General features: G+C 42.7%; 4 protein-coding genes across 8 annotated transcripts in view; 1 reads left to right on the forward strand and 3 right to left on the reverse strand.

Annotated features, from left to right (window-relative positions):
* Positions 1-8104, reverse strand: part of meaf6 (MYST/Esa1-associated factor 6) — a 16103-nt gene extending 7999 nt beyond the window's left edge. Inside the window, exons 1-2 of one of the 5 annotated variants that reach the window (XR_009508680.1) lie at positions 7869-8102; positions 2092-2207 (exon numbers count right to left, since the gene is read on the reverse strand). Coding sequence is in view for 3 of the 5 variants with exons in the window: in XM_059954368.1 (XP_059810351.1) it covers positions 2092-2207; positions 7869-7967 (215 nt within the window). In the remaining 2 variants the exon portion in view is untranslated. Of the gene's footprint in view, positions 1-2091; positions 2208-7868 lie in introns of all 5 variants that reach the window. The other 4 variants (XR_009508681.1, XM_059954368.1, XM_059954369.1 and 1 more) reach the window with 4 other exon arrangements.
* Positions 8105-22835: 14731 nt separating this feature from the next.
* Positions 22836-29819, reverse strand: snip1 (Smad nuclear interacting protein). The gene is made up of 3 exons (XM_059954371.1): positions 29505-29819; positions 27846-28453; positions 22836-24217 (listed from the first exon to the last, which is right to left on the reverse strand). The coding sequence occupies exons 1-3, from the start codon at positions 29727-29729 to the stop codon at positions 23959-23961; spliced, it is 1092 nt and encodes a 363-aa protein (XP_059810354.1). The 5' UTR covers positions 29730-29819; the 3' UTR covers positions 22836-23958.
* A 9624-nt stretch (positions 29820-39443) lies between these two features.
* dnali1 (dynein, axonemal, light intermediate chain 1) lies at positions 39444-53617 on the forward strand. The gene is made up of 6 exons (XM_059954373.1): positions 39444-40364; positions 42574-42707; positions 49202-49371; positions 50334-50512; positions 51645-51809; positions 52599-53617. Exons 1-6 carry the CDS (start codon positions 40284-40286, stop codon positions 52632-52634), a joined length of 765 nt encoding a protein of 254 aa, XP_059810356.1. The 5' UTR covers positions 39444-40283; the 3' UTR covers positions 52635-53617.
* Positions 53618-61425: 7808 nt separating this feature from the next.
* On the reverse strand, positions 61426-104966 carry gnl2 (G protein nucleolar 2). The gene is made up of 16 exons (XM_059954374.1): positions 104813-104966; positions 97916-97997; positions 95740-95834; positions 94289-94428; positions 90217-90401; positions 89638-89704; positions 86609-86767; positions 81538-81651; positions 79739-79867; positions 77180-77284; positions 74392-74550; positions 70235-70342; positions 68493-68926; positions 67881-67963; positions 66922-66998; positions 61426-65666 (listed from the first exon to the last, which is right to left on the reverse strand). Exons 1-16 carry the CDS (start codon positions 104874-104876, stop codon positions 65532-65534), a joined length of 2136 nt encoding a protein of 711 aa, XP_059810357.1. The 5' UTR covers positions 104877-104966; the 3' UTR covers positions 61426-65531.
* Between the last annotated feature and the right edge of the window lie 39213 nt (positions 104967-144179).

Consider the following 144179-nt stretch of genomic DNA (forward strand, 5'->3'; position numbering starts at 1 on the left):
ACTTAAAGTACATTGTACCATTTATGCAGGTGCCCTGATTATAAGATTTAAGAAAGAGTGCATACAGGGAAAGGGAAAAGTAAAACGAAAACAAGTTAGAAATCCTTCACCTAAATAGCTGGTTTACACAACTATTGGTTATGCTCCCAAAATAAGTGATCCACTTTACATGCTGCACAGGATGAAGTCATTCAGACATGAAGTAAAGGAGAAAAAGATGTCTTTGGTTTTGGTACACTTTTTTACTTTTGATCTTTGTAATTTTGAACTATGAGATGTATCTTGACACTTATTTGAATAATTGGGATTGTTGATCCACAAATGAATGCTGTAGGTATGGTTAAAACTGGCTTTCCCACAAGGCACTGTCATTAGTCAATAACTTGCTACATAACTGCAATACAATTTCATACTAGATTAGGTTATAGTTCTGAGAACTTCAAGCCTCAAAGGAAATCATCTTATATCAATCTGCACTCCTCAGCTGAACGCACTGAATTTTGTCCAGGTATGATTCCTCAGGCCCTCGAATCCACCTATACCTTTCAATGGTCATTCTTCCCAAACCGTGTTCCGTTCTTGTTGCCTCATTAATAGGAAGGATGTGTAAGCTTTAGAGGGGGTGCAGAGGTTTACCAGGATGCCGCCTGAGCTAGAGGACATGTCTTATGAGGATAGGTTGAGTGAGCTGGAGTGAAGGAGGATGAGAGGTGATCTGATAGAGGTCTACAAGATGATAAGGGGCACAGAAAAAGTAGAGCCAAGGATTTTCTCTCAGGGTAGAAATGGCTTATACAAGGGGCATAATTTTAAGGTGATTGGAGGAACACATAGGAGGGATGTCAGAGGTAAATTGTTTATACAGAGAGTGGTGAGTAGACAGGGGTGGTTGTAGAGGCGGGTACATAAAGATCATTTAAGAAACACTGAGATTGGCACATGGATGATTGAAAAATGGAGGGTTTATGTAGGAGCAGATGGTTAGATTTCTCTCAGAGCATGTTAAAAGGTTGGCACAACACCGAAGGGCCTGTACTGTGCCGTAATGTTCCATGATCTATCAACTCAAGCATTCAAATATTAGTACACTTTTTATTATGAGAATAGCAGTAGAGCCTAGTTCTATTCAACAGTAGGGTGATTGAGAACACAAGTCCAGCTGTACAATTCCCTAAACTGTGGTCCAATAGTCCTGAGGTCAAGTTTACTTATCCAAGTACTACCCTGTATGGGTGCAACTCAAGATACCTCTATGTTACTATGCAAAGTCTTATTCAAGAGATTCAATAGTCTGCAGTCAGAATAAGCAAATCTTAGTAATGAAACATACACTCACTTTATAAGGCACACCAGCTCATTAATGTAAATATCTAATCAGCCAATTATGTGGCAGCAACTTAATGCATAAAAGCATGCAGACATGGTCAAAAGGTTCAGTTGTTGTTTTTCAGAACAAACATCTGAATAGGGAAGAAATGTAATCCAAGTGACTATGACCATTGGTACAAGACAGGGTATTTTCAATATCTCAGAAACTGCTGACCTCCTGGGATTGATTTTTTTTTTACACACACACAAGTCTCTAGAATTTACAGAAACAGTGCAAAAACAAAAAAAAAACATCCAGGTTTATGTGCAAAAGTGCCATATTAATGAGAGAGGTCAAAGGAGAATGGTTAGATTGGTTGAAGCTGACAGGAAAGCGATAGTAACTGGAATAACCAGGCATTATAACAGTGGTATGTAGTAGAATATCTCTGATCACACAAGATGTTGAATCTTGAAGTACATGGGGTACAGCAGCAGAAGACCACAAACATACCTTCAGGGGCCACTTTATTAGATACAGGAGATACCTAATAAAGTGGACACTGAGTCTTTCTGGTCTATGGACGTGATACAAGATTGTTTTGGGGGCCAAACAATATAAACTTTACCTCTTTTTATTTGGAAAATTCACAGTAGCTATAATACATAATACATCTGGAACAGATTGAATTTTAAAAAAAGCCAAGAAAATCCATCACTGCAGAAGATATGAAAATCTCAGAATAATAAAAATCTGCCAAAAGCTCTTCCTGGTAAACATACTTCTGATTGGTTAAATAACGATCCCATCCTCGAATGATATTCCCATACATTTGAGTATCTTCCAAATAGCTTCCCTCAAAGGCATAGATCTGCCGCTCAAGGTTTGCCAAAGTCTCCTATAGAAAGAATAAATTAACTGTTAAAACTGTGGGAGAACAAAAATTCTCTTGTATTGCAATGTAATGCAGTGAGCATCGGTAAATTTCAGAAGTGGGATAGAAAATTAAATGCTTCATATTCTCTACATCTTCTGATTAAACCTTATTCACAAAAATAACTAATGCACAACTTTACAATAAAGGATACAGAAAAGGAGTATAAAGATCAATTATTGAAAATTCTGACAGGAAAATTAGTCCCATGGTAAGTATACATCTTAGCTATAAAACTTCTCAGTAAGATCTAGGTTCTAATTATCAATGGTCAGCATTTGGATATGGAGAATATTATTTAACACTTTAGGAATTTTCACAATTCAGGAATTTTATACTAGTCATGCAGCTGATTAACACAGGTTTACCAAAACATCACTGCTTTACCAGAAAAAATAAGGACAGATTGGATATTCCCAAATAAACTGGACTAACCTGTTCCAATTGCTTAAAAACATGGGATTTAATTGGACATAGAGAAAAAGTATTTTAACTGGTGCAATCTTGAAAATGCTTCAAACTGGAGATTAACCATTTAAGGGCGAAATCAGGAATTCCAATTGTATACACGAGCTTCCCAAAATGCAAAACTGTCTTTGCCAAAAGGCAATGGATACAACAACAAAGAAATTTCAAGAGATGCAAACCTATGAATTAGGATCAGGACACTCTTTAGGTTTCCTATGCCCTAAGATCATGGCTGATCATTCTGCAAGCTCTACTCCGCATTCCCATTTGTCCAGCAGAACCTATTACGTCCTTGGGAAGAATCTATCCTCTGCCTGGAACAAGCTAGAGTATCAAGACCCACTCAAGGAAAAGATTCACTTCATCTCTACCTTCATTTTTTTTTAGTATCACCTCTGGTCTTAGCTTCTCACTTGAGAAGAAACATCCTCCTCACCCTTTCAAAACATCTCAGGAGTTCACTTTAATCAGTTATCTCTGACTCTTCTTTACAAAACCACTTCATTCAACATTTTCTCACAAATCAACCCACCCGATTCACTCTCAACCTGGTAAAACTCTAAACTACTTACAATGTATTTCTATCCTTCCCTAGATCAGAAATCTATGCTATACATAGTATTCTAAATATAGTCTCACTAACACTCTGACTGAAACATAACTTTCTGACTTTTGTATTTTTGTATTCAATTCCCTTACAGGTAAACAATAACATTAATTACCTTTTCCCCTTATCTGAAATAGCTGCATACTTGCCTTCTGAGTACTAGGACACCTGGATCCCTCTGCAAATCAGAGATCTGTAAAAACTTACCAGTTAAATAACAGATTGCTTTTTATTGATTCTGCCAAAAGTAGGTATAAAAATTTTGTAAGCATGGGCATAAAAGGAAACAGAATTCCAGTTGCTCAGGAGTTCAATGTAAGGTCATTTATTTTACAGTGACTGAACAACTTATCCTTGTTCCTCTGTCTTTTATGTCAGGCGGTTATGGCAATGCTGAGGACTCTACAATAAGGAAAAACGGCTGCTGTAAGTTAAAAACAGACTTCAGTACTGACCATTTAGAAACAATAGAAAATCTGCAGATGCCTGAGATCTGAGCACCACACACCAAATGCTGGAGGAACTCAGCAGGCCAGGCAGCATTTAGGAAATGAGTACAATCAATGTTTCAACCCAAGATGTCAACTGCATTCTTTTCCTAGATGCTGCCTGGCCTGCTGAGTTCCTTCAGCAATTTGTATGTAGTTTTCAGTGCTGACCATACTGAATTACACAAAATAATCAGTAGCCACTTTTGAAGTTTCACACATCCAACTGTTGGCTTAATCAGATGTGGATGCCAAGGTGTGACTGAGATGGTGACTCTGAACAGAAACATGTACAATTACATACTGGAAATTATACTGGTCCCACAGGTCTATCAATACTTGGTTACCTAACCACAACCTATAACAAACACCTGTCCTGATGAAGGGTCTCAGCCCGAGATGTTGACCGTTTACTCTTTTCTGTAGATGCTGTCTGGCCTACTGAATTCCTCCAGCATTTTGTGTGTGTTGCTTTAGGAGCCTACAATTAGCTGGCTTTCTTCATTAATTATTCATAAAACATGGTCTGATCTTCATCTAAGTCACAATATTAGACAAACACAATGTGTCTAAACTATTAACACACAAACAATCGTACCTTTTCATGTCTTTATTAAACACCTTGTTTAATCATTCACAGCCTAGGCTGAAAAGTATGTGAACCCTTGTATTTAATAACTGGTAGAACCTCCTGAAGCACCAGTAACCTCAAAACATTTCCTGTAGTTACTGATCCCATTTGCACAACAGCAAGGAGAAATTTTAGACCATTCCTCCATTCAAAATTGTTTCAGTTCATCAATATTTCTGGGAGATCTTGCACGAACAGTCCTCTTCAGGTCATGCCACAGCATCTCAATGGTGTTAAGGTCTGGACTCTGTCTTGGCCATTCCAAAATATGAATTTTCTTCTTTCTTTTTCTTCTGTTGTTGATTTACTCTTGTTTTGGATCATTGCCTTGTTGCATCATCCAACTTCTATAAAACTTCAGGTGACAAACCACTACACAGACATTCTCCTGTAAAATGTCTTGATACAAATTTGAATTCATTGTTCCCTCAATGATTGCAAACTGTCCAGGCCCTGAGGCAACAAAGCAAGCCCAAACCATGATGCTCCTTTCTCCGTGCTTCACAGTTGGGATGAGGTTTTGGTGCTGGTGTGCAGCGCCCTTTTTCCTCCAGACATAAGTGTGCATTTCTGCCAACAAGTTCAATTTTCATCTCCTCTGTCTACAGAACATTGTCCCAGAAGTATCGGAGAACATCTAGGTGGCCTTTTGCAAACTTGAGACGTGCAGCAATTCTTCTTTTTAGAGAGCAGTGGTTTCCTCTATGATGTCCTTCCATGAACACCATTCTTGTTCAGTGTTTTTCTTGTAGTGGACACATGAACAGAGACTTTAGCAAGTTCTAGAGGTTTCTGCAGGTCTTTTGCTGTTACCCTTGGGTTCTTTCTCACCTCCTTCAGCATTGCGTGGTGTGACTTTGCAGGATGCTCACTCACAGGAAGAGTAGCAACAGTACTGAATTTCATCCGTTTGGAGACAATTTCTCTCACTGTGAACTGATGAACACTCAGGTCTTTAGAAATGCTCTTGTAGCCTTTTCCAGCTTCATGCATCTCTACAATTCTTCTTCTAGGGTCCTCTGTAAGTTGCTTTGATTGCAACATGGTGCACATAACCAGAACTTTCTTGAGAAGAACAGGCTCTGTCAGTAACTTGACATTGTATTTCTTTTTTATAGGGCAGGGCACTTCTATAATCCATACCCCCAATCTCATCTCATTGATTGGAACACCAAGACTCCAAATAGCTTTTGTAGAAGGCATTACCCCAGAGATTCACATACATTTGTGAACCTAGTCTGTGATTGTTTAAATGGCGTACTCAGTATTGATGAGAAGTATTATTAGTTTAGGCAAATAGTGTTGGTCCATTATTGTGCCTTAGATGAAGATCAAACCACATTTTAAGAGTAATTAATGCAGAAAACTAGGTAACTGCAAAGGGTTCACAAACCTTTGCTTACAATTGTATAGCTTTGTCTTTCAATTACTTTATGACCATAAAACAGATGAGCAGAATTAGGCCATTTGGCCCATCAAGTCTGCTCTGCCATTTGATTTAATATCCCCCTCAACCTTATTCCCCTGCCTTCCTCCTATAATCTTTGATGCCCTTACAAACCAAGAAACTATCAACCTCCAATTTAATTATACCCAATGACTTGGCATCAATGAATTCCACAGATTCACAACAATCTGGCCAAAGAAATTCCATTTCATTTCTGTTCTAATGGAATACCCTCCTATTCTGAGGCTGTGTGGATGAAGACTGCCTTATATCGAATTGCAAACTTCCCCACCTCAGATCAGGTGTTCCAGTTTTGCCCTTACACCCCAGAGCTGTTAGGTTATTAAGCTACCGTAAATGTAAACGCAGCTGGGAGAATCAGAAAGGTGTAAATACCTACGTACGAAAGAATAGGTTTCAAGGAAATAAACGGGGAATAGAATTGATCCAAGAGCTAGCAGAGATTTGATAAACCAAGCAACCTCCTGTTTTAAGGAAACATGAGAAATACTTTCATTCAGGCTGAGGCGCAAAATAAGCAGAAAGATATGCATTTAGATGATTCACAGTTACGATAATTAGGAATGAAAATTCAGAACACAGTTTCAATAATTTAAGCTGGTGGTTGTGAAGAGCTGCAAAGCATTACTGATAATTAATTTTCCATCCTGATTCACTTGAAATCCAATTCAAAGCATAGGGTCTTGTATTAATCTCATTCTGTACAAGAAAACCTACAAACACTACCAGGCTAAGTGCAATTGCATGCTGTTAGCCCACAGACCCAGTGGCCATTGGACCAATGTTACTAGACTAGAGATGCAGTGCCTGGTGGATGCGTATTACTGTTCCAAAGTCATAGCGGCCATTGGTTGAATGCTGTTAGCCTGTAGGTACAGTGCAGTTGGGTGGACGGCGTGAACATTAACACGCAGGGACTGTTCAGTGGACATTGAGGTACAGTGTCCATTGGGTGAACACTGTGGTCATCAGGGTGTAATAACTATTGGATGGACATTGTAAACATTAAATTGTCGTGACCTTTGGGTGGACGTTGTGGACATTAAAGTGCAGTGACCATTGGGCAGATGTTGTTGACATTAAGGCGAAGTGACCATTGAGTGAACATTGTGGACATGAAATGCAGAGACCATTTGGTGGATATTAAGGTATGGTGCCTGTTGGGTGAACATTGTGGATATTAAGGTGCAGTGACCATTGTGTGAACGTTGTGGACATGAAATGCAGTGACTATTTGATGGACATTAAGGAGTAGTGATGGTTGGGTGGACGTTGTGGATATTTAGGTGGAGTGACCGTTGAGTGGACACTGTGGGCATGCAATGCAGAGACTATTTACATAGAAACATAGAAAATAGGTGCAGGAGTAGGCCATTTGGCCCTTCGAGCGTGGACATTAAGGAGTAGTGATGGTTGGGTGGACATTGTGGATATTTAGGTGGAGTGACCATTGAGTGGACACTGTGGGCATGCAATGCAGAGACTATTTGGTGGGCATTAAGGTGTAGTGACCGTTGGGTGGTCATTCTGGACAATAAGGTGCAGTGACTACTACTGCTGGATGCACTCAGCCGGTCCATGTCTGCAGGGCCCGCCGCTGGGCAGCGATCAGTGGTGGGAGCAGCGCCGGCGAGAGGCGGCAAAGCAACCGGGGCAAGGGGGCGGATACTGGATGGAGGGAGGGCGGCAGTCAAGGCTGCGAACTTCCTATCTCCCGGCCCTTCAACGCAGCCCGCAGCTCCCCTCGAACCGGAGCCCCGCTTCGCCGATGACCCGCCGCGGGCTCCCGTACTGGCAGCTCTGCCTCTCGGGCCCGGCTCCCGCCGCCTGGCCTGGCCTGGCCTGTACCCGCCTTCCCTCCTCCAAACCGGCTACCGCCACGGCGCAAGGTCCCGCCTCTTTCTCGAAGCTTCGCGCCGGCTCCCTGCTTCTCAACGGAGAGGGTTTTGTTTTCGTTCCGCACCGCGCTCACCGCCAGTTCCTGCTTCCTCTTCACCAGCTCGGCCAGCTCCCGCCGGGTGTCCGGGATCTGCGGTGCCTGCGCCTTGTTGTGCATCGCCATACTGGAGATGAGGAGCGGGAGGCGCCCCAAGCTGAGCCGAGCCGAACCGAACGCTTCTCCAGGCCGCAGGAGCTCGGAGGCTCGGCGGACCTCCGGGCAGCAGGGGCCGCCAGCGCGACGCCCGGAACCCGGCGGGCGGACTGCCGCCCCGAGCGCCGCCGGCAGCACGGGAGGGCACATTGCAGCAGCCGAGCCCAGGAATGACGTCCAGGCGCACCGCCCCCTAGCGCAGTTAAATCAAAGTGCTGGAGACGCTAAACATAGTTAATATTTGAGGCCCCAACATCCCTCAGCAGACCATAGAACGGTACAGCACAGAAATCTTTATTTTCATTATTTAAATTATTAAATTAAGTATTTTAGAGTCTCGTTTTGTAAAATATCATGGCTAGTTCTATTCTAACTTAGTGGGTAGCATAGTTACTTAACTGTTAGGGCTGCACTTCATGACGCCAGTGATCGGGAGGGTTCCGTTCTTGCTGCCTTCTGTGTGGAGTTTCTATGTCCTCCCTGTGACTGCGTAGGTTTCCTCCAGGTGCTTTTGTGTCCTCCCACATCCCAAATGGCATGTGGGTTATTATGTTGTGGGCATGCTGTACTGATGCCAAAAGCATGACAACACTTACACCCAGCACATCCTCCGACCGTGTTGGCCATAGATTTCAATGTTTCTATGTACATATGGCAAATAAAGCAAACCTTTTAATCAGAGAACGGTGATGTACGTACTCTACCCATTGTTACGACCATCCAGACATTTACGACATTTGTCCAGACAAACAGTAGGCTTAATAATTCCTTAATGAATTATTCCCTGCAATTCATTCGCTCATATGCTCAGCAGCTCCCCCTATTGATTATTTTATCATTTAGCTATATTAAGACATAATTTTCAGTAGCCAGTTGATCTAACACTTTGTCATTGGGATATGGAGAGAAAGCAGAACAGCAGGAGGAAATAGAAGGAATATGCAAACACTCACAGCACTAAGAAGTCTGGCACCATGATGAGGGAGAAGTACCACCATCAGTAAGCTCATTATTGGAAACGAAAAGCAGTTTTCCAAAAATTGATATTCAAGTAAATTATTGGCATTAATCAAATAGTTGCCATTGTTTGCAAAGAGTCATTATTAAAAGAGGCTGTTGTGGGTATCCAGCTTCCAAACAATGATATCTGAATATCCACAGGAGTTTTTGTCAATTGAGGTATACTCCCATTGTTAATATGTAATAGTATTTCTCTCCTCCCAGAGATATTGAAGTAAGATATATAATTATAACACCTTAATGCATTCAATCACCTGCTGTTAGGTTGTGACAAAGAGTGTAATACCACTATGTACTTTCTTCCCCCATGTCTCTACTGAGTCTGTCGTTGTTCTGAAATGAAGACTTTTTACATTTACAGCTCTGGTCTTGCTGTGGCTCATTCAATGATATTGCACCACCTTGCTCACCGTATATTCATCCATGACAGACCTTTATTTACTGACATACGGTGCGGATGGAAAAAGCCCTCCGCACCATGCTGGCCCCAAGCAACCCCTGATTTAACCCTGCCCCAATCACGGGGTGATTCACAATGACCAATTAACCTACTAACGGGTACGCCTTTGGACTGTGGGAGCACCCGGAGGAAATCCACATGGTCACGGGGAGAATGTACAAACTCCTGACGGGCAGTGTCAGGAATTGAACCTGAGTTGCTGATGCTGTACAGCAATGTGCTAGCCACTATGCTACTATGTGACTCCAGTATGAAATAAGAATAGGCTCATTTTCGCTGATTTTTATTGCACACTCTGATCAAGTTTATTTACTGAGTTACAGTGTGGAATAGAACTTTCTGGCCACTCATCAGTCCCTGATTAAACCCCAGCCTAATCACGGGACAATTTATAATGATCAATTAACCTACCAACCAGTACCTCTTTGTTCTGCGAGAGGAAACTGGAGTGCCCAGAGTAAACCCATATGATCACAGGGAGAACATACAAACTCCTTACAGACAGCGGCAGGAATTGAACCTGGATCGCTGGTACAATAAAGCATCTGGACCCAGGTCTAGAAGAGGACCGGGGTAAGCCTGGTCTGTATCCTGATATAGCGGCAGCATTGTGTGAGAACCTGGAGACCTGGCCCTATATCACAAGAGCTACCAACCACTGTGGACGATTTATTTGCTCTAAAGACCATGCTCCAGTTGATTGAACCCTGGGGATCTGACTTCAGCACCAGCTGGCAACAAGGTCTAGGCAGAAAAGTGGCAGTTTCTAACCAAAAGTCCTTACGCTGCAGTGCAAAACAGCTCATTTTAAGCAGTTGTAGCTGACCCTGGATTCATTTGGTTTTATCAGAAATTTATTATACCATTACAATATCATCTAGAGTGGCTAATTTTCCATTCAGATGCAGTAGGCACTAGACTATGTGGGATTATGGGCAATACCAGTGGCAGCTCAAGCGTCATCATCAGGCAGAAAATGCGGCATTTTTCATGGATATTACTTCAATTCAGAATAACAGGCAAACTCAATAAACCACCTTAAATGTAAATCAACATTCAGAAACTAACACAGTTTGGCAGCAGACCTAAAAAGTAGGGCAATTTCAACAAATAAAAAGCCCTTAAAACTACAGTATTTCAAAGCCAATATCTGCCAATCACTTAGAGGTGCCATTTCATTTCATTTGTCTTAAGAACGTTACAAGGTCAGGGTTGACCATGGATGTTGTGTCCGAGCTGTCTAGATATGCAAGCCTGGGCAGTATGGAGAGCAAGCTGTTACCCTAGTAGCAAGCTGCCTTTCTCCACGCGTCTGATGAACCCACAGGAATGGCAGAGACTGATGCCACCAGCAGCATCGCAGAAGTCACCAGAACTTAACATAGGACTGCCTTAGGGACTGCAGCTCCAGAATTTTTCCCCTCGGGGTTTACTCCCAAAGCCTTCCCCACGAATGGGCATAGCCCCATGGCTGTGGAGGTTTGAGATCAGAATTTTCCTTCTCCCTGTTGAGAAGCCAGCCACGGCTGATGAGCCCAACCTGACTGAAGCAACTGGTATGGAGACACCAGTAACCTGTCTTTGCCCCTTCTCCTGTCAGTAGGAATGGTTCCATCGACATTAGTAGCTAAGCCACACATGAAGGCCAAGAGCTGGACTTGGTTGCCAGAGGCTGTTTGAGGTGGACGCCATTGGGAGCATTTAATAGGTAGTGGGAGCTTATTCCCATTACCACCCCCTGGCTATAACAAACTTAAGGAACCTGTTACAATGGCCTTTCAAAGGATAATAATATATATTATTTGCTTGTGGTAGACAATGGCAGAAATGTTCGCAAGAATAAAAGCACTTCAGAATACTGTAGGGCAGAAGGCTGTTCACAATTACACGAAAGAAAATTATTTCTTTGGTATTGGAGTTAGAATTGGTTTATTATTGTCACATGCTCTGAGGTACTTTGAAAATCTCGTTTTGCGTACTGTTCAAATAATTACACAGTGCTCTGAGGGTGTAAAGGTAAAATAACAACAGAATAGACCAGAATGCAATAACCACAGAGAAAGTGTATTGCACAAAGAATCTTTATGGTAAAAACCTGATCTTTTTTGGCATCGACTGACTGTCCTCATAGAAAACAGAAGTTGATGCATTTTAAGTACAATTTATAAATAAGTGTAACACTTACCCAAAAGGCTGGTATATGTCTAGGGCAGGGGTCAGCAACCTTTACCACTGAAAGAGCCACTTGGACCCGTTTCCCACAGAAAAGAAAACACTGGGAGCCGCAAAACCCGTTTGACATTTAAAATGAAATAACACTGCATACAACGTTTTTTTTGCCTTTATGCTATGTATAAACAAACTATAATGTGTTGCATTTATGAAATTGATGAACTCCTGCAGAGAAAACGAAATTACATTTCTGCATGCAACAAAAACATTTTGAACTCCGAAAAAAAGACGTTGGGTTGAAGGTTACTTTTAAGTAAAATACTCAACGTCTATTTGAGTCCTTCTTGTATTTATGAAAAACGCCAAACTTAAATTTGCCGCCAGCAGCAAACCAAAAATAACATCAGCCAGCTGTCAGCCTGAAAAATAAAAGGACTATTTCACTGAACAATGAAAAAATATGAATATACATAAAATAATAGGCAATTAAAATATTTATCATACTTGGTTAATGGGATTTCTGCTCCTGGACCTCAGCGCACAGCGTCTGCACAGCAGGGCTGTATGACGTCACCTTCATCTTTACACAGGATCGCAAGCTGTCATCTGTGAGGCGTGCGCGATGTTTGTTTTTAATAAAGTTCATGTTGGAGAACACCTGCTCACATACATATGTGGATCCAAAGATCGACAGGACTCCAAGCGCATACTTTTTCATGTTTACATAAATGTCGGGCATAGCATTCCATGTTTCGAACACAAGTTTGTCCGGTTTTGGAAGGTTTTCAATATCACTCCATTTGTGATTCTGAGCAAGAACGGCCTTCTGACGGGCAACATCTTCAAGGTCTGCTGTCAAGCGTCTAAACTTGGACACCCATATGTCTTTGTCGGCTATGTCGGCCAGTTCCATCTCAAGATCAGGTTGACTCACACCTGCCAATGCAGTCGTATTCAGTAGGGAAGGATCGATGCTTAAGGGAGTGACCGGGAAGGATAATGTGTTTTTTTCCTCTCTGAACTCACAGAAGCGTTTCCCAAATGATGTTTGCATTGCGATGATTGCAGAATGTAAATACTCCGAAATTATCATGTCGTGACCTTGTTTGAACTCTCTCAAATTGGGGAAGTGAGACAAAGTGCCTTTCTGTAAATCTCTGGCAAGCACTGTCAACTTGCGCTCGAATGCCAAAACATCCTCCAACATGTGCAGGGCTGTGCGTCCTTTCCCCTGAAGAGCTGTGTTCAGCGTGTTCAGGTGCGCTGTCATGTCTACCATGAAGTGTAGCTTTTCCAGCCACTCTGGCTGTTCCAGCTCAGGAAAGGTGAGCCCTTTGCTGCCCAGGAAAGTTTTCACTTCTTCCAGACACGCGACAAAGCGTTTCAGCACCTCCCCTTTGGACAGCCACCGGACTTTGTTGTGCAGCAGGAGATCAGAATATGCGCTTTCCATCTCGTCCAGTAACAAACGGAATTGACGGTGATTTAAACTTTTTGCCATTATTTTATTGACAATCTGAATGACAACATCCATTACTTCTGTGCATTCCGGAGGAAATGTTTGAGCGCACAGTGCCTCTTGGTGCAAGATGCAGTGAAAAGTCAGCAGCTTTCTGTCCAGCGACTTCTGCAGTAAAGCCACAAATCCCTTGTGCGTTCCCGTCATATTCGGAGCCCCATCAGTAGCTACTGACACCAGATGGGTGGTCTTTATTCCTTTGGCTCTTAAACAATTCAAGACAGCCTCACAGATGTCCTCCCCCCGTGTTTGGTCTTTTAGAGGTATCAACTCAATCAGTTCTTCCTGTGGCCCGGCAGAGTTTACATACCGGCAGAACAACGCTATTTGTTCAATATCACCTTTGTCTTTAGACTCGTCACAGGCAATCGAGTAGGCCACAGCTGAATTGATGTCTTTAATTTGCTGTCTTGTGATGTCTTCTGCCATTTTTATGGTTCTGTCTTTGACAGTCTTTGCAGAGAGGGGCATATCCCTGATTTTCTGCACAATTTCACTCTTGTTTTTAAAGTCCGTGAATAGATGTTCTGAAATCTTAATGAAAGATTCTTTTATATATTCACCATCTGTAAACTGCTTCCCGTGCCTGACTATTTCCTGAGCGGCAATATAACTGGTGTATGTCGTTGATTTTCCAGACTTCATCCATTTCTGGAAATGATTTTTGCTCAGATCAACCTTCCGCATCAGTTCCGAAACGGCTTTTTTTCTCTCATCTCCATCCGGATATTTTTGAGCAAAGGCTGCGTGTTTACTCTGGAAATGCCTTGCGACATTTGACTTTTTGTTGTTTGCTAGTTTCTCATTGCATATTAAGCATACCGGTAAACCAGTCTCGTCAACAGTGAAAGCAAATGAATCTGTCCACGTATCATTAAACGTTCTGTTTTCTTCAGTCACTTTTCTTTTTTTAGAATTCTCCATAGTTGGCTTACCTTGGATCGAAAAATTAAAGAAATCGCGCACTGGCGGGTGTCAGGTATTGGCAGTGGTGACGTATATTAATAGCGATAAAAACACGTCGTAGCGGTGTGCTCACGCAGTCAGTAAACTGCAGTCGAATAACTTTATTCGAACTAAACAGCCTTGCTTTTAAGCCTCCCTCAACCCAGCCCCCATGGACGCAGATGCTGCAAAAGACGCGTACTCACAAACCCCCGTAGGCTATCTCCCTTAGCCGGAATGCTGGCTAATTGTGAGCCGTTTCGGATGTGCCAGGAAATGTGTCGCCACACTTAGATTGTACAAGATCACCATAATCTTCAAATTTAGAATTACATTTCAAAAGCTAACAAACTAACATAAAATACATTTTAATTAAATACTGACCAATTATTTCCCAAAGCCACAGGGAGCCGCAGCACAGAGGTGAAAGAGCCACAAATGGCTCGGGAGCCGCAGGTTGCTGACCCCCGGTCTAGGGGAAACGGAGATCCAGCCACTCACCAACCTACCTCCTGTTCGCACAGGTGCTGTGAGAATCGAGTTTTATGCCTTGCGCCCGCCAACAGTATCAAACCCACAACAAATACAGTTATGAAATACACTTTAAAGAGTTTACTAAAATTAAAAGAGTATTAGGCAATACAATATATATATAAGGAAAACAAAAGGCACCAACTTATCAAAGTTCAGTCTGTTTAGTGCACTCGTTGGAGCTCAATCAACGAACCAACGACCCATCTGACCGCCACGCCGTCGCACCTGGGACCACCCCGGTGGTCTTACGAGCAGTCCAGCGCACGTCCACCTTCCTCAGCGTCTTCCTCCCGACTCCCCTCACACCAAAAACCCGCGAAAATCCCTCGCCCAAGCTCCCAGCCTCACAAGACACAATAACATTCCCCATTGATTAACAAATGAATACAATTACCATATCAGCCATTCTAAAGCGAAACAACGGCGAGAGAAACACTTATCCGACAAAGAAGCATTCCTACTTGTAACAAACCAAAGAAGCCATTTTGAGTAACATACACAGGACATTGTACATAAGTAAAACATATCCAAATTTGTTCTTGATAATAATGAAAGACAAAGAAGAATCCTAATAGCTGAAATCTTTCAGAGATTGTCACGTAATGACTCGAATGTTGGAACAGAAGTGAAATCCTGAAGAAACTGAAGGGGAAATACATCAGATTGGATATTCTGAAGTTTCTGCTGGAAGCTGAACACTGTTTGGGGTTTTAGAATGTGGGGTTGCAGGAACAGTTCTGCCTAATGCACAATCTAATTTAAAATAGACAACCAGACATCACAGCAGAAATTATAGTACGGGGTCCTGGGGCAATGATGACATTGCGTCCACCTCTGTGGGCAAGCTGACTATACTTGCCCTGCGTAGGGGAATTAGGAAGCTCAAATGGAGTCAAGAAATGAACGTTTGTTAATGACCCTATTGGCACTCGGTTCATAGACTTTATATGTGATGTGCTAACTCAGACTGCAATGAAGCACAAGAGGTTCTCCTGCTACATGCTGTCACAAATCTCATAAAATACAACTGGGAAGATGTGGTCAAAGAATAAATAATATATGGTAGCATATATAGGATATAGACCATTAAAGCACAGGAACTGATTCTTCGGCCCACAATGTTGTGCTGAACAGTTATGCTAATAACGTCTAATATCTTCCGCCTGCATATGACTCTCCATTCTCTGTGTATTCACGTGCATACCTAAGTACCTCTTAAATGCCTCTATCATTTCTGTGTCTACCAGATACCCATGCGCCCACCATGATGTAAAAAATCTTGTACATCCCCTTTAAACTTAAAGCCATGTTCTCTAGTTGGACAGTTTAACACTTGGGAAAAGATGACTGCTGTTTACACTATCTATGCCTCACATAATTTTACAAACATCTTTGTGATCCCCTTGCTCGTACCCCTCAGTCTGCGGCTCTCCAAATAAAACTATTCAAATTTGTCCATCCATACACATTTCTCCCTCACCCTCCATCTGGTTCCACGGAAGTTCACCCCTCCCATAATGGTTCCCATTCTCACCACGTTCACTTGTCAGAAACTGTCCCAAAGAAGGGTCTTGGCCCGAAACGGCGACCTTTCATTCATTTCCAATAGGTGCTGCCTGACCTGCTGAGTTCCTCCAGTATTTTGTGTGTGTTGCTCAGCATTTGTAAGCAGCATTCAGAAGAAAACAAAATCATAAACTAAACATTAATTATACACAAATTTTACAAGAAATAATTAGAACAAAAAAAAAATGGTCTATTTCAGGCAAAGTGGTCAAAATGATCAGAGTGTTCTTCAATTGCAATCATTACATTATTGGCAGCTAATTCAAGAACTAAATGCTTGAAGGGAGTTAGCTGTTCTTGAACCTGTGGTGGAGGACTTCAGGTTGTGGTACCTCTCAAATGACGGCAGTTGTAATTTGTAAACACGAGGAAATCTGCAGATGCTGGAAATTCAAACAACACACACAAAATGCTGGTGGAACACAGCAGACTAGGCAGCATCTATAGGGAGAAGCGCTGTCGACGTTTTGGGCCGAGACCCTTCGTCAGGACTAACCGAAAGGAAAAATAGTAAGAGATTTGAAAGTAGTGAGGGGACGGGGAAATGCGAAATGATAGGAGAAGACCGGAGGGGGTGGATGAAGCTAAGAGCTGGAAAGGTGGTTGGCAAAAGTGATACAGAGCTGGAGAAGGGAAAGGATCATGGGACAAAGAAAGAAGTGTGGGGGGGGGGGGGGGAGCACCAGAAGGAGATGGAGAACAGGCAAACAATTAAATATGTCAGGGATGGGGTAAGAAGGGGAGGAGGGGCATTAACGGAAGTTAGAGAAGTCAATGTTCGTGCCGTCAGGTTGGAGGCTACCCAGCCAGTATATAAGGTGTCGTTCCTCCAACCTGAGTTTGGATTCATCTTGACAATAGAGGAGGCCATGGATAGACATATCAGAATGGGAATGGGACGTGGAATTAAAATGTGTGGCCACTGGGAGATCCTGCTTTTTCTGGCGGACAAAATGTTCCGCAAAATGGTCTCCCGGTCTGTGTCAGGTCTCACCAATATATAAAAGGCCACACCAGGAGCACCGGACGCAGTATACCACACCAGCCAACTCACAGGTGAAGTGTCGCCTCACCTGGAAGGACTGTCTGGGGCCCTGAATGGTGGTGAGGGAGGAAGTGTAAGGGCAGGTGTAGCACTTGTTCTGTTTACAAGGATAAGTGCCAGGAGGGAGATCGGTGGGAAGGGGTGGGGGGGGATGAGAGGACAAGGGAGTCGCGTAGGGAGCAGAAAGCAGAAAGAGGGGGGGGGAGGGAAAAATGTGTTTGGTAGTGGGATCCCGTTGGAAGTGGTGGAAGTTATGGAGAATTATATGTTGGACCTGGAGGCTGGTGGGGTGGTAGGTAAGGACAAGGGGAACCCTATCCCAAGTGGGGTGGCAGGTGGATGGGGTGAGGGCAGATGTGCGGGAAATGGGAGAGATGCGTTTGAGAGCAGAGTTGATGGTGGACGAAGGGAAGCCCCTTTGTTTAAAAAAGGAAGACACCTCCTTCGTCCTGGAAAGAAAAGCCTCATCCTGAGAGCAGATGCGGTGGAGACGGAGGAATTGTGAGAAGGGGATAGCATTTTTGCAAGAGACAGGGTGGGAAGAGGAATAGTCCGGGTAGCTGTGAGAGTCTGTAGGCTTATAGTAGATATCAGTAGATAGGCCATCTCCAGAAATGGAGACAGAAAGATCAAGAAAGGGGAGGGAGGTGTCAGAAATGGACCAGGTAAATTTGAGGGCAGGGTGAAAGTTGGAGACAAAGTTAATGAAGTCGACGAGCTCAGCATGTGTGCAAGAGGCAGCGCCAATGCAGTCGTCGATGTAGCAAAGGAAAAGAGGGGGATGGATAGCCTCGGAACATGGACTCTTCCATAAAGCCAACAAAAAGGCAGGCATAACTGGGACCCATACGGGTGCCCATGGCTACACCCTTGGATTGGGGGAAGTGGGAGAAGTCAAAGGAGAAATTATTGAGAGTAAGAACTAATTCCGCTAGACAGAGGAGAGTGGTGGTAGAGGAGATTTGGCTAGGTCTGGAATCCAAAAAAAAAACCGAAGAGCTTCGAGACCATCTCAGTGGGGGATGGAGGTATATAGGGACTGGACGTCCATGGTGAAAATAAGATGGAGGGGGCCAGGGAACTTAAAATCATTGAAAAAATTCAAAGCATGAGAAGTGTCACGAACATAGGTGGGAAGCGATTGAACAAGGGGGGATAAGACAGTGTCAAGGTATGCAGAAATGAGTTCAGTGGGGCAGGAGCAAGCTGAGACAATAGGTCTACCTGGACAGGCAGGTTTGTGGATCTTGGGTAGGAGGTAGAAACAGGAAGTGCGGGGTGTGGGAACTATGAGGTTTGTGGCAGTGGATGGGAGATCCCCAGGGCTAATAAGGTTGGTGATGGTATAGGAGACAATGGCCTGGTGCTCCTTGGTGGAATCATGATCAAGGGGTAAATAAGAGGAGGTATGAGAGTTGTCGCTGTGTCTCGGCCAGGTAGAGGTCAGTACACCAGACAACAGCTCCCCCCTTATCAGCAGGTTTTATAGTGAGGTTGGGATTGGTGCGGAGGGAGCGGAGAGCAGAGCATCCGGAAGGAGTGAGGTTGGAATTGGAACAATGCAGTTGTAATTTGTTGAGGATCACTGACAGATGCCTGAGGCAGTCCCTCCCACCTGTATTACCACTGGTGGGGAGGGATGTGCCCATGAGTTATTAAGTAGAGTCCATCACACCGCTCTTTGCTGTACACTCCTGACCTTCAAATTGCCATACCAGCCAACTAGTCCAGCTATCTACGGAAGTTTGTTTGGGTCCAATGATAAGCGGAACTTCCTAACAAAATGGACACTGGCACACTTTCATTATGATTGCATCTATAAAATGAGCCCAGTACAGGTCATCCAACATACTGGCACGCAGTATTCTTCCCTCTGCTGACCACCAGTCACTGATGTATGACCAAGGTGCTGTGTTATGGACAAGAATAATGATTGGAGTCCCCCAGTACTTGACATGGTATATTCTTTAAATAAAGCCTCAAACCATTTTCATGGAACTGTCATAAATAAATTTAAATCTTACACCTCCCTCCCACAATCTTACATTCAATTCTGACATATATTGTCAACCAGCATTCAATAATTGGCTACGACAACAGTAATTCAAAAGCAAGTTGTCCATTTTGTTAATGAAGCAACCCGGTTAAGTTACTGTAGTTAAGATATAAATATCTCTGGATTCTTTAAGTCCCACCATGACAGTCTGGAACTTTGAATTTAGTTAATTAAATATAGTGTATTGGGAATTTAAAATCTAATCTTGGAAACGATGCATGGGGAAAAATTGTCCAGTAAATTTGTTTGGTTATCTAATGTGTATTTTGGGAGAGACCTGCTATTCTCATCTGGCCTGGTCTGAATTATTTTATTCCATGTGCCGGAAACATGCAGACATACAATCAGTATATTATCACCTTTATTCACTGTACTGCGCAATTGAATGTGTTAGTGTCACTAATGTCTCATCTCCAAGCATTCAGTCAGAATAACCTATGAGATTACATGGACCCACACCCTCCGCATCCAGCCAGGACCATAGACTGCTCTCTTCTTCCAGAACCATTGCAGTTGCTGCACCAAACTTCAAGTCCCTGAGAATATAACCTCACATCAGTAGCATTCAGTTGCAGGTGTCCCATAAGACTAAGCAGAATTAGGGCATTCAGCCTGTCGAGTCTGCTGTCATTCCATCACGGCTGATTTATTACCCCTCTCAAACCCGCTCTCCCAGTAACCTTTGACACCATGACAAGTGAAGAATCTATCAACTTCCCCTTTACATATAACCAATAATTTGGCCTCTACAGCCATCTCTGACAATGAATTCTACAGATTCACTGTCCTCCAGCTAACAAAATGCCTCATTTCTATTCTAAAGGGACAACCCTCTACTTGTTGGCTGTGATAGGAAACAACCTCTCCACATCCACTATATCTAGGCCTTTCAATATTTGATAGGTTTTAATGAGATCTCCCCTCATTCTTTCAAATTCCAGCTGGTGTAGGCCTAGAGCTAACACTCTCCTCATATGGTAACTTTCACAGCCAGAATCATTGTAGTGCACCTGCTCTGGACCCTCTCCAATGCCAGAGCATCTTTCCTCAGGTAAAGGGCCCAAAACAGATTATAACGCTCCAAAGCCTCAGCATTACTTCATTTTCATTTTCTAGTCCTGTCGAAAAAAATGCTAAGATTGCATTTGCCTACCTTTCCACCGACTCAACTGGCAAGTCAACTGTGCTTGATTACTCCCCAGCTCCTTCGCAGCTGACTTCTGAATTTTCTCCCTATTTAGAATATAATCTGTGCTTTTATTCCTTCTACAAAGTGTATTAACCATATCCTTCCTTACACTGTATCTTCCCATTTTCATCCAAATCCTTCTGCAGACTGCCTGCTTCCTCTACACCACCTGACCTGCCCCTTCACCTACAGGCGTATCGTCTGCAAACTTGGGCACAAAATCAACAATTCTGTCACCTGAACCAATGACACGTAATGCAAAAAGAAGCGGTCCAAACACTGACCTACTGAACACGAGTCACCGGCAGCTATTCCCACTCTTTAACACCTATCAGCTATCTATGCTTCGCACTTGTGTGAGTTCTAGTGAAGATGCATTCTGCAAAATGATTTTGTCACCAAGTCTGAGCTATATGTGACCCCAGAGAGAACCGTGTTTAATTTATCATTGTCCACTAATATGACTTTGTAAACCAATAATTTGGACTAAATAACTTCAATCTTTACACAGCAGCTCATCTTGAGTGTCATTAGGGAGTGGAAATTAATCACTGGTCTTGCATTCAATGAGAGAATGAAGATGCTCTGTATACACTTTAATGTTTTGTATGTTTTAAAAATTCACATCCTAAAATGTAGTTCTACCAACTTCTGAGTTTAAAAAAAACCTAAACGTTAAAGGCTAGAAGCGAAGCTTTAGCCTGCTAAGAGATAAGTCAGTCCACCTCTACAAATGACCCAATTTTCTGAGCTGGAGAATCATGTTGGGTTAAATGTAGCAATAAATGGGCCAGTACCGACAACCTGGTCCTGCACATGGCACTTGGACATCATAGAACTCTCCACCTGCAATGAGTCAAGTGTGTTCTATTCCTTAAAAGCAAGTATTTTTCATGAAGGATATATAAAAAGCTACTGACCTTCAATAATTACCTAAATATGTGACCACTTAGAGCCCATTGGGAGTACTCAAATAGAACAGATTGGGTTAATCTTAGCTCAGTTTAACAGCTGAAGAAGCATAACCACATTCTGTATCTGAGTACACCCTGCGACCAAAGCCACAAGAGTACAGCCGCTAATTTATTTTTTAAAGTCAAGTGAGCATTTTATTTTAAACCAAAAGCAATGTCATAATAAAGGCACTCAACACATGAAAAATATTGTTGGAAATCTACTTTACTAAAAATTAAACAGACTGCCAAAAAACATAGGAGTGATTGTAACAAAGTCAGTATTACAATCTACAGAACACCAGTATTTTTTATACAACAAAATATAAATCTGAGCAGTATTTTAAAACAGCTTTCCATTTAATAGTAAATTGTGGCAAAAGATAGGCTTGTGCCACTGCTCATTATCACCTCCTGTTGCTTAGCAACAATTTGACTTGACTATACAACTGTACTGGAGAAGGGGTAAAGTTGAGCCCTTTGGTATGAAAATCTATGAACGTTTTTGCAGACACATTTATGAGCAACAAATTTAAGTAAAGAAGACTTTTCCTTAATGGTTGATTCCTACAGACATCAGTGTAATTATACAGATATAAAAAGCATTAATTTTTCATTACCTGCCTTCCTAATATTTTGTGAAGAACACACTATTTCACTGCCACATGTAGCATCCCTGCCTCTCAACATGAAACTCTTTCTTGTCAGGGGAGTTGAAAACATCCTCAAAAGAAAGTCAATGCGATAGGTGAACTAGAAATGCAGATCAATATAGCCAACTGATTTTGACTGCATTCCCGCCCCAACCACTGTCATTTATAAATGACTATCTTCGTTCCAAGCAGTTATGGTGGAGGTGGTAGATGCAGTTACATGTCCTAGACATCCAGGCATCTTAACTGGACAGTCTAAAGTAATGTAAGTTATTTAAAAACAGAAGTTGCCAGTAAACACTCATTAAGTCAGACAGAGTCTGTGGACAAAAGCACAGGGTTAACATTCTGGGTCCATGGGCTTTAACAAGAGCTACTAAAGATTAAAATGAATGTTGATGGAATATGTCTCTTTCTGTAAGATGTCAGAAACACTCGTAGGAAATAGAATATAGCTGCGTTTTTGAACCATACAATTCATACTAACTCTTTCTCTAATTCAAGAATTTTACAGACCAAAATTAGATTAAACTGCCAGCTGAAAGACTCCAAGCTCAGGTGGTGGGTCAAATTGTGATTTTCAATTACTAACAAACTGTACATGGATTTAAATTAATTTGATCTATGCTGCAATTGAAATTGGTTGAATTTCTGTATATCCAGGAATTCTATATAAAGAAAGTTTCAGTAGAAAGTACACATTTAATGAAAGTATTAGACACGGTATAATTTGAAATTAATGTTTAATGCTCCTGTTGGTCAATGTCCTTGGCATGTCATTTTCACTGTGCACAAGTACAGCTATATTTGTGACTGTATCCAAATCAAACGTGATGAATCAATAGCAAGATGCAGAGGATTATATTTCAAAGTTTACTATGTAGGAGTTTGTTGAGGTTCCTGTTACTTACTGCTCCTCAATGTAATTCAAAACAACAATTCACTGCTGGCAGATTAAAAAAAAACCTTCAAGCAAAAATCTCTTGCCTTGCTACAGCATTTATATAACCGGACATCATATATTACTAGCAATAGAATCCCCGCTTTCCCTCTCATTAACCAAAATAGCAACAAAATCAAAATTAGAAAGATAAACCCTGTGAGGAAGTATAGCATCTTCTATTTTAACACAAGGTTAAAGACAATTCTCAGACAAAAAAAATGTTCTGCTCATTTTTACCATTAATTCAAATGCCAGAGGGTTCTGAAATATCATGTAAAGAACTTTAAATTATAAAGGACACTGTGCACAATTTTCAGTTAGAAAAATTAAAGGCTTGAGACTTACAACCAAACATCTCAAAGCTCGCGAAGCCAACAGATGTATAAAAGATCAGTCATATGACAACTTGTTGTCTGACATCCTCAGACCAGAGCCCATTGATAAACTTGCTCATGGAGTTCATTGCTCTCCATTAAATAACTTGAATCTAACAAAACAACAATAAAAACAATTGTCTCTTCCTAAATAGTTAACTACAGCCCTTTTGCAGCTGCTTGGTAAAATCTATGCAGCAATTCCATGGGCTTTGCTACTATCTCGTAAGCTTCCCGAATGCCACACTGAAGGCAATGAACCAGATTACAACACATGAAAAGTCGACTGCAAAATAGAACTTTAAACGTTTGGTCTGAAGGGATTGCATGTCCAATCCTGTTAGCCAGGCTGCATTTCAAACACAAATTGATCTGGAACCCCAGTGTGAGAGTCAATATGCACTCGCTGTTGGCTTCACTTGGACAGAAAAAAACAAAAGTAGTCAATTGTCCATTGGTCCTTCCAATTAGATCATAACCATTCAACTGCAAGGGGGAAGTGAAGATGCAGAGTGAGGTTTTCTTTTAAACATTAACTTTCAACTTCTTCATCATCATCATCCTGTTCTTGTTTTGCATCCACCTCAGCAGTATCTGAGAATTCGTGCAAAATGACATATTCCCTGCTACTGAAACCAAATTTCAGCACATCCTTTTCCCGGAGTTCATAGTATCGCTGGACTTCAATGCGTTGATTGTTAAGATAGGTGCCGTTGGCGGAGCTCAGGTCGATGATGTATGGCCTCACCCTCCTGCCAGGTGTACCATCGCTACGCGTGAACTCGACAAGTCTATGAAGAGAAAATAGACAGCATGTTATTCAGTGACTGTACTTTTAAATATTAAATTCCATTTCAGCCTTAAGGGATTTGTACTTTTCCCAAGGAGGGAAGCAAAAATGTGCATACTGGGGTAGGATGGTAAAGCTGCTGCCTCAACTCCAGCAACCAGATTTATTCATGGCTCTGGAATTTGCAAACTCAAGTAGATTTTCTCACCCACAACCCAAATACATGGGGGTTGGTAAATTAATTGGCCCCATTGTGTGAGTGAGTGGCAGAAGGGGAGATGGGAGAGGTGTAGCAGGTGTTAATGGGAATGGGATTAGTACAGATTGGTGGATGATGTTCTGAGAATGGGCTAACAAGTCTTTTAAATGCCAACAACGACTCTAACATTAATAACGAGTTACTAAATGAGTGAAAGACAGTAACACAGTCCTGTGCTTTATCTTAGGCTACATCCACACGAGAAGGGAAAATTTTGATAAGGCCGGTTTATCTTGTATTTCCATACAATGTTACATTAGGCTGTTACTCATCTATTGTTAGAGAAGTACTTGCATAATAGGTAAAACCACCTTAATACCAGCAAGGGCAAAAGCGTTTTTGAAAAGCTCCGGTTTCGGGGGACGAAAATGACGTTTTAGTGTGGATGGAGGTTAAAAATGAAGAGAAAAAGCTTCAGTTACAGATTTATCCAGCGTAGTGTGGATGTAGCCTTAGACTGGATAACTTTGAAAACGCCGGTTTCGCGTAAAAACAATAGGCGTCCACACTGTGCTTTTTAAAAAATATCTCTGTTCACATTAAAACGGATATTTCGGCGAATCCTCTCCTACTGCGCATGTGCAGGACACATCTACCGAAAACACGCAACATGTTTGGTGTTGAATCTCACTGTCAAAGTGTGCGTTTGTCCAGTTACAGACTAGAAAAACTTAAACAACGGACAGATGTTGGCTCTCGCGCAGGAGGACTTAAAAGTAAAAAAAACTAATACTGAAGCCTAAGGAGGCAATCGACAGGGAGTTCACAGACAGTATGACCTGGCTGATGACGAACATTGAAAAACTGACAAACTCTGTTGCATTAATAAAGCACCTTGTTAAATGTATAAAACACGTCTGCATCAGTATTATCTTGTATTTCCATACAATATTACATTAGGCTGTTACACACCTATTGTCATAGAAGTACCTGCATAAATAGGTAAACCACCTTCATACTAGCAAGGACAGAAAATATTAATTCAGTAAGTTATGGATCAAAGTACTTGACAAGCTCCCACAACCTATTAAATGCTCCCAATGGCGTGTGTCTCAAATAGCCTTTAACAACCAAGTCCAGCTCCTGACCTTCACATGTGGTTTACTTACTAAGCCCAGTGGAGTCATTTTTACTCATAGCTTGCTTCAGGCAGATGGGGCTTGTCAGCCATGGCTGGCAGCTCATCTAGAAAGAAAACTAACTTTAAATCTCTGCTGCCTTGCAGCTATACCCACTCATGGGAAGGCTTCGGGAATAACCCCCCCACCCCGGGAAAAATCAACAGGCAGTCCTACGTTGAGTTCAACGCTGACTGGCAACTCCTGCGACGCTGCTGCTAGCAAACTGTAGCTGTCTCTGCTGTTCGTTGAGGAACATCAGTTGTGTGGTGAGGGGGAGCTTGCTACAAAGGGAACTATATGATCTCCAGATCGTACTGCCCACGGTTGCATGTCTAGTTTGGCCTCATTCACTCGCAAGTGGAGTGATATGGATGATACACAGAGGATATCTAATACAAATTGGCATCAAGATAGGCATAACACTGCAATGTTATACTGCTTTATGTTCTATTTACTGCAGCTTGTTTTATTAACAATATATTAGCATTTACAATGAGCCAAAAAAAAAAGCAATTTTCTTAAGGGAGATGCCTAACAAAATGAAAGGATTAGAATTGATACTCAAACTTCCTCACAATACAAAACAGTTTGGAATCACAATGAAAAAGAAACACAGAAAACTTACAACACAATACAGGTCCTTCGGCCCACAAAGCTGTACCTAACATGTCCTTACCTGAGAAATTAACTAGGGTTACCCATAGCCCTCTATATAACTGTCCAGGAGTCTGGAAAGTCCCTATCATATCCGCCTCACCACTGTCGCCGGCAGCCCATTCCACGCACTCACCACTCTCTGCATAAAAAAACCTCAACCCTGACATCTCCTCTGTACTTACTTCCCAGCACTTTAAAATTGTGCCCTCTCGTGCTAGCCATCTCAGCCCTGGGAAAGAGCCCCTGACTATCTACACAATCAATGCCTCTTATCATCTTGTACACCTCTATCAGGTCACCTCTCATCCTCCGTCACTCCAAGGAAGAAAGGCCGAGTTCACTCAATCTATTCTCATAAGGCATGCTCCCCAATCCAGGCAACATGTTTGTAGATCTCCTCTGCACCCTTTCTATGGTTTCCACATCCTTCCTGTAGTGAGGTGACCAGAACTGAGCACAGTACTCCAAGTGGGGTCTGACCAGGGTCCTATATAGCTGCAACATTACCTCTCGGCTCCTAAACTCAATCCCACAGTTGATGAAGGCCAATGCACCGTATGCTTTTTTACCCACAGAGTCAACCTATGCAGCTGCTTCGAGTGTCCTATGGACTCAGACCCCAAGATCCCTCTGATCCTCCATGCTGCCGAGTCGTACCATTAATACTACATTCTCTCATCCTATTTGACCTACCAAAATGAAACACCTCACACTTATCTGGGTTGAACTCCATCTGCCACTTCTCAGCCCAGTTTTGCATCCTATCAATGTCCCGCTGTAACCTCTGATAGCCCTCCACACCATCCACAACACCTCCAACCTTTGTGTCACCAGCAAACTTACTAGCCCATCTCTCCACTTCCACGTCATTTATAAAAATCACAAAGAGTAGGTGTCACAGAGCAGATCCCTGAGGGACACCACTGGTCACCGACCTCCATCCACCCATCTAAACCACTCTTTGCCTTCTGTGAGCAAGCCAGTTCTGGATCCACAAAGCAATATCCCCTTGGATCCCATGCCTCCTTACTTTCTCAATAAGCACCTTGTCATGGGGTACCTTGTCAAATACCTTGCTGAAATCCATATACACTACATCTACTGCTCTTCCTTCATCAATCTGTTAGGCACATTCTCAAAAAATTAAATCAGGCTCATAAGGCATGACCTGCTTTTGACAAAGCCATGCTGACTATTCCTAATCATATCATGCCTCTCCAGATATTCATAAACCTGCCTCTCAGGATCTTCTCCATCAACTTAATGGCCATTGACGTAAGACTCACTGGTCTATAATTTCCGGGGCTGTCTCTACTCCTTTTTTTGAAAAATGGAACAGTATCCGCAACCCTCCAATCCTCCGGAACCTCTCCCGTCTCCATTGATGATGCAAAGATTATTGCCAGAGGCTCAGCAATCTCCTTCCCCGCCTCCCACAGTAGCCTGGGGTACCATCAAGTCTGTTATCGAGAAGTGATTTAAGGAGAGTAGGTTAATCAAATTGAGCTGCTTTAATTTCTTTGAGTACATGTAAAAGGAGACACCTAAATCTCCTTCTTCCCAATTGTATTTATTCAGAGATCAACACAAACCTGTACTGCAGCACTGCATGTTGCTTGGAGCAGGAGGGATGATCAATCGGGATGTCCACTATTCTTCGCTGACGACCCAAAAGATAGGCACTCTGGCGATGAATGTGCATAACTGGGAGGGGCTCGTCATTCTTGAACGGATAAAGACGCCATCGTTTCCTTGGGACTCTGGACTCTGGCGGTTCGTTGTATTTTATCACCACCCCACGAAAGGTGTTTGCATCTTCCACAAGAGCACCAGATAACTCAAAATTCGGCTCCTCTTTAACCTGCGCAGTATTGCCCCGACCAGCCTGGCTACTGTTTGGTTCAGCCTGGGGATTCTTGGCTGTGAGTGTTTTCAAACGGTCACGGTTCTGGCGCCGCCTTTCATTGTGCAATTCGCGCTCGGCCTGCTGCTCGTGGAGCTGTTGAACCTCCCTGTCTCGGCCACTAGCACCGTCTTCAGTGCGAGGCCCACCATTCTTTTTGCTGTGGGCCCGCCCACGGTCCGACCACTCCCTGCGTCGCTCTCTGTCATCGGCCTTCTTGTGTCGGTGCTCTTTCCCTTCGGAGTGGTCTCTGTGACATCTTTCATGGCGCTCCTGTCGCGGATGGTCATGTCGTTCCTAGATACAATCAGAAAATCCAATTTTGCTAAGTCAACACAGCTAGGATTTAAAAGAACTCCAAGTTTTTTTTTTGGGCAAACTACTTCATGAAACAAATGACCCAAACAGAAAACAACATTGCATGCACAATTTTAAATTTGACTTGCATAAGTATCTATCACCAGGACAAATTAAGAATTGCCTCCAAGCTCAAATTTGGATTTTGAGCAATAAATGTATAAGTTCAGTCCATAGTATCTATTAAAAAGATCTGCCCAACTTGCCTCACTTCCCTGCTTTTTTTTTTAAGCACACTTCACGACTGCCCTCCATTTTCAAGAAGTTACCCTTTGACATCACTGCCAATTTCATTTTCACCACTCGTATATTCCAGATTCCAGCAATGTACCACATCACTATCTTTGTTCTACCTCCAAGTTCTTTTACATTGGTGCAATTTGAGTGACTGAGTTACCAGCTACCAGAACCGGATTCTCCTTCCCTCCGGTAAAACTCTTTCATAATGCACCCATTCTTGAAACAAAACCAATTTCTTTCCCACTCTCTAACCCTCGCCAGAGAATTACATTCTTGTTACATTTCCCTGAATTGAACTGGGAGAGTGATGGCTATGAAAGCAAACACGCAACTTCCCAACAATTTGACACCCCCCCCCCCACCACTTTCAGTTCCTGCTTCCCCTTCCCACTGCCTCCCTCCCAATAACACTCCTGCCTTCCTCCACTTCCCTCCTTCCCCCTCCAGCAAAGAAGCCCTTTCCTTCCCCTCAACACCCACAACAGTTAAACTCCATCTGTTCCTCCTTACCCCCCTCGCTGGATGACCCCCTACTTCCCTCCACCTCGCCAGGTGACCAACTCTCTCCCTCTTACCAGATGACCCCTCCCTTCCTCCTCTCTCGCCGAAGGGCCCCCTCCCTCCACCCACGCCGGCTCTCACCCCACCTCCTTCCTTCTATTTCCCTTTCCCGTCACCGGCCGCTCCTTCAGCTCGATGCCGGAAGTCCCTGCTTCGGCGTCCAGGAATCGTGCTGCTAGGCCGTACTTACCCGCCTATACTTGGCCTCAGGCCGCGGGTGTCTCTGTGTGCCAGGTCCGGGCTTCGGCTCCCTCCGGGCCGGGGAGCGGCCTCTCCAGTGTCCGGGTGGAGACAGACTGCCGCCGGACGAGCCGGAACTCGAGCGGCGCCGTTTGTAGGCCGCAGCCTCGCTCTTGACGCGCACCCTGTCGCGGCCGGGACTGTGCGAGGCCCTGCGGCGGCCCCGCGCCTCCATTGGAGTGGCTCCGGCCGACACCTGATGCCCAGCGAAACGTCCGCCGGCAGAAGCGGGGGAAGGAGTGAGGACAGCGCTTCCGGGGCAAAGGTTAACACTGGAGTCAGGTCCATTCACCCACTCACCTTCCTTCCAGCCAGCCTCTCTCCCCTACCCCCACCGCTTAATTCACACCTTTACCACACCACCCCCCGCCATCACACTCCTGAAGAACGATCTCGGCCGAAACATTGGCTGTTAACTCTTTCCATAGATGCTGCCGAACTCGCTGAGTTCCTCCGGCATTTTCTGTGTGTAGCTGCACTCATACAGCTTTATTCTGGGCATTCAAGCAATAAACACAAAATGCAGGAGGAACTCAGCAGGCCAGGCAACATCCGTGGGAGAAAAAAAGAATAACCTTTGTTAAATGTTCAGCATTTGCAGATTTTCCCCTGTTTGTGGTTGTTCTGGGCACTAGAGACCCTAGTCTCCTTGTGCCCTTTGATTTCAACAGATTAAATTAAGGCAGCATTTCCTCCCTCAAAAATGCAATTCATTCTTAATATTTACAAATATATAATGTATATTTAAATGCCTCTATTGTCAGGCAGAAATATCTATCTACATGTACAGTATATGATTTACTAACGACACTACCACAGGTTTAAGAACAGTTCTATCCCACTATTTGCTCCCAGTACGATAAGATGGACTTGTGACCTGGAATCTATCATGTTATGTTCTTGCATGTTTGCCTGCTCTAAACTTTCTCTTTAACATTTTTTTCCGCGGTATGCTCATTGCTTTCCGTTGCAGAGTTGTAACAGTTGTCCACTGAAGCTCATTCGACAATAATAAAGCAATATGATTTAATATATTAAAAATTATGGACAAATGATAATTTACCAATATGATATTGTTTTTTCCTGACACATGTTCTTTAATGAGCCCTTCAGTGCCACAGCATGGGAACGGGCTTGTCAGCCCACTGTTTTAACACCTAACATCCAGGGAAACCGGACAGAATTTTATAAGATTATCAAAGGCATATTAGGGGCAGGCAGCTGGTGTCTTTTCTCCAGGGTCGAAATGTCCAATACAGAAGACATACATTTAAGTAGCGAGGGGACGTTCAAAGGAGATAGGCATGATTACACAGTCAGTGGTGGATGGTTGGAATGCAGTCCCAGGGGTGGGACTGCGGGCAACCACAATAGAGGCATTTAAGAGGCTCATAGATATATAGAGAATGTAGAGACATGGACATTGTGCTGCTAGAAGGAATTAGTTCAGTTGGGTGTTTATTTATTAATTTGGCACAATATTATGGGCTAATGGACTTTTTCCAATAGTTTAAAGTGAAGTTTAAAGAGACTACTGGACAGGTATATGGAGGAATTTGTAGGGGGGTTATATGGGAGGCAGGGTTTGAGGGTCAGCACAACATTGTGGGCTGAAGGGCCTGTAATGTGCAGTACTATTCTATGTTCTATACTGTCCTATATTCTATCAAACAACCATTGATACTAATCCTACACTTAATTACACTTTTTCTGTCAAACTTACATCAACCTACCCCTCCCCACCCAAGTTTTGTTCCACTTGCCTACATTGGAGCAATTTGCCAATTAACCTACTGATCAGCAAACTTCTGGAATCGCAACACCAAGCAATCACGGAGAGCCTCTAAACCAGTGGTTCCCAACCTTTTTTTGGCCATGCCCCACCTAATCACTTCTAAAATCCTGATGCCCCCTGTGGTGATATATAATTCTTATTATTCAAAAAGTGAACTCCTATTCACCTGGAGGAAGCATTAACTTGGTTTAAACAAGCTTCAAGTTTAAACATGGCATTCATGAAAGAGAAAAATAAAATAACCAAAGGACTATTAAAGTTCTGAGGAAGAAATTACTAAGAAATTGTAAAAAAAAACATTAAGTGATATTGAAATAATAATAATAATAATAATAAATGAACAATGCCAATTCGTTTCTACAGCATACAAAGGCAGATACACCATTTAAAAGAGATGATGCAATGTACACACCTTCACACCACCAAGAACCGAAGGCTACTGCAAAAAGCAGCATTGGTGCGACCTCGTACGAATTTCTTATGCGTTTCGACTTGTTCATTCGTTCCTTCCTACATCAGTCAATTCATTAATTTAATTATGAAAGTCATTTGATGGTTGTAATGATGGTGATACACTATATATACAGTACATATGCAATTCCACATGTACATACACACAAGTATTTTTATGTATGCATACTGTATATACACATATGTATTAACTCGCACACACACTCATACTCACACCGACTTACTAGAAAAAATTCAGTTAATAACTCATTCTCAAATTGCCCCCCTTAAAAATCAAATTACCCCCCTGTGGGGTGTACACCCCACATTGGGAACCACTGCTCTAAACTCTCCAGAAGCAGTATCTTATCAGAATCATAACCAGGTCCCTGGAACTATGAGGCAGCAACAGCAATGATTACTGTAGCGTTGTACTGCTCAAATTAAAATCAAGTTTATCATTGCTGATGTGTGTTATGAAATTTGTAGTTTTGCAACAGTACAGTAGAAAACATAAAAGTAGTATAAGTTACAATGAGAAATATATTTTAAGAGCAAAAGGAGCAAAATAGTGAGGACATGTTCATGGTTCATAGACATTTCAGAAATCCGATGGCAGGGAGGTAGAAATTGAGGTAGGGAATTGAGTACAAGAGCAAGGAAATCCTTTTGCATTTGTACGGGGCCCTGGTGAGACCACACCTGGAGTATTGTGTACAGTTTTGGTCTCCAGGGTTAAGGAAGGACATCCTGGCTGTAGAGGAAGTGCAGCGTAGATTCACAAGGTTAATTCCTGGGATGTCCGGACTGTCCTACACAGAGAGGTTAGAGAGACTGGGCTTGTACACGCTGGAATTAAGGAGATTGAGAGCGGATCTGATTGAAACATATAAGATTATTAAGGGATTGGACAAGATAGAGGCAGGAAATATGTTCCAGATGCTGGGAGAGTCCAGTACCCGAGGGCATGGTTTGAGAATAAGGGTTAGGTCATTTAGGACAGAGTTAAGGAAAAACTTCTCCCAGAGAATTGTGGGGGTGTGGAATGCACTGCCTCAGAAGGCAGTGGAGGCCAATTCTCTGGATGCTTTCAAGAAGGAGCTAGATAGGTATCTTATGGATAGGGGAATCAAGAGATATGGGGACAAGGCAGGAACCAGGTATTGATAGTAGATGATCAGCCATGGTCTCAGAATGGTGGTGCAGGCTCAAAGGGCCGAATGGTCTACTTCTGCACCTATTGTCTATAGAAGCTGCTTTCTGAGGTTCCTGTACCTTCTCCCTGATGGTAGTAATGAGAAGAGGGCATGTCCTGGAAACTGAAGGTCTATAATGTTGGCTCCTGTCTTCTTCAGACACCACTTTTTGAAGACGTCAAATTGTTTAATCTTTGTAAGCAAGACACAGAATTGAGTCAGAAGAATGCTATTCATTACAGAGGCACAAAGATCCTTAGAGAAGAGACTTTGGACAGGGAGCAAAACTTCTGATCAAGATCTAAGTTTCTGTAAGTTTATCGCAGAGCTGAAAGCCTTTTATAGGTCGATAATTCTACATCATAAAAGAAAAACAATCACAAAAGCATACAGATCTTTGCTATCTAGTTTACCAAAGAAGTTGTTAAATACCGTCCCAGTGAAAACTAAAACAATGTTGTGTTATATTACAAATTTCACTACTTCAGATTAGGCCAAAGCATTTCACAGATGATAAAGGTTCTTTAATCTAACAATTGCTATTGTCATTCTGCAAGGTAACCATGATATATTCTAGTTCAGTAATGTTCACAAAGATATATGCATTCATCAAGTTAGTGATAATTTCTTTGCAATTTTCTATAGTAGCACAGGATCTGTCTTGGCTGGTAGGGACAACTGCCTCATTTGAAAAATATCACGTCAAATAATACATATAGTACTGCCCTGCAGAGCAATTTATCTGTTACAATGCTCTTGATTCTGGAGATCAAATGGTACATGTTCCCCCATATTTTTAACAAAGGCATTTGCTCAGGGAGCATTGAAGAGAGTTGCACCAGAGCTGTATTCTGTCTGGCACGGTGAGTGTTGATCAATACTAGAAGCATTACTGGTAGGTCCTTGCTCCATGTTTTGGCAGACTGTCATGATGCTCTCATCCCCAACACACACCCAATACTCTACATCTTCCGTTATTTTCCATCCTCCGATCTTCAACACACCAAACTCATTGACATGTTGAAACCTTGTCTCAAACCGAATGCAATTCACTTCAGGAACAATTTGCAGTGGTTAATTGACCTACCGACCAGAAGATCTTTGGAATACAAGAAGAACACAGAACACAAGGAGGGAAAAAAGTGTCAACATTACACAGCATCCAAGATTAGGACTGAACAGAGATTGTTGAAGCTGCAATAAGTCCTCTTTATTTCCCATCTCTACATTTGGCAATGTGTCTGGCTCAGACTGACAGAGTTTTTAGCAATAGTTTGTGTCACTAGAAAAGGCAACGAAAAAATAGGTTTTGGTTCATCTCTGTATATTAAAGGTAGTTGTCCCTTGCCGTGACCCTCTGGGCATTGACTCAAACCCATACCGATGGGGTAAAATCTAGTCTAGGCTTAAGAGGCCAACACAGTTCAAAATTCTTTTAAAAATGTATTAAGATGAAGGCAAAATACCAAGAAAATAAGATGAATACAAACACTACAAATGATTTGTTTTAAGAAATTACCAACACTATGCAAAATCTCACTAACTATTATACCTTAAAATGGAATTTGTACCCAATACTTCACACAGATTTTACTCTTAACTTCAATTATGATCAATATTTATGCGTAATTCTCTCAAAGCATGAATGTAACTCAACCCTGTGATGACGCAGAGGATTCATTAGAATATAAGACCATAAGAAATAGGAGTGGAATTAGGCCATTTGGCCCATCTAGTCTGCTCCACCACTTTATCATAGCTGATTCAAATTTCCTCTCAGCTCTAATCTCCTGCCTTTCCCCTGTATCCCTTCATGCCCTGACCAATCAAGAATCTATCAACCTTGCCTTAAATATACATAAAGACTTGACCTCCACAACTGCCTGTGGCAAAGAATTCCACAGTTTCAGCACCCTCTGTCTAAAGAAATCCCTCCTCAACTCTGCTCTAAAAGGATGCCCTTAAAAGGTCCTGTATTCACTCTTCTTGATTTTGTGGCACCATGTTCTACATTTTAATCCCTAACCTTGTCTGAGGTCTTACCAATATCTGCCTCATCAACCTCTCCACTAACATGTTCTGGTTCCCACCCCCCTGCAACTCTAGTTTAAACTCCACTGTTCAGCATTGAGAAATCTTCACACCACAATATTAGTACCCCTCCAGTTTAGCTGCAAACCATCCCTTCTGTACAAGTCCCACTTCCCCTGAAAGAGAGACGAACGATCCAAAAATCTTATGTCCTCCATCCTATACCAACTCCTCTGCCACATATTAAACTGTATAATCTTTCTAGTTCTAGCCTCACTCATATGTGGCATGAGTAGCAATCCTGAGATCACAATCCTAGAGATCCTGCCCTTTGAGTTGGCACCTAACTCCCTGAACTCCCTATGCAGAACCTCATCACTCATCCTACCCATGTCATTGGTACCTACATGGACCATAACTTCTGGCTGTTCACTCTCCCACTTAAGAATACTGAAGATATCCCAGAACCTGGTACCCAGGATGTAACATACCACCTGGCAATCTCATTCTCACCCACATATAAAAGCAAGGATGTAGTGTTGAAGCTTTATAAGGCATTGCTCAGACTGCACTTGGAGCATTATCAACTGTTTTTGACCTCTTATCTAAAAGATGTGCTGGCATTGGAGAGGGTCCAGAGGCAGTTCACGAGAATTATTCTGGGAACGAAAGGGCTAATGAATGAAGAACATTTAATGGCTTTGGGCCTGTAATCACTGGAGCTTAGAAATTGAGGGGGGAAATCTTATTGAAACCTATAGCATATTAAAAGGCCTAAGTAGAGTGGATGTGGAAAGAATGTTTCCTATAGAGGAGGAGTCTCAGACCAGAGGACATGGTCTAGGAATAGAGAAATGTTATTAGCCTCCACTATGGCCTACACATTGTCGACGTGTTGGGAAGACTCGTCTCAAGGACTAGTGTTCTAGAACACTTAGTCAGTGACAATGAACCACGGTATGTTGTGGACAGTTTCAATCACTCCTGACAATCAGTCAAACAAGACGTTCCATCTGCACCGTTACATCGGCTGCAAATAACTTGGCAGAAGGTTTGTCCAGTCTAAAATACGAACTGAAGCGATGTCAGCAGAACACACTACACTGACTTTCAACTAAAACTGTACTACAGTGCAGCACACTCCACTTTCCCTGGGTCTTCCCTCTGGATCTCCAGAAACCCAGTCCCAGTAGGAATATGCAGGACGGACAGCTGAGCCAGCTTTAGGGCTCCTCAAACAAGATGGTTCAATGTTTCACTCCTGGAGAGGAGCCACAGAGATGATCAAAAGCGAGCACTCGGAAAGATTAAGGACAGAACTGGACCACTCTGCTACAGAGTGGAGGCTGCATCTTATGTCATCTGGAGACGACACACTCAGTTGAGGAGAACAGGATCAATTGTTAGAGAAGAAAGGTGGCTAGAGCTTCTGAACCACTTCCTGCAGTCCTAGAGTGAACTCTTACAACCACCATGGGGTAGGCCCAAATCCTGAGATTGTTTCACAGCCACAAGTCTCACCTACAAAGCAGAGTGACTTCCCTTGTAAGGAAAGACATTATCCCACAAGAGTAAGGAATCTTCCACAGCAATTAAATCTTTACACTTGAATAGGGCAATTTAAAGGTTACTATCTTGTGGATTTTTATATAATAGTTGTGTTAAATACAGTAGTATACTGTGTGTATACATGTTCTGGCATCTCATGTTTTTCTTTCTATTAGCTTCTGGAGTTATAAAACACAACAGCGAAGAGTTTGAGTTTATCAAAAATCTGTAAAATTACTATCTTTTTTATTTCTAAACATTCATTATTCATAACTTATGTTGTTGTTCCTCCTCTCCGCACGTTGTGGCATATCAGGCAGCAACCTTTCTGTTTCTTTAGCATTTGTCTGCTAATTTTTTTGAGAAGGTCGAGTTGCTAGCTCGATGCTGGCTAGCCCAGCCTGGCTGGGAGGCACGGAAGAAGCCAGCCAGATTCGAACCTGGAGCCACTCGGCTTGAAGTCCAGTGCAGGTGCAACTACACCACCGGCCAGCTCATCATAATTCATCTAGCAAACACAATTTATACTCCTCTACATTCTTCCTGCCATCAATTCCTTCTCCTACATCAATGTGACTCACATTTCTTCTTTAAATAGAGCATCCGTGAAGCATTTGAAGTCTACTCGACAAGGCAGCACACGTCAGAATTCACTGGTAATAGAAACTTAGGTTGTTGTCCTACTCCTGAACACCTTTGCAGGTGTCAAAAGGTGATATTCCTTACAATATCTCTAAGCCAGAAGACCAACATAAGTTTCAGACAGAACGAAGTGCAATTTGACGATCTTCAGGTGATCTCTCAGTCTACATACCTGGGAGGAACCCATAGTTGATGGAGTCCGCTTTTGCAGAGCTACTCAGGTGAAGCTGGACAAGGACCATTTGAGCTTTTTCTAGATTTTCTTGGCAAATGCCCAGTCTACAAGGAGATTAGAGGAATATCCTCACTCCTTTGATCTGTTCCATTCTTTCCTTCTTGTTAGCTAGGTTCTCTCATGTTTACTCTTGTTCTCATCTCAACCTCACCACAGTCCTCTCCAAGGCAGCTTGTGCTGGGATTGAGATTCTAGCTAGGCGGGAATGATCTGCCAAGAAAAGTTGATGTCTTGATTTCACCAGGTTGTTTCCCACTTTCTAAGACTGTTGTGATCAATGAATCCAGTTCCTGAGCTATTTTTCACACACCTGGATCTCTGTTCCTATGTTCCCTTTGTCACTTGAGCCCTGATTTCTGTGCTCCCTCTCAACTCACCTGGTTCCAGCTCCCATTGTCCTTGAAACTTACTGGGTTCACCAGCAAAGGTACTGTTCTACTGTGCAACATTTAAAAAAGTGAAATTACAGCGTGTGAAATCTACTACCTCGGCAAAATTCCAAGTGTGCCAGGTTAGTGGAATCGTAACATCAGAAACTGATTTGCTCTGTCACAGACTAAAATTGGGCAGGATTCCTAAAGGTCCTCCCACCTCTGATACGCAAGGTGTAAATTCAAGGCCCTGTTCAGAGATAGAGGCATAGAAGTCTAGGCTGACAATTCGATGCAGGACTGAGCAAATTCTGCTTTGCTGATGTGACCTTTAATGTGGGAAACATAAAAACAAATGATGTAACAAAACAAACAGGTAACAATTCCAGGAGAGCTGCTGGTGATCTGATATATTAATTCCTCTGAACTAAGAGCAGATTCCAATTTTAAGATTTGCATATCTCCACAATTTAAGAAATTATTTCCATTTCAACCATCAGCTAAAAAAAGATATAACAATATTCTCATCTAAGGCAAAAAACAAATTGAGTGGATGCTTAACCTTAAGATAGAGCTTTTGGATACTGAACACAGTCTCACTGGGGTTTAATAAAACTTCAATGGATTTCAAATATATATATTTCTGAATATGTCTATGGTTGATAAAAATAATTCATGTACATTTCTGATCTGTCACAGTAGAGTCCAAATTAATCATCCTGCATTCAAACATATTCATTGGCTAAGTCATTTGAAAATTGAATTTAAAAAACTGCAGATACTGAAAAAAATAAAGTAAAAACAGAAAATACTGTAAGAATTTGGTAGGTATTTCTTTCCTATTTCTGATGACGGCTTCTGGAGCTGAAATGTTAACTGTTCTTCTTTCTTAAGCCCTGATGAATATTCCCAGCAGTTTCGTGGTTTTCATTTGAAATTTCCAGATTTTTTTTAATCCTTTCCAGCACATTGTTTTTCTTTTCCGCTCATTTGCTTGCTTGGAGAAATGCAAGAAAAAAAAGCCTTTTGGCCACCTTTGTACTTTAGATGTTGCAGCAGTTCTCTCCCAGGCTGGTTTTTGTTAGGTTCATGGTGTCTACTCACAATCCAATCGAATTCACTTGGTTCTTCGGACAGACTATCCAAGTGACCATTGGCTGATTCGTCCTCTCACTATTCCTGTTTTTTTTTGCCTTGCAAGATTCCTTTTAACTTCAAAATGATATTTGATTCATAAACGTGTATACTGTACAGCAAATGCAATGCAATCATTACACGTATTGTGCCATCAAACAATTGCATTCCTTCACAATCCCGGGCTGGGATGTTTTGTATCTGCTGGATGCCCACACTCCTCCTCAGTACAGCCTCAAAGGCTGCGTTGCTTTAACTCACGGTGCAAATGAATTATCGAAGCCTGACATGAAGGGCAGCTCACCAGAGGCCCGGCCTGAGACGAATGACGCCTCACTTGACCACCCGTCTGCATGCCGGTGTCACTGGTGCCACTGAGAGAGGGAATTGCATCCGGTCTGTTCTCCCGCGGGCCGCGGTTTCCCTCCGGACCGCTGCCGTGGGAACACCGGACGTTCACCAGAGCCGTTTCCAAGTACTGTTTCCATGGAAACGACGCGTTGGCTGGGACTGGACAACGGGGAGAGGGAGATAGGAGTAGACAGAGGGGAGACAGGAATAGATAGAGGGAGAGGGAAAGGGGAAGCGTGAGGGAGAGATATAGGGTGTAGACAGAGATAGACAACGAAAGAGAAATAAAGGGAGAGAGAGAGGAAAAGGAGGGGGAGAAGGGGTGTAGGTAGGGATAGAAAAAGGGAGAAAACGCTTATAGAAAAGGGATATATTGATAGGGGGAGTAGATTAGAGGGTTAGGGGAGAAGTAGAAATACGCAGAAAGGGATAGATAGGTAGATCAAGAGCTGGTTAGAAAAAACAAGGATATATTGAAGGAGAAAATAATTGAAAAGAAAGAGATAGATAAGGGGAATAGAAATCGTGGGTAGAGAGACGGAGAGCAATAAATATATACAGAGAGTGGATAGAGAGAGAAAGGGGGAAAGAAGGAGCGAAAGAGCAGGACAGAGCTGGAGATAGAGACTAAGACTGAAGAAGAAAGCAAGAGTAGGGCTGCTGGGACAGGGAGCAAAAGAGACTGGTATTAACTGATAGAAACAGATGAGAAAGAGGACAGGTTAGAGCAGGAAAGAGGGAACCAGGAAGGAGGAGATAAGAGCAGGGCTGAGTGTGCATGTGTGTGTGAGAGAGATTTAGACAGGCTAGGAGAAGACAAATAAATCTGGCCAGTGAGTGGGAGAGATAAATAGAGACAGACAGGGATATAGGAGACGCCAAAATAAAGTGGGATAGAACGTACAATTGGGAAAACGAGAGACGGACCAAAGAAGTAGATAAACAAGAAGAAACTCGGCAGATCTGAGCAGCAGAAATGATTCCCCCAATAGACTCTCTGCTGAAATATGATCATCCACTGCTCGTCAGTAGGAACATGGAGAAAAAGTCAGCTAAGGTGAGCAGTTGGCAGTTTTAACTTGTAATCCTCCATCAATGCACTGGTTTATGGCTTCTCTTTGCTGGTCCCTGGGAATAACCCACGTGACCTTGCTCAATAACCTCAACAAATCCAACATCTTCAATTATCCGTTCCACTCCTGGGCTAAGGAGAGTTACATTTGCCACCATCCAATTACTCTTACTAGAAATGTTTTGGAGATTTTGGCAAACATTTTAGGAACAGCTTCTGTTTTCTGTCAGACAATTCATTGACTAAAAGGATATCTGTTACGAAACCTTAAACCTGGTGTCCACAAAATTTTTATTACTGATTTTCCTCATGTACTCTTCCTGTACACTAGTGGACAATATTCTCAAACTACTGCGGAGAAATTACTTTAGTCAGAGGGTGGTAAATCAGTGGAATTTGTTGCCAGGAGCAGCTGTGGAGGCCAAATCATTGGGTGCATTTAAGGCAGAGATAGATAGATTGCCAGAACATCAAAGGGTATGGGGAGAAAGCAGGAGACTGGGGTTGGCTGGTAGAATTGGATCAGCCCATGGTTGATTGGCGGAGAAGACTTGATGGGCTGAATGGCATATTTCTGCTCCTGTATCTTATGGTCTTACCGTTTTTTCCCTGTACAGTATTTTCTTCCATCATTAGTTCCCTTCTCTATAAGCATAAAATCAGCTCATGTATTTTTGACAATACCGTTATTATGTTTGTATGATTTGATTCCATAAATATGATCGTGCCATGCAGCTGCTGGTCTGATATCAAGTCATGGTTTAGTTAAAACTTTTTATTGCTCAGCAATGGCGTTGTGTTCAGGACAGTGTATTTGTTTAATTATGTGACTGACAATTCTGACAATTATCTGTTGCAGCCTGGAATGAGACTGTGGCATAGAACTGGAAGCCACTACTATGGATAGTAGTTTTGTGTTTCAGAGGACCCATTCCCTCTTGATCATTTATTCACAAATCATCTTCTTTGACCTGCCTAGACCTTTGAAGTTATGTCTGCTGCTGCTATGGAATCCTCAGAGGTTATCTTAGCTATCTTCCGGTTTATGCCTTTTCCCTGGCATCTTATGTCAAAAGCTGCAGTTGTAAGCATGAACTATTAGTTAACTGGTCCAATATTTGAACAATTGGCAAATGGTTTCGAAATTTCTAGTAGTCAGAAAAAGCTTTCTAGCAAGTTGCTGTAGGAGAGATGAGGATGCCCTGTAAATAGTAAAGTTTGAACATGATACGTTTTTAACTTCAGAACATAAAAAAAAAACAATTGCAATAAAAAACAGGAACCCAGGAGAATGGGTCTTAGTTTGTTCGAGATATGCATGTATCACATTGTAGAGTCATGATTCACAATTCACTTATTTTTACATATAACCCATAATAAATTATTTTAAGGAACAAGAATTCAAACAATATATATACAATATTACCCAAGTATTACTGAAATATTAAATACACATCAGAATTAAGTTCCCACAGCTTGGAATAATGTGTTTTATTGGAAAACAGATAAGCAACTGGACAAAAAGCTCCAAGCATTTAATTTAATTTCTTAGCATGCACATTCAAATACAGTACCCAGATTTGATTTGACAATCCCTTGGTCGGCCTTTACCGATATACAGATCTTTTGCTGAAGATTCCTTTTAAAAATCGAAACATAAAAGGATATCAATTCTAATGGCCTTAGAATACATTTATATATTGTGCTCAAATTCTTTGGTGTCCCTTGTATCCACATCCTTCTCACTCAGAAGCAAGAGTCCCAGTGCCAAAATTACTGTAGCAGACAAATTTTAATTGTCTTGATTTATCTGGTGCCCCAAGTATTTTTTTTGATAAAGGATGATGAGAAAGGTTGTACCCTCTCAATTAGCCACAACTATTGCCTTTTGTATGGTCATTTGTAACATAAAATATAGCAGTCAAGTAAAGTGTATAGAATATTGAAGCATGCCATTATATTAGACTATATAATTCCTACTGAAACCAATGAATGGAATCATTTTTCACTGAGTTTTTGATTAGCTGTTAAAACAATTCAGCTCAGAATTGTTCCCAGTTCAGAAAGGGTTTCTTGGTTTTTCGAAGTATCTTCCCTCCAACACAGCTGCCAGGGATTAGTAGTTGCTGGGATTACAATACACTAAATATCTGCTTTACATTGCATCATGTAAATTATTTTTACATCATTTCAGGCTCGTGCTTTGAAGGCGAGTCCTCAGCAACCCATTTCCACATCACCAATTCCAAGTCCTCCAAAGTCCAAACCACTTTCAATTGATGCCACCAAGCAGACTGAAGAAATTTTAAATGCAATTTTGCCTCCCAGGTAAGACAATAGGATTTCTCAGACAAATTAATAGGACTTTGGCAGGTAAGTATGAAGATTCTAATCTGCAGAAGATAGTATTACCTTGTACAATCCATTTCGGTGTTTGTTTGATGGGATATTTCAAATTAATTTCAATTCATCCTGGCATTTGGATCTTGTGTAGAGGATATTTTATTGAACTGCTTTGAAATCATGCCTGAATTGTTTCCTCCTGATAATCTCTTGTAGGTCCAGGGTTCAGAGCAATGTCTGTTTCAGGAATCTAGAATCAGATATGTGAACAACATTGCTGGCCAACTAGAAGTAGCTGGTTAGAATTAGGCCTGCAATGCTTGAGGATATTGGCCTGAGAGAAGCCACTGTGGATGACTTTTTTTGGGAACAACATTAGTTATACCTGTCTGGACCTACTTGCTTTAGAAATATACAGAGGTGAAAAGATCACTGATGAATAAGCGAACATGAACTTTTGACCAGATTTCTGCTACTAAGTTAACAAATTTCACTTCAGATGCCGGTGATAATAAACCTGGTTCTGATTGCGATCTTGATCTTCATATATTTTTCACCTCAATTAGCCAAATATTCTACTAATACATTGTAGGCTCTGGTGAGTTTCATTATTGAAAGCGATCTTCTTTGACATTATGGTCCAAGTTATGGACCATTATGGACCTTTTTATTAAAGTGTGATGTTGGGCAAAGGGAGAAGGTTGTTTGAGGACCTTTGTTCATTGATGTTTAGTGTTGGCCCCATTCTCACATTCTTTTTAGTAAACGTGCTGATTGTAACTTGGAGCTTGGCCTCTGAAGGTGCACCTGCACAAACAATACAGCTTGTTGACTGAGTCCGGAGAGCCTCTGCTGAAATTCTGGAACTTGATCATGAATAACATCAAGCAAAAATTCAGCACCCTGGGAATCAGAATTATACCAGGGAAACTCAGAAATAAATTTGATTACAATAGCTGCTGAGGATCTCACTTCTGTCTGAAACAAGGAAAATTATTACCAGGGCCCTTCTCCCAGGACCAAAGAAGTAATCATTGAATGGGTTTCTTCAACCAGAGGCAAATGGACATGTAATTCACCATGCAACAACTCTCCAGGGAAATGCAAGGAACAACACCAATAACCTCCCAGTTGCTCTTGACTCTATCATTTGAGAGGAACTGTGGAGAATCCTCCTCAAGTTTGGCTGCATCAAAATTAATTTCCATTTTAGGTTTGCTACATGGTGGCGTGCTAACTGTGATTTGAATCAACAGGTCCACAACAGACAGATGGTATTGTGGACTGATGTTAAAGAGGGCAGAGTCATTTATCTGACATCTTCCCCCTTCCTTTCCAGTCCTGAAGGAGGGTCTCTGCCCAAAGTGTCGACAGTTTATTCATTTCCATAGATGCTGTCTGACTGCTGAGTACCTCCAGCATTTTGTGTGTTTTCCTCTGGATTTCCAGCATCTGCAGAATCCTCTATGTATATGACTGTCCTTTTTCCAATGTTTTTTCTCAATCTACCCCACTGTTTTATAGCATCTCACCTCCACGCACCACAACTGCCCCCCCCCCCCAGTAAATACCCTGCTAAAGTGGTGAAGATCATAATGACAATTGGGAAATTGTTCATCCTGTATAATGTCCATTCCATGGGTAAAGTCATTGTAAGTGCATTGCCATTTAACAGTTCATATAACTTTTAAATGTGGCAATAATATTACCCTTATGCCTGGTCCAAATCCCATAGGTTTATGTCCATGGTTCCAAGTAAAAGCCTGGACTTACTGCTAGATTAAGAATTGCAAATCCATTATTCATTCAGCTGCAAAATTCCAGTGGTGGAGCCCAGCCTTGCTGAAATCCCCCACCTTTATCTGAAGGAAACACTTCTCGGACCATGCCCGAGGTTAGATTCGATGTACGATCTAATAACCCATTGACATTAATGGGGATGATAGAACTCTGGAGTAGCATACAGAGGGGAACTTCAGTTACTTTACTGTAATGGTTTTATGTTTTTGATTAATAAGTGATTTAAATGTTTTGAGGCATTTTTAATAATGTTGGCAGCACACACAAATGCTAGAGGAACTCAGCAGGCTAGGCAGCATGAATGGAAAAGAGTAAACAGCCAACGTTTTGGGTGAGACCCTTCATCAGGACTTTTGCTTATGTGTTTCTTGGATTTCCAGTATCTGCAGATTTTCTCTTGCTTTTAAATATCTTGACATTTTCCACATTATTTACTTCAATTTTAATAGTCAATTATGAGGTAAAAATGAGACATGTAAAAATTGTTCGTTGTTTCTATAACCTGTAAATCTAGAAGCAGGGGTTTTCCAGTGGTCTAAGGGTGAGGATCATTGGTGCATTCTACCTTCTACCGTTGAGCCCACACTTCTGGAGTCTGAAATGCTTCAGGCCAGTGAAATTGGTCCTCCATACTCTAATCAAGTAAATCTAGTGTAGATAGATAACTTTCTGATCAATGATCAGTGGCAAAATCTGACTCAGCACTGCTTTCAAATCAATAGAAATAAATTAGCATTGAAGTGTTATGGAATATACTGATTAAACAAATAGGAAAACACAGCTTATACGTCTTAAGGTAGCAGTTTCATTGTAGGCTACAACGGATAGTGCTAGAGTACACAGTCAACATCTTGGGCTCAGACCCATCACTATGAGCAGCTGCCTGCACTGAGCTGTTTACTCCATTGATTGTGCCTGACTCGCTGTGTTCCTTCAGCACTTTGTGTGTGTGTTGCTCATAATAATATTTTCAATGCCTAAACAACATCGCCTGCTGCCATCTGCCTTATTATCAGCAGTGGGCAAGATTTCATGATGGGGTAGCATGCACTCACACACAAAGCACTTCTCTTCCTTCTAAAAGTATAAATTAATACAAGTAATAACACATGATGTTATACATTTTTATTAACTATTTACACAGTTGTAAATTCAACTGATTATCAACCGTCAGAATCCCTTGGTATTTTCATTCATTGAGTTCTTCACTGAAAGTTGCACTTGACATTTCCAAGATATGCACCCCAGTCATTAGTAATTTCAGTAGACTATTTTCTCACAGAGGGCTTGTATTGATCCAGCCTCATATTCTAAAAATGCTTAACAAATCCAATTGCAAGTGTAAAGAGAAAGACAAAGTTAAAGTTTTAGAATAAATAAACATTAAAACAAGACATTCTTGTCATCAAAATTGAAGGCAGCGGAATAAGGCCATGAGACACAAGAACAGAATTAGTCATTCCCCCACTGAGCCTGCCCTGCAAGGAAAGGAAATAAAAGCGGCATGGTGGTTAGTGAATTGAAACAGAGTGAAATGTGAGGTTAGTTTTCACAATGGAAGGAAGTGTACAGTGGAGTTTCCCAGGGATCAGTACCTGGACTATTATTTTTCTCAATAGATTTTAGTGTATTAGCTGAGATGTAGTGGGCAAAATTTTCAAATTTGCAAACATAAATCATAGAAGGGTAATGAACTGTGAGGAGGACAACATTGTTTAAAAAGATGTAGACAGTTTGGTGGAATGGATGGGTTGGTGGAAAATGAAATCTAATGCTGAAAAATATGAAAGAAGAAATAAAAGGAAGAAAATTAAAAAAAGCACAAAAGGGATATAGGGACTGAGAGATCTTAAGTACATGTGCATAGGCCATTGAAGATGACAATGCAGCTCTGCCTCTGTAAATAAGTTCCCTTCTTGGTCTCCAATCAGTCCCATCTCTCTTCTTCCTTTCCCTATTCAAATGCCTGCAAAATATTATTGGATTTCCCTTTATGTTTTGCTGCCATTTTCTTCTCTGTACCATTCCTGTATCACCTTTTCTTTGAACTCTCTGTAATCGGCTGCTTCTCACTTGTGTTAACAACCTGGCATCAGTCATTTGCTCTTTATTTCTACATTATTTCACTGCCTTGTCTTTTTGGTTATCCATGGAGCTCTGGCTTTATCTAAAATTTGCAGGAAGATATTGAGAGTGTAGTAGAAATATCTCCACTTTAAATGCACTTATTCAAGTATGGTGTGGCTGATACAGTGGCCTGCTAAACTTTGATTCTAATTTATGTTACATTTATTCTCATTCCATTGACATTGCCCTTCTCCAACTGGCTATTTTTTTTAACTTCGGAGCACATTTTTGTCATTTTGCTGCTTTTCTTTGGAATTGCAAGTGGTAATGGGATATGCAGCCCATGTGGATCTCCAACTTCCAACACATCTTCCCCACAGCGCACATTTCCATCTAGCTGTGAACGATCACCAAACTTGATCAAGCACATTTTGTCTTCTCATGGGTAATAATTATCGACTGTAAGTAGCTGATGATGCTTGTGGAATCCCTTTTGCAAGTTAACTTGAAAAAGACCCATTTATTCATGGCAAGTTATTACTCCCAACACTAAGTACTCAGCTCTCCCGCCCCCTGAATCCATCTAATTTTTTTAAGTATAGAGATTCAGCACGGTAGCAGACTCTCCCAGCCCAATGGGCTCATGTCACCCAATTAGACCTTGTGATGGAATCTTAAGTTTTATTCATTATGGACTGTGCCTTTAAGAACCATGCCTGTAAAAGAGAGAGAGAGAGAGGGACAAGCGACAGTGGAAGACTGGCTGCAGCACAAGCAGCTTGTTACAGAGAGAGAGAGAGGAGGAGCTACATGACAGACAGCTGGTGTTCAGCTCAATGATATTTAAACGAGTGTTGCCGCTTGTTTCACAGGACACGCAGATGCACAAAGGCTGGTGGCGGAAATTGCCACTGAACTTTTAAGTACCCACAAAGGGTGGGGCTGAGGATCGGTTAAGATGAATCAATCCGTGACTATTAGTGCATGTAAGGGCGACCCTGTGGAATATACCGGTGTGTCTAACCCTTGCCTGGGTTGGTAGATTATCACTTGAAGATGGCTCTCTTAAGTTGGTCACATTTGGCTGACTTGGAAGATTTGGAGGACATCAAGGAGGATCGACGACACCTGTTTATTCAGATTACAAGTATCTCTCTCTCTCTCTCACTTCAATCCTGTGCATCTGAACTGAATTTCTTACATACCATTGTAAGACTGTAACTCTTGCCACCTGAGCTTGAATAAGTTAGGGAATTTTACTTACACCTATATAAGCATAACACCGTTAACTCTTGATTTACCTGGTTTAAGTTACTATATTACATAGTTACTAATAAGTTAGTGTTTTGATAACAGCAAAACCCGCCTCCAGGTGTGTTCAATTGCTACTGATACTTTACAGGGTTACGTGTATGTGACACAGCCACATGACCAATTAACTCATATGTCTTTGGAACGTGGGATGAAACCAGAACACTTGGAGGAAACCCATGCCAACACAAGGAGAATGTATTACATCCTTCCAGAAAGTGATAGAATTGAATCCAGGTCACTGGTACTGTAATGGTGTTATGCTACTGTGCTGCCCTTTATCACATGTTAATTTGAAAATCCAGCTCTATCACATTGGCAGATTCTTCCTTGGAGACAGCCTGCTCTTGTCTGTAAGGCTGCTCTTATTGGAACACAGATCTCCTGTGCATAGTTACTTGGTCAGTACCAGTTTGGAGAATTCTGACCTGAAAAGTCTTTACTGATATGGCCTCTTACATAAGCTGTTTCTATCTCCACCAGAACCTCTGCTTCCCTTTGCTTAGTCTCCAAGACATGCTGCACTCTGTGAGTTATGGCCCTCAACTCTCACCAGCTTTAGAACAATTGCAGAAAAAAAGTACAGTAAAACTGCAATAATCTAGTAACCCTGAATATCCTAAATGTTTTGACTTATTGGTGTGGTGAACTACATATACCTGTCTGGACACGCCCCCCCCCCCCCCTGCTGATTGCTCCTGTGGCTCCTCCCACGGACCCCGGTATAAAGGCGATTGGGGACTCTGTCCCGGCCTCAGTCTCCAGGATGCAGTGTGGTGGTCAATTGCTGCTTGTTCTTTCTTCCAGCCAATAAAAGCCTATATCTCGTCTCATGTCTCCAAGAGTTATTGATGGTGCATCAATTGGGCACTATTTTTCATGCTCTCTTGAGATCCACAAAGGCCCCAGCTCCCAAACTCCTTTGATACACCCAGGACCCAGGTTCCTACTGTTCATTGAACTCATTTGGTTCTGTTTTCCAAACACCCTTGAAACATGTCCTGGCCTGTTTGTACATTCCCTATAAATTTAACAGCTTCACTGGAAAATATATTACCGGTACTCTACTGTGTAACATTTAAAAAAGTGAATTAAAAGTGTGTTAGAGTATCCAATAGTTGAGTAAGTCTGACTTACCAGCACTACTAAAATCCCAATAGTGCTGGATTGCTTTTCTGAGTATGAACTTTGATGCACCAAATGCCAGCTTAGTCAAAGCACCAACTGGATGAGATCAATCAACACCCAACCTTCAAATAGTTCAAACCTTCAAGCTTAGATTGATTTATGTTGTGTTTCAGGGAATGGACGGAAAACTCACAGATGTGGATTCAGCAGGTGTCTAGTACTCCCTGCACCCGGATTGATGTGGTCCATCTGCAGGAACAGCTGGATATGAAGCTGCAACAGCGGCAGGCTCGAGAGACTGGAATATGTCCAGTCCGCAGAGAACTCTACTCACAGTGTTTTGGTAGATTACTGTCCGTCTTCTTACCTTTCCTTACATGGAATAAAGTCGTTGATGTTAATAAAAGTTTACAGTGAAATTCAGTAAACTGGATGCTGTGGCACAAAAAACATAAACATCTAACATAAAATCATCAATTTCTAAACAGTGAATAGAAAAACTTGAAAACTTTCATTTTACTTGGCAGGGATTGCCTGTAAACACGAAAAGGAGCCAAATGTCAGCATCAACTCTCAAGCCCTGTTGCCAGAATGAACCTGAATTGGTATTGGTTTGAGATATGCCAATGATAAGTTCTGTTCATACTTGTGCCAACTTGGCACATGTTCCCAAAATGTATTAAAATTGCTAAAGGAAGCTTGTCCTCCTAAGTCTGGCATCTATATTTCCACTATAATCAATTACATTAAATTAATCAAAAATGTTTTAAATGTAACCTCATTTGCTTCATGAGAAGATGCTTATACATGTCACTCAACAATTCCATAAGCAGTGATAACATTTGGATGCAATGTGAGTTATGATAAAAGCCGAACTATTCAAATTCATCACCACATTGTTACTATTTTCTGAAATTGGAAGAGCATGGCATAGACATTACATTATCTTTAATGTAGGAGAAAGTACATAACTGTGAATTGTATTTCCTTGTTAGTATTATATACCAAAATAGGTAGAACATAATAGCTCCTGGATAGGTGGATAGTGGTGAGGGATATGGGTCAAATACAGGACCTTGAGACTAGTTGGGTGAACAATGGTCAACGTGAACTCATTGAGCTGAAGGTATCTGTCCTGTATTGCTCTATGACTCTATGCTTCCTTCAGCTCTAAGGAAAGCTTGGAAATAGTTTATTTATGTTGACTATCCTGTAATGTAGTATCGAGTTCTATTCTGAATATGCACTATGTGAGACAAAACTTTCTTTCCTGAGTTCTGTTTTTCATTCTTTGTGTTCCTACAGATGAACTGATCAGACAAGTCACCATTAACTGTGCCGAGCGGGGGTTACTGCTGCTGCGGGTCCGCGATGAGATCCGCATGACCATCTCTGCCTATCAGACACTGTATGAAAGCAGTGTTGCTTTTGGGATGAGGAAAGCTTTGCAAGCAGAAGAGGGCAAAGCTGACATGGAGAAAAGAGTAAACATTTGCTGTTGGCTAAAAACTATAATTAAGTGATTCCTATGAATAGATTAATAATTAAAAATAGATTTTTGGTCAGCTGGCATTGTTAACTTACACCTGCTTGGAGGAGAGTTGTTCATTGCTCTTATAGGAACAGTATGATTGAGGTGGAAGAGCTAAAACTGGATAAAAAACTAGTACAAACCTGCACTTCTTAAAATGAATAGAATGCAAGGATTTGTAGGACTTGAGTTATTGGGTATGATTGAATTGGCTAGGATTTTATTCCCTGAAGCGTAAGAGAATAGGAGGAGATTTGATAGAGATATACAAAATTATGAGGGGTATAGCAGGTTTTTTCCACTAAGGTTGGCTGAGACTAGAAGTCTTAGGTTAAGGTTACTTACTTACTTCCTGAAACACCTGCTGGTGTTTAGGGCAGCAATGAAGGACCTCCATCTCTGTCTGTCCTGAGCCACTCAGATGTTTAAAGATTCTTCATTGCTCTTTCTGTAACAATTCTGTTTTACCAGACAGGGTTGTTAGCCCTGAGCTGAAACCCTGAACCTGGAGGACCAATGGACCACTCGTCATCTGGCCTCTACCCTTTGACCTGTTTGGCATGGGTAATCCTACTATGAGCCGAAGTGTAAAGCCCTGACTCCAGCTCTTTGGGTCATTGAGGCATGCAAGCCTCCAAACCACAACAAAGTTGTGGACCTCTTGGAGGATAGGTTAAGGGTGAAAGGTGAAATCTTTAAAGGGATCCGGAGGGGGAGCTTCTTTACTCAGAGGATGTTGCGAGTGTGGAATAAACTGCCAACAGAAGTGGTGGATGTGGGTTTCATTGCAACATTGAAGAGAAATTTGGATAAGTACATGGATGGGAGGTGTATGGAAGTCCAGGTGTGGATTAATGGGACTAAGCAGAACAACAGTTCGACACAGACACAGGGTTGAGGGCCTGTTCCTCTGCTGTAATGCTTCGTAACTTTAAAAACCAATATACATTACTCTCATCATAATTTCACTTTCTATCAGTAGGAAATTTAAAAGAATTGGTATCTGCAAAGGTTTTATTACATTAAAAATGTTTGAACTAAAAATTGACATTATGATTTCTGATTTCATATGTATCCCTTGCTAGATTATCGATCTGGAAACAGAAAAGAAAGAGCTGGAGAGACAGCTCAATGAACAGAAAGCAAAGGGTGAAGCAATAGAAAAAAGGGAGAATGAAAGGCGGCAAGTGGAGGAGAAGAAACATGCAGAGGAAATTCAATTTCTCAAACGAACCAATCAGCAATTGAAGGTTAGCAAAATTATGTCAAAGCTCATCACTGACAACTTAAAATTAAAATAAAGTGGAAGTAGCTAGGGCATATTGTGACATTATCCTTTGCAAATTTGCATGCCGACTGGGAAATGTTTTTTCATTTTAGTAATCCAGAATTAGTACCTCCTTTTTTAGTTAATATGGATACATTCCCTCTGTATTGCACTAATATCATCATGCAAATGTTAATGTTAGTGTTTAGGATTCTTGAGATTAAACTCCAAAGTTAGTCCAGTCAATTCACCAGATTTTAATAGGTTATTTACATGACACACCAAAATGAATTGATTAAGCTGATCAAGATTCAATGTAATTGGACAAAATAACAGCAGGAAGTTTTCACCCCTGGCATGCTACATGTACATGTTATTCTGCTTGTTCAACAATTATTGGGTACATCACTTGTTAAATTATTAAGATATGGCACTTAGTTTCAATTGTAACACTGATGAAGTACTATTAGAGTGGACAGGTTACTATTAGCATTATAATTGGAAATGTTGGAATTGGTCTGTACCTTCAAGTCAATTTTAATCAATTCATATAATTGAGTATCAACCTCAAATATGTTAAGTCATCTTTGCACATGAAAATACACAGCAGGTGGAAATTCTTAACATGCTAATTTAATTCTGTGTCCAAATTATGCTTGTGTTCTCAATAATTATTATCAGAAATGGTACGTTAAAACAACATAATATACTAATATTTGTACCATTGATGGAGAAGCAAATTAAATCCTTAAAATATCTTATCTTGTTCTAGGCACAACTGGAAGGCATAATTTCCCCAAGGAAGTGAAGTCATCATGTTTTTCTCCAGAATTAATCTTTTGAATATCCTATTCATAAGCAGTGTTCAACTTCCATATGGGCAAAAGTGTTGTCTGTGGAAAAGAATCTCAATGATCTGAAGGATGTTTGTAGAAATTGGGCCAAGATACCCTGCACTGTTTCATGTGGCTAACTATATAATTTGTTTCAACATCAGTTATGACCTAGTAATCTCATTCAGCTCACAGGTCTATAGGCAGCTTTTGCTTGTTTTCCTGGCAGTTTAAATTTTGCATTTTCACTATAATACCAGAAATCCCACCAATACTCCATTAATAAATGTTCTACAATGCTGAGAATATTATTTCCAACACCAATGATTCCACAACCAGTTTTAAGTAAAACATCCCCATTCAAAAGTATGTTCTTTAAAATTATTATTAGCTAGTCTTCAAGTCTGTCCAATTGTCAGACTCAGTAAACCTTTAAAATCAGCAAACATAATCAGCTCAACTAAAAATGCTCAGAAAGACATAAAGATATACAGTTTGTTTTGAAAAGGTGTGGATATTGATTTCATTTCATCAAAATTTATATGATCCTTTGGACTACTGTCTTAATCTTACAAATATCTAAAATTTTCTTTTGGAAAGTTATCTACTAGTGGGGATACCACACAGCTCTAACAACTGATTTCACCTGGGCAATGGCAATATGTATGAAATAAGGGTTAATAGAAAAAAAATCCCCAATAAACACAAACATCAACTACTGATAAGGTTTAGGATCTTTTTGGCATTTACAAGAGAGAAAAAAAATTACAAACCATTGATTCCTTATTACAACTTTAGACATTGAGATCCTGATCTATATCCTTTCTTTTTCTTTAATCATATTACATTATTTTCATAATAATTTGTAATGCGCAAATACAATACTAATTGTGTTCTACATTTTAGAATAATATATCTGTTCTTATTTCTTTTAATAAATTACTTTAACTTTCCTGTATTTGAAGTACTCAGTTTATTGGAAAATCATCTATCATTTGTTCAGTTATACATTTACAAGCATTCATACACATTCTATATTGGCTTGTTCCAAATAGAATATCTTAATCTGTGTCATGCTAAAGAGACAACGTGGCCAAGTACAAATGTATTAATCTATTTGACAATACATAGTGAAAATTATACAGATTTTTTCTTTGTTATTTACAAAGCAGCTAAAAATTATCAAAAAAGATCAAGTGCTACTCACAGAAATATTGCAATGTAGCATGCTTTAATTAATATTTGTCTCATATAATAAATTATTAGTTTAGTGACTAAATGTGTACATTATTTATGAATGAGTCAGATAGAAGGATAGCTCAGTTGATACATTTATTTTCTGAAAGTGTTAACTGTATAGCTGCCTGTGGTTTCCCAAGACAGGAAGAGAACTGAACATTAAAAGGGTCATTGTTTCTTGTACCATTGACTTTACAGGTTATGCCAGTTACTTGTTGTAGAATTAATATTAATGAATGTGAGTGTTGATTGAAACAGAAAGCCCAGCTTATGCCCTAGCCTGAGTATAATCTTTACCACTGGAAATACATGTAGACGTTCGTGTTGAGAAAGCATAAACAATTTTAATTGAGGTTTTGAAAGGGTTGCTAATCAAGGATATTATAGAATGGCATTTGCTAATTGATTTTAAAATGATTAAAAGCACAGTGTTATACAAAACCAGCTAGCATACTCAAAATGTACAAAGGTGGTGGACCCCTTTTCTCTTCACGGTTGCTGACAAGCCTGCTGAGTATTTCCAGCAATTTACTATTTCTCATTAACTGGTTTGGTCTATTTATGGGTAGATCTTTCTTTGAAGTGACCTGTCAAGTTTGATAACTTGGTGTTATCAGGGTTGGGCAATAAATATCTTGTTCATCACAAAAAATTGCAGAGAAACCAAAGTAATTGAAGCTTCTCCTAGAAGTCAAATGTTCTACAATCAAAACAAAATATATTTTCTCCTGTGCTTGTAGGACCATAAGACGTAGGATCAGAATTGGGCCATTTGGCCCATTGAGTTACTCTTCCATTTGAACATGGCTGATTTATTTTTCTTCTGAACCCCATTCTCCTGCTTTTTCCCATAATCTTTGACACCCGCACTAATGAAGAACCTATCAACCTCAGCTTTAAATGCAATCATTGGCTTACCTTTCACAACCATCTATGGCAATAAATTCCTTAGATTCACCTCCCTCTGTCCAAAGAAATTCCCCATCATCTCTGTTCAAAAGGGACTTTCTTCTATTCTGAGGTTGTATCTTCTAGTCCTAGACCAGGCATGGGCAAACTACGGCCCGCGGGCCATATGCGGCCCATTAAGCTTTTTAATCCGGCCCACAGAACTTGATGAAATTATATTAATAAACCTTGTTAACGTTTTTTCCCCACAATTCTGGCGTTTTCCCAATAGATGACGCACTCTATATACATTTGTGGCGACCCATTTCCTGGCACATCCGAACCGGCTCACAATTAGCCAGCGTTCCGGCTAAGGGAGATAGCCCCCGCGGGGATTTGCGAGCACAGAGCTTTGGAGCCTCTGCACCACGGGGGGGGGGGGGGCAGGTTGAGGGAGGCTTAAAAGTGAGGCTGGGGATTTCGAATAAAGTTTTTTTCTTCGACTGCAGTTACCGACTCTGTGTCGTAATTTTAGCGCTGTATGTAGCACACCGCTACACATTGAACTTTGTTGAGGTGCAGCGTATTACTCCACATTTGCACTTTAATCTTTGTTCGGCTCGACCTATTTGCGTGAACAGGCATTCAGCGTCATGAACATCAACGAAGCCAGCCACAGATCCAAGTTAACTGACCAACACCTCAGATCCATCCTGAGAATCGCCACAACAAAACTAAATCCAGACTTTGATGCGCTGGCTAAAAAGGGAGACCAACAACACTGTTCCCACTGAAATTAAAAATAAGTTTCTTTGTTGTGTTATGTAAAAAATGCATTTGAAAATATTATTTTCAATAAGCCTTACATGTTACATGTCATTTCTGTTAAGTGATGGACATGAATAGTGCGCAGGTGCACGTACGTTCTCAAAATAAAAAATGCGCTCCAGATCAAATAACACGCTCCGCAAACTGGCGCGCTGTCACTGTTCTGTCCTTGTGCTGGTTGTTGTTGAGTTTTGGCACAGGGGACAATTGAATAAGAAGGAGCAGGACAAGTAGACCTGCATCTCCTACCATTTTTGAAATAAAGACAGGCAGGAGGAGAGTGATGATGATAATATCTTGAAGGATAACAGAATTTTCAGTGCTTTAAGATAATAACTGTTACTATTAAAAAAAGCTGTATTTTATTCATTTAATTTTCAGTGTTTTAAAAGTCATTTCAATAAATAGCTAAATAACATGGGACTTCAAAGACAGATATTTTGTTGTAATGCATTTGTTCATTTTCAATTGAAATTAAAGCACATGTTTTCTACATATCCCATGATATTTTATTTTCTCTTATGAGGTGTATTACCAAAACACTCCGTCCATCTGCTCCTGGTCCGGCCCCCCCTGTCAAATTTTAGAACCCTTTGTGGCTCACAAGTCATACATTAACCCTTTCATTTCCAGAATCATTCTTGTAACCCTCTTCTGGACCTTCTCCATTGCCATTACATACTTTCTTTGATATGAGGCCAAAACTACTCGCAATAGTGCAAACGTGGTCCAATCAATGTCTTATAAAGCTTCAGAATTATATCTTTGCTTATATGCTCTCGTCCTCTTGAAATGAATGTCATTGTTGTATTTGCCTTCCTTACTACCAACTCAAGCTGACTTTTTGGAAATCCTGCATTAAGACTTCCAAGTCCCTTTGCAGCTTCAATTACTGAATTTAGAAAATAGTCTGCATCTTTATTCTTTCTATCAAAGTGCATGATTGTACATTTCCCTATACTGCATTCCATCTGCCTCTTCTTTGCCCATTCTCCCAATTTATCCAAGTCCTTCTGCAGTCAACCTTCTTCCTCAACACTATCTGCAAACCTGACCAACAATTCCGTTGTCCAAATCATTAAACATATTATGTAAAAACACTGACCACTACTGAACACCAATAGTCACCAGAAACCAAACAGGAAAGGCCCCTTTATTCTAGAGGCCCCCTTTATTCTTTGCCTTCTGATAGTTAGCCAATCTTCTGTTCATGCTATCTTAGCAGCCTCGTGTGCGGCACCTTGCTTGTCAAAGTCCTTCTGAAAAACCCAAGTAGAAAATGTCCACTGACTGCCCATTATTTCTTCCAGTAAAATCAAACATATTTCATGATTTTTTTTAAAAAAATAACTGATCAAACAACCTCTTGCACCATGTAGACCAACTATTGGCTTGAACATTCTCATAAGCTAAATAGCACTTTCACCAGTAGGTGGCAAGAATACTCCAAGCTCCACAACACTTATTACACTACAATACACTGATGATACTTTTTCAGGCTCTGAAATGAGGGCCAGTCATCTGAGGGACAAACACAGAAGATTCTGCAAATGTTGGAAATCCAGAAATCCAAAGCCACAACACAAGAGATACTGCAGATGCAGGAAATCCAGATCGATAAACAAAATGCTGAAGGAACTCTGATCCAAGCGAATCATCAGCCAATATTGGACTCCAACATTTTCCCTTTTCTGTCACACAGTTTACTTCAGAATCAGATTCAGGTTTATTATCATTGTTGTATATGATGTGAAATCTGTGGCTGCAATATCTGTGAGTCTAGAAGTCGACAGGAGCCTGGAGTTGGGGGCCTGTCTGCATGTGTGAGTGGGCAGGTGAGAGGAAATGAGGTTGTTTTGCTTTGTTTCTTGTGTTATCCTGCTGCACGTCATCAACACGGTGTTTTGGTGTCGGAATGTGTGGCAACAATGGTGGGCTGCCCCCAGTACATCCTTAGGTTGTGGTGGTGGTACATGCAAATGATGTATTTCACTGTATGTTCTGATGAACATGATAAGTAAATTAATCTGAATACAGTGCAAACGTTTGAAATTAAATGTATTTTTACTTCTGCACGAATGTCAATTAAGAATTAGGTTTTGAAGCTTAAAATCTCAAAATTCCCAATCGTTGTACTAATCCAAGGTAAGTGGTGTTATGTTCTGGAACTCCAGCAACTAATAGAAAACAAAATACAGGAGCCTTTTATTAACTGAGGCACTCAAATATGACACGGTGGCATGATGACATCCCATTCAGGCCTAAAGATTTAATCGCTGTGGGGGATTTCTTACTCTTGTGGGATAACATATTTCCTGACTGGGGGAGGGAGGTCATTCTACTTAGTAGGTGAGTCTTATAGCTGTGAAACAATCTCGGTATCTAGGGCTGCCTCCATGGTGGTTGTAGGAGTTGACTGGGACTGCAGGAAATGGTTCTGACAGGTCTAGACACCTTTCTTCTCTAACAATTGACTCTGCTAACCCCAACTGATCGATGTGCTGTCTCCAGATGAGATCGGACACAATCTGCACTGTGTAGGAGAGTGATCCAGTACTGTCCTTAATCTTTCCAAGTACCCATTTTTGTTCATCTCTGTAGTCCCTCGCCAGGACTGTTTGTCTAGGAGTGAAACATGGAACCACTTTGTTTAAGGAACCCTCAATTCGTCTCAGGCATTTGTCTTACAGACTCCTTCTGAGGTTAAGTTTGAGAAGATCCAAACATGAGCACAAGAGATGATCCAGGTGAGTTGTCATAGCTGGTGAGTTGTAGGTTGCAGCGTGCTGCGTAACAAAAGAGGAGATAGGTGAGCTTCTGATTCACTGTAGAGTACTCTGCTGACGTTGCTCGCAGTGCATTCTTTAGACTTTGGACAAACCTTTCTGCCAGGCTATTTGTAGCTGGGTGGTACAGAGAAGTAATATGTCCCATTCAATTCATTTTCAGGAATGACTGAAACTGTGTTCCATTGTCAATGACTAAGTGTACTGGGACACCAATCCTTGAGAAGACGCATCTCAACACATCAATAGTGTGCGAGGCTGCTGTGGAAGCTATTGGGAACACCTCTGGCAACTCTGTAGCTGTATCCACTACCACCAGGAAATTTGTGCCCATGAATGGTCTGGCAAAATCCACATAAATCCTCTGCTAGTGCAATGAAGGCCAGTTCCAGTGGAGAATCACTGCTCTTGGCCTCTTCTGGACTTCTGGACGTGTTGGCATTCCGGATTAGTGCATGGCAAGCTGCTTGATCTGCTACGTCCCAGGACACCAGACAAAGCTTTGAGCCAACACTTTCATTTTGACCGAGCCTAGACGGCCAGCATGTAGCTTCTCTAACACTTTAGCTCTCAGCTTCAATGGTACAACAACTCTCAATCCCCACATAAGATGACTCTGTCAAGGGCAAATTCATCCTGACACTCATAAAAATAGAGGGAGGAAAATAGAATTTCTGCTGCACATTCCAGCCATTTTAGGTTGCCGTGTAAACCTGAGACAATGTGGGGTCTTTTCTGATTTCCTTTCTCTGCTGTAATTGGGAGGTTTTCAATCTACATTTGTGAGAATATGTCAAGAGGAGTGTCCTCTTCTGTAAATTTTTCAGGTATTTCCTTTTCCAAGGGTAAACAGGACTATCCAACAACATTAGTTGTCCTCTTGAATTTTATCTTGTAATTGTGTCCTCCAAGAAACAGAGCTGCCTCTGCATTTGCACTGCTGCTGTTAATAGTGGAACACCCTTCTGTGGATTGAAAATGGACACCAGTGGTTGATGATCAGTAATGAAGGTAAGCTCTCTCCCGTACAACTACTGGTTGTAATGCTTTATACTGCAAACCAGGCACAAGGCCTCTCTGGCAATCTCTGTGTAATTTTTCTCGGCAGTGATTAGGGAACATGATGCAAACACTGTGAGGCATTCGCTTCCCTCACTCATAGCATGTGACATGACTGCACCTATCCCATAAGTCAAAGCATCACAGGCAAGCTTCACTGGATCATAATGTGTGAATAAAATACCTGAAGTCACCATTTCCTTTGCCTTTTGGAAAGGCACCTCTCACTGCTTTGTCCATTGCAATTTTTTTCACAATTTGTGAGTAGTGAGTTCAAGGGGTGGAGCACACTAGCCAGGTTTGACAGGAACCTATTATAGTAATTGACGAATCCTAACAAAGGCTGCAACTGTGATACAGTCTTTGTCCTTGGGGCATCTACTAATGCTTGAATTTTCTCGGCACACTTGTGTAACTCTTGAGTGTCAATGGTGTGACCACAATAAGTGGTGTTCGATTTAAAGAATTCACACTTGTTGCATTGTGTTCTGAGCCTGTTAATGTTTTTAATGCTGTCTTCAGATTTTGGAGATCTTCCTTGTCATTCTTACCAGTAGCAGAGTGTTTGGGCAGCCTTGCAGCACCTGGTCTGTAGTTTTCTGCTAGAGTGCAGGTGCTACTCCAAAAATAAGCCAATAAGAGTGAGAGTTTATCATAAGAAGCATGTTGGACTCTTCTTAAGTCTCTATCAGTAGGTAGGCCTCAACTTTGTTGAAGCTTTTCCCTCCAGTAAGGCTTGCAAAGATATCCACTACCCTGGGCTGAGGGTATTGATTTTCTTTCCGCACTAGGTTGATGTTGACTTAAAATCACCAAAGATCCCGAAAGATCTTGGCTACTGGGACCACTGGCATTGCCTACAGGCTCCACTCTACCTTGGAAAGAATTCCTTCAGCTTCCAAGCAATCTACCTCACTGGCTACTTTATCATGGGTTGTATAGTGAACTGGACTGAATTGGTGAGACTTGGGTGTGGCATTTTACCCGATATGTTTAAGTTTTCCAATGCCATTCCTATATACCGCTGTGATATCATCCAGCACCTTAATTTGCTTTCTACAGCAGGGGATGTGACATGCAGATAGAGGACGAATTCCCAATCAAGTCCAATGGGCTGTGTTTGTTGTTGTATTTCACTTCTATGAAAGTCATACCTATAGGATTTGTTTTGTTCTCCAGTACAAGTTCTTAGTTCAATATCTGCGGGCTTCAGTTCAGTATATTTGACATGCTGTTCAAAGACATTTTGTGGAATGATTAAAACAGCTGAGCCAGTGTCTAATTCTATTTTAACTAATTTGCCATCACTTCTGGTACAAGCCATATTGCTTGTCTCTTATTAGTTTTCTCATTGTAAATCTCAAGGCTAAACAGCCCTGTGTCACTCACATCATTAGCAGATTTGTGCTCTTTTTGAAACTGCATCTTGACTTTTTAATCTGTATCTCTTCCATGTGTGGTCCATTTATTTTTATCTGCCCAACATGACTTTGTGTATTTCCTACTTTTTGCATTTTCTGCAAGTTTTGCCTTTAAACTTGCATCAGTCTGATGTATGTGAGCCCTTGCCACAATGTGTTTGGCCAAGCAGGTTTCCATTTAGACCTTGTAATTTTGTTCACGCTCACTTTCATTCCCAACTGCAACTCAATTGCATATCTGGCTGCTGATTCCCTTGATACAGTGATTTCAACTGCTCTTTTAAATGTGAGTTTTGCTTCCGTTAGGAGCAGTTTTTGAATGCATTCTTGTAAGATGCCACAAACTAAACAATCTCTCAATCCATCATTAAGCTCATCACTGAAGTGACGATGGTCAGACAAGTTATTCAACACAGCCACATAAACAGAAATGGACTTCCCCTCCTTTTGATTCCACTTATGAAACCTAAAGTGATCTACAATCAACAATGGTTTTGGCTCAAAATGTTCCTTTATTATGTTTACAATATCATCTAAGCTTATTTCTGCTTGTTTGGTTGGAGCAGTTAAACTAAGCAAACTCTATTCTTTTAAACCCATTGCACTCAGCAACACTGGAACTTGGTTTTCTTTGGCAATTTCATTTGCTTCAAAATACTTGTTCAATTCATTCAGAACACATCCTCCAGTTATCTGTTGTGCAATCAAATATGTATCTTTCCAATGTAATTTGTATCCTGCTTTTTTAAATATCATCACCTGGTACTGTTTTTGAACCCGTATCAGTATTTATTGCTTGTTAATTGCATCACTTTTTGCATAACTTGAATGTAAAGACATTTAAAAAATGTGCTGCAACAACAGGTAGGTAGTCATGTTGGTTTCATTTTAAAATAGCCTCATCACCACTGTTATGTTTGTAACTCCAGAAACTAATCAAAAGTAAAACACAGAAGTGGGGATTCTGATCACAAACAAGAGAAAATCTACAGATGCTGGAAATACAAGCAACACACACAAAGTGCTGAAGAAACTCAGCAGGTCAGGCAGCATCTAATGAAAAGAATAAACAGTCAACGTTTTGCCCTGAAACGTTGACTGTCCTTTTTCCATAGGTGCTGCTTGGATGCTGAGTTCCTCCAGTATTATATGTGTGTAGCCAGTATTCTTGTCTACTTACTTTTCCTTTCCCTTTTATTTTCCCAGTGAGGTGCTCATATGAGATGTTGTCGTAATGACGTATGCCATTCACATACTTCTTACATATAACCCATAATGAATTATATAAACAACAATGCTTAATCAAACAATATATTGACAATATTACTAACATATTAAATTGAAATGGGTAAATTATCTATTTGAATTTGAACAGCTCCTTGAGGAAATATCAGTACATCATCCACAATTTTTCAGATTGGGCACATATGGAATTCTGGACACAATTTACAATTAAGGTCTGATTTCCTCAGTGTTCTGTTAAGTTTTCATCAAACATTAAATCAATCATGAACAACACAAATGTCAACTACATTAGAATTTCCTTAAATATTTGGATGTATTTCTTTATATTCAATGGCATTATTAAAGCTGAAACTGCATTTAATTTTACACACATAGAAATCAAGATCAACTGTATTTCAAATAACTTAAAATTACTTTTAATATAACTATTTAATATTTCCATTAGCTTACAATTTCTAATTGTTAAAGATTTTAGGAAGGTGTTTTAGTCCCTTGCAGAAATTTAAGAGAAAATAACATTTGTGATCTTTAAAGGTGTTCTCTTAGATTGTTTTCTCTTAACCTCAAGATCCCCACCACCTGTGTCAACCATCAAGGGATAATCACCTGCCATTATCACCATCACCATCTCCAGCCCAGTGCCACAATCATACACATCTCCCCTTTTCAGAATGCCAAAGCATCTTCTCATTTGCTTCCAATACACTAGCTCTGCTAACATCTATTTTCACTATTGCTGGCAGCCCATTCCAGTCATCTATTATTCTGTATAAAGAGTGTCCCATATTTCTCCTTTAGGAGGGAGACCATTAAAAACATGCATATTATTATTTTGTCAGCAATTTATCAAGTTTTTATTTCAGTAACTCGACCAAACAGTGTGTCCCTCCATTAATAAACTTAAAATTCTCAGTATGCATAGTCTCAGAACAGCAAAAATAAAAAGAAAATGCTGGAAACACACCGCAGGTCAAGCAGCATCTAAGGGAAGAGTAACAAAACTGATGTTTCAGGTTTATGACGACTTGGGAAACACGATTACACTAAAAATAAAATTTCATGGTAAACATCACAAGCAGTAGGAATAAGTAACTTACATGGGCCAGTCCATCATGGGTAAAGCCCTCCCTACCACTGAGAACATCTACATGGAGCACTGTCACAGGAAAACAGCATCAATCAATCCAGGCTATGCTCTTTTTGCTGCTGCCATCAGGATGGGGTTACAGGAGCCTCAGAACCCACACCACCAGGTTCAGGCTTTTGAACCAGAGGGGATAACTTCACTCACCTCATCACTGAACTGTTCCCACAATCACTTTCAAGGACTCTTCATCTCATGTTCTTTATATTTATTGCTTGTTATTTTTGTTCTCATTCTTTTTGGATTTGCAGTTTGTTGTTTTTTCATAAATGCACATTGGTTTTTAATCTGCCCTGTTTAGCTTAGCCATTCATTGATCCTATTATGTTACTTCAAAGTTTGAATCAGTTTTCAGGCGTGATGGCTCCTAGTTATACAAGGAATGATTTACTTTGTTCAAAGACCTTAGAGGAGAAAGCTTACAATAAGAAACATTAAGACATGTAGGACTGTCCAACTGAAAGCAAAATGAGCTGGACCTTTTTTAATCTCAGGAGGCTGGGCGCCATTACACCTGAAAAATGGGTGTGGAGGCTAAAGTGGAAATGTGATTATCAAACGTAGTTAGCTGGTTTTACAAATGCTGAGCTGTTCTTTGGAATCAGTTTTAAAAGTTCAATGTAAGATGCTGCAGGCCTGTTTCCCTTGTTTGGTGATGAAACAGGCAGTGTGGGAGCTGCACAGCCTTGGTTGTAGCAAGGGCTAGACTTCAAGCCAAGGGGTTGCCTGCTGCACCGTCCAGGAGAGAAATGGCAGAGGTAGTGCAGCATGGCATCCTTGCTCAGTTGGGTACTGCCCCCCAGTGTTCAATCAGTGGAACGACAGGCTGGATCACAGTGACCAAACACCATCAGTGTTCAATTTGCGGCACGTGCTCCTCAGAGTCTTCGACTAAATACAGTATGGTTTTTCTTCATTATTTTGCTGTTTTGAATGTGCCACGTATGCTTTGCACCTTGGCCCCAGAGGAACACTGTTTCTTTCCGCTGTATTCATGTATGGTTGAATGATAATTAAACTTGAATTTGTTTTGAATATTTTTAAGGTAGAATTATATTCTTGAAAAGGGAGTGAAAGGTTAACAGAGTAGGTGGGAATACAAATCAGACCAGCCACAATCTCATTGAATGGAGCAAACATGGTCTGAATGATCAACTCCAGCTCGTTATATATTTGTACACAGAAATTGTGATACATGGTTATATGTGCTTCACAAACTCGTACTGAAGCCAGGTCACAAGAGAGGGCTGGTGGTGAAGACCCAGTGGTAAGTGCTGCCAATAGAGGATTAGGATCCAGGGGAAGATGAGAATGTGCGGGTAATAGGCAGGACTTTTGGGGTCTGGTTGATTCGGGGTGGATTCATGCCCACAGAATGGAAGACAACTTATCCTTGAGGGATTTCAGTCCAGCACTGGAAACCATTTCCAGTGGCAATTCCCAAAGTTTCCCTCCTGGCTGACACAAACATCCTCTGCAGTGCTCCAGCAGGGTGTGTACTTCTTGCCTGGATGTGTCCAGACAAATTTCCAAAGTGGTATGAATCAGCTGCGAAATGGTCGTTATTTGACTAGTCTCACTTACCATAATAGAATTTTGCACCATTAAAGGCTATGTGTCAGGGATTATCTGCAAAGCACTTTTGGCTGCTTTTAATACCTCTGGCAAGGGCAACTAGTCCTTATTATTTGCACTGTCAAGGTCCCACAGTTAAGCCTCTTTACAAAGAAAATAACAAGGCCTATTGTCTCATGGATAATTAAAAAACGTCCTGGCAACATCCTTGTAAATCTCCTCTGCACTCAAATCTTTTCTGATGCAGTGGCTAGAACGTTACACATCTTTGAAGTTGTGGCCTAATAAATACACAGTACTAGCGAATCATTACTGTTCTGCCATTCCATGTCCCAGTTAGTATATAAAAAGCATTTTATTTGCGTTTTTAACTGCCTTATCTATTTGTCTGTCCTTTACATATCTCAGGATATCACACTCTTACTGCATATTCCCTTGCTTTATTAACTCCTCAAATGCTATTATCTCATTCATGCCTAGATTATATAAAATTTGCTAATTTTTGCTTTCATCATTCCCAAATTCAAAACTAAGCACAAGAGTCATTATACTTAAAAAAGGTAATTAAAATTCAATACATCCATTCCTTTCTGCACTGAATGACTATAATATATTTTAAAAAATCTCAGAACCTGTAAAAATAATTGTGCTATTCATTTAAAAAGAGGAAGTCTCTTTATTTCAAAGTTATCGTTTCTTTTTACATTTCTGTGGTTTGGATGCAGGGTTCTTTTTGTTTTTATTTTTGTTCTTGACATTGTGCGTTTCATAATACCGGACGCCAACCTTCTTCGAGTGCTGCAGACGGTCCAGCCTTCGCCTCTGCAAATATAAAATCACAGGAGTTCAATGAGCTGGAAGTTTCTGGTAAAACGAAATCCACACACCATCGGCTCTGCTGCCTGGTTAGAACTGGCACAGTTTATAATGTGCCGTTCAAATGTCTCAGATGTTGTGAACGTAGAGGTCAATGGAGAGGGTACATCATCCCTCTTCATTTACCTTAAAGACATTCCTTTCTCCCTCATGTATTTATCTGGAGTCCAAATGCCACTTTGCTATTCACATTAGCTTCTCCTTATGATATTCCAATATTCTCAATGCTCTTTGGGTAAGAAATTTTTCAAGTTCACAACTGTGATATTAAACTTTTTAAAAACGTTTCTTACAAGTGGAATACTTTCATCATTCATCATAACGTCACCACTCAGCCTTCTCTTCCCCAGAACAAAAAGGCTTCAGATGATTCAATCTTTTCTGTAGGTTGTAACTCTCAGCTCCCCGTACTGAGCTGAGATTTTGTTTTTCTCACTGCTCTCAACATCCATTTCAAAGTAACAGAAAATAGTACAGCACTCTGAAAAATGTTTGTCACATCCTGGGTGTACTGCTTAAAAAAATTCCAAGACCTATGCACTATACCCCTTCAGAAATGCTTTGTAGTGCTTGGCTTTAAACAAATTAAAATGCTCACCTTAAAGAACCAGAACACTACTTCTAATGAAATGCGTATTTTAAACCCCAGATATCTTTGGTTTATATTTTACAGGGGGCGCAAAAAAAACCCTTCTTGATATTATATGAAATCAGATTGATGGGATAGATCTTTGAAGCCAACATTGACTTGATGGACTGAATGATTCCTTATTTGTAATGAGAAATTTCATCTTAATTGGACTTCCATTATTCAAGCCTCCTTTAGTCTTTGCACTAAAATACATCAATTGCATAGGCAACCATTAATTTGTTACATGTCCATTCTACACATTTATTATCAGCTGGCATTTTGTTTGTATTCCCTTAATAATTAACTCTCTCAATTTGGTGTATCAGCAAGCTCAAACCATTTGGTTAATTTGATTACAAAGGAATATCATTTATAACAGCTTTGTATACAACTTGAAATTGTCTTAACCAGACTTCTCAATTTTTTTTAAAAAACAAACTGAGTTATCTATGTCATGTAAATTGAGAAGATCTTTTATCCTGGTCATTTCTCCCACAGTGGGTTCTATAGGGGCCATTACCTTGCTCCACAACCATATTCAATAAAGAATTACATGAGGGAAAAACTTGCCTCTTTAGATGTAAGTTTTGGAGGAGGTTCTTCATCCTCTGATTCATTTTGAGCTTTTCTTTTTCTTCTTCTACCACCTGTAGAAAGTTGAATGGTAGCTTTAAAGACACAGCAATTTTTTGAAACAAAGAAAAAAGAGTTCTAGTCCAACTTTCACATAATTGACACCAATTTCACAAACCAATTCAAAACGTGCAAGGAAACCATTTAAAACATTGTATATCAGAATCCTCAGTTGGTGATACACTTATGCAATGTGGATTTAAAATAGCTAGCAGCATCACTACCATTAACACCAATCCATGCTGTGCTCAATACTGTAGTCTTGAAATTCTGTAGCAGTAAACAAACACAACTGGGCATGTACAGTGGAGTTAAATGGTGCACAATGTTTTAAATTCATTTGTGCAAGATAAATTCAAAAAATACGAAGAATACATTTGTGAACTTCACAGAATGAGCTGAAGCCTGCTTTGGCATTAGAATCGTATTGTTAGCTGACCCACATCAGACAGTGAGTTATCTAAAACCTTACAGACTAGGTCTTCTGCAAGTTTCTCTGTCCATTTCCCTTGCCACTCATGCTACCACTCCCTTTTTTTCCTATTCCTTTTGTTAACTCTAGCCTGAACTCCTTAGTCCATCATCCTGTTTTTCCTGTCTGCGATTCAACATAACCCGTTCAACCACAACCTAACTATTTCTGCCACCTGCCAGCTCCATAATGGCACATGGACCCGTCTGTGCTGTTTATATGCACCTTTCAAGGCATCGTACACTTCCAACATTACCTTTCTTGATGCAATCATTGAAACTAAAATGAAGAATATAACTGAAAATAATGTTTCCAGAAATGCAACTTAAATAGAAAATTTCCAAACATAAATCTATATTAATCTATTATGATATAAAGATTTTTGCCAATGCTTTATTTTCACAAAAACAAGGTCTTTACTTACCGTTTTCTGTAGATTCCTGTGTCTGATCAGATGTCTTTTGACTTGTTTGTGTGAGTAATTTTGTGGTAAGCCCCTTCGGAATTCTAAAACATTAAAAAGTTGGTTTTGGTTTATTATCACTGTCATATGTGCCAAGATTCAGTGAAAATCTTGTCTTTCATATTGTGAAAATAGTATTCCACAGAATAATTAAATACTTCTGCAGACAATATGGAACAGGATGTCACATTTTAATTTCAATTCAACTGCTGAATGATGTAGGTGTAGCCTCCAATAATATCCATTTTAAATTTCATCCAGGTTGGTCACAGAATCAGACATCAGGACATATAATGGAACAGGCCTTTGGCCCACTAGTCACTGTCAGAAATCTCGAAGCAGGTGACCATGGTAGAACTGTTTCAGCGATAATACTAATTTTAGTAAAACGTTAACACGAAACAATTTCTTGCACAGGTTTGCTGATGAGGGGAGATGTTGGAAGAAGGGGGAGGGGGGAGGGAGGGAAGGAGAGAGAGAGAGAGAGAAAGAGAGAGAGAGAAAGAGAGAGAGAGAGAGAGAGAGAGAGAGAGAGAGAGAGGAGAGAGGAGAGAGGCAAAATGAGAAATTTACCTTATAGCTGAGAATCTCTTTGCTTTGGCTTTATCCAAGAACTTTTTGTATTTCGCAATCTTTTCATCCAAATCCCGCAGTGTCTGTTTTGGTTTGACCACACATTGGTGATTATTCTCCTGAAGTTTATTTAGTTCAGCAGCAGATGATTCATTCCCATCACCATCTTCGTTACCCTGCTCTTCCTCCTCTTCCTCTTCTTCATCCAAAATGTCTTCTTCATCTTCAGAAATGTTCACAGGTAGAAGGTCTGCCTCAGAAAATTCAGGTGCCACGTTGATTTTCCCAAAGTTTTGCCTTACGTGTGCAACTATTTGTGACACTACTGGATTTTCAGCTTTTTCATGTTCTTTTTCAACAATCACGGTTTCTGACGACCCTTTCACTTTATCAGATTTGTTTGACTCTTTTTCCACTTTTAACATAGTCAATGGCTGGAAAACACAGGAGTGAAATCATTGAAGAAACCAGACCTTGTGCATAATTTTGAACTTCATGTGATCAAGTCATCAAAAAATGTCCTCCAAATATAACAAATGATTTTTCCACATAACAATTAACATTGAAATAGGCCATGATCAATGTAAACTATTTAATGTCAAAAGCAGTCCAATTAACAATAGTAGTTTTGAATTCTATTGCATAGCTTAGTATTTTTACATGCTATCCAAATAAATTTTATCTAAAACCCAAAGAGGGTGATTGACAAGAGTGTGTATTTCTGTAAACTCTATCCAAAAGTTCCCAGGGGTACAATGTGTATGTGCAGAGAGGATATTGGATATGAATTGTGAAGTCAATCAGTACACAATGCACTCTTGCCGTGTTTGTTTCTGCCCACAATGGCACAAGTCTATAATGCTGGGGCAACCAGTTAAAGCTTGCATCCACTTCAATTAAAAGGCTAGGTGTAGCAATTTGTTTCCATTCAAGAACATGTTGTTCTTCCTTAGGGACATATACGTTATGTTTACATCTGGAGAAATAGAATTTGTCTTTATGGAGGGACCACTGCACAGGATCGGAGAAAGCTCCAGAGGGCTGCAAACTCCATCATGCAGAGGGCTACTAACTCCATCATGGGCAGTAGCCTCCCTACCGATGACATCTTCAAAATGGTGGCATCCATCATTAAAACTCCCACTAAGCAGGACATGCCCACTAACATCAAAGACAAGGTGCAGGAGGATGAAGACACATTTTAGGAACAGCTCTTCCCCTCCATCATCAGATCCTTGGGGCATCTGATTACTTATGACAATCCAGTATGGCAAAGTTGCATTTATTAACTCCGTCATCTTCTGCATATACACTCAGTGGCCACTTTATTAGGTTTACCAGTACACCTGCCTATGAACACAAATATCTAATCAGCCAAGCATGTGGCAGTAACTCAATGCTGAAAGTGTCCATACATGGCCAAAAGATTCAGACCAAACACCAGAATGGGGAAGTGTGATCTAAGTGACTCTGAACTTGGAATGGTTGTTGGTGCCAGACAGGGTGGTTTGTGTATCTCAGAAACTGCGGATTCCTTGGGATTTCACGTACAACAGTCTCTAGAGCTTACAAAAAATAGTGTGAACAATACAAGTACATCCATTGCGCAGCAGTTCTGTGAGTGAAGATGTTTGATTAATGATAGAGCTCAGAGGAGATTGGCCAGAATGGTTCAAACTGGCAGGAGGACGACAGTAACTCAAATAACCACGAGTTACAATGTGTTAAAAAAAAATCATTACCTGAGAGTCGCCTTCAGCATCTGGTGGTTTAACATAAAAAGGTATTCGCCCTCTTTGCCAATCATTCAAAACCATTTTGGCCACAGTTTGTATGTCAGGCTCTCCACCCTGGAAAACAGTAACAGGTGATTAGATCGGGAAATAAACAAATGGCAAAGAAGCACCGACCCATGTTGATTTACAAATCTCAGAAATCTGTGACTGTACTGCACTTTCAAAGGTTTCTAACACCAACTTCAAACAACAACTGAGCTGTAAGGTAACATCTTACAGATGCTGTTGTTCCACATTTTTATTTTTTAAAAAAAAAAACCCAAGTTCTTTTGAGCCAAGTTTTAAAATGAACAATAGGCGCGGCGCTTCACTATCTTGTACAAGGAAATCAATCATCACTCCTTTGTAAATTGTTGTAAAGCAAAGACTTGGAATAGCAATGGGCGAGTTAATTCATTCAAATTCCAAACAACAGAACTCAAAGAAACCATGAGAAACTGCACTTCAGTAAATTCCTTATGTAAATATATAATGTACTGAATAAAAACTTAAATTTAATTCAGTTATTTAGTAGTTTAAATAGGAGAAAATTAAGGTAGAATGGAGTTGCAGTTCATAAGTATGAGTTCGCTGGTATAAACACATCGTCAGATATGAAGTACATTTAGGTCCATGTTTCTTTGATCACTGATCCTCACCAGTGTTCAGTGGCATCCAGGAGTGGAGTGGATCATAAGAGACTTGTTAGATCCATTGGCACTAAAGTTCTGGATCGCATTTCCAACCTGTGATACCACTTTAATCAAACTTTGCACATACACCCATAGATCTATTCCTATACCTCTCAATTTATACTGCTTCTTCACGTACTTCCCACCAAAATCATTTTTCACCATTGTTTCATTTGCAAATTCCACTATAACTCCTTGTACTCTACTCCTCAGTTTACTATCCCTCCAAATGCATATTTGGAGGTAATGCCTGATACATCCTAGCCCAATTCATCAAAGCATATTTGGAAAAGCAGCTGTCCTACCATCAATAAGTGAGGAATTGCACAGGGTATTCTCCTCCAGTCATAAATTACCTTTTAGAAGTTCAAACAAATCACAGTGTCTTCATTTCCCTCATCAATCATCTTTATCTTTACAACTGAGAACTATATCAAGATTGGCAAGATTCAACATCGTGCTGGGTTTTGACTTCAGGAAGTCTTAGACTTTCAACATTTTGCCATGTATGCACTGAGGTTTGATCAGCACGTTTCAGGCCAATGGAACATACCATGGAATAAAGTTTCAAAAGTACTGATGGAGTACTTCAAACCAAGTCTGAATCTCTTCACACAGTTTAATGTTGAAGCGAGAATTTAAAAGTGTATAGTGTTCTTTTAAAGATGAAAAAGCCAAATCAATCACATTCCAATATCTACATTTCTATGCCCATTCTTGACAGCTGCTTGTGGAAAAATGACAGTCACACCTAATACTGGTTCTCATTATTACAATCCACTAAACATGGATCAGGGCATTTAAAGCATGTGATGAGTCCTAACATAAATGCAAATATTTCTTTCAAACATAAATTTTATAAAAATCACAAGATTTTCTATGCAATATTTCTTTGTTTGCACGGTCCCAGAGGTTTCATGAATAGAATCAGCAGTAAGCGACCTGTTATGCTAAAGATACAATACTCTATACATACTGTTTATATAGCTGGGGTACCCAAGAGTTTTGTTATTGCTGCCCCTTTCCATGTCTTGTGGCGTATCAGACAGCAACCTTGCCAGTTTTTAATGAGGCTGAGTTGCTAGCTCGACACTCAACCTGGCACGGGTGGAAAGTGTGCAAAGAGCCAGTTGGATTCGAACCCAGGACCATTCGGCTTGAAGTCTGATGTGGATACCACTACACCACTGGCTGGCTAAATACTTTTGCACAGTATGGTATATTGGTTAAAATAGAAAGGTGGTTGAGAAAAAGAATAGCAATACTTAGCTTTGTATTAGCTAAGCAGTAGTAAGTATTATTTGGTAACTGGGAGGACACAATATACAGTACTGTGCAAAATTCTTAGGCACCCTAGCAATATATATGTGCCTAAGACTTTTTCACAGTACTGCAGATACAATGTTTTGTATTCTTTCTCTGTTCTCAGTCTATCTTGACTAATGGTCAAGATCACAAACTTATGCAACTGTTGTCACAACTGAAGACAAATGGTATAACTGTCAATTGGTATCGTCAGACTGTACAGGAAACATAACAAGACTTGAATACTTTCTGGCTTCTAGCCTCTTCCTTTCCAGTCATGATTTATTGTCTCACCCCACAAAGTTGGCCAATTCCTCCACAGGTGCTGCCTGATCTGCTAAGTTCCTCCAGCATTTTGTGTATTGCTCAAGATTTCCAGCAACTACAAAATCACTTGTGTCTAAGAGTTGAAATTGCACCCCAACTGCTCTGGGATAGTGAGGGATGTTGCAATGCAATTAATTTTAATTAATTTTTCCTCTTTCAAATGGTTTTGACAGGCCATAAAAGGCAGCTGGAGAACATCTGTTGTGTGAAGTAACTCTTTACACAGCTCTTCAAACTACTTGCTCGCAAAGCTACAACTCCTTTTTCTGGGCTTCTTGTCAAATTTTCGGTCCAGTGAGTTTTCTTTAAACTATAAAAAGGTGCCATATAAATGGGAATTATTAATCCTTACGGGAAAATCTTGTCAGACAAATATGTTGAAATTCTTTGAGGGAAAAAAACAAGCAGCACAGACAAAGGAGTCAGTGGAAGTTGTTTACTTCGATTTTCAAAAGGCCTTTGATATGGTCATGCACATGAGGGTACTTACCAAGATAAGAGCACATGGTATTACAGGGAAGATACTAGTAAGGATTGAAAATTGGCCGACCGGCAGGAGGCAAAGAACAGAAATAAAGGCAGCCTTTTCTTGTTGGCTGTCAGTGACCAGAAGTACTCTGCGGGGTTTCAGTGTTGGGAACTGCTTCTTTTCACATCATATGTCAATGATTTGATAACAGAATTCACAGCTTTGTGGCTAAGTTTCAGATAATACAAAGAGAGGTGGAAGGGGAAGGTAGTGTTGAGGAAGCAGGGAGTCTGCAGAAAGACTTAAGACAGAAAATAGGCAAAAAAACAGCAGATGGAATCTAGTGCAGGGAAGCGTATGGTCATGTATTTTGGTAGAAGGAATAACGGTGCAGACTAATTTCTTTATAGGGGAGGAGATTCAAAAATCAGAGCTGCAAAGGGTTTTGTGTGTCCACGTGCAAGATTCCCTAAAGGTTAACTTACAGCTTGGGTCGGTGGTGAGGAAGGCAAATGCAGTATCCGCATTCACTTTGAAAGGACTAGAACATTAAAAAAAAGGATGCTATGCTGAGGCTTTATAAAACACAGGTCAGAGTATTGTGAGCAGCTTTGGGGCCCCTTATCTAAAAAAGATGTGCTGGCATTGAAGTGGGCCCAGAAGAGATCCACAAAAATTATTCTGGAAATGTAAGGGTTGATGTATGAGGAGCTTTTGATGGCTCTGGAGTTTAGAAGAATGAAACCCATCGAACACCAAAAGGTCTAGATAGAGTGAATGTGGAGAGGATGTTTCCTATAGTGAGGGAGTGAAGGACCAGAGGACACAGTCTCAGAAAAGAGGGACGCCCGTTTAGAACACACAGTGTGGATGAAGGTCATGTCACTGGGTATATCTAAAGCAGAGGTTGATAGGTGCTTGCTTAATAAAGGCAGCAAAGGAGAAGGCAGGAGAATGATGTTGAGAAGCATAATAAATCAGCCATGATGGAATGGCAGTACATACTCGATGGGCAGAATGGCCTAATTTTGCTCTTATGCTTATTATTGTTGCACCATTTCTCGCAGTTTAGATACACATCAGTTACTTTTCTATGCTAATTAAGTTATGTAATAGCAATAATCTTTGGTTTTTAATTATATAGGACACAATTGTCAAATTCTCTCCTACTCTAGAAAGACTCTGACATTTTCTGAAGTAATATTTTAAGCTGGTTATTGTAAAGTGCATTCCGGAAATAAATTTTGAAAACAGTTTACTTTCAGTACATTTCAAACAGAGATATTGCAATTAAATGTTGTATTGTAATCCAATGCTGTAATGACTGTCACCTTCAAAAGCTTTCCTGTTCTGAATGCAAGCTTCTCTAAGAAATCAACTGGATCGCTCCAGCAATCTATTTTGTAAGTCCTGCTGATATATTCTGCTTTAGCCCTTTCCAACACGGCGGAAATATGATCTTCGGGACTTTTGATTTTCTCAACTTGAACCTGTAAAAGAAACAGAGATACATAAATCACTTTTACCAGCTAAGCCTTTTAAACTCATCCATATTGGATTGCTCTTGGTTTCAAAGAGGATCAAAATGGAAAATTCAGAAATCGCTGGTAAACAACTGCAACCTACTCCTGAATAAATTCATACTGATTATATAAATAGTTGGCAGCCAGTAATCTGCAGAACAGTATAAATCATGTATCAAAGCTTTCACCACCAAATGTACAAAAGTACAAAGCTGATGACTTTAAGCAATTAGAAATTATTGTATCAACAAGGGTCAGATGAGAAATGATTGCGTTTAATCTCTCAGCTTATCTAATTTAGACTTGTTTATAAGAATATGTGTTTCATTCTGTTTTACGATGTCTAGAAAAACTTTCAGAATCTGACATTCAGTATCAGGTTTAATATCACTGCCATATGTCATGAAATGTTTTTGTGGCAGCAGTACAATGCAAAAGATCACTACTTCAACATTACCACATTCTTATTATCAGGCAGCTGTACAGGAGACAGATCTAACTAGTTTAATAAACGACGACAAAACTAAAGCAACAAAAAAGTTACCATTAATGTTCATATCCATACGATATGCTGTATGTAAACAATGGACATTTATTGGACACATATCGCTCCAGATAAAAGAGCAGATTTTATATGCGCATACAGGAAGGGCTAATAGACTTCCTTCAGACGATATGTAGCAATAGCACATACAGCCACAAATTGAAATATTTGAAGAATATACCGAGATTTCACTTATTTGAGACCCTCCATTGGCTGGGATCACCTCAGCCGTTGTCCATGTAGCAGGCTCCCCCGTCCACACAGCTGACAAATCCGAAAGGAACAGCAGAGACCGATAGTTTGGCACCAGTGGCGTCGTAGCTGTTGACAGTCAGCGTTGAACAATAAGACTGCCTTTGGGACTCTAGCTCTGGATTCTTTCTTGGGGGTTTACTCCCAAAGCCTTTCCCACGAGTGGGTGTAGCTGCAAGGCAGCAGAGGTTTGAGAACAGAGTTTTCCTTCTCCTAGATGAGCTGCAAACCATGGCGGATGAACCCCATCAGCCCAAAGGACTGGTTTTAAGGCATCAGTAACCCATCCCTACTCCTCCTGTCAGTAGGAACACTTCCATGGGGCTTAGTAGCTCAGCCACATATGAAGGCCAGGAGTTGGACTGTGTACGTTGTGCCAAGAATAAAGTGTGCGCTTTCTATATATCCACTCGTTAATGACTTTGTGTATATTTACTGGTGAGCTAAGCAAGAAACCAAGCAGTGCTTTTGCCAAAATTTAATTTTTAATCATGCACTCAGCCTCCCTAAATCATCAGAGTATAGCATGCGCAGAAAAACCCTAATTATAGGAACACAATAGCATATAAAGTACATATTAAATAATGAAACTCAAAACATACACATCCAATGTTATCAGTTATGATAACATTATTTTACCAAATGTTTCTACTACTACAGACAGCTCTAGTACTTTAACATACAGGAAAATGGAGCTCCCGTATCAAATATTAACAAAAATCAAATCCTTAACCTTCATTCAATACAATGAGACATAGGCTATGGGAATCATAGAATATAGAAAACACATGAACTAGTATACTTACAAAACACTGACACACAAAATGCTGGAGGGATTCAGCACACCAGGCAGCACCTATGGAAAAGGCTAAACAGTCAACATTTCAGGCCAAGATCCTTCATCAGGACCTGTTTATACTCTTTTCCATGGGTGCTATGTGGCCAGCCAAGTTCCTCCAGCGTTTTGTGCTTTGGATCTCCAGCATCTGCAGATCTTCTCGTGTTTGTGTACTTACAAAAAAAAACTTACCAGCTAATTAAGTTCAACTGGAACCGTGCAAAGCTTCAATCTGGGGGCTTCAGGGCCAATTCAAAAGTAAAGTGCAAGTAACGAGAACCTCATGAACAATTAAAGAGCTGTAATTTTGTTCAGCTTTTTTCTGCTATATATAACGGAACATTTTGAACTTGGCATTACTTCAAATGGGATAACGAAAAGATGATCTGTTGCATTCCCAGGTGGGGAAAAAAAATTCTCCTAATTTATCTACTGCTGATCTACAATAGATCACATTATGTGAAAGTAATCAACATAATCTATACTCTTGTTTTTGGTATTCACTTTATTACTATTGGGTAATGTAATGGGTGACAGATGACACACTGTTAATAACAAAGTGTTGTACATATGTAATTCATAAACATAGAAAATAGGTGGAGTAGGCCATTCGGCCCTTTGAACCTGTACCGCCATTCAGTATGATCATGGCTGATCATCCAACTCAAAACCCTGTACCTGCTTTCTCTCCATACCCCCTGATCCCTTTAGTTACAAGGGTCATATCTAACTTAAACAGTGTCATTGAATTGATATGTTCATTTTAAGAGATGGTGTCTGACACAATGACTCAGTGTAAGGAAACTGCTTTTGTTCTCTTTGTAATGGAAGGACTGCAACTTTTGTTAAACACTTAGAACAACTCTTCCATGTTTTATTCACAAAATCCTACATGACTAAATTCACATTAATAATCTGATTGCTTTTAAAAAGAACCTTTATTTTTGGGAGGTTATACTCACCACTCCTTTCAACACAATTTCAGTCTCCGTGTCACCGGATGGATACACAACCCCAGGACAGTCAATAAGGAAAATACGTCGCATCAGAGTAATGTACTGCCAAACCTACACCAGAGAAACAGGAAAAACAATTTATTGCAGCATCTTGTGTCACGAAATCTTTACATTGAAATCTCAGAATTGAAAAAGATGAGCCATAAATTCTGTCACTTACAGAACATTTATTAGCTCAACAAATCAAGATAGAGACGAATGCTAAAATCAGTTTGTTTTTTTCTGGGCTCTGAATGCTTAAACGAAGGCAGTGGTTCAAACGGTCTCAACTACCAGAATAGAGAGCAAACACTAATGGATTACAAAGAGGGCAATAAGAAACTGAATGAAATAATTATCCTGTGCTCCAATATACAGTCTACTGCTAGAGTACATGGGAGCAGTCACTGACAACATTTAGAGGTCTTGATGAACACTTGAATCACCTAGGCAGAGAAGGTCAAATGCTAGAAGATGGAATTAGGAAGATGGATGTCCACCAGTTAGGCTGTTTCCATGTAGTATGACTCTCATCTCAGTTCTGTACCAAGTAGCATTCCTAGACTATGACATAGAGAGGGATGAAGCCAGTTTAAGTACACCTAGAAGGTCTGTAAGGCAAAAACAGCTTAGCTATCCAAGGTCAAGCTAGCTCAGTATCTTGGCAAGAAATGCTGCAATAGAAAGGAACTCAAGCCTGGTAAATGCACTTTCTGGTATGCAAAAGCATTGCTTCCAAACAAAAAAACATCAGGAAGTCAAAAAAAAAAATTGAAACAATATTTCATTAAGAATAAAGCATTAAAGCTTGACAGTATGGGGAACTCAACTCAATTCAGCCCAGTTGCCGATGCTTCGCTGGGTTGTAATCACAGAAAGGTGCCAGCCCTTAAAGGCCTAGTCCAAAAGAGCAGCAAGATTCAAGGTTAATTTATTATCAAAGTATGCATAAATTATACAACCTTGAGATTTACTTGCTCACAGGTAGCCACAGAGCAAGAAACCTGAAATAACCCAAGAGAAAAAAAAGAATAAAAAGACCAACACTCGATGCACAAGAAAGAAAGAAAAAATAATGTAAACAATTGATGTGAGCAACAGCATCCCAAACCAAAAAGGAGTCCTCAGATTCGAACCCCGGAGTAGACCCAAAGCCTTGCTATCGGTTCATTTTAGCAGGCACAGAGAACATCAGGTCTTCATAGCCTCAGTGCCATGGAGATGACCATGTTGGACAGTGACTGAAACTAGCTCTCATTTCGACTGAGAACCTGTCTTCAGTCTTTCTGAATCGGCATTTAAATTGACCCAACAATGGGAACAGTGAAAGGTTCTGTGCCCTGGAGAGGAGTGAAGATCGCTGAGAAAGAGTGAAATCGCGTCTCGCCTCCGATCTGGGCCAGCGCTTAAATAGTCTAAACAACGTATCATATCTTGTATTAGAACCAGGGCACCACTACTGTGAAGAGCCCCAGGCCTAGACCACGCCACCCAGCCACCTTCAAGCTCTTCAGAGCAACTTGACGCTTAGAGTGATCCAATCTCGCACTAAATACGAGTTGTATAAGCACCAAAATCCAATCTCCTCTGTCCAGGCCCTGCTTCTTCTTGCAGCACCCAGAGCAATCCAAGCTCTGTCGCCAGCCAGCTGTAGGGGCATCAGAACCTTATCTGCATTGATTCATCCCCCAAACTCGCCTGTCGCTCACCCGTTCACAGTTTGCAGCAATAATTTAACACAATTTACCTCAAAAGTTATTTTTAGTGATGCTTTTGGTCAGATTTCTTAGCTTTTTGACTACCAGAGAGCTGTTGCACACGCTCCGTAGCGCCATCTTAACCGGAAGTTAAGAAACACATTACGGCTGACATGGAGGAATTCCCCTCCCACCTGCTCTTCATTAATCCCATCATCACCTTCCTTACTTTTCCAGTACCAGCACTTGCAGCTTTTGTGTCCCTGCTTATTCTGTATTCATCTTCACCCTCCCTCCACTCACATGGCTCACTTTTTTTTAAAGAAACTATTTGCTTCCACCTATCACTCACGTGCCTCTATCTCTCAACCCTATCCACCCATCATTCCTCACTCCTCTTTAGTCTGCCTCATTCCTCCCCCTTCCCTTTTTATATGACAAACCTCCTTTACCACACAGTTCCAATACAGGGTGTCATCCAAAATGCAGACAGTCCCTCCCACAGATACTCCTTAACCTGCTAGGTTCCTTTGCTCCAGATTTAAGCATCTGCAGATATCTGTGTCTCCAAGACTTGAGTGGCATATATCTTTTAAAAATTATCTTCTTATTGCATTAGTACACCAAACGAGTGGGAACAATTAGAAGCAGGCCACACATTGTCAGGGTCTATAAAGGTTTAACAAAATAAAGCAAGATAGTTGTCCACAGTACCGAAGACCAGGAAAAAGGATTCTGTGTACAAGAAAGTTGCATTTATCCCTCATCTTTTTAATGGATCTATTTTCAAATATTTAAGTTTAGAAGTCCTAAAATCCACATTACATACCTTTGTTTCTCCAGCAATAGGTGCAACATTGCAGACTTTCTTTGATCGAAGTGCATTAATGATGGAACTCTTGCCAACGTTTGGATAACCAATGAAGCCAACACTGATCTGTTTTTTATCAGTATGCAGCTATTTAAAAAAATGGAAATGATAACATGTAATCAATGTCTTCATAAATCTAGTTTTAACTTATAGCTGAAAAAGCAGCATCAAAATTTAACTAATGAAGATTTAATAATTTATAGATACTAGTTTTAACCACCAGGGCCATGTGACACATTGCAAAACTAATCTAACCAAGAGTTATATTACAGTCCTGTTGAATCCTTATAAGACTGATAAAAAAGTAAGAATTGTAGAAAGATCTCTCTTTCTAGGGCATGTCCATTCTACAATTCAAGGAGCATAAACAATGAATTTTCAAAACCTGGAAAATACGAGTCTCTGCCAAAACACTGGTACCCAGTTTAAATGTGATTTCCACCTGTCATTACACCTGTCTTTTGGAATGTTTGGCAATAAGAAATGCTGAGCAAGTTTGCACTGCCTGTACCACCTTCAAAATGTACTAATAATTACCTTATTAAGAAAGCAAAGAATATATAGCCAATAATCATTTGTCATTGCATCAGAGTTAAATATTGCAAAAACAGTTACCAGTATACAAAAGGTTCATTTAGGACATTTAAAGGATATTCAATGTATGAGATTGGTTCTGCATCACTCTAGAACTGAATTATCATCTTAATCACACATAAAATGCTGGTGGGACACAGCAGGCCAGGCAACATCTATAAGGAGAAGCACTGTCGACATTTCCGGCCGAGACCCTTCGTCAGGACGAACTAAAAGGAAAGATAGTAAGAGATTGAAAGTAGTGGGGGGAGGGGGAAATGCAAAATGATAGAAGACCGGAGGGGGTGGGATGAAGCTAAGAGCTGGAAAGATGATTGGCGAAAGTGATATAGAGCTGGAGAAGGGAAAGGATCATGGGATGGGAGGCCTCGGGAGAAGGGGTGGGGTGGGGGGAAGCACCAGAGGTAGATGGAGAGCAGGCAGAGAGAGAAAAAAAAACAAACAACTAAATGTGTCAGGGATGTTCAAATCTCTTACTACCTTTCCTTTCAGTTAGTCCTGACAAAGGGTCTCAGCCCGAAACGTCAACAATGCTTCTCCTTATAGATGCTGCCTGGCCTGCTGTGTTCTACCAGCATTTTGTGTGTGTTTGAATTTCCAGCATCTGCAGATTTCCTCATGTATCATCTTAATAATGTGTTTTTATTAATTCTGCTTTCACAAGTTTTTGAGTTATTCAAACTACATTTTAAAAATTTTGGACACAGACCATCTCCCATTACACAACCTCCAGACTTGATTTTGAATTCTATAAAGCCAGTTAAGTCACTTTCCATGCTTGTATTGGAAATCACCAGTTTTGATCCAAGATATCCATCTGTAATATTGGCTCAGCAGTCTGAACACTTCTTTTACAATCATTGGCTTATTCTAAGTGCTCTCATTAAGCGAACACTGGATAACTTCATCTACAACTTTTGCCAAAGGCATTCCTGAGCTCAACCTATGAGATTTCCTTTTGCCCCATCCATCTCTCCTCCGCATTCTCTAAAGATTAAAATTAACTTCTTTTCTCACTTTTCCAGTTCTGACCAGGGAACACGAAATATCAACTTTTTCCTTAGGTGCTGATTGATCTGTTGTTTAATTTCCCGTTTCATTCCAGATTTCCAACACCTGCAGTTTAAAAAACAATTATAGCTGCTTTCATTCCCTTCTCTTACCTTCCCAAACTGTCGCAAAAGTTGGATCAGAGCTCCTTTTCCAAAGGGATTGGTGAGGCTCGCATGAAATGCAAGAGTTGGATATTCATGGGACAGCACAGCAACCCATCGTTTCTAGGAGATGGAATATTTAATAATTTATTTTTAAGCCCCCTTGTTAAAGCATAAAACACACAGCATCACACTTTCCTTTTAAACATTTGATCAATAAATCCTGTAAAATTTCACCCCAGTCTGATCAGTCCTCAATGGTTCAACGACATCAGTAAGCACCATCAGAACAGGACTTTAGAACACGGATTTTCAAAAAGGCATTTCACACAAGGAACTTGAAAGGTTGAAACTTGAAACTAAATTTGAAAAGCTGTACAATAAAATTAATAATTCACTACCTGATCATTCAGAAATGTTGATAGTTTGACACTTGACTTCTATGTAAATCGCATTCCTGCACTCCCTTGAAACTGACTAGAGCTTGGTTCCTATGGTCCCTTTAAATTTGTTAGGTAAATTTGTAATACTGTGTAAAGGCAGCGAATTTAAAAAGCACTGAATATTCAATAGTCTGGAAAAAACTGCCCATCCAGATCCAAATTACACTGGATTAGAATTTTACAGTATAATATTTTGAACATTTTGTAAAATTAAAGTCTGAACTGTTGTTTATTATGGTGTGGCGGCTCATTTCCTAGCGTATGCGAACCGACTCACAATTAGATAGCCTACGGGGGTTTGCGAGCACAGAGCTTTGGAGCCTCTTCGCCATGGGGGGCCGGTTCACAGAGGCTTAAAAGTGAGGCTGAAGTTTTCGAATAAAGTTTTTCCTTCGACTGCAGTTACCGACTCCGTGTCGTAATTTTAGCGCTGTTTGTAGCACACCGCTACAATTGGTGACCCCGACGGTCCAAACGATTTTTGGACCAGAAATGACCGACGCCGCCTCTGTTCATGCGGTTTCGTTGACACTGCCGGGTTTCTGGACACAGCGCCCGGACCTATGGTTCCAGCAAGCCGAAGCCCAATTCCACGTTCGCCGGATCACCTCAGAAGACACCCGCTACTACTACGTGGTGAGCTCCCTCGACCAGGACACAGCGGCCCAGGTCGCGGAGTTCGTACAGTCGCCCCCGGCAGATGGCAAGTACACGGAATTCAAAGCCCTGCTCCTCAGGACTTTCGGACTCTCACGGCGCGAGCGGGCTGCCCGTTTACTGCACCTGGATGGCTTGGGCGACAGACCTCCATCGGCTTTAATGAATGAGATGTTGTCTCTGGCCGAGGGACACACAGGCCTCATGTTTGAGCAGGCATTCCTGGAGCAGCTGCCCGAGGACATATGCCTGCTGCTGTCCGACGCGGATTTCAGTGACCCCCGGAAGGTGGCAGCCCGGGCGGACTTGCTGTGGAACGCCAAAAAGGTGAGCGGGGCGTCCATCGCACAGATCTCCCAGCCACGCTCCCGGCAGCAAACCAGTCCAGGCCCGGCCGCAGAGCCCACTAACCCCCGGCCCAATGACCACTGGTGCTTCTACCACCAGCGGTGGGGCGCAGAAGCCCGCCGTTGCCGCCCGCCCTGCAAGTTCCCGGGAAACGCCAGGGCCAGCCGCCGCTGATGGCTACGGCGGCTGGCCATCGGGATAGCCTCCTGTATGTGTGGGATAGCAGGTCGGGACGCTGCTTTTTGGTCGATACTGGGGCTGAGGTCAGCGTTTTACCTCCGACAAGTTACGACACTCGCAGCAGGGCACCGGGTCCCCCCCTGAGGGCCGTGAATGGCAGCACAGTAAGGACCTATGGCACCCGTCAGGTGCAGCTACAGTTCGGCCCCAGCCAGTTCACGTGGGACTTCACACTGGCCGCCGTAGCCCAACCGCTTCTGGGTGCGGATTTTTTGCGAGCTCACAGCCTGCTGGTTGACCTGCCCAGGAAGAGACTGGTACACGCCGAGACCTTTCAGACGTTCTCCCTGGGCGCGGCCCAGTTGCCAGCCCCTCACCTCGGCTCCATCATGCTGTCCGACAACGACTTCACCAGGGTCCTGGCGGAGTTCCCATCGGCTCTGGCACCGCAGTTCACAGCAGCCATGCCCAGGCACGGCGTACAGCACCACATCCCGACACAGGGACCACCCCTCCATGCCCGTGCTCGGCGGCTTCCCCCGGACAAGCTCCGACTGGCGAAGGAGGAGTTCCAGAGAATGGAGGAATTGGGGATCATCCGGCGGTCCGACAGCCCCTGGGCTTCCCCCCTGCACATGGTGCCCAAAGCGACGGGGGGCTGGAGACCGTGCGGCGACTACCGCAGGCTGAACGAGGCTACCACACCGGACCGCTACCCTGTGCCGCACATTCAGGACTTTGCGGCAAACCTGCACGGCGCCCGGATCTTCTCCAAGGTCGACCTTGTCCGAGGGTACCATCAAATCCCGATGCATCCTGACGACGTCCCCAAGACGGCTCTCATCACCCCGTTTGGCCTCTTCGAGTTCCTCCGCATGCCGTTCGGCCTGAAGAATGCCGCACAGACGTTCCAGCGGTTAATGGACGCGGTGGGACGGGACCTGGACTTCGCGTTCATCTATTTGGATGACATCCTCATAGCCAGCGGCAGTCGTCAGGAGCATCTGTCCCACCTCCGTCAACTCTGCGCCCGACTGAGTGAGTACGGTCTTACAATCAACCCTGCCAAATGCCAGTTCGGACTTGATACCATTGACTTCCTGGGCCACAGGATTACTAAAGACGGGGCAACCCCTCTGCCCGCTAAGGTAGATGCGGTCCGCCACTTCCCCCGACCCACCACGGTCAAAGGCCTTCAGGAATTCGTAGGTATGGTCAATTTCTACCGCCGCTTCCTCCCTTCAGCTGCCCGGATCATGCGCCCCCTGTTCGCCCTGATGTCGGGTCCGAGCAAGGACATTACCTGGGACGAGGAGTCCGCCGCCGCTTTCGTTCAAACGAAGGAAGCTTTGGCTGACGCCGCAATGCTAGTACATCCCAGAATGGACACCCCTACCGCCCTCACAGTGGACGCATCAAACACGGCAGTCGGTGGGGTGCTGGAGCAGCTCATCGCAGGTCGCTGGCAACCCCTGGCGTTTTTCAGCAAACACCTGCGGCCACCCGAGCTCAAGTACAGTGCTTTTGACCGGGAACTGTTGGCGCTCTACCTGGCAATCCGGCATTTCAGGTACTTCCTAGAAGGTCGGCCCTTCACCGCGTTCACGGACCACAAACCGCTTACCTTTGCGTTTACGAAAGCATCCGACCCCTGGTCATCCCGCCAGCAACGCCACCTGTCCTACATCTCTGAATACACAACGGATGTCCGGCACGTCTCGGGTAAGGACAATGTCGTGGCGGATGCGCTCTCTCGCCCTACCGTTCATGCCCTTTCCCAAGGGGTAGACTTTGAGGCACTGGCAGAGGCACAGCAGGTAGATGAGGAGATTCCGAGTTACAGGACTGCAGTCTCTGGTTTGCAGCTCCAGGACCTCCCCGTGGGCCCAGGTGAGAGGACCCTACTCTGTGACGTCGCCACCAACCAGCCCCGTCCGGTCGTCCCCGCAGCCTGGCGGCGACGTGTTTTCGACTCCATTCATAACTTGGCGCATCCCTCCATCCGGACAACTGTCCGGATGGTTTCCAGCAGGTTCGTTTGGCACGGACTCCGCAAACAGGTCAGTGAATGGGCCAGGACGTGCATGCACTGCCAGACGGCCAAGGTTCAGCGGCACACCAAAGCCCCACCGCAGCAGTTCCATCCCACCCACCGGCGTTTCGACCACATTCATGTGGATATCGTGGGCCCCCTGCCAGTGTCGCGCGGAGCGCGTTACCTCCTGACTATCGTGGACCGGTTCACAAGATGGCCAGAGGCGGTCCCGCTCACCGACACCACCTCCGAATCTTGCGCCCGAGCCCTGATCGCCACCTGGATATCCCGCTTTGGTGTACCAGCCCACATTACCTCCGACAGAGGCGCCCAGTTCACCTCCAGCCTGTGGTCAGCTATGGCCAGCCTTTTGGGGACTCAGCTGCACCACACCACTGCCTACCACCCACAGTCGAACGGGCTAGTGGAGCGTTTCCACCGTCACCTGAAGTCGGCCCTCATGGCCCGCCTGCGAGGAGCCAACTGGGTGGACGAGCTTCCCTGGGTCCTTCTCGGCATCCGCACAGCGCCCAAGGACGACCTGCACGCCTCGTCGGCCGAGTTGGTATACGGCGCGCCCCTGGCCGTCCCCGGGGAGTTCCTACCAGCCCCGAGGGGGCAAGAGGAAGAACCCGCTGCAGTCCTGGGCAGACTTCGCGAGAAGCTCGGTAACCTGGCCCCCATACCCACTTCACAGCATGGGCGGCACCCGACCTGCGTACCCAAAGACCTACGGAACTGTAAGTTTGTGTTTGTACGAAGGGGCGGGCATCGGCCACCGCTGCAGCGGCCATACGAGGGGCCGTTTACGGTGCTCCGGAACAACGGGTCCACGTTCGTGCTGGACGTTGGGGGGAAGGAGGAGGTTTTCACGGTGGACCGCCTCAAGCCGGCCCATGTGGACCTGGCGCAACCGGCCGAGTTTCCGGCGCCTCGGCGCAGAGGCCGACCTCCCAAGCAGGTTCTGGCCCAGGCTGTGGACATTGGGGGGTGTATCGCCGGTTCTGGGGGGGGGTTATGTGGCGGCTCATTTCCTAGCGTATGCGAACCGACTCACAATTAGATAGCCTACGGGGGTTTGCGAGCACAGAGCTTTGGAGCCTCTTCGCCATGGGGGGCCGGTTGACAGAGGCTTAAAAGTGAGGCTGAAGTTTTCGAATAAAGTTTTTCCTTCGACTGCAGTTACCGACTCCGTGTCGTAATTTTAGCGCTGTTTGTAGCACACCGCTACAATGGTTTATTTAGCAGTATTTCTAAGTAAATACACTGAACAGAACTTTAAAATCGTAATTCCCCATTTTGAACATATGTTTGGAGCTAAACATACACTAAAAACAACATAGTTAAAATTCTTCCTGCTCCAAAGAAATTATTACATTCTAATACTGAATTTTTAAAGACATTGCAAAAAACTTACAGTAGCCCAAGTAGGTACAAGGTCACACTTGTTAAACACAAAAACCAGATGTTTCCATGGTTTTTCCTTCTTTAAATAAGCCTCTATATGGGGAGAGCGTGTTCCCATTGGATCTCTGGCATCCAACACTTGGATTATAACATCCGATGAATCAATAACCTTAAAGAAAAACACTTTGTTAATGATGCATGAGGAAAGCAATAACTCCCAAAGCAACTTGATCAGGAATGCTCAAACGGCAAGGGAAAAATGGGATATTCTAATAAGGATCTTCAGGGCAAAGACTAGAAGAGAGGTGATTAAGTAGATGAGAGGGACAAAGGCATTATCTGTATCAGGTTAGGCTGATTATTTGCAACATACCCTGTTCTAAGCCTATTTGATTTTCCAGCTTTGATCTCATTTATGTTGAGAGGATCAGAGTTGACAACACTGATGATTATGTATTCTTGTGAGATATTATAAACAGCCCTTTTTTTTCTTTTTCTAGTTTTTCTTTCTTTTTCTTCTTTATTAGCTATTAGATTAGTAGTTTAGTTATTTTTGCATAACAATTTTTTTTCTTTTTTCTTTTTTTTATATTATATATTATGAAATACCTAGACTTACCTTGTTCATATATATACTGTATTGTTCATGTTTTGGGAATAATCATTTATACTGTAATCATTGCTTATGTATTCTTTCATGTGCAATGGGAACGTGTATGTTTGTAATCCCTTTATTAATATATCAATTGTATTTTGTTCATATTATTATTAATAATAAAATGATTGAAAAAGAAAGATTATTTGCAACATTATTATTAAATGAAGAAAGATACTTCAGACTCCCCAAGATGGCCAAAGTAAAACAGAAAATAAAATAGGCTTTAATACACTTAAGGCCCTCACAGACCATTGACGTATCAGCATATTAGTGGAAGATTGAAAATTTGACTGAGTGGTGCCACTGCAACAACCTTTCACACAATGTCAGAAAGACCATGGACCATGGACTTCAGGAGGAGAAAAACGGAAGTCAATGATCCAGAGGTGGAGAGACTCAGAGACTTTAAAATTCCGTGGTGTTACCATTTCTGTCCCGTGTCAATCACGCAAAGTTCCATTACAAAGAAAGCACGGCAGCCTCTACTTTCTTAGTAGTTTGTGAAGATTCAGCACTTCATCTACAACTTCAAGAAATTTCTATAGATGCGTGGTGGAGAGTACATTGACTGGCTGTATCACAGCCTGGTATGGAAACACCAATGTCCTTGAATGGAAAAGCCTCCAAAAAGTAGTGGAGGCAGCCCAGCCCATCACATGTAAAGCCCACCCCCACTACTGAGCACATCTACATGGAGCGCTGTTGCAGGAAAGCAGCACCCATCAAGGACCCCACCATTCAGCCCATGCTCTCTCGCTGCTGCCATCAGGAAGGTGGTACAGAAGCCTCGATACTCACACCACCAGGGTCAGGAACAGTCATTAGCCCTCAACTTTCAGGCTCTTGAACCAGAGGATAACTTCACTCACTCCATGACTGAACTGTTCCTACCACCCACGGACTCAAGTTCAAGGATCCCTCATCTCAAGTTCTCGATATTTATTGCTTATTTACTATTATTTTTATTTATTTTTTTCCTCAGCTCAAGCTGATAAAACTTTAGGTACAGGCATAGCCAAACACATTCATTTGTCAATTGCTATGAACTTTTGGGCTATTCTAGTGGTGTTTAGTATTGTAGCTTTCTGAAGGTTCACATATATATTTCTATGTAGCCCTAATTGCTTCATGCTATTGCGTGGTGCTTTTGGGATGGTAACTGTTGTAGATATTATTATTGGGACATGCTCCAATTTCTTTCAACTCCCTCTTTTAATTCAGCATATTTCTGTTCTTTTCATTTATTGATTTCTGTAAGCTGTGTGTTTGGAATGGCTATATAGATTTAAGAAGTTGTTCTTGCTTGTTTATCTTGTTATTATTGTTTAATTTTATTTGCAGAGTTTGTTTTCTTTTGTCCATTCTTTGGGTACTGTCTTTTATTGATTATACTGCGTTTCTTGTAGTCGCTGTGAATGCTCGCAAGAAAATAAATTTCAGGGTTATGTATGGTGGCATATGTGTATTGTGATAATAAATTTACTTTGAACTTTGGACCATTGTGCAGATAATCGAGTGCTGTACGCTGTTCACCCTTCATGCACAACAATTTTCATGTCCCAGCAAATCACATATACATAAAGTGCCAGCAAAAATAAATGAGGCCTATCATCTGTTGGTGCAAACTGAAAATTATTTATGCAATTCCAAAAGTTGATTGAGAACTGTTCTGTTTAATGGTTTACAAGAGCCATACAAAGAAACACAATTATCCTCAACTGTTACCAAACCTGCAGAGCCATGCAGGTAATAGCACTGCCAAGTTCAATCCTGACGTCTCCTGCTGTGGAGAGTTTGCACTTGAGCAGGTAAAGGTACAGGTATGGCCAGGTTCTCCAATTTCCTCCCACACTGAAGATGACAGTATATTTCAATTGAGCATAGTACGTATGTAGCTGAGAGGCAAAATCTGAGAGGGAGTAGATGACAAATTGAGGAGAATATAAAAATGGGATTAATGTGATATTAACACAAGTACGTGCTTGAGGACTGTCACAGTCTCTGGGTCAAAGAGCCTGCTTTCATGCCAGTTGACTTCATGAATCTACACATGTCTTCAATATTTCAACAACAAAACCTGATAAAGGTTAACAGAAAAAGATAAATGACGAAAAGGACTTTTACACAAGATTCAACATAAGGGACAACTACATTTTAGTTGAGTCAGAGCAGTATAGACCCCTACAAGGGTGCTTTTAGCAGGTTGTGAACAGCAGCTTTGAGAAACAATGAGCAAGCAAATAAAATGAAAAACAAAATTCCTATTTTTTAAGCAATAGTCACTGTTTTAACTTTGAAAATCTGCTTTTAGTGTCTTTCAAAAATGAAGTTTGTACTTGCCTGATAGGAGATGCAAAGATAATTTCCATTAAAACATTTACCTTGTATAGCTCACCCCAAATTCTCTTCGACTGTCCTTTTTTGAAGATTTCTTCTCTAACTTCATCCCTAAACAAAATGAAGCCAGCAATGTATTATCACAAACAATATTGCAACCGACTTTCAAATTCCCAGTTATTTCACGCATTCTGACTTGGATATATGGGGACACCTTGCAGTTGCTGGCAGACCAAATTCTTGGCATTCTGGGAACACCTTCAGCACTTAATCTGCAAAGGTTCATCACTACTCTTATGGCCTCAGCAGCTGGTATTGTTCACCAGAGCTATAGGGCAACTAAATTACAGAAACTTAGCACATGAAATATAACATGCAGCCATTTTTTTTTTGGAAATGTAATTGAAGAATCAACTCAATACTTTTCAGTAGCACAGGACTTGAGTTTTTCCTTAAAATTTGAAAAGAAGTGTTTAATAATGTCTGAAACTGTACACATAATATTCTAACTTCTAAGTTATTGAAATATTTATGTCACCCAGAGACTATGTCAATAAATCAACAATATTTAAACATACCACTTTTGAGAATCTTATTTAGTTGAGTGCTAATGATTTCCTTACCGCACTCCAGTATCTTCCACAATCAGATCTCGGTCTTTTTCCAGATTATACTCTTTTACTGATGTCTCAGCTTTTTCCACCAGGCTTTGCATATCGTATACACTAAGATTTGGTCTCTTTCGTTGTGCTTTAGGGCCAAATGTTGTTTCAAATGTTTCTGTATCCAGAATATGTACTTTTGAATTCTGCAAACAAACAATTTTGCTTTAAATATTTACACAGATGAAAATCCATTGAAATATGGAGCAAATGCATACTGACAAATATAGGCAGGCTCTGAATGACTACAAGATGGCCATTTAGACTAGCTGGTGGTTGAGCACACTAAGGTATCAGTTATTCTTGACTGCATGTTCTGGATTTGATGAGGGAGCTTAAGGCAAAGGAACCCTTAGGAGACAGTGATCATTATATGATCATTTGCATCAGCCATCACAGTCAAAGACACCAGGAATATGCCATAAATTCAAGAGCATGGGGGCAGAAGTCAGTGTAGTTGTCGTTACTAAGGAGAAGGTACTTGGGAAGCTGAAAGGTCTAAAGGTAGATAAGTCACCTGGAACAGATGGACAAACTCCTAGAGCTCTGAAAGAGGTAGCTGAAGAGACCGTGGAGGCATTAGTAATGACCTTTCAAGAATCACTAGATTCTGGCATGGTTCCAGAGGAGTGGAAAATTTCAAATGTCGTTCCACGAGGCAGAAGAAAAGAAATTATCTGACTTCAGTGGTAGGAAAGATATTGGATATTAAGGATGAGGTTTCAGGGTACTTGGAGGCACATGATAAAGTAGGCCATGGTTTCCTTAAGGGGCAATCGTGCCTGGCAAATCAGTTGGAATTCTTTGAGGAAATTGTCAGGCAGGCTAGACAAAGGACAGTCAGTGGATGTTTACTTGAATTTTCAGAAAGCTTTCGACAAGATGCTGCATGAGGCTGCTGAACGAGAGCCTATGGTAGGACAGGAAAGATACTAGCAAGGATAGAGACTGGACGACTGGCAGGGAACAAAGAGGGAATAAAGGAGGCCTTTTCTGGCTGGCTGCCAATGGTTAGCAGTGCTTTGCAGGGGTCGGAGTTAAATTAGCATCTTTTCATGTTATACTTCAATGATTTAGATGAGAGAATTGAAGGCATTGTGGCCAAGTTTTGGGATGATACGAGGAAGATGGAGTGGCAGGTAGTGTAGAGGAAGCAGGGAGTCCACAGAAGGACATAGCTAGATTGGGAGAATGGGCAAAGAATTAGCAGATGGATATGGTCTGGGAAAGTGTATGGCCATGCATTGTGATTGTAGGAATAAAGCATAAATGGAGAGAAAATTCAAAAATCGGTGGTGTAAAGGGACTTAGGAGTCATTGTGCAAGATTCCCTAAGGTTAACTTGCAGGCTGAGTCAGTGATAAGGAAATCAAATGCAATGTTAGCATTCATTTCAAGAGGAATAGAACACAAGAGCAAAGATGGGATGCTCAGGATTCATAAGGTATTTGTCAGACCGCGCTTGGAGCATTATGAGCTGTGTTGGGTCCTTTATAGGAGATGTGCTGGCATTGGGCAGGATCCATTGGAGGTTCACAAGAATGATTATGGGAATGAAAGGGTTAACATTTGAAGAGCATTTGATGGCTCGGGCCTATAGTCACTCAAGCTTAGAAGAATGGGATGGGATGGTGGAGTGGAATCTCTTAATCTTATTGAAACCCATCGAATATTGAAAGGCCTAGATAGGGTGGATATGGAGAGGACTTTTCACAGTGGGTGAGCCTAGGAGCAGCGGGCACAGCCTCAGGATAGAGGTAACTCCATCTGGAACAGATGAGAAGGAATTTCTTTAGCCAGAGGGTGGTGAATCTGCAATTCATTACTATGGACAGCTGTGCAGCCCAAGCCACTCGGTACATTTGTAGCAGATTCTTGGTTAGTCAGGGTGTCAAAGGTTACGGGGAGAAGGCAGGAGAATGGGGTTGAAAGCCATAAATCAGCCATGGTGGAAAAGACTCAATGGGCCGAAAGGCCCAGTTCTGCTACGTCTCATGGTTTTACATTCCCATTACATGAAGGGTAATTTAAGAAGCTAATTAACCCGAGAACCAGCAAGTCTTTCAGATGTGGGTGGAGACCAATGAATTTAGGGAACACGTGATTACAGGGAGGACAGCCAAATAGGCTACAGAAGCCAGAACTTAATGGAGCACGAACGCAGGTGCATAGCCTGCAGCACCCCGTGTCACTCAATTGCTGAACAATTGAATATGCTGAACAGAATTCTTTTTAAGTCCTGGAAAATGTTGGGAAAGATGCATTGTAAAGTGAACCAAATGTCATTCAGTTGTAAAGTACGTGACAAGTACATCTGAGCAAGGCCTGTTTTATTAATTATGGTTTACTTAAAGGTATTTTCTAAATCAAGCTAGTAAGCTAAAACATATGGAAAATGTCTTCAAATTCCTTTACTCCAGATGCAGATTTGTCAACAGAATGAGAGTTCATCTTGTAATTTCCTTAACACCCTTGAAGATCAAGTTCTTAAAACTGTGCCTTTAATGTCTATTTTTTTTTAAGTTGAGCAATTACAGTAAATGTGATGCAAAAGGTAGCAAAGTGGAAACACTGGAAAGTATTAATCAAGGGAAAAAACACCGAGAAATGAATTTAATGCAACAACAAATTAGCTGAAACAGTTGTCTCTTGTTGCAAGTCATACCACGATCCCGAGAATGCTCAGCTCAGTGACTTTGGATGATCAAGGAACCCATGACTAATGAAAAGGATTTGGCAAAATGAATCAAAATGACTTATTTACGTTTTGATTAAATTGTAGAAATGCTTAAAGGCAGAAAAGAAAATGTAAAGAATCTCACAAATTCCTTTCAAAGAAAACACTCATCCCCTTGAATAGCCTAAATCAAAGGTTCCCAACCTTTGATATGTCATGGACCAACACCATTAAGCAAGGGCTCTGTGGATCCCAGTTAATAAATACTATATACCCACACAGTCACAGGGAGAATGTACAAACTCCTTACAGGTAGCAACGAGAATTGAACCCAGGTTGCCTATACCATAAAGTGCTGTACAAACGACCACCCCAAAGTTTGGAAGTCCCTGCTCTAAGTTTAGAAGCCTTCTGAACCATTCCAAATCTGTCAATAACAGGATAAAATGCCAACATTTCAAAATTTTAATATTAGATGCAATTTCAAACAGGATATAATTGTGCTGGATTGTGCTCAGGTGAACTGCCTGCCGTAAAAAAATATTTTCCAAGAATGCAGCAATCCAAAAAACATAAGCTTAAGTCTAATTTAGGTTCATACCAACTAAATGAGCCTAAAGTCAGCAGTGTTTGCACGTTTTTAAAAGCTCATTTCAATACTTTTCTCACATTTTTATTTATTTATTGAAATACAGTGCAGAATAGACCATTTGAGCCATGCTACCCAGCCAACCCTGATTTAATCCTAGCCTAATCATGAGACATTTTACAAGACCAATTAATCTACCAACCGTACATCTTTGGACTGTGGGAGGGAACTGGAGCACCTGGAGGAAATACGCACAGTCATGGAGAGAACATACAAGCTCCTTACAGACGGTGGCAGGATTTTAACCCCCATTGCTGGTATGCAAAATGTTGTGCTAACTACCAGCACCGTGACACTCATTAATTCTCCAACTTCCAAGGTTCAAAACTTCCATTATTCCAAGCAATAATGATCCAGATACCTTTTTGTTGATCTAGTTACTTAAAAAACTGTGCTAACTTATAAGGTATAATTTTGTGTTTAGTACCCTTGGCACAAACCTTAATATTGCATTTCCCACCATGAATACAAACCATCATTACTGAATAGCACAGCTAGAAACTTCAATAAGCAATCTCATAGTCAAGACATGCAGATATGAAAAGTTGAACTTTTTTCAGCAGCTATTTCAATATTTTAGATAAAGGCAAATTAAAAGTTACAGCTGTTCATGATGGAATTATGTGAATACTTGGAACTATTCTGTCAAAGCACAAACTATACTGCTCAGTATTCACAGCTATATTGAATGAAAGTTAAAAACTTACATGAGGTGTGATTCGGTCATTCAGAAGAGACATCGGAAGCTGGGTTTGTTTGAGAACTACCCTATAAGGGTCTTTCATAACACTGCCCATCTCTTCTTGGAATTGCTGCAGAGATGACTGCTTAATGACTCGAGTGTTAGCTATATAACAAATGCAAGAAAAAAAGCCTTTATTTTAAAATCAGAGTAAAATTAGGAGCACACCTTATACTTCATTGCTGTTTTCCTTATTTAAAGAGATAATCTGCTGATACTGGAAAAGCTGTCAGGGCACAGTACACGCTTAAATTATCTGAGAGCACTTCCTCCAGCATTTAACTGCTGAAATACTCCTTCAATGTAAGATCTCCAGATACAAGATTAGCTTTATTTGTCACATGTACATTGAAACATATAATGAAATCTGCTGTTTTACATCAAAGACCACATAGTTCAACATGTACTGGGTGCAGACTACAAGCGTTGCCATGTTTCCAAAGCCAGCATAGTGTGCACACAACTTATTAACCCGACAGTATGATTTTGGAATGCACGCAGGGGAAAACAAATGCGGTCATGGGAAGAATGAACAAGCTCCTTACAGGCAGTGGCAGGACACGAACCCCAATCTTACAGCTGACTCTACAAGTTATTATGCTACCCACTACACTACTATGCTGCCCTGTCTCATAGCACTGCCTGCCTTACAGCAAACATCACCGGCAGTAATTCAGCAAAGGTGTCATTATTGCATCAATAGGGTGAAAGAGTTGGGTCCGTGATCTTGGTGTAGGAGACAAAGACATACACATCTGCACAGAACTCACTCCCAGAGTCAGAACATCCTACCAAGACACTTCTGGAGAACAATTAGCTTGTAGGTTCAAGTTTCCCAAAGCAGTAAAGACTGAATTTGGGGGTCTTCTGGCATGTGGTTGTTCCTGGTTGGCTCTTTAAATTCAGGTCAAGGTCAAACTGATTCAAAACTTTCTCACAACAAATTCTAGCCTAGCAGGTACAGATCACAATGTACTCTATGTAACAACACAAGGGCTCTACATGAACAGAGATTATTTTAACCCCCTACTTTGGTTTCAGAACGTACACTGATCTAACTGGAAATCCTTTTGCCATTCCTCAGCCCGTCGCCCTAACTGATCACAATCTCTTTGTAGTTCACTGTAACCTGCTTCACCATCAGCAGGATGCCCTAATTTAGCATCAAACAGCTCACTGAAAGCAGCCTATGCAGCTGAACAGGGTGATGAAAGAAGGTGCTGACCCCCAACAATGCAGGCCCAGTGCTTGAGGACCACATGAAGCAGGCCAAGGAGCAACAGGAAAGACCATACTAGACAGATCTGCTTCTCTGACAATCGAATTCTTGAGATTATGAACATTTCAGTTATACATGTGTTTATAGTTTTTGTGCCATATCTGAAAATCACTTTAGTCTAGAAAATACAAACTCACCAAACCATTTGATGTTTGGTTCCACTCGAGATGTGGTGCCAGATGCAACTTTTGACTGGAACTGTAGTGGCTTGACAATCTTCCCATGTTTGTTTCTTGAAAGAAATAAAACACAATTAAGAGCCTGTAACAGATTTCCAACAACTGATAAAATGAACACAACTATGCAAATGAAGATTAGATTTGTACGAAGATAAGATTGTGTACAAATTACTTAAAGATGTGCTCAGAAGAGGGCCTCCAAATATCTTCACTAAAAAAATAGCTAATAAAACGGATGAGCAAAAAATGATGTAACTATTGGAATGTGATACAACAGATCCATTCCAGCTACCATGTTGGAAAGCAAACAGGGATGAGACCCCAGTTATTTGAACATTTAAAGATAAAGCAAACCCCATGATCTCCTGAATGCTACCCACAGGTTGAATGGTTATCAATAGCCAGAAGTTAACAAATCCATAGTTAACTAACTGCTCTTTCTTCTAAAACTTTCACAAGGTTTTGCCCCAGTTTGAATGCCCAAAATGTATCCCCTCACATTTATCCAAGTTGAAATCCATTTGACATTCCTCAGCTCATCTCCCTAACTGATAACCATCTCTTTGCAATTCATTGTAACCTACTTCCCTTTCAGCAAGATGTTCTAATCTTAATATCAGTTCATTGAAGGCAGCTCATGCAGCTAAACAGGGTAATGAACGAACTGCTTAGCACGCTGACCTCCAAGTTTGAGTACCGACATAATGCTGCAGTTATTCAGGTACTGTAGTTGGTGAGACTGCACTTGGGAGTATTTTGTACAGTACTGTTATGGAAAGACTTTGCCAAGTTGGAGATGGGGTTGAAGAGATTTACAAGGATGTTGCTTGGACCAAAATGCCTGATATATAGGGAGAGCTTAGCCACACTGTGTCTTTATTCCTTCAAGCTTATCAGAATGAAAGGTGCCCACAAAGACATTTATAAAATTATGAGCAGTGTGGATAAGGTCGTAGCCCTTTTCCCAGTTTGCAGAGTACAAATCAGAGATTGAAAACCTCTCACTCAATATGAGCGAGACCAAGATGGTTATTAACTTCAGTCGGGTGATCAGAGGAGGAGAGAATCAGCAACTTTAAATCCCTTGGGTCCAGTACGCAAGCACCAATTACAATGAAAGTACGGCAGTGCTTCTACTTTCTTACAAGTTTGCAAAGATTTGAAATTTCATCTAAAGATTCTATAAACTTCTATAGACGTATGTTGGACAGTACACTGGCTAGTTGCATCATGGCCTTGTATGGAAACACCAATGCCCTTGTATGGAAAAGCCTACAAAAAGTAGTGGATACGGCCCAGTCCATCATGGATAAAGCCCTCTCTACCACTGAGCACACCGACAGGAAGTGGGGTCGCAGCAAAGCAGCATTTATCATCAAGGACCCCCACCATCCAGGGCATGCTCTCTTTTCACTGAGTTATTACCTCTCAACCATCACGTTCTTGAACTAGAGGGGTAACTTCACTTGCCCCATCACTGAACTGTTCTCACAACCGACCGACCCACCATCTCAGGTTCTTGATACTTGTTGCTAGTTTATTTTTATTATTTTTTAAATTTTCTCTCTTTTTGTGTCTGCAGTTTGTTGCCTTTTGCACATTGATCATTTGCCCACCCTGCTGGGTGTTGGTTTCATTGATTCATTGTATTTACTGTGAATGTCCACAGGAAACTGAATCTCAGGGTTGTATATAGTGACATATATACTTTGATATTAAATTTACTTCGAACAAATCTAAAGGGTGTGGATACAAGAGAAGAGAGATTTAAAAGAGACCTGAGGGGTAAATGCTTCACAGAGAGGGCAGTAAGTACTTGGAATGAGCTGCCGGAGGGAAGTACAACCACAACAATTATGAGGCATTTGGACAGGTACTTGGAGGGAAAGGGCTGGGAAGGTGATGGGCAACTGGGACTGGCACGCAGGGTGCTGCTATCAGCACGGACCAAAGGGCCTATTTCTGTGCTGTATTACTCTACAAAGCAGCTGATTAAGAAAGCTTCGGCACCATGATGCAGCTTCTGTCACGATGCTGACAAGGATTTACTCGAGAGGTTTGGAAACGCGATTACACAGATGTATTATACAGTTAGCACAATGAAGGTTGTGGATAATAAAAAATTTACACCAACCTTCGTTCCTTCTGTCTGTACATGTTGAGACGTTTAATAGTTGCCCTGTCCCTCTTGAGGCCTCCGCCATCTTTGGGCCGATCTGCACACAACCAAATGTATTAAAATACAACCAAGATTCTAACTTTTAAAGTAAACTCCCTCTAAATGTCTACGTGGAATATATTTGGTCAATCCAAGATACCTGAATTATCCAAACATTTGAATTAAGAGACATCTTGTAGAAACTGAATAATAGCTTTTAGTTATCATTAGGATTGCTCAAAGCCTCCATGAAGAAATGTAACATTGTGGCGACCCACTTTCTACGCAGGCGAACTGGCTCACAAATAGCCAGCACACGGGGAGAGACTTTGGTAATGCACCTCTGACGTCATTTCTGCCCGGAGAGGGCGGGCGCTAGGGATTAAATGCCAGCGCCGTGAAGTTTGAATAAACTAATCTTGAAACGACTTACCGACTGTGTGTTGTCTCTAGCTCTGTATGTAGTACATCGCTACATTGGTGACTCCGACGGTCCAAACGGGATTTGGACCAAAGATGACCGACTCTTCATCTGTTCACGCAGTTTTGCTTAAACTGCTGACTTTCTGGACGCTGCGACCACGCGTGTGGTTTAGCCAAGCAGAAGCCCAGTTCCAGATTTGGCAGATATCCTCTGATTCCACGCGTTACTACCACGTGGTGAGAGCCCTTGATCAGGAAACGGCCGCCCAGGTTGTGGATTTCATACAGTCACCCCCGTAAGGAGGCAAATATGAAGCATTCAAAGCAGTGCTCATTGGGACCTTTGGCCTCTCATGGCATGAGTGGGGTGCCCGCCTGCTTCACCTGGATGGTTTGGGAGGCAGACTGCCATCAGCATTGATGAACGAGATGCTGGCCCTGGCTGATGGACACAAGCCTTGCCTCATGTTCAAGCAAGCATTCCGAGAGCATACATCTGCTGCTGGCCGACGCAGATTTCAGCAACCCCCGGAAGGTGGTGGCCCGGGCAGACATGCTGTGGAAAGCCAAGAGGGAAAGCGTGGCATCTGTCGGTCAGATTACCAGGCCACGCGCCCAACAGCATACCAGACCAGGCCCGGCAGGGGGGCGCACACAACACAGAGGCAGGAGTGAGGAGGACAGTGAACAGTGATGTTTCTGCCACCAGCAGTGGGGCACAGAAGCCCGCCGTTGTCGCCCGCCCTGCAAGGGCCAGCTGCCGCTAATGACTATGGCGGCTGGCCACTAGGACAGCCTCTTGTACGTCTGGGACAAACAGTCGGGACGCCGCTTCTTGGTCGACACTGGAGCGGAAATCAGCGTCTTGCCCCCGATGGGGTACAACACCCACAACAGGAAGCCAGGACCCACCCTGAGGGCTGCAAACGGCAGCACGATACGGACCTATGGCACCCGCACAGTGCAGCTGTAGCTCGGCGCCAGCCGGTTCATGTGGGACTTCACACTGGCCGCCATGGCCCAACCACTCCTGGGGGCAGACTTCTTGCGAGCTCACAGCCTGCTGGTCAACTTGCAAGGGAAAAGACTGGTACATGCTAAGACTTTCCAGACGTTCTCCCTGGGTGAAGCCAAGTTGCCGGCCCCACACCTGGACTCCATCACGCTGTCGGACAACAAATTCAGCAGAATCCTGGCGGACTTTCCATCGATTCTGGCACCGCAGTTCACGGCAACCATGCCCAGACACAGGGTTCAGCACCACATCCCGACCAAGGGAGCACCCCTCCACGCCCGCGTACAAAGGCTCCCCCCAGAAAAGCTCCGCCTGGCGAAGGAGGAGTTCAAGAGGATGGAGGAATTGGGGATCCTACGGAGGCCTCCCCCCTGCACATGTTGCCCAAAGCAGCTGGGGTTTGGAGACCATGCGGCGAGTACCGCAGACTGAACGAGGCGACCACTCCAGACCGCTACCCCGAACTGCACATACAGGACTTTGCAGCAAATCTGCACGGGGCAAGAATATTTTCCAAAGTAGACCTCGTCCGGGGATACCATCAAATCCCAGTGCACCCTGAAGACATCCCCACAACAGCACTCATCACCCCGTTTGGCCTGTTCGAGTTCCTCCAAATGCCGTTCGGCCTGAAGAATGCCGCACAGACGTTCCAGCGGCTAATGGATGTGGTGGGACGGGACCTGGGCTTTGCATTCAACTAGTTAGACGACATCCTTGTAGCCAGCAGTAGTCTCTAGGAGCATCTGTCCCACCTCCGCCAGCTCTACTCCCGCCTGAGTGATTTCGGCCTTACAATCAACCCGGCCAAATGCCAGTTCAGTCTCGATACCATCGATTTCCTGGGCCACAGGATTACCAAAGACGGGGCAACACCTCTGCCCGCCAAGGTATATGCAATCCGCCATTTTGCCCAGCCCAACATGACCAAAGGCCTACAGGAGTTCGTTGATATGGTGAACTTCTACCACCGTTTCCCCCCCTCAGCAGCCCGTATCATGCGTCCTTTGTACACCCTGATGTCGGGTAAAGGCAAGGACATTACTTGGGATGAGGAGGCCGCGGCCGCTTTCGTTAAAGCCAAGGAAGCCTTGGCAGATGCCGCGATGCTGGTGCACCCCAGAACGGACATTCCGACCGCACTCACGGTGGACGCATCCGACACTGCAGTCGGTGGGGTGCTGGAGTAGCTCATCGAGGGGCGCTGGCAACCCCTGGCGTTCTTCAGCAAGCTCCTACGACCACCCAAACTCAAGTACAGTGCTTTTGACCGGGAGCTGTTGGCACTGTATCTGGTAATCCGGCATTTCAGGTACTTCTTAGAAGGCAGGCCGTTCACCTCGTTCACGAACCACAAACCGTTGACCTTCACGTTCACGAAGGTGTCCGATCCCTGGTCGGCTCGCCAGCAGCCACATCTGTCCTACATATCTGAGTACACGATGGACATCCAGCATGTCTCGGAAAAGGACAACGTCGTGGCTGACGCACTCTCCAGACCAGCTGTCTAGGCCCTGTCCCTGGGGGTGGACTATGCAGCACTGGCGGAGGCGCAGCAGGCAGAAGACAAGATGCCCAGCTACAGGACCGCAGTCTCGGGTTTGCAACTGCAGGACTTTCTTGAAGGCCCAGCTGAGAGGACCCTCCTGTGCGATGTGGCTACCGGCCAACCTCGCCCCATTGTCCTGGCAGCCTGGAGGCAGCGAGTTTTCGACTCCATACATGGTTTGGCGCACCCATCTATCAGGACAACCGTCCAGCTGGTCTCCAGCAAGTTCGTGTGGCACGGACTTCGCAAGCAGGGCAGTGAATGGGCTAGAATGTGCGTGCAGTGCCAAACAGCCAAGGTGTAGCGGTACACTAAAGCCCCGCTGCAGCAGTTCGAACCCACCCACCGGAGGTTCGACCACATTCATGTGGATATCGTGGGCCCCCTACCAGTGTCCCGAGGAGCGCGGTACCTCCTAACTATGGTAGACCGGTTCACGAGGTGGCCAGAGGTGGTCCCACTCACCGACACATCTGCCGATTCCTGCGCCCGAGCACTGATTGCAATCTGGGTAGCACGCTTCGGGGTACCAGCCCACATTACCTCCTACAGAGGCGCCCAGTTCACCGCCAGCCTGTTGGGAACGCAGCTCCACTACACTACTGCCTGCCACCCACAGTCGAACGGACTAGTGGAACGCTTCCACCGTCACTTGAAGTCAGCTCTCATGGCCCGCCTGAGAGGACCTAACTGGGTGGATGAGCTTCCCTGGGTCCTGCTTGGAATTTACACAGTGCTCAAAGAGGATCTGCACGCCTCGTCGGCCGAGTTGGTGTACGGCGCACCCCTGGCTGTCCTGGGAGAGTTCATACCAGCCCCAAGGGGGCAAGAGGAAGAACCCGCAGCAGTCCTGGACAGACTACGCAAAAGGCTCGGCAACCTGGCCCCTGTACCGACTTCACAGCACGGACGGACCCCAACCCATGTACCCAAGGACCTACAGAACTGTAAGTTTGTGTTTGTACGAGGGGGTGCACACCAGGCACCGCTACAGCGGTACGAGCGGCCGTTCAAGGTGATCAACAACAACGGGTCCACGTATGTTCTGGACATTGGGGGGTGAAAGAAGAAGTTTTCACGGTGGACCAACTCAAAGCAGCCCATGTGGACTTGATGCAGCCGGTCGAGGTTCAGGCACCGGGGCGCAGAGGAGGCAGACCTCCCAAACAGAGGCTGATCCAGACTGTGGACATTGGGGGGTGTATTGCCGGTTCTGGGGGGGGGGAAGGGAGGGTTATGTGGCGACCCACTTTCTGTGCAGGCAAACCGGCTCACAAATAGCCAGCGCGCAGGGAGAGACTTTGGTAATGCACCTCTGACGTCATTTCCGCTCGGAGAGGACGGGCGCTAGGGATTAAATGCCAGCGCTGCAAAGTTTGAATAAACTAGTCTCAAAATGACGTCTCTAGCTCTGTATGTAGTACATCACTACAACATCCCCATTAATGCCTAGAACTCTTTGGCCCTTGAATACCCATATAGTGAGGATTCAGGATGGTGCCAAATAACATCTGCAGATTTTCTTGCTTGTTACTGGCACCAAATACCTGCAGTTCATCAGAGCATGCTAAAGCAGCATGCACTACCTCATAAACCATCCATGCATACTTGCCATCAGACAACCCCTACCCCGAAGGTGGAAGAGCCCATGGTTCCTCAATTGCCCTCTTTAGCCAACTGTACAACTGGCGATAAGTGTAGCACAGAATTAGCCACCAGCCATTTCTACATTCAGAATGACCCTCCTGCCCGGAGGGCATTGAATGCTGAGTTGGTAGGTGCATTCAAAGAGAATGCAAGCCAGGCACCTCTCAATACAAATGTCACTCCAAAAACTGTGAGCAAAACTCCCACTTTCTTATCTACAATGCATCTAATATCCGCTTCACAAAAGCTAACCAATATGTAGTGCAGAAGGAAACCACTCCGCCTCATTTATCTTTTGTTTGAAATACTAATAAACTTAATCTCACAACCTTTTACCATGTCACCTCTTGTTATCTCACTTAAAATTTCACTCCTCTAAAATATATCTCTCCTTGGAAATGAATGCTTCCTTATTTCCTCCATCCAAATCTTTATCAACTTTTTTTCACAATACCTATTCTAAACAGATCAAAACCAGCTTCCTTGATCAAAAAGCAGAAAACTGTGATCCCAGCCACCATTCCTGAAAATCCTTTTGACATCTCTTCCAAAGACTTAACATTCATTAACAGCAGTGATCAGAAATAATCAAGGTTAGTTAGGAATACTGAGCATCCTGTTTCACCTGACAAAACTGCTTCCTCTCATTTGGCAAATCCATGTACCAACCATTCCTCCTGTAACTCCAGTGACAACCATCCCTTCCCAATCTCCCTCCCTGACCCGCAACAACCACTGTCTCTCCCTGCCTGACCCCATTACCCGGACCATCCCCACCCCCTCTGGACCCCAGAGTCAACCATCCCCTTCCCCTACCCTGACCCCAGTGACAACCATTCCCTTCGCTCTCCTGACCCCAATGCTGATTTCCTCTCCTACCACCACCCCACCAACCCAAACCCCAGTGCAAAATGTCCTCTCCCCCTCTCCTTCCCCAGACCCCAGGGCCCTCCATATCCCCACCTTCCCTGTCCTCTCCCGCTCTCCAGACCCCAGAGCCAACCAGACACCCACCATCCCTGTCCTCTCCCCTGCTCCCTCTCCAGACCCAACCATACTCCCATCTTCCCTGTGCTCTCCCCCTCTCCTTCCCCAGATCCCAGAGCCAACCAGATGCTCCACCTTCCCTATCCTCTACCCCTCTCCCTCCCCAGAGGCAACCATACCCTCCACCTTCCCTGTCCTCTCCCCCCCCCCGACCCAACCATACCCCCACCTTCCCTGTCCTCTCTCTCCCCCCCAGAACCAACCATACCCTCCACCTTCCCTGTCCTCTCTCCCTCCCCCCCCGACCCAACCATACCCCCACCTTCCCTGTCCTCTCTCCCTCCCTCCTCAGACCCAACCATACCCTCCACCTTCCCTGTCCTCTCCCCCCTCAGACCCAACCATACCCTCCACCTTCCCTGTCCTCTCCCCCTCCCCCCTCAGACCCAACCATACCCTCCACCTTCCCTGTCCTCTCCCCCCTCAGACCCAATCATACCCTCCACCTTCCCTATCCTCTCCCCCTCAGACCCAACCATACCCTCCACCTTCCCTGTCCTCTCCCCCCTCAGACCCAACCATACCCTCCACCTTCCCTATCCTCTCCCCCTCCCCCCTCAGACCCAATCATACCCTCCACCTTCCCTATCCTCTCCCCCTCAGACCCAACCATACCCTCCACCTTCCCTGTCCTCTCCCCCCTCAGACCCAACCATACCCTCCACCTTCCCTATCCTCTCCCCCTCCCTCCTCAGACCCAACCATACCCTCCACCTTCCCTGTCCTCTCCCCCCTCAGACCCAACCATACCCTCCACCTTCCCTGTCCTCTCTCCCTCCCCCCCCGACCCAACCATACCCCCACCTTCCCTGTCCTCTCTCCCTCCCTCCTCAGACCCAACCATACCCTCCACCTTCCCTGTCCTCTCTCCCTCCCCCCCCCCGACCCAACCATACCCTCCACCTTCCCTGTCCTCTCTCCCTCCCCCCCCGACCCAACCATACCCCCACCTTCCCTGTCCTCTCCCCCTCCCTCCTCAGACCCAACCATACCCTCCACCTTCCCTGTCCTCTCCCCCCTCAGACCCAACCATACCCTCCACCTTCCCTGTCCTCTCCCCCCTCAGACCCAACCATACCCTCCACCTTCCCTGTCCTCTCCCCCCTCAGACCCAACCATACCCCCACCTTCCCTGTCCTCTCCCCCCTCAGACCCAGCTTCCTTGATCCCGTATCTCCCCGCCCGGCCTGACCTGGGTTGGTGCTGGCGGTGGACGGGTTGACCGAGCTGCGGCCCCGGTACTGGGCCTTCACCATCTTCGACACCCGGGACGGGAACCCGAGCCCCGCGTGGCCGCTTCGCAATCACCCCGCGACGGCCCGTGCGTCACGAACCGGCGACACGTCAGGAACAGGGGGCGGAGTCAGCGTGTCACGTGGTTCAGAGATTCAGATTGCATTTCTTACAGAAAATACACGTTAACATGCAGCTGCGGAGTCATTTTCTTATAGACAGAAACAGGAAATAAGGAAATACAACAGATTTTACGAAAATTATAGGTAAAGAAAAACTGACAAAACATCAATAAACAAAATATAATGTTTACAAATAAAAATAATACTGAGACCATGAGTTAAAAAAAGTCCTTAAGTTGAATGTAGAGGGCACATACTCAGCAGGAATGGTTCAGTTTGTGTGGACAAGGATAAAACACGCGTTGTAATAATATTCCCAGACACCCCTTCCTACAAAAACTCATTTCAGGGAGGTAGCACCACCCCCCACAACCCCATACCCCTCCCCGGTTGAAACTATTCCTTGTTGAGTGTTTTGTTGGCAGTCTCAATGCTAATACAAACAGCTTTTCTATTTCTTTTGCAAACTTTCCTTGGACTGTGATGTGGCTTGCTTGGTGGATTTGAGCATTTTGCCGGAAGTTTCGACCTCATAGTGGTCTGCGTCAATGAATTTGTTAATTTTGCAAGACATCAGATTCACAAGTGTTTTGTCAGACTTTAGTTTTCTGCTGAAAAGTACTGTGAAGTACTTGAGCAGCCTTCCCTGCGCTTAGCCTCCCTGGTATGCCGTGGTCCCTAAAGGAAATAAAAGCATAAGGTGTATCTTTATTATATTGTCTTATGCAGAAAATGTGACATTGAAATATATACTTATATTATCATGGAGTTATTTTTTAATTCTATTACAACTTTAAGCACATCAATAGAGTAGCTCCTTAGCAGTTTAAATTAGCCAGCTAGTTTAAATAACGTTAGCTATGCTATTGAACGAATGACACATGTTAAACTCACATCAACGTGTTTTTTACAGTCATTTAACCCACCATAGGCAATCGAAAAGTCACTGTAGCAAACAGTGTATTTTTGACCCCTATTAGGCAGGGGTACACTTTACTGTAATCTGGGGTGAAGTACGTTTTATATTTTCTTTTTTTGGAACACTCTGCCATGGCGCTGCAGGGCACTAAACTGAACTGATGGACAATGAAAGTGAGAGAGAGAGAGAGAGAGAGAGGTCAATTGTAAAGCCTGCCCACGGAGAAAACTAATAGGTCTACTTAGCATGAAGAGAGACCAATCAGGATGTGTTTTCTCTCTCTCTCTCTCTCTCTCTCTCTCTCTCTCTCTCTCTCTCTCTCTCTCTCTCTTTCTCTTTCTCTTTCTCTTCTCTTCCCCCCCCCCCCTTGCTTGTTCACTCTCAAGAAATTCGACTTCTGGGATATTGTCTATAATTTGCGGGCATCAGGGAGCCACTATCAATATGCTGGAGACAGGCGGGATGTCTGGCCTATTGATGAGAAGGCAAAGAGCAACGAAACCCAGCTGGACGCCGCCAACAAGTACACACTTACGGGTCATGACGCATGGTGCTCTGCTTCAGTGAACAGCCGTCCACATGGGACTTCATCTTGGCTGGACTCGGCTTGGCGCAGATTTCCTGCACACCAAAGGACTTTCAGATCTTAAGGACTGCCGGCTTGTGGATGCGAAGGGCTTTGGGTCGTTACCCTGCACCTGCAGTAAGTTCCCCACGACGACTCTGTCGACCATGTGCACCACTGCAGGCAAATTCACTCATCAGCTGGGTGAGTTCCCAAACCTCGTCGCAAGCCCACACTTTCTACGCAGTCACGAAGCATGGGGTCGAGCACCACACTTCCACAACTACCTCGCCAGCCCACACCCGTGCGCGTAGACTGCACTCAGAAAAGCTGAACGGCATGAAGGCTGGGTTTGCCAACGCAGAGGTTGTACGCAGGTCAAATAACCCTTGGGTTTCACCCTTCCACGGGGTCCCCAAGCCCGACGGCGGTCCCCATCCATGATGCAATTACCGCCACCTTATCAGTGTTACCTGGTTCCACAAATTTCAAGGCTTTTCGGCATGTTTAGCCAGAAAGATTATTTTTTTTCTGAAGTGGACTTAGTCGGGGCTATCACCAGGTGCCTGTATGTGCTGAGGATATTCCCAAAACTGCTGCTGTAACCCTGTTTGGCTTAGTTGAGTTCCTGCGCATGCTTTCTGGGTTGAAAAATGCAGTGTAGACTTTCCAGCGACTAACGAGCCCTGAACTAATAGGTTGTCAACCACTGACTCTCTCCGCCATCACATCTCCACAGAAGGTGCGGAACCTCTCCCGTCAAAAGTAGGCGCTATTATGGATTTCCCACTGCCCCGCGCTACTAAACGAGGATGTAAGTTTTTAGGCAACACGAGTGAATCTGCAGATGCTGGAAATAAATAAAAACACAAAATGCCAGCAGAACTCAGCAGGCCAGACAGCATCTACGGGAGGAGGTAGTGACGACGTTTCGGGCTGAAACCCTTCAAGCATTTTGTGTTTTTATGTAAGTTTTTAGGTATGATGAGGTTCAATGACTGTTTCATTCCACAAGCAGCTGAACCTCTGCTTCCGCTGTGTCGTGTGCTTGAAGGCAATACCCCTAATCGCCTACTTGAAGGTAATACCCCTAATCGCATGCTTGAAGGTAATACCCCTAATCGCGTGCTTGACTGCTCAGCCGATGTGACCAGGGCAGCTGATGGTGCTAAACGAGCTCTCTCTAACACAACCTCACTGGTGCACCTGCTCCCCAACGCACCTAGAGCCATTACTAATTGTGGTAGCTTCTACTTTACAGAAAGACCACTCGACAACTTGATGGCCAAAAGAGCATCTTTATCTGGGACGGCAAATGATATTTACAATACAGAGGCTTCCAGGTACCTCGTGCGGCATGGGTGGAGGAACTATATACAATGCATACTGGGAATAAAAAGAGCGGAAGTAAAGACCCCGCCAGCCTCGGATCCTGCCTCTTGCTACCAACAGCTCCCTGATTAGTATTAACTTACTTTTAATAATACTCACATTACAACACTACTGACACTCCAGACTACGCAGTGGGTGCCGTGCATGAACAGTTAGTCAGAGGCATGTGGCAGCTGCTCACCTACTTCAGCCGGCAGCTCCACTTCCCCCGAGAGGAAGCACAACACGCCTGACTGAAAGCTGGACCGGTCTCTATCGGGCCATCCGCCGTTTTTGTTTTCCATCGGAGGGTGGGCATTTTACAGCGCTCGGTGACCACCTTGTGCAAGTGACGGCTGAAGCAGCAGGCCCCCAGTCTGCAAGGCAGCAACGCCACCCGGCTTAAATTTCAGAATCCATACGGCACATCGAAAGGAAAAGTAATGCCCACTCATGGCCCACTGTAGATGTCACACATGCTGGGGTGGGGTTGATTACGCCAGCATGGCAGCCCACCAAGCTACTGACCCAGAGGTCCAGGCCTACTGGACAGCAGACATGGGCCTGCGGTTGGCTGAAGGACTTTCTCTCCTGTTCCATCTCTCAAGCAGTCGTCCTCGCCCCACAGTGCCTGCAAACCGAAGGCGGACTGTTTAGGCCTCCTGCATCCGGGCAGGAAAGCTTCACAGAAACCGGTTGCCATGAAGTCTGTGTCGCACGGCCTTGGGGAGGACGTGCGAGACTGGAGCGCAGCCTGTGTCCTGCGGGTGAAAGTTAACCGTCACGCTCGGGCACCACCAGCACCCTTTGAGGTCCATGAGTGACAGTTTGACCGCGAGAACGTGGACCTGTTTGGCGCACTTCTCCCCTCCCGCGGTTTCACCATCTCCTTACCATAGCGGACTGTACCACCAGCTGGCCTGAATTCAGCCCTCGAGTGTCGGCAGAAAGCGTGGGTGTGACCTGGGCCTTCAACGGCACCAGAATCATTTGATTCGGCACCCCATCTGATATTTCTTCTGACTGTGGTCTCCAATTCATGTCAGACCATTGGCCTGGAACTTCAGCATTAAACTGCATCACACCAGGGTGTATCACCCTGTCGTGAACTACATATACCTGTCTGGACACGCCCCCCCACCCCGCTGACTGCTCCTGTGGCCCCTCCCACTGACCCCGGTATAAAGGCGATTGAGGCCTGAGCCCTGCCCTCAGTCTCCAGGATGTAGCATTGTGATCAATTGCTGCTTGTTCTTTCTTCCAGTCAATAAAAGCCGATATCTCGCCTCACGTCTCAGAGAGTTATTGATGGTGCATCACACCCGCTGTCCAAAAGCCTGTGACAGCGGCTTCACCGTCGCTTAAAAACTGCTCTGAGGGCCTCCCTGACAGACAAATGTTGGCACAATCATCTCTGTGGGTCCTGCTGGGACTCAGTATGGTTCCAAAAGAGGACCTGCCGTCCTCCGTAGCTGAGTTGCTGTACGGGCCGCCACTGCGGGGCCAGGCAATTCTATTCCTGATGCCATGGTCGACGTCTCAGCAGTGTCCCACCCTCCTCGGTAAACTCAATTCTTTTACACCGATTCCTGCCTCCCAACCCCGGTGTACAGCACTCTTAGGCTCCAGCCGAACTACGTTCCACCCTCTTCATTTTTGTCCACCAATGATGCCCATTAACTTCACCTGAAGCACCTTTACGATGGCCCGTTCCGCGTCAAAGCGACCTTTGTTGTAGATGGGACGGGTAAACCTGGATGCATTTCTGTAGACCACCTCAAGCTGGTCCACCAAGACCTGGATGGTTCAACTGCCACACCGCCCGCATCACCACATGACAGGTCAGGCATGACCAGCCAGAGCACGTAGGTCTGGAGCCCGATATGAGCCCCAGAGAGTCGCACAATACCAGTTTTGGTGAGTTCTGAGGTGGCCTGTGCAGGGTAATGTAATGGGTGACAGAAGACACATACGAGGGGTGATTGATAAGTTCGTGGCCTGAGGCAGATGGAATCAATTTTAGAAAACCTAGCGCATTTATTTTTCAACATAGTCCCCTCCTACATTTACACACTTAATCCAGCGGTCGTGGAGCATTCGGATCCCTTCTTTGTAGAAGTCGGCATCTTGTGCCTCCAGGAAGTGTCCACAGCAGGGGTGACCGATAAGTTTGTGGCCTAAGGTAGAAGGAGAGGAGTTATACAACTCTCGTTACTTGCACGTGCAGTTCAACTCTTTGGGTGATTATGCAGAAAGTTTGAAGTTGATAACTTTTGAGGTATTTCTGTTTCAGATAATTGAAAATTGCAGGTAAGCACTGTCTGAGAAAACGTACAACATCGGCCTTTGTGCAGTCTCAAGGGCATCTCACCCAAGGAGGTCCACAAGGACATGGTAGCAACACTAGGGGAGGGTGAAAAATAAATATGCTAGGTTTTCTAAAATTGACTCCTTCTACCCTAGGCCACGAACTTAACAATCACCTCTCGTATTATTCATAATAGAATCTGTTCTACATAATCCACAAACAACATCTTGGAGTTCGCTTGACGAGACGGTGTCTGACGTAATGACGTCAGTGTAAGGCAACTGCTTTTGGTTTGTTCCTTGAGGTACAGGCCTGCAGCTTTTGGCAATCAGACAACACGACCCTCTCCTGTTTTATTCACAAAATTCAACAAGGCGATGGACAGTCCCTGATCACTTGACCACAGAAAGATCCATCTATTCTCCTCACAAAGGAGTCTATCTCCACCATTGTCCTTGGATTTTGTCCCTCCCATGTGCAGCTGAGCTGTGATTTTATTTGCCATTAGGGATAAGTACAGGATTCTGAAAGAACGCATTCAGAGTTTTAGGAATAACTTCTTCCCCTCTGCCATCAGAGTTTTGAACAGTCCATGAATCTATGAACACAGCTTCCGTACTTTGCTCTCTTTTCGCTTTATTGATTTATATTTTTTATTGTAATTTTTAATATTTTTTAATATACTGCACTATACTGCCGTCACAAATCAAAAAATTTCACAGCCTATGCCAATGATAGGCTGATTCTGACCTGAGCTCTGGTTGGGCTCCCCAGAGATACGTTCACCACCCCCCCCCCCCACTGTTTTCAAAGTAATAAGTTCAAATTTCAAAGTAATATGTGTCACCATGTAATACCTTGAGCTTCAATTTCTTGAAGACATTCACAGTAGAATAAAGAAAGAAAATAGAATCAACGAAAAATTACACACAAAGTCTGACAAACATCAGGGCACAGTTTTAGAGCAGGATGCACTCCAAGGTTTATCTGTCTACTTTCTGCCTCCTGTCTAGTTGTCACCCATTCCTTTTCTGACCTCTTTTCTCTAAACTGTGGGGTGATTGTCTCCGAAAATATTCTACCCTTGTAAACTTCAGCCTTGCAGATGCACCGTTATACCTCCAGGTGGCACTCAAGCTTCATAACCTGTGCCCAAGCTGGCCAAACCTGCAGGGATCACCTGCAGATGTGGTCAGACCACAAAGAACAATCTAAAAATTCCCACAAGCTTCAAACACGTGAAATCGAACTATTCTGCCGTACCTTTCATTGAAAAAGGTCTAGAAAGATGAAATTCAATCTCTATTTCCACAGGAAATGGGAACTATAAACCAGCTGCCTACCTGAATGGTAACAATATCACACTGCCCAACCAGTGATGCTGTGAACGTCAGTGCCAAATAAAAGTCTCAGCTTTCTTATTTTTTTAGTTTTAAAAATAGACTTTGTTTGTAATTTAAAATATTTACAAAGAAAGAAATCAAGGGAAAAAAAGCTTCTTCATGGTCACGTGAGATCTGGTCATTTTTCGATCCCTAGATTCCTTTTGGAGTCCTAGAATGAGTGGAAAATGTTTTCTGCACGATTGTTTATTCTGAAGTTTAAACAAAAGAACAGACACAGAGCATATGAAACTAAATATCCTCAGGAAAAGACAAAGTACAAGATTGCGATTTTTACAGTGGCTGACACTTTTATACTTAATACTTAATACTTAATAGACAAAATCCTAAGATTTGGAAGAACCAATTAAAAGCCACACAATCGCAGCATGTGCGTCATGTGCTGATACTTAGCCAATGGAAATAGAAAAATTGACCAACTATCATGTAACTGCTATACTACTTTCCACCTGAAGGTGGAGACAAACACCACATATTGTGAAAATATACACATTAACAAAAATATTAGTAAACTACAATTTAAGTCTTGCATTAATTCAACTAATACCTTATTAAAAGCAAAAACAATCAATTCCAACAGTCATTAAATTTAGTAGTGTAAACTTCTCCAGGTGTTGGAAGTCCAATGCTTCTTAGACAGACCAAAGGACACCTTCCATTGAATTGATGACCTTCCAGCACCACTTGATGCCTACTTCTACATGGACCAGGATCCACCCTGGGCCCAACACATTGATGCAGCCATGAAGAAAGCAGGCCGGCAGCAAGACTTCTTCAGAACTTCAATGAGATTTGGAAGGTCACCAGACTCTAGCAAACTCCTACATATGTATGGCGAAGAGCATCCTGACTGGTTCCCCTACCGCTTGGTATGTATCGAGACTCCAATGCCCAGGATTGTGAGAAGCTCAAGAGGGTTTTAGATTCAGCCGTCTCCATTGTGAACACAAGACTCACCACCATTGACTACACCGAGACACAACACCGAGGGTCATAGGAAGTCATTCCTGCCTGTGGCCATCAAACTTTACAACTCCTCCCTCGGAGTGTCAGACACCCTGAGCCAATAGGCTGGTCCTGGACTTATTTCCACTTGGCATGATTAACATTATTATTTAATTATTTATGGTTTTATATTGCTATATTTCTTCACTATTTTTGGTTGGTGCGGCTGTAATGAAACCCAATTTCCCTCGGAATCAATAAAGTATGTCTGCCCGTCTGTTCTCACTACCTCACTTTTTAAATACATATTATTTCTGTTTTTGCATGATTTTTAATCTATTCAATATACATATACTGTAATTTTTTACTTATTTTTCTTCTTTTATTTATTCTTCTAAATAATGTATTGCATTGAACTGCTGCTGCTAAGTTAACAAATTTTGCGACACATGATAATAAACCTGATTTCGACTCAGATCTTCTCAAGGGAGCGTCTCAAGAGGGTTGGCATTCATCATTCATCCCCCAGGGTATTAAGTATTTATTATTTCAGTAATATTGTAAATATATTGTTTGATCAAGCAGTCTTTGTTGCTGAAGTGATTCATTATAGGTTATATATAAATCGTATGACATACATTATCATGCCACTGATTCATATGCATGTGCCTTACTTAAAAATTAAAAAAAAAACAAAACTCAGATCTGTTCTCCCCGGCTCCCGTCTTTTTCTTGCAATCAGTTTAATGTTTTGGAGTGGAGAGGGCATGCCCTCTATACCGCCATCAGGGAGAAGGAACAAGAGCTTGAAGGCACATGCTCAGTGTCTTAGAAACAACTTCTTTCCCTCTGTTGGAGTTCTGAACTGTCCATGAACCCATGAACATTACCTCACTATTCCTCTTTCACACAATTTATTTACATTTTATTGTAACTTATAGTATTTTTTTTTGCCACAAAACAACACAGAAATATGCACAACATATGTCAGTGATAAACTCGGTTCTGATTCCGATTGTGTCTCTGGGAACAGCTCACAGATCAGAGAATCTTTTAAGCAGCTGTTGCAGATGAACCAAGAAAACAGACCTTGCTTGCACCTGTCTCAAAGTCTATTTTTTATATATCAAAATAAATAATATTCAAAATTTTAAAAATATTTACATGAATAATCTGTGCTATGCCTTTTCATTCTTACATTCACAGTCAATGTATTAAGTCCTGCTTTATTTCCTTCCTTAAAACCAATAGGACTGTTGCCACTCACGTGCCCTTTTGGGGGGTGCACTTCTACAGTCCCTGAGGGGACTCTGAGGGCTCTCTCACCCAACCTGGCCCCTCCCTGTCCAGTAGCAGAATAACCCCATGCTGTGGTTTTTTTTCCACATGGAGATCTTACAGCAAGCTTCTGGCGCATCCCCCCTTCACGTACTCCTGCAGCCTGGGATGTGAGCGTCGGCAACATTCCTGTACCTGCTGGTGGACCAACAACTTTTGGGCAGACCAAAGGGTGTCTTTCATCCAGTTGATGATCTGCCAGCAGCACTTGTGTGGCCGCAGACCAGGGAGTCCCCTGTCACGTGGCTGTTCGGGACGAACCGTGACACAGGCCCTTGCTTCTCTCTCCATACCCTCTTCTCAAACCTATAGTCCGCAAGCAGCTGAACCAACCACCTCATCCCCGTTAGTCATTGTGCGTGCAGTGCGCAGTGAAAGTGATGGTCCCGGTGTGCTAGAATGACCTGACTGGGAGGCCCCCTTTTGTCACCTGCCAAGCAAAGTCTTGGTGCTTGTTGGTGAGGTCTGGCAATAAGGCATTCTGCCAGGTGGTGCGGGCAGTCCGCTCGGGGAACCACCCCACTGCGTCCATCGAATCCTTCTGCAGCGTCTGTATGATGTCCATTGCCCGATGGACTTGTGGTCAAAGGTGTTCGTCTGGAAGAACTTTTCCATGAAGGACAGGTAGTGTGGCAACATCCAGCTGACTGGGACGTTGCGTGGCCATGGGCCACACCCATCCTTCGCAGCAGCATGGACAGATAAAACCTTAGAATGTAGTAGTACTTGGTGCCCACGTACTTAGATTCCACGGACAGCCCATTGCAGCCACGCATGAAGGTGGCCATCAGGGTGAGGGTGACATTGGCGTCGATGCGGGCAGCGGAGCGGGAGTAAGGAGTGCTCGTGATCGACAGACGACTGGAGTTCGGAGGATCGGAGGATCAGCCATTGTAGGTAGGCCGAGACCCTCGGACCTACCTGGAGAATACCTGAGGAGGAAGGTAAAGCTGCGCAAGCGCGGGTGATGTCAGTGGCGAGCGCGGGCTTTAAAAAGCGGCCCACTTTCAGGTGCGGGCAGCGGAGTGCGTGGGAGTGGAGTGCTGGGCTTTGTCTCAGCGGGCCTCGGTGCAAGAGGACTTTGACAAGAAGCCTGTTTTTCATTTATTCTGACTAATCTGGGATCAGGTGATGGGGGAGACAGTTAGAGCAGTGGTGTGCTCCATATGCAGTATGTGGGAGGTCAGGGTCGACACAGTTGTCCCTGATGACCACACCTGCAATAGGTGCGTCCAGCTGCAGCTCCTATCAGACCGAGTTAGGGAGTTGGAGCAGGAGCTGGATGAACTACGGATCATTCGGGAGGCAGAGGCAGAGATAGATAAGAGTTATCGGGAGGCAGTCACACTGAAAAGACAGGAGTTAGGCAAATGGGTGACAGTCAAGAGAGGCAGGGGGAGCAGACAGAGAGAGAAGAGCACCCCTGTGGCTGCTCCCATCAACAATAAGTATACCGTTTTGGATACTGTTGGTGGGGATGACCTACCAGGAACAAGCTGCAGTGGTGCTGTCTCTGGCACTGAGGTTGGACCCTTGACTAGGAAGGGGAGGAGGGAAGAGAAGAGAGCGGTATTGATAGGGGATTCTATAGTCAGGGGGGCGGATAGGAGATTTTGTGGGGTAGATCGGGAGTCTCGGATGGTATGTTGCCTCCCTGGTGCCGGGGTCCGGGACATCTCAGATCGGGTGCAGGTTATTCTCGAGAGGGAGGGCAAGAATCAAGATGTTGTGGCCCATGTAGGGACCAACGGTGTGGGTAGGATGAGTGAGGGGGTCCTGCGTAGGGAGTTCAGGGAGTTATGTGCGAAGCTGAAGAGCAGGACCTCCAGGGTAACAATCTCAGGATTGCTACCTGTGAGTGAGGCAAGGAACAGAAGGATTATAAAGATTAATACGTGGCTGAGAGGATGGTGCAGGAGGGAGGGCTTCAGGTTTGTAGATAATTGGGCTTTGTTCCAGGGAAGGTGGGATCTGTTCCAAAGGGACGGTTTACACCTGAACTGGAGCGGTACTAACATTCTTGCAGGGAAATTTGCTAGAGCTTCTTGGGGGGGGATTTAAACTAAATTTGCAGGGGGCAGGGATCCAGAATGTGTGAGAGGATAGCGAGAGGAAGAATAAAGGACAGGTGGGGTCTACACGGTTCCGGAATATTAAGTGTGTAGCAGAGAAAGGTGAGGCAGAACAAGTGATAAGGAGGACACATGTACAGAGGGATGGTTTGATGGAACACGGAGTTAAATGTGTTGAAAGAATAAGTAAATTTAGGAAGGACAACAAAATTCTAGGGGCGTATAGCCCGATGGGAGTTCGGGGAGCTGGGTTAAGCACAATCGGCAGCCAATCAAACAGAGAGAGGAGAAATGGGTTAAAAATTCTACATCTGAATTCACGATACGTCAGAAATAAGGCGGATGAGCTTGAAGCCCAGGTGCGAATGGGTAACTATGATGTTGTTGGGATAACGGAGACATGACTGCAGGGAGATCAGACCTGGGAAATGAATGTACAAGGGTATACGTCCCTCCATCGTGACATAGGGTCAGGAGAAGTAGAGTCTGTGTGGATAGAACTGAGGAACAGTAAGGGCAAAAGGACCCAAATGGGTGTTGTCTACAGGCCACCAAACAGTAGCATGGATATTGGGTGCAAGTTGAATAGGGAGTTAACATTGGCATGTGGTAAATGTAATGTCGCAGTAGTTATGGGGGATTTCAACATGCAGGTGAACTGGGAGAATCAGGTTGGTGCTGGACCACAGGATAGGGAGTTTGTAGAGTGCCTATGGGATGCATTCTTAGAACAGCTTGTACGAGAGCCGACCAGGGACAAGGCTATTCAGGATTTAGTGTTATGTAATGAACAGGATTTGATAAGCGATCTCACAGTAAAGGAGCCATTAGGAGGTAGTGATCACAATATGATAAGTTTTTATCTGCAATTTGCGAAGGATAAGGGCAGCTCGGAGGTGTCAGTGTTGCAGATGAACAGGGGAAACTATGAAGCCATGAGGGAGGAGCTGGCCAAAGTTAACTGGACGGATATCCTAGCAGAAAAGACAGTGGAGCAGCAATGGCAGGTATTCTTGGGAATAATGCACAAGGTGCAAAATCAGTTCATCCCCCAGAGAAGGAAGGATTCAAAGGGGGGAAAGGGGCCACAGTGGTTGACAAAGGAAGTCAGAGATTGCATAGCATTAAAAAAAAGGAAATATGACAGAGCTAAGGTGAGTGGGAGGACAGATGATTGGGAAGTTTTTAAGGAACAACAGAACTTAACTAAAAAGACAATACGGGGAGAAAAAATGAGGGACGAATGCAAGCTAGCCAGGAATATAAAGGAAGATAGCAAACACTTTTTTAGGTTTGTGAAGAGAAAGAAGATAGTTAAGAACAATGTTGGGTCCTTCAAGAATGAATTGGGTGAAATTATTATGGGAAACAGAGAAATAGCAGAAGAATTTAATGAGTACTTTAGATCTGTTTTCACTAAGGAAGACACAAGCAATCTCCCAGATGTATGGATGGGCCAAGGACATAGGGTAACAGAGGAAATGAAACAGATTGACATTAGGATGGAAACGGTGATGAGAAGACTGATGGGACTGAAGGCTGACAAATCCCCAGGTCCAAATGGTCTGCATCCTAGGGTACTAAAGGAGGTGGCCCTGGAAAGTGCAGATGCATTGGTAATCATTTTCCAATGTTCCTTAGATTCAGGATCAGTTCCTGAGGATTGGAGAATGGCTAATGTTATCCCACTTTTTATGAAAGGAGGAAAGGAGAAAACAGAGAACTATTGACCCGTCAGCCTGACATCGGTGGTGGGGAAGATGCTAGAGTCCATTATTAAGGATGAAATAGTGGCACATCTAGATAACAGTGATAGGATTGGGCGGAGCCAGCATGGATTTACCAAGGGTAAATCATGCTTGACTAATCTGTTGGAGTTTTTCGAGGATGTAACCAGGAAGTTAGACGGGGGAGATCCAGTGGATGTAGTGTACCTCGATTTTCAGAAGGCATTTGATAATGTCTCACATAGGAGATTGGTGGGTAAAATCAAAGCTCAGGGCATCGGGGGGAAGACATTGACATGGATAGAAAACTGGTTGGCAGATAGAAAGCAAAGGGTAGCGGTGAATGGGTGTTTCTCGGAATGGCAGGTGGTGACTAGTGGGGTGCCACAGGGCTCGGTATTGGGACCACAGCTGTTTACCATTTACGTTAACGATTTGGATGAAGGCATTGAGAATAACATCAGCAAATTTGCTGATGATACTAAGCTGGGTGGCAGTGTGACATGTGATGAGGATGTTAGGAGAATTCAGGGTGACTTGGATAGGCTGGGTGAGTGGGCAGATACTTGGCAGATGGCGTTTAATGTGAATAAGTGTGAGGTTATCCACTTTGGGAGTAAGAACAGGAAGGCAGATTATTATCTGAATGGTGTAGAGTTAGGTAAGGGAGAAATACAAAGAGATCTAGGAGTCCTTGTTCATCAGTCACTGAAGGTGAATGAGCAAGTGCAGCAGGCAGTGAAGAAGGCTAATGGAATGTTGGCCTTTTTTACAAAGGGAATTGAGTACAAGAGCAAGGAAATCCTCTTGCATTTGTACAGAGCCCTGGTGAGACCACACCTGGAGTATTGTGTACAGTTTTGGTCTCCAGGGTTAAGGAAGGACATCCTGGCTGTAGAGGAAGTGCAGTGTAGATTCATGAGGTTAATTCCTGGGATGTCTGGACTGTCTTACACAGAGAGGTTAGAGAGACTGGGCTTGTACATGCTGGAATTAAGGAGATTGAAAGGGGATCTGATTGAAACATATAAGATTATTAAGGGATTGGACAAAATAGAGGCAGGAAATATGATCCAGATGCTTGGAGAGTCCAGTACCAGAGGGCATGGTTTGAGAATAAGGAGTAGGTCATTTAGGACAGAGTTAAGGAAAAACTTCTTCTCCCAGAGAGTTGTGGGGGTGTGGAATGCACTGCCTCGGAAGGTAGTGGAGGCCAATTCTCTGGATGCTTTCAAGAAGGAGCTAGATAGGTATCTTATGGATAGGGGAATCAAGGGATATGGAGACAAGGCAGGAACCGGGTATTGATAATAGATGATCAGCCATGATCTCAGAATGGCGGTGCAGGCTCCAAGGACCGAATGGTCTACTTCTGCACCTATTGTCTATTGTCTATTTTTGATCCTGTTGACCAGGGACTTGTGTGTTGTAGCTTGTCTGCTCCATCTAGGACCCCCACATATATCTGAAAACAGCTTGAGTGGGGCATGGGCACACTTGAGAACACCTCACACCTAATGACCAGGTTCTTCCCTGTACAGTATCCTTCTCACAGTCCCAGTTTCGGTTTTGCCTTCCCCCGTCTGCTCCGGCCTATGCTGTTTTCACCCCTTGTCCCCTCCCCCAGCGCCGGCAGACGATCAGACCTGATGGCAGAGTTGACACCAGATTGGTCAGGCTCTTCGTGACTCCTAATGCCAACTCTTACTGGTCTCAGATTCTGATCAATCTGTGAACCAGTCTGGATCTGGGCAGAAGACAGCGATGCTGTCCACGTACAGGGAGGTCTTTACCTAGCCCCTCCCCGCTGCCCGGCAAGGTCCACCCTCTTACACTCTAGTCCTTCCTGACAGTTTCTGCAAAGGGTTCTACACAGCACATGAACAAGACTCCAGACTTGACGGGGAAGCTCCCTGCTTCTCGCTATTGCTTTGGACTGCACTGCAGATGTCTGTACGGAGCAGTTGGATCCAATTCATCTGTCTCAACTTTCTATCTCAGACTAGAAAGATGAAAGATTTCCACCTAAAAGATAAACCTGTGTTTTCTGTATTCGAATGTTCATGACCCCACTATAGGGTAGTAGTTGTGCTTTCTGTTTCTTTTCGCCATTGGACTGACAGAACTGTAGTAACTGCTTCCAGCCCAAGAGAGGGTGCCAAAGCCTGTCTTATATCAACTTAAAGGTCTTCCCTCAGCTGAGATTAATTTTTATAAATGTTCTATTACATATTTTTTTCTTGTTGGTTATCTACTGTGACATAAACCAAATATTCATAACTAGAATCTGCTTTCAGGCAGGTTTAATTCCCCTTTTTCCTTTCTTTTCTGACTCTAAACTGAACGAGGTCCTTATTTTTGATTTCCATCTCCGATCATGAAGTTCCTTAGGGTTAAATGAGTATTTTTAGAAAGGTGGGGTAAAATAGAATGTTGCAACGTCTTGGACATCTGGTGTTTAGGGCACCAGTGAAGGTGCTCCAACTCGGGCAGTGATCAGGACTTCCCTCGTTTGTCAGTAGCTTCCTCTCAGCTTTTTTCACTGCTGTCAGTCATGCAAGTCCCAGATGGAGATCCAGGAAAACCGTCACACTCAGGAGTGGAAGGATTCCCCATTGCTGCTTCCGAAACGATTTTTTGCTTTGCCGGTTGGAGTTGTTAGCCCTGAGATGAACCCACCGAACCTGGAGGACCAGTGGACTGCTCTCAGTCCGACCTCTACCCTTTGACCTGTTTGGCATGGGTGACCCTAGCTGGAGCCAGAGCATAAAGCCCTGACTCCAGCCAACATTGCTCTCTGAGTCATTGAGTCACACAGGCCTCCAAACCCAACAACAAGGTTGTGGTCCTCTTGGAGGAGAATTTTGGAGCAAAATGGAAAACATTGTTTTAAATTGTTTTATTTTGACCTTTTTCTTTTGCATTAATATTAACACCCTGCTAGCCTCTCCATTACAGGCACATGAGAGGGTGGTTAAACCCCTGCCAAGTCAACCTTCATCCCAACCAGGAATGTAGACTGAGGCCACTCTTCGTTTTCCTCCACCTACTTTTTCAAAGCTGTTTGTTCTTTGTTATCTCTTCTGTCGGTGATGATATTATCTCAGCTCAGCGGCAGAGGAAATATCCAATATAACTTACATGTCACCACCACGTAAAGCTTAAGGAAGGTACAGTGAAGAATGAAGTTAATGAGTGGTTGGATGCAAGTGTTGGATGCTTGACAGGAACTTGACACTTTCGATGTGTTGGTCTCTAAATTTGTCTGTGCGGTGCTCACTCATTAGTCACTAATAGGTTTGCTGTAATTAGCAGGGAAATTTTCCCACAGCAATTTCACAAATCGCTACAGCATTATCTTCCTCGAACTACTATTTCCTGTGTTCCTTATATTTCCCAACAGCACTCAGAGCTCTTTTGTCACTTTGGACTTTGGTGCAGTGTATGGCTGGTGGGATTGGTCTGACCGATATCATCGTCACTAAGGGGCAACGGAATACCCTGCTGTACCTCATTTCCACTATTTGGTTTCATTGACTTCAGTATCTACCTGTTAACACCCTTTATCTTGTAGGCTCACTTTAATGAGGCCATTTAAACAAATCCATCAGAGAAAAAGAGTCAATTGTTAAAATACTGGTGGTTTATGACTTATTTGCAATGGCTTTCAGTACATTAGGGACCCTGAGATGTTTTCCTAGATACATGCAAGTATAAAGGCCTTTGTCTCTTAAACATGTTAGCACTGTGCAACCGGCAATTCGTATCTTTCTTTTCGCTGTGTAAGATTCACCTGCGGCTCTGTGCTTTCGCACTTGCTTCTGAGTTAACCCCGTAAGTGAGTGGCGGCACTCCGTGGTGAGTAGCTGATCACCCCTGCACGTCGCCACCAACTGGGGGGGGGGGGCACGCCTCAGTCGCGAGCAGAGAGGTAAGCCTAGCTTCCCCCCACCCCCTTTACCCTCAGACCCTGTCCAGCTTGCATGGGCATTTGCAGATGGAGCATTTTGTCATTCTTTCCCCTAGGTTCGAACAGCAGAAACAACCTCAGACAGGGAGGGTTACCTATGTTTTTAAAATACTAGGGTAGATTGCTAAGTCCAACTGCAGCAGCTTCTTTGGGAAGTGGCATATGGGCGAGTGAGAGGCACCAGGCTTTTAAAATCTGGTTCCATGTTGTATTTCTAAACTATTGAGGTAAAAACCCCCTTCTCCGCATCCCCCCCCCCCCCCCCCCGCCATGGTTTTCATAGCATTTCATTCTCAACATAAAATCTGAGAGAATAAAAAGCATCACTAAAGAAGCATAGGTTTCACTAGGTTGGGAACATCCCAGTTCACCCACGAACTGTGGGAGATTAAGAATCTTTCAACAAGTTCTAATCAGGGCCCACTTTACAAACACAACAATAATACAATTAAGATGCTATCTATGTACAACTGGGATCCAAAGATGATCAATCTGATCTAGATTTCTACTTTAAAATTAGGTGATAGCAGTGGGGGAACAGGGAGAGCAGAATCAAATAAGGCGATTTCTCCAGAGTAAGGTAAAAGATCCAATTTCTCCACATTTGACTGGCACAACATAGCCACAGGGATCAACCTTCCTCTTTATTTTGCTGCTCTTTACAGTCCTGTTGCTGTAAATCAACCGCAGTATTGCCCCTCCACTGCCTCCAACCTTCCTGCTCCTCTGCTCCTCACCAGAGGAAGCTGGGTCCCTCAACCAAGATGAAGGACACGTCTTTTTATTGTCTCAAAGTTCCTGGATCTCGTGGTTAGCTTCTGTGTTTCAGTATCATTTGACTTATACTTGATTGTTTGAAAGTACACATTTTGCCTGTTCTCACATAATTTCTTTTATTGATAGAGTGCCGTTAATAATCTTATCTTTGCTTGACCACAGTTTTGATTGTTTCTTGGTTGAGTTCAGAAGGCAGATGCCAATGTCTCTGAATGCTTTCTTCCCCTTCTGCAGGACAGCCCAGGATGGCATAATTCCTCTTCTGAACTTGCAGCGTTCTGCTCACCCACCCAGTTCCCAGCCTCAAACCTGCCGTAAGGGCAGTGTTGTTGGGATTTGGTGAACTGGAGCACCGCCCCCAACATCAAAGTGCCAGACTGATGTCTTCCATTCAATACATGGATCTTACTCACTTAGGAGATCTTCCCTCTGCTGTTCCAGGTCTTCCAGTAGCTCTGTCATTGATCCACGTGCAAGAATGCCTAGGCGAGCTTACTCCTTCCTGTCTTTGCTGTCTCCTTTCTCCTAGTCCAGTCCCTTCCCACTTAATTCAAATGCTCTCCGGCACCTTGGCATTTTCTAGTTTCCTGGTCACACCTGGCTGCTCATCATCTTGGACATAGGATTCCTCAACATGTAGATCCGGCACGCCATTCGATAGTTGGGAAGGTGATGTCTATTAGGACAGCTAGTTCCATAGCTAGGGATGTGGTGTCCTCCTTCTGTCGGATATGGTGGACATCTCTGAGTTCCCAATGCACAGATCTCAGGTACATAGAGCCATCCGGCATCCTTCCCCTGATATATCTGTTTGTTAGTCTCCTCAGGAACCACAGGACCAGTGTTGTCCTCAATCGCCAAGAAGAAGATCTCATTACCAGCCAACAGAATCAACTTAAAATAAGATACATGTACACGTTTTGTTTTCTAATGCAACAGAAATAACTTTGTTTTATAACGGAGTTTTGAAAATATTTTAAAATTTTACTTGTTTTTTCCAACCCAATCTGCTTCTGTAACATCTCCATTAATAATATTGAAAAGGCCTCATGTTACTGGGTTTTATATTTGGAGCTCAGAGCTTCAACACTCTCAACAACACACACACCTCCAAATTATTAGGGGAATATCCATGTTTTAGCTACCATCACGATTCATCACAGCCCCTGCCCGAATGTGTGGACTTACCCTGCAATGATTACAGTATTATATATTCCTTTTGGATGCAAGAAACACTACAGTAAGGAAGCATAGTGTTCAATGAAAAATGGAGTCCTGTTGTCACAGCTACAGACTCTGGTGCAGAGTCATGTGTCCTCGAAACAGAACGGGGTTGGTAATTATGACCACACATCCATGTACAATGTAGAGTTGCAAACCCATCCTGGGGGAACAGTTTAGAATACCGCAAGCATAGGCCAACAGATTTACTGTCAGCAAGAGTAAATTTGCAAGAAACTTAAAAGTGGACTCTATTAGCTTCTAGGCTTACTGCTCCAGGTTCATACATGTTCTTGTGCATTTGACAACTTTGAATAAACATGTGTGTAAAATGACGAGGATCATTGAGGAAGAACGTCAATCTTTTACAGCAATGGTGGGGGGGGGGGGGGGGAATTTATAATTTATTTATTTATTGAGATACAACCCGGAGTAGGCTCTTCCAGACCTTCGAGCCTCGCCACCCAGCAATCCCCCCCTTATCATCTGACCTTAATCCTGGGGGGCAATTTATGATGACCAATTACGCCTTTGGACTCTGGGAGGAAACCAGAGCATCCGGAGAAAACCTACGTGGTCATGGATATACCCACCCCCATCTAAATTCTAAATTCCAGTGTGTACATACACAAAGCCTTCAATTGTCACTCAGAAGATAATCTTTTCATTCCTGGAATCGTTCTTGTGAATCTCCTCTGCACACTCCCCGATGTCAGCACATCCTTTCTTAAGTAAGGAGCCCAAGTCTGCTCATAATCCTCCAAGTGAGGGCTCACTAGTGCCTTATACAGCCTCAGCACTCCATCCATGCTTTTATATTCCAGTCCTCTTGAAATGACTGCTAACATTGCAGGTGCCTTCCTCACCACTGATTCAACCTGCAAATTAACCTACAGAGAATCCTGCACGAGGACTCCCAAATCCTTTTGTACCTCAGATTTCCCCCCCCCCCCCATTTAGACAATAGTCTGTGCTTTCACTCCTTCTTCCAAAGTTCATGACCATGCACTTCCTGAAAACCATATTGCATCTGGCACCTCTTTGCTCATTCTCCTAATCTGTCTAAGTCCTTCTGCAGCCTCTCTGTTTCCACTACACTACCTGACTGTCCGCCTATTATCATATTGCTCAGACCATAAGACATAGGTGTAGAATTAGGCCATTCAGCCCAGTGGATCTGACGTGTTTAGATTTTCAGAAAACCTTTGATAAAGTCCCACATACGGGATTCATGCGTAGAATTAAAATACATAGGTTCAATATACTTGAATGGATTGGAAATAGGGAAGGAAATAAGGAGAGAGAATAAACCAGTCTTTCTCTGGTGATCGGGATACCATGGGGATACCATGGGGACCCAGCTATTCACAATCCATGATTTGGATGAGGGAAGTAAACTTAACTGGAGATGATTTCAAGTAGTAATCAGCAATGCTTTTAGGCGAAAGGCTAGATTGACAGACAATCCATACATTTCTGGGGGACACTCACGTTAAATACGTTACACTTTAATTCCACTCTAATCAGATTCTGTAGTGCTTTTGAGGTGCAAACACTGGAATTATTTCATGTGCTTTTTGTTTTATTTCAGGCAACTGACTGACTATGCTTTAGGACTTTTGGAATTCCCTCCTGCGGCAGATCATTTGCTGTGTACATTTAAATCTCAGTGCCACTTCACTACATTACCCTTCTATCCCTCGATTACCTTGACGTATATGGGAGTAATGTGGTAAAGATGCACTTAGGTGATCATCTCATTCAATGACCTTGTAGGTTCTCAGGCTAAATGACCCACTCTGCTCCTGTTCTCATGCTCTGATGTCAGCCTTACTTAGAATGCATGAAATTTGAATTGCAGTTTCATGTACTTGCCAGAATTATTTTTACTTCATGCTAGCGTGACAGTTAAGGAAATACTTTACAGCACCAGTTGTACGATTGGGGCCCGTAAGGAGTTTGCCTGTTCTCCCCATGACTGTGTAGGTTTCCTCCCACAGTCCAAAGATGTATGGGTTAGAGTTAATGAGTTCTGGGCATGCTATGTTTGTGGCAATAATTGTGGGTTGCTCTGCACAATCCTTGCTGACTCAACTTGGACACAAACAACATACTTCACTGAATGTTTTGATGCACATGTGGCAGATAGAGCAAATCTTCTTCTTCATTATCTTTTTCTAGCTTTCATCATTCGATCATTCAATGATCATTCATCATTTATCAAAACAACATTTGATTTTATATGAAAACATCATCACATCATTGACTTTGAAATATCCACTTCCAATGTAAGTTATATTTTAAATTTTAAAGCAATAAAATCTTTCCTCTATCTTTTCCCAACCCACCCACACTCACTAGAACTCCAGACTCAAAATTATTCAGAATCTTTGGCAACAACTGTTTCCAAACTAAACTCCTAAAACATTGAGAATTCCTGTTTGCCTGACCAAATTGATTGGCACTGCACAACTCCACTTCCAACAATGCTTTCCACCAACAACCAACAAGTTTTGTTTTCTAAATCTGCTAACGGCAAATTTGGGGCAATTAACTACGCACAGGGCTGTTACTGGTATTTAACAAACTAAAGACTATATTGTTTTCTCCACTACACAAACTGGTCCAAAGGACCTTTATGTTAGATATGATTGGAGCTCATTATCTTCAATGAAATAGACCAAACTTTACTCCAGCCACACATGTACCAAGGCTAAGTGAGGGTAGGATCGACAAAGGAAACGGACTGAGAAGGTGGAGCCTGGAAGTTCAGACTTTTCAATACTTGTTTGGAAACTCTTAAAGATGATGGCATTTTCTTGTGGTCAGAGAGTCACATAACATATAAAATGTAGATTAGCTTCTACATCGTGGAGGCCAAACGAAAGAAGCTTCTCTGCTCGTTCCAACTCCCTTCCTGCATCTTTATCTACATCTTTGATACACCATCAATAACTCTGTGAGATGTGAGGTGAGATATCGGCTTTTATTGACTGGAAGAAAGAACAAGCAATAGTTGACCACCATACTACATCCTGGAGACTGAGGGCAAATCTCAGGCCTCAATCGCCTTTATACAGGGGTCTGTGGGCGGGGCCACAGGAGCAGTCAGCGGGGGGTGGGGTGTCCAGACAGGTATATTTAGTTCACCACAAAGAGTGACCTCGCAGAGGAGAAACAAAATTTCCCAAGATCAAGAATCAAGTTAGGAGGATTTTGCTTCAGACTTTGCTTTCTCACATTTTAAAACTTCTGTCAGTTTTTATTGACCGATGTTCAAACCAGTGGAACTAACTGATGAACAACGTTTGTGTATCTTTGTGTTTTAGCAAGTGAGCTAACCTTCGCCTAATCTCTAGGAATAGGTTTCCCACCCAAACATGTTTCATTCTTTTCTTTATCAGCATACTGGACACCTACTTCAAAGTTCAAAGATCAAAGCTCAAAGTACATTTATTATCAAAGGAAGTATCCGTTATACAACCTTAAGATTCCTCTCCTAACTGGCAGGCATGAAACAAAGAAACTCAAAAGAACCCATTAGAAAAGGAAGACTGTCAGTCATCCAATGTGCAGAGAAAAGAAATAAAAACAGATCATGCAAACAATAACTGCAAGCAACTAGCAACTCTGAACTGAAGTCCACAAAGAGAAAAAGGATCTGATGCTTCCCTGGCATATATGACAAATAAACTCTTCTCGGGCTTCCAGCCAGGAGCAGTATTGATTATAACCGATGTTTCAATGACAAACCTTCCCATGAACAGGGATGATGGTTGGGCATGTCTAGCCTGGTGGTATTTATACCCCTATAGTCCGTCCCTCCTGATTGGTTAGTCCACATCCAATCAAGTTTCTGCTCTCCCACCTGTTTACAATCAAATTCCTTTTCTTACTTCGAACGAGACCTTCATCTTTGTTAAAATTCTTTTCTTCTAGATTTATTTCTAAGGCGTCCTTGACCAGAGCTGAGGGAACACCATGGAGCAGTGAACTGAACTGACCTGACCCTCACCTCAGGCCCTGACATCCTGACCTTCTAAATCTGGCCTGGCACCTAAATTGTTGTCCAAACATTGGGTTCAGTTTCTTCGATGCACTCTGGGACCTGGATGCTCTGGGGGCCTCGGTTTGGCCTGTACCTGACTTTTCTCATGCAGCCTGGCACTTAAATCTCATCCAAGCAGCATATTCAGTTACTCTGGTACACTCTGGGGCATTTCTGATTCAGCACAGCGCTTAAATCAATCAAACTTCGGGACCTCCGCGCTCTCCATGATGGGCCTGCTGCCTCAACTTCGTTCTGCCACATTGAAATGCCTCCAATTCCAAAGGGAAGTTACAGAGTATTGCTTATATTATTATTTGCCAGAAAAAAAAGTGATTAACAAAGAATTTGGTTGTTTTCCTTGTTTCATCAGTCACCAGCCAGAAGTTGCTGAGATTCACCAGAACTGCCTTATACAGTGCGTCATTTATTGCCGCTGCTGTATTCGTGATTAATTTGTAAATACCTGGATACAAGAAATTATGGGCACAAAGTAATCTTTGGATCTTTATACATTGAATAACAGTTCAGCATAGATTAGATGGGCTGAAGGGCTTGTCTGGAATGGTCAACTGGCATTATCATGCTAGCAGGTTTAGTTAATTGCAGGATGTGTTATGTATCCACATAGTGGAAATTGTCAAATTTTATAAAAGTTACAGTTCAAATGGTTGGAGTTTTAAGACTCAGTACTCACGTGGAAAAAAAACGGAGTTAACCAGAAACATTTGCCATTCACCTTCCTGAGGCACCATGTCAGCAATTACATGGTAGGGTAATTGAAGAAAGATCTCAAAGGCCAGACATGTGGCCCTCCGTTGGTTAGAGTCGACTGTGGTTGTTGTGTCCTAACTGTCTACATGATACACAAGCCAGGGCAGTACGATATGGAGAGCAAGCTGTTGCCAATGCTGCTGGCTCCCCCCCTCTGAAGGAATGGCAGAAACCAATACGGTTTGGCATCAGTGGCATGCAGGAGTTGCCAGTCAGCATTGAACACGATGTAAGACTGCATTAGGGACTCCAGCTCTGGAATTTTCCATGGTATTTCCTCACAAAGCCTTCCCCATGAGCGGGTATAGCTGCAAGACAGCGGAGGTTTGGGATCAGAGCTTCCCTTCTCCCATTTGCCAGACGTTATGTACGAATAATTTAAAGTGCCATGTAGCCAATTAACATCAAAGGTTCAATTCATTATTAAAGTGTGTGTGCAGAATACAACTCTGAGATTCATCTTCTCCAGATAGTCATGAAGTACACAAAAACCATGGAAGTCGTTGAAAGAAGAGGCATCAACCCCTCCTCCTGCATGAAAAAGAAAAAACACAAAAATCACAAACCCCAAACCATCGACATGTTAGGCCAAGACTTTTCATGGGACTGGAGAGGAATGGGTGAGGAGTCAGAGTTAGAAGGTGGGGGAGGGGAGGAAGAACCACAAGGTGACAGGTGAAGCTGGGGGAGAGGGGTGAGGTAAAGGGCTGGAGAAGGGGGAATCTGAGAGGAGAGGACAGAAGGCCATGGAAGAAAGGAAAGGGGGAGAAGCAACTGAGGGAGGAGGTGAGCAGATAAGGTGAGAGAGGGAAAAGGGGAAGGGTGGGCATTACCAGAAGTTCAAGAAATCGATGTTCATGCCACCAAGTCGGAGGCTACCCAGACGGAATCTGGGCTGGATTAAGCTAGTGTGGGGCCTGTAGCGTATGTTATAAAGGGGCCCTAAATTTAAAAACTGCTCAGAAGTATAAAAACATAAGTAATTTACTTGCATAGTAAAGTAATTTTATTTTTTCACTTGCTATACAGCCAGATAATATGACAAATGCCTGACACTTTAGTAATAGTATTATTTACACGTAGGTATCAATTGCAAATGTCAGAAGTAACAAAACCACAATTTAAAAGTTACATTTTCTAGATTTAGCATGAGCAAATTTGTTGATGATATGGGAAATGTCTATTTCACGCAGAAGTCCATGTTAATGCTCATTAGAGGGAGATTGTTCAATCTGTTTTGACCCATGGTGCTCCTTTGTTCATTTTTAATCCTTTTCAGTTTTGAAAAAGAGCGTTCTCCACTGCAGTTGGTAACCATGAGTGACAAACAGATGCGCAAGACATTTTCTACGTTTGGAAAACATGACTCCAAAGAATTGTCACTTATCACACGGTACAACTGTAACGATACAAGGTCTTATTTGGTACCAATATGAGAATCAAGATCAGTTTTCAACAGTTCAGTAAACTGCACAAATTCTTCATCAATATTTTCTTCCAGACCTTCCGGATATGATTTAATAAGATTTGATGACCTCTTTACGATCTCTTCAGGTGTAAACAACTGTAACTGATGAAGGAATCCAAGGACACCATTCACCTTTAGATAAGCTTTCTCCCTTTTTGACAGGGCAGAAAGCAAGCTGTCAATAATGGCAAGACATATTTGGCTTTTAAACTTCTGAGAAGGCGTTTGAGACTCAACAAGTGGATCAAGAGTGCTGGAACCACTGAAATCATCATACACGCGATTTTGCTTGTATTTTCTTCAAGTTTGCTGTTGATAATCACACTTAGATCATTGGCTCTTTGCTCAATGTCTGAAAAAGTAGACTGCATAGCTTGAATATATCCATGTAAGGATTCATAGAGCGCACAAGCTGTGTTCAAGTCTTGACCAGAAGATTGCAAAGAAACACTGGTCATTTGAGAATGCTGTAATACTTGATCCCACAATATAGCCATCATTCCTGTTTCCAACTTCATCATGGCTGAAAGTAGTCCACGAGTCTAGTGTCGACACTCTGCCTTCTGATCATTGTTATTGAAATGTCATCCAAGACTTGTTTTATTGCAGAAAAGCTGTGTAAAAGTGCTTTTGTCGCATCTGCATGAGCTGACCACCTGGTATCTGACATCCTTTTCACAATGGGCAAATGAACACCATCAGATAACGCAGCAGAAAGGAGATCCCACCGATAAGTAGAAGCAGAAAAAAATGTGTTCAGGCTTTCTACAAATTGAAAGAAAATTAATGCTTCTTGACAACATTCAGCAGCACATTTTCTAACCAAATTTAGTGAAAGGGCAAAACATGGAATGTAATCTGCAATCTCATTCAGCTCTTTAATTCGTGTTTGTAAGCCACTATACTTGCTACTTACATTGCTGGCATTGTCATAACTTTGACCACGGCAGTCTTCTATATCAACATCACTTTCTTTTAAGAGGTCAAGTAAACTTTGAGTGAGCTGTTCAGCACTATGTCCTTCCATATCCAAAAACTTCACAGATCTTTCAACTGTCCAGACCACAAAACATAGTGCACATTGGAAGTCAGCTGGTCCACATTAGATATATCTGGAGTAGAATGCAGTGAAACAGAATAATACTTGTATTTCCTCACTTCACCGATAATGTGATAATGTCCCCTTCCTTGGTTTGCATGAGCATTTATACGCTCTGCCAGAAAAGGGTCAAACTTTGCCAGTAATTCTAACAACCCCAAGTAATGTCCATTATGTGGAGCGCCAACAGTTTCATCACTACCACGAAATGAAAGGCCTCGTTCTGCTAAAAACCTCACAACTTCAATTATTTGCTCTAGAAGTGTGCACCAATACTTTTATTCAGTCTCCCTTTCTTTCACGAAGTGGGAACCGACACGTTTAGCGACACAAAACCCACAGTCTAATCCAATCCTGTATGTTCCTGAGCTGGTTCGGACTACCTAAAATCAGGAAAAAAATGAGGAATCGTGAACTGGGTGATATAAAACTATTGAGTCGTACATCTCTCGTCGCAGGCTCATCGCGGCGGCCCACCCTCCAGCAGCATAACAGCGCACGCTGCAGCAGCTTGGGAGTGTGGGAGATAGCACAAAGGTCACCACGACACCGCAAGGCGCCAACACATGCCTGCACACACATGCCATGCAGCATGCAGCTTCGCCGACATGAAAACAACAGCGTTGCTAGTTCGTTGTGAGAATACGGTAAGAGATGCCGACTTCACCAGACTGCAGCTAGCGAGCATTTAGTGTGGGGCCCTCGAAAATGTGGGGCCCATAGCATGTGCTACTTTTGCTACTAGGTTAATCTGGCCCTGGATGGAATATAAGGTGTTGCTCCTCTAACTGAGTGTGGCCTCATTGTGGCGGTAGTAGAGGCCATGGATGAATGGGAAGTGGAATTAAAGTGAGTGACCACTGGGAAATTACACTTTTTCTGGCTGGTGGAGCGTAGGAGCTAGGCAAAATGGTCTCACAATCTAAGTCAGGTCTCACTGACATACAGGAGGCCATAGCGGGAGCATCAGATGACCCCAACAGACTCACAGGTGAAATGTTACCTCACCTGGATGGTCTGTTTGGGACCCTGAACAGCAGTGAGGGAGGAGGTGTGAGGGGCAGGGGTAGCACTTGTTCCACATGGAAGATGAAGGGCCAGGAGGGAGAGCAGTGGGGAGGGATGAATGGACAAGGGAGTCACGAAGGGAACGATCCTTGTGGGAAGCAGAAAGTTGGGGGGGGGGGGGAAGATATGCTTAATGTTGGGATCCTGTTGGAGATGGCATAAGTTATAAAGAATTATGTGCTGGATGATGAGGTTGGTGGGTGGTAGGGGTGACAGAAGGTTTGGGGTGAGGGCAGGCATGTGTCAAATGGAAGAGATGCAGTTGAGGACAGCGTTGATGGAGGAGGAAGGGAAACCCCCTTCTTCATTTTCAACTGGATCCCCACTGATCTCCCTCCTGGCATTTATCCTTGTATGCAGAACAAGTGCTACTCCTACCCCTACACCTCCTCCTTCAATATCATTCAGAGCCCTAAATTGTCCTTCCAGGTGAGACGACACTACTCCTATGAGTCTGTTGGGGTCATCTACTCTATCTGGCCTCCTGTGTATTGGTGAGACCCAATGGAGGTGGGGAGATCACTTAGCCGAGCACCTAAACTCTGTCCATGAGAAAAAGCAGGATCTCCCAGCGGTCACACATTTTTCTTCCACTTTCCATCCCCATTCCAACATGGCAGTCCTTGACCTCCTCTATTGTTTTGTGATGAGGCCAAACTTAAGGTGGAAGAGCAACACTTTATATTCTGCTGGGTAGCTTCTAACCCGATGGCATGAATATTGATTTCTTGAAATTCTTGTAATGCCCCTCCCTCTTGCCATTCCTCATTCCATCTAACCATATAACCGTATGTAATGGTTGTTAATGGGATGAAATATTAAAATTGTACAAGGCATTGGTAAGGCCGAATTTGGAACGTTGTGTACAGTTCTGGTCACCAAATTATAGGAAAGATATCAACAAAATAGAGAGAGTACAGAGAAGATTTACTAGAATCTTATCTGGGTTTCAGCACCTAAGTTACAGGGAAAGGTTGAACAAGTTAGGTCTTTATTCTTTGGAGCGTAGAAGGTTGAGGGGGGTCTTGATAGAGGTATCTAAAATAATGAGGGGGATAGATCGAGTTGACGTGGATAGGCTTTTTCCATTGAGAGTAGGGGAGATTCAAACACGAGGACATGATTTGAGAGTTAGGGGGCAAAAGTTTAAGGGTAACACGAGGGGGAATTTCTTTACTCAGAGAGTGGTAGCTGTGTGGAATGAGTTTCCAGTAGAAGTGGTAGAGGCAGGTTCGGTATTGTCATTTAAAGTAAAATTGGATAGGTATATGGATAGGAAAGGAATTGAGGGTTATGGGCTGAGTGCGGGCCAGTGGGACTAGGTGAGTGTAAGCGTCGGCACGGACTAGAAGGGCCGAGATGGCCTGTTTCTGTGCTGTAATTGTTATATGGTTATATGGTTAACATCTCAGTTTGTCCAACTACAAAAGTTCCCTCGTGATCCTTCATCCATTTTGCAGTTTAACTAGCTTTCTGTTAATTGCTTCAATCTTACTTGCTTCAACAGCTGCATGTGATAATGATTTATCATATGTGAGTGTAGATGTTTCATGGGAAATTCTCCCTTGGGTCTTTTAGTGGTTTTGAGGAGCTCCTTTTATATACCTTATTTAAATAATGCTCATGGTTCAGGGTTTAGTCTTCTGTTCAATTGCTGGTTTATTAATTTCACAAAAATAATCCAGGAACTATAATTATTACATAATAAACTGACAATATTTGCTTTCTTGTAGTCCCATGGTTACCAAGCTTTGAATTTCTTCTTCTACTGTGAGCTCTTCCCAAAAGATCACTCACTTAAATGATCAACTCCAAGCAACTCCATAAAAAGCTCATTGAAAAGCACAAATCAGGAGATGGATACAAAAAAATTTCCAAGTCACTGACTATCCCTTGGAGTACAGTTAAATCAATGATCAAGAAACGGAAAGAGTATGGAATATGAAATATGGAATATGAAAGAAAGCTGCCTAGAGCAGGCCATCCTCAAAGGGGAGGAAACTAGTGAGGGAGGCCTCCAAGAGACCTATGAAAACTCTGGAGGAGTTACAAGCTTCAGTGGCTGAGATGGGAGGGACTGCGCATACAATAACTGTTGCCTGGGTGCTTCACCAGTTGCAACTTTATGGGCGAGTGACTAAGAGGAAGCCACTGTTGAAAAAATCTCACAAGAAATCTTAGTTGGAGTTTGTCAGAAGGCATGTGGGAGACTCCAAAGTCAGCTGGAAGAAGGCTCTATGGTCTGGTGAAACAAAAATTGAGGTTTTTGGCCATCAGACTAAATGCTATGTTTGGCATAAATATAATTAAAAACACACTATCCCTACTGTGAAGCATGGTGGTGGCTGTATCATGTTGTGGGGATGCTTCACTGAAGCAGGCCCTGGAAGGCTTGTGAAGGTTGAGGGTAAAATGAATGCAGCAAAATACAGGGAAATCCTGGAGGAAATCTTGATGCTGTCTGCAAGAGAACTGCAACTTGGGAGAAGGTTTGTTTCCAGCAAGACAATGACTATAAAGCATAAAGCCAAACCTATAAAGGAATGGCTTAAAAACATCAAAGTTAATGTCCTGGAGTGGCCAATTCAGAGTCCAGACCTCAGCCTAATTGAGAATTTGTGGTTGGACTTGAAAAGGGTTGTTTACTCACAATCCCCATGCAATCTGACAGAGCTTGAGCAGTTTTGTAAAGAAGAATGGGGAAAAATTGCAGTGCCCAGATGTGCAAAGCTGGTAGAGACCTAAAGGCTGTAATTGCTGCCAAAGGCACATCTACTAAATACTGACTTGAAGGGGGTGATTACTTATGCAATGAATTACTTTGTGTTTTATATCTGTAATTAATTTAGATCACTTTGTAGAGATCTGTTTTCCCTTTGACATGAAAGAGTCTTTTTCTACTGATCAGTGCCAAAAAAAGGCCCTATTAAATCCACTGTGATTTAATGTTATAGAACTATAAAACATGAACACTTCCTAGGGGGTGAATACTTTTAATAGGCACTGTATGTAGTTATATGACAATAAACTTGACTTGACTTGACTTGAATGGAGTCCAAAAGCTTCTTTTCCAATACTTTCTTGTTATATTTTCCCCAATAATAGATGTACTACCCAAAAACAATAAAATGAGTCCAAAATGGAACAGTGGGGATATTTGATAGTTTTAATATGTAATATTATTTTTATAATTATGTAGCATTTTAAAATTCAAAGTAACATTTATTATCAGGGACCACACAAGTCACCACATACAAACTGGAGTTGCTTTCTCCTGCGGGCATAATTAGCAATTCCGTAGAACAGTGACTGTAAAGAGGAACAAAAAACTGTGCAAATGCAAACATAAATAAATAGCAATAAATAACGCGACCATGACGTAACAAGATAGAGTCCTTAAAGTGAGATCATTGGTTGTGGGAACACCAGAAGTAGAATGAATGTAGGTTTCCCCTTTTGTTCAAGGGCCTGATGGTTGAGGCATAGTAGCTGTTCTTGAAATCTGTGATGTTATTATTTTTGGAGAGAACTCAAGTTGTAATATTGAGATTTGGGCAGTTCCTGTTAAAATGAGAGCTATCATTCAACATCCTAGATGATAGAGACATCTGAAGCAGAAGATGCTGGAAGCTGGAGAAACAAACACTCTACTGGAAGAACTCAGGGGATCAATCAATCAATATCCGTGGAAGAAAATCAATTGTCAATGTTTTGGGTTAAAGCCTTGCATTAGGACTGAGAGTGGAGGGAGAGGAGATGGCCAGCCTAAAGAGGAGAAGGGAAGTGGTGAGAAGGGATTTGGAGGTAATTAGTGGATCTGAGGGGGGTAAAATGATAGACAGGTAGTGGCAGATCGGAGAAGTTAGCAGGTTTGGATCTGGAGTCCCTAAGGCAGTCTTTCATTGAGTTCAACGCTGACTGGGAACTCCCGGGACACCATTGGTGCCAAATTGTATCGGTCTCTGCCGTTCTTTTTGATTCATCAGCTGCACGGAGAGGGGGAGCCTGCTACATGGACAACAGCTTGCTCTCTGTATCATACTGCCCTGACCTACATATCACAAAGACAGCTCGGAAGTAACATCCATGGTCGACCCTGACCAACGGAGGGCCTCAATGCATGACATATGAACTCCTACAGGAAATAAATTGGTGACAATGAGATAGAACATACCATTCTCAGAGAGAGCTACCGATAATGAGGTGAAAGCAGTGAATTCAATCAATTTTCACTTTGTCCCCTAAACCACTTAACACACAGGCAGAACTGGCAGCACAGGATACTGGGGCCCTCTGAGCAATTGCATACTGAATGGAAGAAAGTAGTGTATTATTTTACCTAATCATTTGTGGTATTCATATAAGCAACACACACAAAATGCTGGCGATGCCAGGCAGCATCTATGGAAAAAAGTTCAGTCGATGCTTTGGGCCGAGACCCTTCAGCAGGGCATTCATATAAACAATTTCAGAAAAGTTTGGACATTATTTTTTTCTTTACAGAGGAGTCCTCAGAAGTAATATTGGCAACGATGACCCCCAGAGGTCCTTGTAATCACCCCAGAATTTGTTTGCAATAAAACAGATGGAAAGTGTGCAGTAAGGGTAGCTGTTCAACAAAGCAAGAACGTCTGTAGTATGCCGGCCACTGGAACTCAGTAGAGATGGAAGTGATGGGGATATCGTTCTCAGAATAATAGATTTCATAACTCATGGGATCCTTGTAATAAGTTCTTTAGGCATGTGGCTGGAAAGCATTGGGCTCTGATGTTTTTAGACCACTTGAATTGGTTAATTGTTGTTTAATGAGAGTCGTTAATCGTTCAGACTTCCATGTGCTTTTCTCTAGCGACTCAATCTTTGTAATGTGGTCTCTTGGTGGTTTCTATTTAGCTTGTACAGTTTATTTTGATGGGCTCAGGGATTCTGTGTTACTTGTATAATTTAAGCAGAAACCCAATTAATGCTAATCACTGGGTCCTAGTTTTGAGTATGTTACTTCTCGCAGTGTTGCTTGACCAAGCCATCAACGTCCTTTTGGAATTATTTTGAATAACTCTCATCGCCGTCTCTACGTGGGAATCTGCACCTGGGTTCAGTCATTGCCAGAGTACACCATTACAATTCGGTCTGATTTAAGCCTTATGACTTATCCAAAAGCATAAAAATGAGTCCAAAAAGACCAGTCTATAGATCTGATAGTTTAAAGTAGAAAATATAACATAGGAGAAGAATCACTACTGAGTGGAAAAGTACAGAATAGAAATTTGGTGCTGGAGGAGCAGTAAAGGTGAGTAATGCTATGAATGTGATAGACCAAAGAAGAAAGCTAAGCTTAGCGTGTGGCAACATGTTGAGGTTATGTGTATCCAATAGCATTTGGAAGGAGATATGTACTCGGGAATAAAACTATATAGACTTCTGTAGGACCTGAGAAGTTATGAGGGTATCTAGGCATAAAATCATGACCATAAAATGTAGAAGCAGAATTAGGCCATTTGGCCCATTGTGTCTGTTCTGCCATTTCATCATGGCTGATCCATTTTCCCTCTTAGCCTCAATCTTTTCCCTTCTCCCTGCATCCCTTCATGCCCTGACTAATCAATAATCTATCAAATTCTGCCTTAAATATATCCAATGACTCGGCCTCTACAGCCCTGGTGGCAATGAATTCCATAGATTCACCAATCTGCCTAAATTTCTCCTCATCTCTCTTCTAAAAGGACATCTTTTTGTTCTGAGGCTGTGCCATCTGGTGTTAGACTCCCCCACCATAGGAAATATCCTCGCCCCAACCACTCTATCAAGGCCTTTCAACGTTTGATAGGTTTCCGTGAGGTCACCCCTCATTCTTCTGAATTCCTGTGAGTAGAGGCCCAGAGCCATTTAATGCATCTCATGTGATAAGTCTTCCAATCCTGGAATCATTTTTGTGAACCTCCTTTGAACCCTCTCCTATTTCAGCCCATCCTTTCTTAGATAAGGGGCCAAAAACTGCTCCATGTGAGATCTCACCAGTGTTTCATAAAGCCTCAACATTACATCCTTGCTTTTGTATTCTAGTCCTTGAAATGAATGCTAACATTGCATTTGCCTTCCTCATCACCAACTCAACCTGCAAATTAACCTTTAGGGAAGCCTTCACAGAGACTCCCAAGACCCTTTGCACTTCAGATTATGAATTTTCCCTCTACTTAGAAAATAGTCTCTGCTTTAATTTCTTCTACTGAAGTGCATGACCCTAACATTTTCGAACACTGTATTCAATCTATAACTTTTTTGCCCATTCTTCTAATATGTCTAAGTCCTTCTGTAGCCTCTCTAATTTCTCAAAACTACTTGCCCCTCCACCTATCTTTGTATTGTCCACAAACTTGGCCACAAAGCCATCCATTCCATCATCCAAATCATTGGTGTGTAAAAGAAAAAGAAGTGATCCCAACACAGACTTCTGTGGAATACCACTAGTCACCAACAGCCAACCAGAGAAGGTTCCCTTTATTTACCATGCTCTAACCATGCTAATGTCTTTCCTGTAATATCACGGGCTCTTAGCATGTTAAGCATCCTCATGTGTGACACCTTGTTGAAGGCCTTCTGAAAATACAAGTACACAACACCCACTGATTCTCTTTCGTCTATCCTGTTTGTTACTTCTTCAAAGAATTCCAACAGATTTTCACGCAAGATTTTCCCTGAAAGAAACCATGCTGACTGTGGTCTACTTATCATCTGCCTCCAAGTACCCTGAAACCACATCCTTAACAATTGATTCCAACCTCTTCTCAACCATTGAGGTCAGACTAACTGGCCTATAATTTCTTGCAACACACACAAAATGCTGATGGAACGCAGCAGGCCAGGCTGCATCTATGGGGAGAAGTGCTGTTGACGTTTTGGGCCGAGACCCTTCCATTTCTATAATTTCTTATCTTCTGCCTCTCTCCCTTCTTGAGGTATGATGTGACATTTGCAAAATTCCAGTCCTCCAAAGCCATGCCAGAATTAACTGATTCTTGAAAGATCATTAATAACGTCTTCACAATCTTGTCATCTACCTCTTTCAGACCCCTAGTGTGTATACCATCTGGTCCAGTTGATTTACACACCTTCGGACTTTTCAGCTTCCCAACCATCTTCTCCTTAGTATTAGCAACTACACTCACATCTACCTCCTAATATTCTCGCAGTTCTGGTATGGTGAAAACTGAGGCAAAATACTGTAACTCGAATTAGGGTCTTTTTATCCTTGCAGTTCCTTAGCTCTGCCACAACAGTTCTACACCTTCCAATCCTCTATGACCTCTTTCCAATGATTTAGTTTCATTTTCACCAATGGGGACGCCCTACCTGTTTGTCTATCTGTCTGTCATAGAACATAGAAATCTACCGCACCTTACAGGCCCTTCGGCCCACAATGTTCTGCCAGCCATGTAATCTGCTGTAGAAGCTGCTTAGAATTACCCTACCGTGTAGCCTTCTCTTTTTCTAAGCTCATGTACCTAACAGTCTCTTAAAAGACCCTATTGTATCTGCCTCCACCACTGTCTGTGTGAAAAACTTAGACGACATCCTCTCTGAACCTACTTCCAAGCCCCCTCATGTTAGCCGTTTCAGCCCTGGAAAACAGCCTCTGATCATCCATACAATCAATGCCTCTCATCATCTTATACACCTCTATCAGGTCACCTCTCCTCCTCCGTCGCTACAAGGAGAAAAGGCCAAGTTCATTCAACCTATTCTCACAAACCATGCTCTCCAATCCAGGCAACATCCTTGTAAATCTCCTCTGCACTCTTTCTAGAGAATCCACCTCCTTCCTGTAATGAGGTGACCAGAACTGAGCATTGTATTCAAGTGGGGTCTCACCAAGGTCTTACATTGCTGTAACATTACCTCACAACTCTTTGAATACAATATATATCGTTGGATGTTAAGCTCCCAATTATAATCTTCTTTTAGTCATGATTCAGAGTGATAGATAGATAGATAGATAGATAGATAGATAGATAGATACTTTATTGATCCCAAAGGAAATCATAGTGTCACAGTAGCATTACAAGTGCACAGATATACAAATGTTAGAAGAGAATTAAGAAAGAATAAAAAGTAAGTTACCTCAAACAGTCTGTCAAGAAGGAATCATCCCCTTTGGATATAGGTTGATTCATTATAGAGCCTAATGGCTGGGTAAGAATGACCTATATAATGCTCTTTGGAGCAGTGCAGTTTATTATTGAACGTGCTCCTCTGTTCAGCCAAGGTGGCATGCAGAGGGTGAGAAATATTGTCCAGAATTGCCAGGGTTTTCTGTTGGGTCCTTTGTTCTACCACAGAGTCTTTCTAATCATTTTATCGAGCCTGTTGGCATCGCTTGTGTTGATGCCATTGTCCCAGCACACCTCTGCATAGAAGATTGTATTGGCGAAAACAGACTGATAGAGCATGTGAAGGAGAGACCTGTATACTCTAAAGGACCTCATTCTCCTCAGGAAGTAGAGGGAACTCTGACTGTTCTTGTACACAGCATCTATTTTGGTGCTCTACTCAGGTCTGTCATCCAGGTGCATCTCCCGGTACTTGTAGGTCCTCACCACCATCAATAGTAACAGGGAGCAATGCAGGCTTAGTCTTCCCAAAGTCCATCACCATCTCCTTTGACTTACTGGTGTAGAGCTGCAGTTGATTCAGCTTGCACCATTTGTCCAAGTCCTCCACCAGGCCCTGTATTCATCGTTCCATCCTATCTATTGCTGAGTCATCAGAGAATTTCTGCAGATGACATGACTCAGTGTTGTGTCTGAAGTCCGAGGTGTACAGGGTAAACAGGAATGGGGCTGATGCAGTCCCCGTGGGGCCCCCATGCTCACCACAGCCATGTCTGACACACAGCTCTGAAGCCACACGAACTGTGGTCTGCCAGTCAGATAGTCCATTATCCAGGATACAATGGAAGTGCCAACCTGCATTGAACAGAAATTTTCCCCCAGCAATGAGGGCTGTATAGTATTGAAGGCACTTGAGAAGTCAAAAAAAAGAGCACAATGTCATACATGCCAATCTGTACCTGTGCTATGTTCATCTGCCTTATTCCATATACTGTGTGAATTCAAATACAACATCTTCTGTCCTGTATTCACCCTTCTTGATTCTGTCATCCTTTTACATTGTTACTCATCCTGTTGACTGCAGTTTTGCCCCATCATCAGCCTCTCCTTGCTAACAGTCTCACTACACACTGTCTAGTGAGACAGCTACCCCTTCTTCAGCACTATCACTCCAGTTCTCACCCCCCTGCCAAATCAGTTCAAACTGCCCCAAACAGCCCAGCAAACCTCCCTGCAAGAATATTAGTCCCAGTCAAGTTCAGGTGTAACCTTGTCCCTCTTATACAGGTTGAAGAGATCCCAATGTTCCATAAAATCTGAAACTCCGCCCCTACACTAGTACCTCAGCCATGCATTCATCTGCCAAATCATCTTATTCTTGCCCTCACTGGCTTGTGGTTTGGCAACAATCCGGAGATTACTACCCTGGAGGTCCTGTTTTTCAGCTTTCTACCAAGCCGTGTAAAATCTCTCTTAAGGACCTGCTCACTTTTCCTACCTATTCCATTGGTTCCAATATGTTCCAAGTCTTCCAGCTGCTCACCCTCCCCCTTTACAAGGCATGGACCTGATCCGAGACATCCATTAACCTGGCACCTGGGAGGCAAAATACCATCCGGGTGTCTCTATTGTGCCCTCAGAATCTTATCTCTCTTCCTCTGATAGTGGCATCTCCTATCACCACTGCAGCCCCCTTCACCTCTGTTCCCTTCTGAGCCACTGCACCAGACTCAGTCCCCCCACTAGGTCGTCCTCCTCCACAGAATCCAAAGTGATAAACTTGTTTTTGAAGGGAACGGCCACAGAGAAACTTTGCACTGTCTGCCCATTTCCTTTCCTTCTCCGGACAGTCATCCATTTTCCCACCTTCTGCAACCTAAGGGTGACCATCTCCCTCTAGCTCCAATCTATCATTTCCTCAGTCTCCTGTGTGAGCCGAAGGTCATCGAGCTGCAGCTCCAGTTCCTTAACGCCTTCTCCGAGGAGCTCAAACTTGGTGCAGATGTGGTCATCCGGGAGGCTGGAAGTTTCCCAGAATTCCCACATCTCACACACAGACCCTGGAGCCATTCACACAACAATAACTATGCCCTAACAGCAAGGAATGAAAAAAAATAAAGAGAAAGGAGACACTTGCTGGATGCTAACCTCACCTAGGACTGATCTCGCCCAAGTCTGATGAGCCAAAGCCATTCCAACACCGGTCCATTCACAACAAAGTGTTGAATGTGGGAGATGTGTGACATTACTAGAATCTACTAACGCTGCCCTGTTTCTATTTAAAATCCTTTGAATTTTATCAAACACTTCTCACTTTCTTTCTGAAATCCTGAATTATGTGCACCCTCATCTTTATCCTTTATTTTCTTTCCTTGTGCTATGTTTGCACTTCATCGAAGAAATACATTTTCTTTTTCTTTCGTTGGTACATTGCCCCTTTATTTTTCATGTCTTTATGTGTATAAAGCCACTCTGTGATTACTCACGCATTGTGTTTTTTAGGATTTCTTTTATATTGATATTTATTAGTTTTTGTGTTTTTTATGCTGCATCAGATCTGGAGTAACAATGATATTGTTCTCCTTTACACTAGTGTAGTGAAGAATGACAATAAACTATACTGAATCTTGAATATAACACAGGGTTTTAATAACTGTTAACAGCTTCTTTAACATTTTCACCACTGGTAGATTAAATAGCATTGAATATGCAAAATGGCAAAATGCAAAAATTTTCAAATTACACATTTCTAATAGAAAACAAAACATCAAGAGCAGAATAACTACTTTTGCAGAGTTTAGTGTGGGACTGGAATCCCAGAGTCTATAGAGACTGAAACAGTATAGAAAATGACCCTTTGGCTCACCAAATCCGTACTGACCATCAGACACCCATTTGCACTAACCCTGTGTTAATTTCACTTTTTAATTCTCTCCAAACTCTCATCAAATCTCCCAAGATTCTACCACTTACTTACATACCTGAGACAACTTACAGCGGCCAATGTGCGGTGGACGTCTTTTTGAATGTGGAAGGAACTGTTTGGAGACCTACTGTATGCAGACACAGAGAGCATCCAAGGTCAGGACTGAACCCTGGCCTCAGTTACTGTGAGACAGCCGGTCTGCTAACTGCAGCACAGAGCTGTCAACTGCATTCATATAATGATTAATAGAGAGAGAAAATCCTGCCTTACTTTAAGTATCTTGGAATGTGTTCTGATTCTATTCCTTATTCTTGACATCGCAAGCTCGGCCAATAAACTCGGAATCAACAAATTTATGCTAGCTATCAGAACAATTCTATAAGCCTATTCCCCCTCTTATTTCCCCATATCCTTTGTATCCATTAACTCCCCTGTAATTCTGCTACTACCAATCTCAACCATGCATAAGTTACAGTCATCAATTAATCTATCCATCAACATCCTTTGACATTTGGAAGGAAACTAAGGCACCTTGGTGAAACTCAGGCATTAACAGGGATTAATGTACAATTCTCATGCACATTTTCTCTGTCTCTAATTGCTCCTGAATTGAGAGGTTAACACAGTCATTTTAAGAGAAGAACTAAGAGTGAACTTGGAGTTACTAGAACAGAACAAGAAAAGCGTGTCTTTTTTTCTCAACGAACTGCGACGGCAAGTTGGATGAGGTTTTAATCACAATCAATAATCATTACTAAATCTAGATTTATTATGTCGTTATTTCTTCTTTGACTTCAAAACAACTTCAAGTGAACAGTACAAGAAAATAAACTGGAATTTTGAGAAGTGAAAATGTATGGTGTTTTAGGAGATGATTGGCAAACGCACTTTTTATTGATCTATCTTGCAGACTGATATTCCTCTACAGCAGAGGTTCTCAGCTCTTTCCATGCCATTAACTGAGAGGTCCATGGGCCCCAGATTAGGAGCCCCTGAGCCAGAGTCTAGTTTTAAATCAGTTCTGCTTAATGGAAACATTGATGATAATCCACAACAGCCACTTGTCTTGAAATAGTATCATTAACGTAGAAAACTGC

Source organism: Hypanus sabinus, chromosome 30 (assembly GCF_030144855.1).
Source record: "Hypanus sabinus isolate sHypSab1 chromosome 30, sHypSab1.hap1, whole genome shotgun sequence".
Classification (NCBI taxonomy): Eukaryota; Metazoa; Chordata; class Chondrichthyes; order Myliobatiformes; family Dasyatidae; genus Hypanus; species Hypanus sabinus.

Excerpts from the sequence above, each read along its gene's own strand:
- snip1 (XM_059954371.1), bottom strand. The coding sequence starts at position 29,729 with ATGGAGGCGCGGGGCCGCCGCAGGGCCTCGCACAGTCCCGGCCGCGAC. Across the intron at positions 28,454-29,504 it reads CTGAGGCCAAGTATAGGCGG|GAACGACATGACCATCCGCG; the intron begins GTAAGTACGGCC and ends GATTGTATCTAG. Across the intron at positions 24,218-27,845 it reads CATGCAGTGCTGCAGTACAG|ACTTGTCGAGTTCACGCGTA; the intron begins GTTTGTGTTGAT and ends TTCTCTTCATAG.
- dnali1 (XM_059954373.1), top strand. The coding sequence starts at position 40,284 with ATGATTCCCCCAATAGACTCTCTGCTGAAATATGATCATCCACTGCTC. Across the intron at positions 49,372-50,333 it reads ACTCTACTCACAGTGTTTTG|ATGAACTGATCAGACAAGTC; the intron begins GTAGATTACTGT and ends GTGTTCCTACAG. Across the intron at positions 50,513-51,644 it reads AAGCTGACATGGAGAAAAGA|ATTATCGATCTGGAAACAGA; the intron begins GTAAACATTTGC and ends ATCCCTTGCTAG.
- gnl2 (XM_059954374.1), bottom strand. The coding sequence starts at position 104,876 with ATGGTGAAGGCCCAGTACCGGGGCCGCAGCTCGGTCAACCCGTCCACC. Across the intron at positions 94,429-95,739 it reads ACCAAACATCAAATGGTTTG|CTAACACTCGAGTCATTAAG; the intron begins GTGAGTTTGTAT and ends TTTGTTATATAG. Across the intron at positions 81,652-86,608 it reads TTGTACCTACTTGGGCTACT|AAACGATGGGTTGCTGTGCT; the intron begins GTAAGTTTTTTG and ends TCCATCTCCTAG.